This window comes from Cylas formicarius, unplaced genomic scaffold, assembly GCF_029955315.1.
Source record: "Cylas formicarius isolate icCylForm1 unplaced genomic scaffold, icCylForm1.1 PGA_scaffold_9__14_contigs__length_23061073, whole genome shotgun sequence".
Lineage (NCBI taxonomy): Eukaryota > Metazoa > Arthropoda > Insecta > Coleoptera > Brentidae > Cylas > Cylas formicarius.
Window position 1 is genome coordinate 4470451 of NW_026844365.1, and position 144179 is coordinate 4614629.

At 35.4% G+C, this 144179-nt stretch overlaps 5 protein-coding genes across 15 annotated transcripts in view; 3 read left to right on the forward strand and 2 right to left on the reverse strand.

Moving 5' to 3' along the window:
* LOC132707150 (uncharacterized) overlaps positions 1–6701 on the reverse strand; it is a 14855-nt gene extending 8154 nt beyond the window's left edge. For 2 of the 5 annotated variants that reach the window (XM_060678862.1, XM_060678864.1), the window contains exons 1-4: positions 6546–6701; positions 3117–3266; positions 2422–2541; positions 483–611 (exon numbers count right to left, since the gene is read on the reverse strand). In XM_060678862.1, coding sequence (XP_060534845.1) covers positions 483–611; positions 2422–2541; positions 3117–3162 — 295 coding nt within the window. In that variant the 5' untranslated portion in view covers positions 3163–3266; positions 6546–6701. Of the gene's footprint in view, positions 1–482; positions 612–2421; positions 2542–3116; positions 3267–4832; positions 4984–6545 lie in introns of those variants that run through there. The other 3 variants (XM_060678867.1, XM_060678865.1, XM_060678863.1) reach the window with 2 other exon arrangements.
* A 4804-nt stretch (positions 6702–11505) lies between these two features.
* On the forward strand, positions 11506–26204 carry LOC132707594 (myrosinase 1-like). Its single transcript, XM_060679502.1, has 10 exons — positions 11506–11599; positions 11694–11845; positions 14225–14327; positions 15514–15604; positions 18032–18368; positions 19481–19575; positions 22970–23139; positions 24218–24479; positions 25873–25979; positions 26045–26204. Exons 1-10 carry the CDS (start codon positions 11553–11555, stop codon positions 26169–26171), a joined length of 1491 nt encoding a protein of 496 aa, XP_060535485.1. The 5' UTR covers positions 11506–11552; the 3' UTR covers positions 26172–26204.
* Positions 26205–30580: 4376 nt separating this feature from the next.
* On the forward strand, positions 30581–36889 carry LOC132707022 (exopolyphosphatase PRUNE1). Its single transcript, XM_060678648.1, has 4 exons — positions 30581–30681; positions 30735–30970; positions 31203–31477; positions 35776–36889. The coding sequence occupies exons 1-4, from the start codon at positions 30637–30639 to the stop codon at positions 36333–36335; spliced, it is 1116 nt and encodes a 371-aa protein (XP_060534631.1). The 5' UTR covers positions 30581–30636; the 3' UTR covers positions 36336–36889.
* A 6836-nt stretch (positions 36890–43725) lies between these two features.
* On the reverse strand, positions 43726–60577 carry LOC132707020 (negative elongation factor B). 7 transcript variants are annotated; one of them, XM_060678647.1, is made up of 10 exons: positions 60353–60565; positions 60062–60279; positions 59703–60001; positions 56238–56336; positions 55812–56183; positions 52859–53278; positions 51195–51350; positions 48345–48596; positions 44786–44913; positions 43726–43934 (listed from the first exon to the last, which is right to left on the reverse strand). In XM_060678647.1, coding segments are annotated over exons 3-10 (1545 nt in total). In that variant the 5' UTR covers positions 59820–60001; positions 60062–60279; positions 60353–60565; the 3' UTR covers positions 43726–43933. The 7 variants fall into 7 exon arrangements, with proteins under 7 accessions (XP_060534630.1, XP_060534625.1, XP_060534627.1 ...); XM_060678642.1 differs by lacking the exon at positions 43726–43934 and having other exon boundaries at positions 43942–44913; positions 60353–60433; positions 60498–60577; XM_060678644.1 differs by lacking the exon at positions 43726–43934 and having other exon boundaries at positions 43942–44913; positions 60357–60433; positions 60498–60569.
* Positions 60578–60834: 257 nt separating this feature from the next.
* Positions 60835–88431, forward strand: LOC132707092 (uncharacterized). The gene is made up of 15 exons (XM_060678764.1): positions 60835–61040; positions 61126–61214; positions 61265–61523; positions 61571–61944; positions 63238–63484; positions 63587–63773; positions 69992–70254; positions 72014–73970; positions 76532–77402; positions 78757–79200; positions 80870–81006; positions 81846–81991; positions 82051–82272; positions 82948–83606; positions 87399–88431. The coding sequence occupies exons 1-14, from the start codon at positions 61013–61015 to the stop codon at positions 83568–83570; spliced, it is 5847 nt and encodes a 1948-aa protein (XP_060534747.1). The 5' UTR covers positions 60835–61012; the 3' UTR covers positions 83571–83606; positions 87399–88431.
* The last annotated feature ends 55748 nt before the right edge of the window (positions 88432–144179 follow it).

The following is a 144179-nucleotide window of genomic DNA, read 5'->3' on the forward strand; positions in this document are numbered from 1 at the left end:
TTAGCCCACTATACGCGCTGATTGGTTGCGTTAACAGTCCCCCTCCCACTTCCCGATGTGTATATATATATATAGAGAGAATATTTGTTCTATTAAGTTTAGTTTTAATCTACTCTGAAGATGCCAACTTGGTAAAATTGAGTTTCGGTTTGTGGTAAAACGCTTTATTGTGTCCTACTAACTTTGTCAAGAAATTGATAACACTAAGGTTCAACAAATGTGCTTCCCGCAGAATGGAGCTCTTTCTCATTACCATCGAAAACTTCAAGAATTTTAAATGGAAAAGGATAGATAGAGGTGGATTTATTGGAGGGCTCATGCGACAACATCACTAGATTTTTTTCTGGGAATATGTCAAAGGTGTTTATGGTAAAAAGTTCTTTTTTTTGCTTTTTTTTCCTGCAAACCCTTCAAGTGACTAATTAGATGACATACATGGTGGCGGTTTTTGAACTTGGCGCGGTTAGACCTCTTCCACTTACCTATTAGTTTTTGTTGTCGCTTATAGTTTCGTTTGTGTGTTTTGCTTCCTAAATGGTTCTTATAAAAATCTTCGTTCGTAAATTTCGTTGTGCAAACAGGGCACTCCAAGGCAGCGTCAAGCTCATCTCCTAAACATAAAGAACCACAAATCGGTATCGACTTGAAATTTTACTTATTCGCCAGCTAATCAAATAATAATATTAAAAAATATGCCTTTTGTAAGATGTCATTGAATAAATTGATATCATTTAATTTTCAAGAGAACAACAAATATTTACGGCCCTCAAAATTTCCTCCGTACTAACATTAGGCTATGCGCAGGGCCTCCCAAGATATTGAGCCGATCAGACGTCGGCGGCCATTTTACTTAGGCCAAATCGCTGTTCTCCAGGGCTAAAATGATTAGAGCTTACGTATATAACAGGTCTCGGGTTCAAACCAATTTATTTTGTTCTTGAAATATCTAATTTTATTATATATTAAGTCTTGAGTGCTTAAATTTTGTAAATTATATTGAGCAGCGTTCCCTAATTCAAAAAACTAGAAACTCTTTTCAATTCGTTGATTGATTGATTGATTGAAGTGTTCGGTTTTGAAAAACCAATTAAGGCAGCTTTTTCAAACTGGATTACGAACATAAGACGTTATAATTTATATTTTTTAATATAATCTTGTGAACGCAAAGTATTCGGATCCTTTGGAAAATAGACAATGACTTTCTTGCCGTTAACTGAACTAGCTAGGTATGTGAGGAAACTAAAAACTCTTTTTGAACTCATTTTCTTATGCTAATAATTGTTTAGACAGAAAAAACTGTTTCATTAACTGCGAAATAATTTTGTTCGCAGATGATTTTAAAGGCTACTTTGTAAAGCTGAGACAAATTCAAATCTTTTTTGTTGCAATTTTTGTGCCCTCTCTCTCTCTCTCTCTCTCTGAATGACACCGGTGAAAGATGCTCCAACATTTACGGAAATAAATGTCAATATCGGTCGATCGATAACTTGAAGTCGTCAAAAAGATCTTTTCCTAGGCTATCAACCTACCAATTGGTATTTCCTGACATAATGGCAAAAAAAAATCTTTTTCTGAGAAAAAATTAAATGCAACGTGTTGTCAAATTTTCCGATATATCAAATTTCACAGCCTACTAAAAAAGCAAACTATTATTATAATCTCGATAATTAGGAATGAATAATTTCTATCAAAAAAGATGCCTTATTTTTGTTATGGTCTCAAAACGTCAGTAATTAATAAAAACAATCCAATTTATAGGATATTAGAACGTCGTAATAATATCCATGGTTTTTTAAAAAATGTATAACTAAGAGAGACCACAAACTTTTATTTCAATAACAACCCATAATAAAGTGGAGCTGCTTAACAAAACTCAACCACTTTTGAGCTTTAAATTTTTTATCAACATCCTAAATTAGCGCCCTTGTTAGACTATTTAAAAAAATCTTTAAAAAAAATACATTCATAAAACGTAATTCGGTGGCAGGGCACTCAGTGGAAATCATATCACTCATAGCAAATTAATCGCCTAGGAAAAATTCATTTTAACTGTAAATTTATTAAAATCCATTTAGACATTTTGGAGTTATCGACATTTATTTCCGGAAATGTTGGAGCACATGTGTTCAATCTAAGTATCATTATTATAAGAAAATTTTGCAGGAAACGGGTCTTAAAATACAATTACGCTCTCTGGTGGCTATTTCAAAACTTCAAAAACAATTTCCAGCATTTTGTTATCGATTTACTTTTTTTTTTTTTTAGGAACATCCGTTTCCCCAATTCCGTACCTTGTTCCCCTTACGCGACAATTAAAATATTATGTGGACTGCGATTACTATCACCGACGTATATTTAAGAAACCTACCACGGCCGAATAGAAACGACAGAAGGGAGTCTAAAAATCTAAACTGCACTTACCGCTATTCCTATTATTTTTTCGCACCCTGTACTGGTGTTTATTCCCGTTGATGTGGTTTTCCTTGTCGTTAAAATGAACACTCTTCTGGCACACATCACAAAAGAATATCTTGTACGAATCTAAAACACACCAAATGGTTACATTAGTTGCATAATATCTTTAGGGTATTTTTTTTATTTATTATTATTATTATTATTATTACAGACAAATTTAAATAAATCTTGATGATGATGAAATGAACTTTTAAATCCATATTGTTTTTGTCATTTATTCTTATATTAAATACATTTTATTTTTATGATCGATTAAATAAAAATTAGGAAATAAGTAATTTAGTAGTTGATTAATAATTTACCCAGGAATATTAATTTTAATTATAAAGTTGTCAGTAGCATTAGTTAAATTTTATGGTTGCAAAATAAACTATTACCTTCTTTCGAAAAAAAAATAATTATTACTATTTTGCGTTGGTATTATTAGGTATTATTGGTATTATTAGGTTGGTTTGCGATAATGTGCCCAAACACTTCTTGATGAACTTGTTAATGTCAAGAACGCAAGCTGCAAGATATGCCTGGCCCTAATCGTCCCTAAAACCTTTCAATGAAGCGTCAAGTAAAGTGAATCAAATGCCGTTTACCGCACTTATTGCATAATATACTATTGGAATTCAAACTGGTGGTATGTGCATTACCGGATTTGGACCGATTTTCTGTAAGAAGTTTTACACTGTCAGCCATATCTGCAGCCTGATGTCAGAACGCCAGGTTTCGTCTACGGTGCGGATTCGATTGGTGTTAGTTGCTCAACTGACAAAGGAAAGTACCAGCACCAGTCAAAGAACCTGAAATTACAAAATTACAAAATATAAAAAAAAATAATGAATAGCTTTTTTGTAGCTTGCGAATTCCCTTTAAATTTAACAAGCTTGTTACTACTGCTTTCTTTTATTTTCAGACCAAACTTGATGCGAAACCCTTGATACTCAAAGCCCTTCACTGCACATAGTCATTAGAAAATGTGCTCAAACTTTGTTGATAAAGATTTTCACAAATTTTAAAAGTTACAAAAGTGCACATCAGATTAATTATTAATCAATTAGTACAATTACCACTACAACTTCGCAAAAGATATTTTAACTTTTAAAATTTGTAAAAACCAAAATCGTTAAGGATTTTACGTAAAATTTGGCCCAAAAATTTCAAAGCTAATAGGCAAACCGTTAGCAAGAGTATTTCTTTTAGAAAAATAATTTTTATTTGGGATCGTATTTGATTTTTGAATCAGCATTTAAATTTTTTCTCTTCTTTTCTGGCCGCCCTGTATTATACGGAAAACTCGTCACCAAAATATAGTTTCTCGAACTTGTTACTTAATATAGTATTTAAATTTTATCTCAAGATCGTATTTTTATAGAATAAATGGTTTAAAATTAAGTTAACAAGAAAGTGATTTGAACACTTTTTACTTTTTGTAATTTAGGCTTTATTCTACATAGAATGGAACCAGTTTCATCTTGTTTTGAAAATTTATATTTCCAAAAAATAATATCACAGGCAGAAACAACCAATCACTAAATACATAAAAATAACATAGGAGGCTTTGCTTCTGCGCAACACGATTTCAAATTCTGACAGTTCGTAAATTTTTACCAGGTTACAATAAATTTACAAACGAAGGAAAGGATTATATTCTTCCATTAATCTACGTTTAAATACTATTTTCAAAAATGACTCCATCCTGCGTAAAATAATCTTATAATTTATATAAGATAGATAATATATAGTCGGTAAGAGTTGCGATGGCAATTATGAAAGTTACCTGCCGTCGGTATTAAAGGAAATAACATTAGGGACGGACTCTCAAAAGTTTTGGTAAGAATATAATGTTTTTTGTTTATTTAGGTGGGTATGATAATAATTACATTTTTATTCTGTAATCTAATTCTATTTCACTGGCAGAGTCATCATTGAGATTAATTATAGTAAGATTTTTGTTGTTTTGTGTAGAAGTGTAAAAGTCCTCCATTTTTATAATTTCGGCCAAATTATCGCATGCATACTGTTTTTTAATTTCATATGAATTTAGGACTTCCAAAAGTTGAGTTTTTGTGTGATAAATCCCATTTTTCAGCTAATCCAAGGTAGAGACAACTTTGCGTTGATATTGTCCTTCTTATTAGGTCCTGATCGCTATTGTTCCCTTTCCTTTTCCGACGATATTGGCGTTTTTGTAAGTAGACAGGTTTCTTTTAAATCTTCTTATCGGATAAGTCCTCTATTGATTAGAGATTCATGATGATTTTTCACAACCTGATTTGCATCAAGCGACATTGTTATATTCTCGTAAAATAACTTTTAACATTCTTAAAGTTTTATTAGGTGCTGGCATATTTTGAGGAAATACTCACATGAATATGCCGTATCCAAACTTATTGCCAGCGGCCGTGTGGATTGTTGAATGCCGCAAGGTCATTGGTTTAAAACCTAGTTGCTACATAAGTTTCTGAATTATCGGCATAGGCAGGGACTCTATGATGGTGGGACATTTTGACTTCGTTTCTAGTACGAAAATTTGAGACTAGTAATAGAGTAACTCCATAGCTTGAATGATTATGTAAAATATCAAAATTATCGTCGAAGTTGTGCATTTCTGAATTTAAATGAACGGAATAGTTAGAATCCGAACTTTTATTTTTATACGCCTTGTTATGTTCGTTAATGGGTTTCCTAAGTGTTCTATCTGTTTGTCCGATAGAAGTTTTGGGACCAGATCGACATTGTAACTCGCAGACTCCGGATTTTTGAGTTTTTCGTAATTTAATATTATTGTTTTTTATTCTAACTATGCCATTCATTTAAATTCCGAAATGCACAATTTTGATGATAATTTTGATATTTTATATAATCATTCAAAAGCAAAAAACTAAATTTGTTGGAAGCTATGGAGTTGAACAAAATGAGATGTTCGAATTTATTACTTAATGACCAATTGGATTTAAATACGTCTCCGTTGTTAAATTTAAATTTATAACCCAATACCTACAATTAAAAATCTATTACTATCTGTTATTATATATAAGTGTCGGAATATAGTCATATTTTGTATTTGATAAAGGCACAGTGTTGCCCAAACAGCAGTCATTAAAAACTGTGAAAATCTGAATATTTTTTGTTCTAATTAAATTTGTATATCCAAAGTCTGTTGGATAAAATATCATAAGAAAATACCTGGTTGAAGGTCCATGGTAGGTTGGAAGTTTACAGAGAAAAAGAGAGCAAAAAAGGAGAAATATTATTTTTTTACCAAATAGATAAATGGATTCACTGTCCCATTCTGATTATTTGTGCATGCTTACGTGGCGCTGTTTTCGAAATATTCTTTTTTTTCTCTCTCTCCAAAATATTATATCACTGACGCTTTAACTTAACTTAACTTAACAGAAGGCTGAAATTTTTGTTGAAGTTTGGGCAATATTTGCAATAGACTTGTTGCTTCTGAAGTAATACAGGTGCTCCCACATACTTAAATTAAGAGCGAAACTTATATATATATATATATTACCTACTCATTTTAAATGTGCCAATAATTTTGAATAAACGCTATTTAAAGAGGAACATTTAAATTGATATGATTTACTTAGTTGCTTTAAATCACCAGATACTTTGAGAGTTATATATTTTTTGGCTTTGATCGACGTCAAGAGTTTCTCTTAAATTTTATTTGTATACTTTTAAATGTGCCGATAATTTTAAATAAATTCTGCTTAAAAAAAATTAGTTTGAATGTTATAAAAATTGTTTATATCATCTACTTCAAGGTTAAGTATCTAAACCTGAAAATAAACGATGCTAATATTATTATTTTAAGTCTAATGTTTCGACAAGTAATAAGTCAATGTTCTTTTCTGTTCTGAACACGAATTTATGTTAAAATTAAGAATACTTTTTCTTTTATGCAAGCAGGCCATTTGTCGGTTCAGATTAAGAAATCCTTTTTCGTGACTACGGAAAATTTCGAGTGCGGTCTATTTAAAGCATATTTGGATACGTGTTGTACAAAAATAGAATTGGAACAAAATTAATTGGATGATGAATAATATCATAAGAAAGTTACGACATACCAGTTCTCTAAGCTGTGTCTTATATTCGTTTCCTTTTCTACACACGCACGAAGTTATAAAAACAAAGTAGCAATCAATATGGTCTATTGTTGTGAATTCAATCACGTGTCTGCGTAATAACCTAGAAGCGATATATTATCAGAAGGTAGACGTGCAATCTGGTTAGAGGGTACATGACCGTATCCAAGGTCTTTACAATTCACGCGATCAAAGCCAAAGCTTAAAAATCACATAAAGTTGCGTCGCAAACCTATAGTCCGCTTCGTGTCGATTTACTTTTATAGTCCGGAACACGATAAATGGCCACGACTGTAATAAATAAATAAATAATCGTTTATTGAACACTTATAAATACAAAAACGTATTTTTGAAGTCAGGAAGAGTACAAACAAGATAAATATATTACATATAAACAGCTAAACCATAAGAATAATTAATTTATAAAATAACTTCGATCTACTGTGCCTGATGAGTAACAAATTCGTTTATGGAATAGAAACAATGCTCTTGAAAAAACAACAACAATTATATTAAGTATATTTTTTTGTGTAGTACACAACCTCTATCTTAATGTTATGATATTGTCAGCTGTTCGCGTCATGCAGCTGTGATATCCAGCATGAGTCGGAAAACCAGACAAAGTTGAGCGGATTTCAACTAAGGTTTGGAGAATAAACATACATGGTAACGTAAGTATTTCCAAGTTTTTGAATATTGGACGGCAGTGGCTCGACGGCGGAACACCCCCAAGAACAAAAACCTGAGAAGACAATTTACCGCACAGGTAAACACCAAGGACTTTGACTGGTTCAGATTTTTTACTTCTTCTAGAAGAAAGTTAGAGTCTTTGTTTTATGGGAGTTTAATTTAAGTTTATTTGCAGAGAACCACTGCTCAATCAAGGAGAGTGTAGTGACAGCCTTCTTATTTAAATTAGTTAGATCTTTCTCCGATTCAATCAACGATGCGTCATTTGTTGCAAATACTACGTCATTTATGTATATTATAAACAAATGTTAAAGACACGATGTTGTCGAAACAATTGTCATGTCATAAAGATAATTTCGTGAAAATCTGAACTTTTAGTTCTTATTTATTTTGATAAATGGATTTTCATAAAAGCCACCTCAGTTCAAGATTTTTCAATATATAATAAACCTTCCCACACGGACACAGTCATACACAACAGCTCAAATCACCCTTATACACACAAAATGGCTGCATTTAACTCTTTTTTACACAGACTTCTTAATACGCCACTCTTAACAGAAAATTACAACAAAGAACTTAATATCATTAAACAAATTGCACTGAACAACGGCTCCAATCCGTCCATCATAGATAAAATTATAAATAAGAAACAAATACAGACAACAGTAAACCATATTTATCCGAAACTCAATACAGAACACGAACAGACGTTGATTGAAGCCATTCCCTTGGTATTACAGTTATCCCATCCAGATGTTGTTTTTGCACCTCTGTAGGTAGGTCGTCAGGGACAGGAGTTTTCGTGTCTTTGGCTTCCTTTAAAATAGTGGGTCCAATTTCATTGTTATTGTTAATATTTATTTCTCCTCTTTGGCCATCAAAGAAGGTTTTGGTGTATTTTTCCAACACAATGTTCTTCTGTCTTCATCTGCAAGGATGTATGATTTTTGTCTTCCAGCAGTTCACGTAAACCCATTTATTTTTTATGCACACTGTATGAATCGTGCAGTCTCTACAGATTTTCTATTTCAGTGCATTCCTCTGACGACACTTGCATTTGATGTCTTTCTGTATTTCTTTTATTTTGTATTTTTCAGGTTTCTTCTTTCCTACATAAGCACTGAAACCTCCTTTCGATGTGTTTTTCTGTCAGGCTTCAGATGTTTCTTACAAAGTTCTATAATTTCCTCTAATTTACTTTTATTATCGCCGTTGTATGTTACTGATTGAAATCCATGCGGTAGATATGAAGCTATAAGATTAATTGCGTTTTGGGAAAAGCCAATAACATTTTTATTAAAAATTTGGTGATTAGAATTAGTAGTGTCAACTTGCCTTCATCTGCAGTCCTAAATATATGATCGCTTATATGTAGTATGGCTGTTGCCTTTTTCCACTGATCCTCGAAAACGAAATATTTTAAGCACTGAGTGATGCGATGCAAAATACATTAATTGAATGTTTAAATATTAATACCATCGCATTGCGAGGTTGTTGTTTATTGAACACTTCAAAATAATCGATCGTATGTCGAGATAGATCCCAAATCTTCACAAAGACGTCACCACTTTGGGGAATGTTCCACGTAAAATAACAATCACTTTGAAACGGTTTTAGGCAGATTCCATCCAATGGAAGACACTGTCGAAGCCACGTAGGTCTAAAAAACACTGGTATGCAATGAAATTTTCCTTAGAAAATTATTTCATAAGTATCAAATATGCTATGAATATGTTCCCGTTGGAGTTCTTGTTTTTGTGTTCTTGGGCCGTTCCGTATATGTTAAAATCAAGACTTTTTTCTAGGGTATATATTATGGCCCGTTACGTAAAACGAAAGAAGAAAGTTTCTAATTCATAATAAATTTATTTAACGTTTCGACCGGTGTATTCGGTCTTTTTCAAAAATATCTAAAAAATTGACAGGGTTTTTGTACAAGACAACGAGAACGAGAACAATAAAACTTACCCTAATTTTGAAATCGATGTAGAAATAAAAACATGACAAAAACAATTTTAAATCGTGCCGTCGTGTGTTGTATCTAAATGTTTTATTCCCTGTGAAAAAATATAAGAATCTATTTAATCATATGCTAAATCATCAATTGATTCACATAACTATTGAGCCAGATTACCCAGATTGCTTGTGCACGGCTTATTTGAAACAAAGCCGTGTTGCTCAACATTAATATGATATGAGCCGATTATTTTAACTTAACTTTGGCAATCTACCACAACTGAGAAAACGTACACGATTTGGTTGGGATGTAGTTGGTTTACCTTACAGTTTTTTTCTCAGACGGAACATAGATTGAACTGAAATATCTACTATGGTTTGGGAATCCTTAAAAGTTTTACCGCCTTAAGACATCAAGCCTGGCATTGAACTCTTCTTCTTTAGATGTCAATCCATTCACTGGAACCGACCACATGTTAGAATCTGCCTTTGTCTGATGTTTCTCTCCCATGAGAGCTGCTTTCTACCCATTCTCCTCTTGCCTTCTATCTTTAATTCGAGTATGAGCTAAAGGATGTTATATTATTCATTTCGAATTATGCGCCCGAAGTAGAGAGAAGAGAGAAGTTGAGTCATTTATATGTCTACTATTCTATTTATTCTGCTAGTTTTCATCGTCCACGCTCTGCAGCTCAGTACGTTTCTAAACTTTATGAATGTCGCACGCGCTTTCTCTATTCTTGTTCTAATTTCTCTTTCAGGGTTCCAGTCAAGCTACTGATATTTTTCGATCCGTTCTATGAGATAATAATATTTTACTGAGTCTTCTATGTTGTACTCGGCCCAATGGCTTTTCGTAATCAATGAAGCACAACAACACATCTAGACAGTTCTATGTTAATACTTGTATGCTGAACAGTGCTTCTCTAGTGCCCATTGCAGCTTTAAACCCGAACTCATTTTTTATACACATGACCAAAATTTTGAGGGATGCTTTCTGTTTGAGGTTTGATTTGACGCCTTAATGTTTTAAATCTAGATAGTCACAAAGGGTTACCTTTACTTTTGTAAGTACAAAAATGATTCTGTTTCTCAAAGATTTGCACAATAATCTTTCTATTATACCAGACATGATTGAAATAAGTTATCATAAGTCATAAACACACGACAATATGCGTTTATAAAGTCTGTAGACTGATTAGACTGTCTTTTGTCTACGCTAATCAACAGTGCATGCATGTTGCATACACTATACATTTCACCAAAAACATCCGGTTGCTCTTAAACCCGTGACTAAAGTACCTGAAAAGACCGCGGATTACGAAGTGACCTTTTCGCATAATTGGGTATCTTGAAGTGGAGAGTTAAACATTTTTTTTTTAATAATAGTTTTCAATCTAAAAGCAGAGAAGCATAGATGGTAGAACTCTAGAAGAATCTTTTAAACCCGAGTTTATTAGGCACGAGCGGATGGATTGCTTAATATACGAGTGACCAAATGTGTCGAACTCTTTTTCTACGAATCATTAGTTGCAACTAACCAAAACAACACGAATACATTCACTGACATAACCGTCGGAATTCACAAACGTCAAAATTCAAGCCGTGCGGTAAAACTAAACTGACGTGGCAAAATGACACTTTCAGTGAGCTTGATTGGTGTATAATTGCGTATTTTAGAGAAGGGAGTAGAAAATAATATATTATGCAACAAGTGCGGTAAACGGCATTTGACTCACGAGTCTATTTGACACGAGCGGTGCGCAGCTTCGCGGAGTTTCGGAATTTAAATTCAGGTAAAATTGTATTCCGTAATAGAAAATAATTTTATACCTACCTGTGTTTCATATTCTTATTTCGTCTTTAATGCAGCGTGTGTTGAATCGTGTGCGAATTATGCAAAATATGTGCGTATCATTAAGTCACTTTTATCATATCTATGAACAGACTTTACAAGCACTAACGTCATGACCAATGAAAACGCGTTTAGCAAATTTGAACAGCGTATTATTAATGCTGGTTTTGCCTGTTTCTGTGGGCAACGGGTCCATTTTTTAAATAATCCATGATCATTTTCCAAACTCTCCATTTCGCTCGCCATTTATATTTATCAGATAATCCATATATCGGGAAATCATATACAAGTCAGAAATTTTTGCAAAAATCACCACATGGTATTTTCGTCGAGTTGAGTTTGAAACGTAAATAATTATTGTTACGTGACCCACTCGAGAATACACTTCAGTTTTTATTTTATTCGCCTTTACGATAAAACTTTATATAAATGAACATATTTATTCTAGAACCAAGTTGTTTACGTTGGTTCACTATTAATTGAACATGATGAAATATCTATTGACATTGTTGTTCGCCTTGGCCGTAAAGGGGTACGTAGGTATCAAACTTTGGGTAATTTTGAATACGATTTCGCGCTACGCCACTGTAAAAACGTTCATTAAACTTTGGCAATGGTTCGTTTAGGTGCGTCGGCCAAAACGCCAACATATCCAACAGATATTTTCCGGAATCTTTCCTGTTTGGTGCCGCCACTGCTGCCTATCAAATCGAAGGCGGCTGGAACGAAGATGGGAAAGGCGAGAGCATGTGGGACCGATTCGTCCACGATAACCCCAGTAAGTAAAGTGAACAGAGGATCCCTTACGTCAGAGAAAATGACGTTTAAAATGGTTGATTATTTTTTCATTTACAAAGGTCCTTTTGTAAACGTTAATTCTCACCAATGTTTTATCTCTAAATTTATGAGTATTATAGAAAAGGTTGTTTTTTTTTTGTATTATTTCAATTGCGACACAATTACAAACAGAGTGGTCAAATAAAGTTATATTTTTTTAAACGGGGCACATTACATTTTTAAATGTCGCTTTGAAAGACCAATCTAAGGATATACATGAATATCTATACCGAAAGGAAATCCCTTGTAAATTTCTAGGTGACGAAATATTCGCTCCCTTGTACATTTTATAGCAAAGTTGTAATACAACTTTTCGATCGACTCATGTACCGAGCCAATCTTGAGTTATTGAATTAAATATGATGGCCGAATTGCAAAAGTTCAATTCGTATTGGTATTGGTATTAAACGGGGGCGCCCTCGCGGACGTCCAAGCACTTAGGCCACCAGATGGGCCCGTTGTGCCCCCAGGCCGCTCTAGAGGGCGTCCAGAATGCCGCCCCTCCTATAGAAGGTCAGCAACCCCTTTAGCCCATTACCGTGCACTGAGTCCGGATCGATCAGGACCGTTCCGAAGACTCCCAATCTTGCCCATGTCAAGGCAGGGCACTCGGTGAGCAGATGATACGGGGTCTCCTCCCCTTCCATGCACCACCTACACTCCGGGTCATCTCCAATGCCTAGCAAGCAAAGATGCCTCCTAAGCCTGCAATGTCCTGTGTAGGCCCCTGTTAGTGCCCTACGCTCCCTTCTGGTCAGTCCAAGCAGCTCCCTGGTCCAAGGGAGAGCGGGCCCATCCATCATAAGCCTCATTTCCGGAGCAACTCTCCAACACCCCGCGGCCCGGTCTCTCGCCCGGGCTTCGAGAGCTCCCCGCCTCACACACGGGGCGATCCCCAAGCGGGGCTCTGGCCCTATATGCGAGGAGCCCTCTCTGGCTAAGGCATCCGCTGCCTCATTGCCCCAGATACCGGTGTGACCCGGGACCCAGACCAACGTGACTTTCCGCTCCTCAGCCACCCTCCTCAGTACCCCTTTGCACTCCTTTATCAACAAGGAGCGCGTACGCACTGACTTCAGCGCCATAAGTGCAGCCCTACTATCCGAGCAGAAGAAGACTCTCCTGCTTCCGTGGTTGAGCCGAAGCACCTCTCTGGCCGCCCGACCGTGTACCAGACAAGTCCATCCCAGGAGCCGACTCCGCCCTCTCTCCACTCTTCCCTTGATGGGAAGAGAAAGGTCAATTTGTCAAAGAAAGTCATCTCGGGGATTATGACGTCACTCGGCATGCCCATGACCCCGCGATCCCCGCGACAGCCCTCTAAAATGTCATACGGACCCCGATTAAAGGTTTATAATGAATATAATGACATACTCGTTTCTTAAGACATCCTTGTCCCTTTTATCATTCTAGGAATGGAGTTCATTTAAAACACGGTTTAAGCAACAAGGAAGCCTCAAGGAACGACTATAAATTCGACCCGTAGGTCTTCTATTAAAAATAATTAATAATTATAATAAAAATAGCACTACAAAACATTGCTAAAAAGGAACATTATTTAAAATAAACATTATGTTTTAAGTAAATGTTCAAACAACCATCCATCAACAGTTAAACAATATCCAAAGTGATCATAAAATACACTTCCAACATTTCCAACAAATTTAACATTTTTATAGATAATACTTTTCAATATGTCAACAACAACTGACGCATTAACAGTCAAATTTATAGCTACATAAGGCTAGTAGTCCAAACGGTCAAATTTTTACGAAAACTTTCTCCTATTTCGAAATCATTTGAGGGGGTTCGTAACCGTCTACCAGAACAGTTAATAAAAATAGCAACACGCTATTGAATTTATCAGAAAATAATTAATTTCTCCAAAACCGCTAGAGATAGGTATGGAGAGGTGCTATACAAAATAACCCTCAATTGATGGAAGAACGCAAAATCAAATAATGTACAGGGTGTCCCATTGCTACTTTTGCCAAGACACGGTCTATAAATTAAATTAAAATAAAAAAAATTAAAAAATGTATTTACGCATTTAGTATTTACATTATCATTACAACATAGTAGAGCCTAATAAAAATAGTAACATCAACGCTTACAGTTGCTAGAGTACCAAGTTTTGATTAAAAACAGTCTTCTTTACTTTGCAATTAAAACTACTGAGAGACTCAGAAAATAAATCAATATCCTCGTTATTTGTGAGTAAAATATTTGTAAAAAGCCTTATTTCTTTCATTAACGGGAACAATATGACATTTCTTTTTATTTTTTAACTAATGTACAGCCAATTATTATCATTGCGTAGGCAGAGTGGCTGACCGACAAAGTGGAGATGTAGCTTGCGATAGTTACCACAAATGGAGGGAGGACATCCAACTTCTTAAGGAACTCGGAGTGAAACTGTACAGGTACCGTTAACTTAAAAGAATTTCAATTGCAAATATCCTAACCTAAGAAATCTTTGCTATATATACCGGTTGTCCCAAACATAAACTATACCCCTGTATTACGTTGAATGGAAGGTAGATATGCATATACAGTGTTATTTGTGTATTACATTAGATGAAGAAATTATTGTAGAATATAAAACATCAACTTAATGTGTCTGCTAGGCAATCCAAACAATTATTATTATTACAAGAAAATCCCGATATTGGTGAACGGTAATATTAAAACATTTTATAATAGTTGGTGTTGCTTACCTTATTAAATGTTTTGTTTAAGGTATCAGTAAAATTAGTAGATGGTTTAAAGTTTAGTGTTCAATCAATAGAGTTCCACTAGTCACCAATATGATTGTTATATCGTATTTTTTACTTTTTATAAATGAGGGAGAACTATGTTTGGAAACGGACCGTATTTATCATTATCAAGTGCAGTGTGATTTTGTTGTATATAAAATTCAAGAATTGCTCTTCAGTACCAAACTCTTGACCAATGAAATGTAGGGCAAAAAACATGTGGAACAAGTTGGTAAATTTAGAAACTGTCCCCAATGAATTGCATTGCAACCAATCTTTTGATTCAAAACAAATTCTAAAAATAAATTTTACCAAAATGATGACAAAAACGGACATTGTGATATTAATTTAATTTTTAAAAAAAATTGCGGTTTACAGCACACAAATTTCAAAATGACATGCCAAATCTTTAAAGTGTTGATTCAGTCTTTATAACTATATTCGCAAAACAATTTTTGGAGTAAACTCATTTTTGAGTAGATTTTCCAGTAGGTTGATCCTTATCTTTTGTAGGCATTTTTAACCTTTTTCATATTTTATGTCCCTAAAAGTAATATAGTATTACTACACTAACCAAAAACTTACCAAGAGCTAAGAAAAGAAGAAAGAAAAGCTTTTATAATTTGTATGTCAAAGTTCTCATAAATGAAGACATTAATGAGATGAATTCGATCAGATATCGTTAGAGTTTTATTACGTTTTACGTATATTAATAGTATAATTTAGAAAAAAATATATACTTCTTATGGATTTTTTGTTACGTTGTTACAAATTACAATACAGATTTAGATTTTGCAAAAGTGAGCCTACCTACTCGAACAAGTTGTATTTTGCAATTTTTTTTTTATTTTAGATTTTCAATAGCGTGGACTAGGATCATGCCCGACGGTACACCAGCTGTTATAAATCAGGCTGGAATTGACTATTATAAAAATTTTATTCAGGTAAGCGTGGCTCATGGTCTTAATCGTAAGGGGTCTGTTGACTAAACGAGAGGTATTTGAAACTGGAGGGTCTTAAATTCAGATGTATTATCAGACTCACCAGAGATTTTATTATAGTATATAGAAACTTTAATTTTAAGCAAGCGCTTTTACAGATGTAATAGATGATATTTGTCGTGTAAATTAGGAAAAACTTTTTAAATAACAATACAAAAGGTAAAATTTAATGAATCAACCTCTAGCCCTTCGGCTGTAACAAGGGAGTGCAGAAGGCAGTATTTTAGGGGCCCATTTCCATCATTACAGTTTTGTGATTATCATCTTTATGCCTATGACGCTCACTTTCTATTTAATAATTTTTTTGGACATAAATAAGTTTTAGATTACAAAAGCCAATCCTGTTTTTTTTTGCAATTTCCAGTAGAGTCGTTGAAATATTCCTTAATATGTTTAAAGCATAAATTCTTGAACTAACTTTTTCTGTAATTTCGGCGGATTAGTCTCAAGTAGTGGCAATCCGAGATACTGGCCAGGGTTCTTAAATCAGTGCTAGTGTGCTATTTGCCGAGACGGATATAGCGAGAAGAGTACAGACCCGAGAATAGAACCCTGAGGAACAACGCAAGATATAGTTTTCGAAGGTTAAGTGGGACTATTGAAGAAAACGAAGATAAACCAAAACAGCAAATAAAGATTAGCTAATACATAGTTAATTCGTCGCGTTCTGTAGCAAAAATCACTTTTAACAAAGCAATTGAAAAACTGTGGTCCACCCGAAACCGTGATCGCAGGCAATACCCCAGTACCATTTAGATGTGTAGATCTTTCAGTTCCCTTTGTGAATTGGATTTTGGTACTGAAGCTCTTCCAACATCCAGGAAAATTGGAAGCTTAAATGCTCAGAATCCGGATCAGATTTGTCGATAATAATTTTAACATTTTGTAAGTGCTCTCTACTCTTTATCATATATTCCAAGCTCTTTTAAAAACATCCAATTTTCCACAATTTTCTGTTCTCAATAAGTCTTCTTCTCCCCACCCCAGTTTTCAGGAATACCCTCAATCCTGATTTTTTCGAATTCTTTTTCATGTAGTTATAGCTTTCTCTTCCAATTTCATTATATATTGCAAGTTAGGAGAGATCCAAGCTGCTCTTCTTTTAGCAACTGTAATTAAGTAAAGTGCTGGAGGTAGCATGACGACCGAATATTTCTCTCACTAGAGTATTGAAAAGTTTCGTTTTATCGTTATGTTATTGGATAAAACAAGTAAGGACTATGCGATAATCGGATATAAGTACATCATCAACTTTCTCAAACTTCAATTAATTACTCCCAAATTCCATATATTTGCGTATAAAATAGCAGCTTACTGGTTGATAACGTACGGAATTATTTTGACTATTTGTTTATGTATTTTATGCCGATTAGTATTGAATTAATTGCTTGATAGTCGAAAAAGCTGACAACTGAACTGAATATTAGAACTTGTGGTTTGTAATAAACGAAAATAAAAATTAATATTGCGTAACTTTGCTATTAGCTCGAATAATAACCTGAACTCTATAAGGAATTGTACCAACTAAGCCTTCGCAAAATTCAGAGATGAACACACACAAACACACATCTTTAATCGCTATGAATAACAGTTACTTTAGGTCCTCAAAAGTTCCGATTTGGACCATTTTTAGAGATTCTTTTAACAATGGTTTTTCTCTGGCCTACTCTTACAAGTCGAAAAATAGAGAAATTATACCGGATACCTTATAAAATCTTATAAAAACCGCTCCCTGCGACAGCATTCTCTGAAAACCTAGGTCTCAGTTTCTCTAATCACGTGCCTTGAGAAACAGCCTTTGTACGGCCCAACCCTTTACTTATTATGTTAAATACAGCAGTTGTTGGTAGAGTTAATGCATGCATTGTTTTCCCTTTATGGCATTACTATGGTATCGGTATAGTTCTAACGAAATTTGTGATTCAATATCTGAAGGGTATTTTCAAAGAGATTTAGTTGATAACGTATGTTGTATATCTGTATACCTGTATAAAACTGAGGCAGTTTTCCTCCGCATGCATAAATGCTTTTATAATACCTGTTCAAAAAAATAACAACCCCACTGAGCCCCAATATTTTGGTCATATTGGTACACTGCCGACTCGTTTAAACATCTTTGAGAAGATCCTATATCAGCAGCTTAGGTCACACTTTTTTTGCATAGGTACGGTGTAGAATGTTTACCAGAATGGTAGAATGGTATTGCATTAGACTGAGGAAGTTTCTTTGAAAAATTTTTAGTTATCAGTATTTTTCGATGATCATAAAGATCTTTTCGATAAATTGATGACCTTCAAACAAAAATCTAACAGGTCTAAGGGGTGTGAAAGTGTCTTCGCTCCAATTTAATAAAGCAATTTTCAATCTCAGGAACTACGTGCTAACGACATTGAACCGCTAGTCACGCTCTACCACTGGGACCTGCCCCAACATCTATTGGAATTGGGAGGGTGGCTGAATGTACAGACTGCGGATTATTTCGCCGAATACGCGCGCGTTGTTTTCGAGAATTTGGGACCCTACGTGAAACTATGGGCTACAGTCAACGAACCGAAAACGACATGCATGAATGGACACGGATGGGGAACTCACGCGCCTGGTTTGAAGTTGATAGGAGACGGAGTGTACCAGTGTGCTTACGTACAACTTTTGGCTCACGCCAAGGCCTGGCGGGTGTACGATGAGGAATTCAGAGCTTCTCAGGGAGGTATGATTTCTCCATTTCAGTTTTCACGCTCGTTAGTTAGACTTAATGGTATAATTCTTGAAGTCATTAAAAAAAAAACTTCTTAAGAATATACGGCGCTGTTTGCAAAGGTAATTATGATGAAAAAAAAGGGCACATCAGGTAACAAAGCAAAGAATGTAGGCCGACATGTAATTAATAGTGTCTCTTACCTTCTCAGAATTCCTTACCCTAACCTGGTGGTCCTAATGTTTTTCTCGTAGTAAGCGATTATGTTAATGCCTTTATCGGTACGTATAAAAGAACACCACTGTTTGATTCAGGGAGGAAAATATTACTTCTCTTAGATAACTGCCCTGCACATATCCATATTGCAAATCTAGTCGATACAGGAAAAATATTTTAATGGAAATGATCGAGTCCGAAGACAAATTTTCCATTAATATGCTAGATAGTAAAGCTTGGAAGGAGGTGACAGCAGAAACAATTCAACACTCCTATCGTCATGCTGCCATGCAGGACTTATTACCGAAACAGAATGCAAACAGGACTTGGAAGACGATCAGCCACTAAGCGAGTTGATAAAGCAGCTTCAAACAACAATTACATTTACAAGTGAGGGGTCGGAAGATTTTATGTAGATAGATCAGGATTTGCCCACAACAGCAGACTTGACAGACAAGCAAGAAAGGGTGAGGAAGAGCACCAAGAGGAAGAAGAAGATGAAGAAGTCGATCTGACAAAACCACCAATCATTCAACAAGCCCTATATTCGGTTAAGCTGCTAGACATTTTTTTATGTATCATGGGGAAGATGCCCCTCTCAAAAAAAATGGTGAAAATATACGCCCAAGTACGAGATGCGCATTGGGCATATTAAAAAATTTCAAAAGAAAATGACCGAAGATGTTAAAATATGTATATAAAATATTTAAATATTACAAACACATGTGCGTATTGTTATTTTTCGGGTGCCTATAACTCTTTTATAACGAAAATTCCTTGTAACGAAAAAAAATTGTCCCTTCAATTTGGCTACATATAGAGTATCGACTGTACGTAGATAAGAAACCATGGTTGAGATTCAAAACTCGTAAAAAAAGATGATTGCCATTATTTAGTTTTTTTTTTAGGAAAAATTAGCTTAGTATTGGATTGTACGTGGGCCGAACCTGCCTCAGACAGTGCTCTCGATGCGGAAGCGGCGGAAAGGGATCTTCAGTTTAACGTGAGTTGCTTAAATATACGTTTCCCAAAAGCAGTTGAATATCTCATTTCCTACACAAGGGCTTATAAAGTGTTCACCCTTACACCCTTAAATTTATAAAATGTTATATCAGAATTATACGGAAACTAAATTATAAAAAGTTATACTACAAATTAAATCAGAACAAAAAATGTTCAGATTTTCACAGTTTTTAATTAATTTTGTTTTCGGTGTTTATAATGGGATAGATAGTATTCAGAGTTATTTGAAATTACTTTTTAGTTGTAATCTTATCCATCAAAGAGGGATCGTAGCCATTGTTAAAAGCTATTTGTTTTATAATATTTAATAATAATAATAATAATAACACATTTATTGTTATAACCATCAAAGTTACATAGAAATAATTACATAGCCAAAGTTAAATAAGTGAAATAATGGTCAACAATAGGCCTTGTTAGGGCAGCCATCTAGAAGTTCTAGATACTGTTCAGGCCTCAATTTAACAGCGGAAATATAATAATAAAAAATTTCATAGAATTTATTTGAAAGCGCCAAGCGTAGATACACATAATTCTAAAGAAAAGAAAAGAGAAGAGATGGAGGGGGAAGGAAAGGAAAGGAAAGGGGCACATGTTTTGTAGAAGAGCTTAATATTAGCGCGTACGTAACAACTGCTTTTTTAAATTATTCCTAAACGTTGAATTGGACTGATTAACATTAAAATTAGTAATAGAGTTAATGCAAATGGCTATATTATAGGAATATGATCTTTTAAATAATTCTTTGCGGTGACGGGGTATAACTAGTCGGTGTCTTCCACGCAGATTCAAATTGTGTATTGATATGTTAAGAGTAATTTTTCTGTTTTAAGAATGTTGAAATAAAGAGAACTCAACCCGACGCAGCCAGGTACGAGGAGATATGATCTCTCCTCCTTACCCCATAAATTAGCCTTAGACAGGAGTTTGAACCTTCTGGACACGGTAAAAACATAAAAGGCAGACATTTTGTGTGTGTAAGGGTGATTTGAGTTAGTATGTATTATTGTGTCCGTGTGTGAGGGTTTATGGTAAATGGAAAAATCTAACTTGTTCTGTAGTTTACTTATAGTTAAGTGTATATTTCGAAAAAAAATTCAAATGCCCAAGATAATTTTACAAAATGAAATTGGAAATGAATTGCAAAGTAGTGACGATGAATTATATATTGACGAGCGTGCAAATGATAGATGATAATATTAGTGACGAAAGTGACTCTAATAGTGGTAGTGATATTATAATTACTGAAAGACAGAGAATACGATCACACGATTCTATTTACTTCTAGGAATAAAATGGTAACAATAACAATAAAAATAGTGGAACAAATAAATAACTACGTTCGGTATAAAATAGCACAGAAGAGGTTGTCAAAACGTGACACACGTGGGTAGATACTACAGTAGAAGAATTTACCGCATTTATTGGGGTTGTCCTAAATATGGGTCCAACAGCCTTATCTAATATCCGAGAGTTATTGGTCACAACAGTTTAACGCCGAAATACCCTTTTTTAGTAGCATATTTAGAAAAGAACGATTTTTACAAAGTTTTTGGATGCTCCACTTTCATGAAAAGGATCCACATGACCAAACTCTTAGGACTCCAACTCAGAAAGTCAGTCACTATTTAGATTATTTGGAAAAGCAATTGGATTACGAAATGGGGGACAAGAATTGATGTATTGGCGGATGCTAACACTGGATATGTTTATTAAATCTTGCCTACGGAAGCTTGACATCGGAAGATTTAGTGAGGCGTGTGAATGCACATTTATTTTATAAAATTTCACAACGGCACCAAAACAAAAAACCAATGATATATTTAAAGTTTGTTCGCGAATTGGTTGACGAGATGACAACAAACTTTCTTCGGGGGTCCAAAATTTCTGCCAGATCATCATCTGTAGATACAGACGAGCGCTAAATGGTAAATTATATATCTCTAGATTTATTATTTTTGGAAGCCATTACTTTTTATTTAGTGTTTTTCAAGTTTTTTTTTAATAGTTATTTTTTTTCATGTTATAATCGTAACAAATTATAAAATTTAAATTTTATTGCTAATCTTAACATTGTGGCTTCATCTGTGGAGAACCAAAGGGTTCAAAATATTCATCTTAACTGTGAAATCCAGTTGCTTGACTACCCCGTGCTGCAAGATTAGATTTGTTACCCCAGTTGAAGAACTGGTTCAACACCACTGGAATCTAAATATGGACATTAGGCCTGTAGTTTGATATAAATGCAGTTGAAAATGGGCACTGTAAATGAACAATGCCAAAAATCTCCTTCGAATGTCAGTTTGCAATGATCGCCAAGCATTCTGTTGGCTTCTTGTGAGTATAACAGAAACTGGTTTGCATTCTACTCTGTGCCTGCCTACGTACTGTTTGAGGGGGGCGGAGCTAAAAGATAGACCTGGATTGTTGATAGTGTTCTGCCTGTTTCCCATATTTATTCTTTGCCGCATATGCATTGGTGTCTCAAACGAAATTTTGTCATTGGTGGATCAAATATGTTGAGAGTTTTTTGGTCACGTGGTAAATCTGATTTTGATTTTTGACATGTGGTCAGTGATCTTTTAAATGTAAAGAAGGGCCACAGTGGCAAGCGGACTCATTGTCTTTTTCTTTGTCGTGTAGTGTATTGTGTGAGAGAAGAGCAGATGTTAGGTATTTTAATTTTAAAATATCTATGAATGGAATAGTTTCCAATGCAATGTTCAGGTTTTTGGATTTTGTAGGAATTTTGGCGGTTTCAAATCGAATTTCATTTCATGATTTCAGGTACTCACACAGCTGTAAAGTATTTGTTCTAACCGTCCCTTGTAGTTGTACAGAATTTCTCTTTATGGAAATACTTTTCTGAAACCATGAAATGAATTGAACTGAATACAATGTTATAATACAAATACAATACAAGGGTCTTCAATATAGAGATGTAAAAACTAGAAAAGAATCACAAACAAATAATTAATAAATGAATCAGTACAAGCAAACACACAATAGCTTGGGCATTAATGGGTTAAGTTTGTCTAAATCTCAAATTTTTGTAAAAAATCTGTGTTAGTTTATGACCGTGAGCAATTACTCTTATTACAAGATTTGCTATCAGTTAACTTGCAACAACTATATAATGAAAATTGTAGTGACAAGATCGTATATTATCGGATTTTTCTATGACCTCGTCTACGAAATAATCGTACGATTTGGTTTTTAAAACTTGAACTAGTTATTAACAGTTTGTGCAATTGTCCGACAGCAAATACACTTTTTTGGTTGGTGGCTCTCCACGTTTATGCAAGTCGTGGCCATTTATACTATATATTCTCTTATAAAATTGTCAAGAATTTTGATGGAAATCTATATTACAGCTTGGATGGTACGCGAACCCGGTTTACAGGGGTAATTGGCCTCAGGAAATGATTGACAGGATAGCAAATCGAAGTTCACTGGAAGGTTATCCATTCTCCCGGCTGCCCGAATTTACTCCGGAACAAATAGACCTTGTCAACGGAACTTTCGACTATTTCGGCCTCAACATGTAAGTATCTTCAAAATAGTTTGTTAGGGTTTGGTATGGAATCATCTGTACCTGTATTATTATTATTAGGTCCTTAAATTTAGGTAATCAACTAAAAAGCACAATCTGAAGACAAATGGTCTTAGAACACAAATTCTGTTGGTGAATAATGTATTAAAGAACTACGAAATCATCTTTTTGGACATTTAATTCCCCACCATCTGCGCGTATTCCAACTAATTTTCACCGAATAGCTATTGAAATTTATTTACAATGTCCTTTCATGCAGTGGATCCTTTTAGCGGCAGTAAAGCAAGAAATCAATGATCAACTGAGTTGTTTTGGACAAATCGGTGCTCTCGTCAAATGCTATGGAAAGTGATGATGATGAACTAACCAAGTCCAGCCATTTCGTCACACTCCACGACCAATCACACTTAGATAATGAGTGATCATCCAAAAACCACGTTCATAATGTTCTAGATTTAAAACACAAGTTCTGTTGGTGCAATGGAGGACTATCAAATCATCTTTTTGTACATTTAATTCGGTTGCATTTTCAATGAAAATTTCGAAAATTCATTTTTCCTTTCAGGACCAACACTCTGACATACGCTCTTTCGGAGACGGTTTTAATGACATGGCCCATTTGGAACCAACTATGAAACTAGCTTTCACGGCATCATCATCTTGTCCTCTTTCTTTATGGAACAGTCGCTGCTGTGTCTTCAAATTTGCTGTAAACTTTTGGATTTTGTGTTTTCTTATTTGTCCTGTCAGTGGATGCAGCATAGCAGTCATAGCACAGCATATTGAATTATTTTATCACTGAAATGGATTCTTTCCACAGCCAACCATTGTGCAAAAAAGAATTCTTCAGTCCATTGTTCTTGACACTGGCAACTTTTCATTCGATTAATTATAGCATCATCGGTTCTGCACTTTTTAGGACCACCTTAGATTCCGATGGAAATGGAACTGAACATTGATTTAGAATCGACTAGTGTAGAACAATCCGTTCTTCTACCCTTCGGGAAACAAATGAACGGTACGCGGATAAAGTCGATCCTAAAGTTCTCATGTTGTTTTTTTTTAATAGGTATACCGCTAGCCTAGTTCAGTGGCAGGACGACAGCCCTATATCGATCCCCGACTACAGTTTGGATAAGAATACGAACAACTACGTCTCCCCAGATTGGCCAAAGTCGGTATCCGATTGGCTGACCTCTTATCCGTCAGGCATGAGGAAACTTTTGAATTGGGTAAACAACAAGTACCACCCGTCGGAAATATTTGTGACAGAGAATGGTTGGTCAGATAACGGACAACTGGACGATCAAGGTCGATTGACTTATTTGCAGGTTAGTAAACCTTTTTGTTGTTAGAAGTAATATCGTATCTTATACTTATTTAATTCTAAATTCATTGCAATTTATTTGGCGCTTCACACTTTGAATCAAGTAACATCGTATTTCTAATACATCACACCAATAAGCAAATACAGGATGATCAAAAACTGACATTAAACATCGTTAAATGCCTTTTTTTTTCAATTTTTATAATTTTTTCGGATTTAGTTTTTCACAAAAGGGTAACTTTGTATAGTATCAAATATTTGAAAAAGTTGTTGACTTTCAAACACATATGTTCCGTGTTGAGAGTTGAATGGTTGGATAGAGGAACAGTTGAGACTAACCAGGCTATCATTTTTTAACTGTTTCAAGAAGTGAAAGGAATTCAATCAGTTGTCCCTGTCAAGGGTTTTAATATATAAACTAGATATTTTGCTAATGAATATGTTGGAGAACCAACGGTGCTGACAATTGGTTAATAGGATAATCCTGGTTTGCTAATCTCGAAGAAAATGCTTGATTATGTTTACGCTTTCTGTTTCGACATAGACACCAATAACAAAATACAAAGAGTCCAAAATATCTGTATGCCATTTATATATAACTTAAGAAAGTATAATAATGTATCTCATCATCCCGATAATGCACCAGCTCATTCGTTGACTGTAACCAAAATCCACGAATTGAAGTTTGAATTCATGCTGCAACCCCCTTACTCTCCAGACATAAGCCCCGGCGACTATTACCTGTTTCCAAACTTCAAAAAGTGACTTGGCGGTAAAAGATTTAAGAGCAAGGAAGAAGTTGTCGAAGCTGTAAATCAGTATTTTGAGGTGCTTCACGAATCTACGTTTAAAACTGATATAATCAAATTAGAACACCGTAATTAGATATGTATCAGTGTTGATGAAGATTGTGTTGAACATTAAAGTAAAAAAAAAAATTTATACCACCCTCGTATTTATTTAAATTTATATAAAGCTAACCTAAAATCAAAAAATTTCACGCAGTTTGTTTTATTTTCCGTGGCTAGTTCAGTTGTGGTTTGCCGAATTCAAAAAGTTAAGAATTTACGGGGTATTTCATTTAGAATACCAAAAGTTGAGGTTATTTCCGGTGAAATCGGAAACGACATTCAATTGTTTTTATGCCACAAATGTTCGCAAGGTTCAGCCCTATGTCAGCTGCTGTGCACAATACTTTCGTTGCCACCCGGTATATAATTGTAAGTGATCTAAATTTTAGTGCAAGTTAGTGAAAATGAAAATCCATTTATCAAAATAAATAAAAACTAAGAGTTCAGATTTTCAGGAAATTATATATTTTGACATGACAATTGTCTCGACAACACCGTGTCTTTATCAAAATTGATTTGAACACGAAAATAATCTCCAAATTTCAGAGCTACCTGAGTAACATGTTGGACGCCATTTTGGAGGACGGTATAAACGTAGTGGGCTACACGACGTGGAGTTTCATGGACAATTTCGAATGGCATCTGGGTTACACGTAAGTGATTCAATTTAACCGATTGCCATTTTGTATTAATCTAATATTATCCGACGCGATTTCAGTGAAAAATTCGGAATCCTCCAAGTCGATTTTAACAGCCCGAATAGAACCAGAACGTTTAAGAGTTCCGGTAAATGGTATCAGAGGCTCGCGACCACCAGATGCTTGCTGGATCAATGTGTGGATTAAAATTTGTCGAATCGTTTCAAATTCACATTAAATTCTGGCATTATTATTTGTGTTTTCATTGATTGTGTTCAAAAACAATTCCCGTTTTCGGACAATGTTACTTACTTGGATATGGTTTATATAAATTTACAAATAAACCCTTGGAGACATCGTTATATAATAATAATAATAATAATAATAATAATAATTATATTCACGTATTAATTAAAAATGAAAAGGACACGGTTCAGATGAACAAAATAAGATATTTTGAGCCTCCAGGTTGCAGCGCTAGACAGGAAACGTACGCATTAAAAAAATAAATAAATAAATACCTAGTAGGATCTGTGCAAATAGAGGATCTAAAACTTTGGAAATAGTTCACAATAGATATTTCATAAATATTAATTGATAATAATACTTCACGCAGGTGTTTAACAATTTAAGAGACTGATGCAATGCATTATATCTTTTAGCCATGTCATAGGTACAGGATCTTTCAAACATTGCAGAGATGTGACGTAGACACGTGAGCAGGCCGTTAAATCTTAAATTTAAATTGCGAACGTCCGTGCGAAAGATTGATTTAAAATATTTTTAGAACCATATAAGCATTTTAAGTGAGCAATGAATTTTTTAATGTATAACGTGACCATTAAATCTTAGCTTACTGTCGAGCATAAGAACAAGGTTTTTTGCCTCCGTTTTCAGAGGAATGAACACATCTCGATGTTCTTATTTCAACTAGTTGAGATAATCGATCGACATCCACAGACCTACCAAGTGAATGTTCTAGGGACACCCTGTTAATGATTTCTAGATCGTTATTTATGATATTGTGATTGGATGTCAATTTTAATTGCGATGTTGCCAGCTTGTTGACTGTTTTAGAAAAATGTTTGGATATGGTTTAGATAAACTTAAAAAATAAACACTTTAACAAACACCTTAAGTTGTTGTGTTAATCCGGATGTGTATTTTTCAAAATGGGGAGAAATCTTTATTCGACACCGTGGTTTTACGTTGTCAAATTATTGGCTGTTTTCGCAGAATGTTTGGATGGGGGGTAGATAAGGCTCAGACTTATATTCATGATAAGCCCTTCCGTGTTAGCTCCTTCAAACGGAACTGATCGAGTTACTCAAACTCGGAATTTTCGAACTACGAAAACGGGCAAGTAATTGACGTTTGACAAGGAAGAACCAAATTTTCTAAACACATTGGGATTACAATGGCAACCGTAGTACGATTATTTCTTCTAGCAGTGCGGGACAACTGAAACCATATATACTATACGATCAATACTTTCGGATCTAAGAAAACTTTTCGATCCCTTGGGATTCCCGTGTCGTCATCCTCTCAGCGAAATATATTATGCAACACACTTTCAATATCCGATCCCTGAATAGAGTAGAAATCAGAACTGCCTTAACTTTCAAAAGTTTTTTTTCAAGTCGTCTTAGCTTTCGTGGTAAACAGAGTAAGTCACATCCAAGATACTCTTGCCTTTACTTCTTGGAGATACATTCCGTCCGCCTTAAATCCAGCAGAAGCTGCTTCTCGAGGTCTAGAGCTCACAGAGTTATTAAACTACAGCATGTGGTGGAACGACGAACGACTCAACGAAAAAGAATCCGTTCTAGTGAATAAAATAAAACCGTCGAAGTTCACTTTTTGGATGATTTGCTCCAAAAGCACTGTGGTCTTTACAAATATTAAAAATGCACATCAAAAATATATGGCAAACCGACTCTTGACGAAGTTACAAGGGGCTCTGAACTTGCTTATCAAGCATGTTCAATGTATCGCTTTCTAGATCTCGATCTGTATCGAGGTCGCACTAGACCTCCCATTTTTCGAAAAACACCCCTGTTGCTTCCAAGTTCACACTTAATACGTTTGACATAGAAGAGCTATCAAAAAAACTCCATCTAGCTGCATAGTGTTTCAGAGAACGTCCAAAGACTTACACGCCTTCTATTATGTTTTCTGTGCCTCTCTATCGAATTTCAAAACTTATACCTTTCTCAACTACTACAAAGTACTGCAGATTTTTATAAAAGTTACTCCTTAGAATACCTCCACACCTTGCAAGAGCGCATGAAGTGGAACAATCCCGTCTTCGAAATAGCACCAAGCGACCTAGCCCTCATCAAAAGTGGCCATTAAAGTTGCAAAACGGACAACTCCGCAGATCAGTTGTAAAACTCTGCCCGCTACCTAAACATTAAAAAATAGACGTTTTCCCTTTCCAAGTACAAGAGATATTATTTCGGTTTTCATTTCTATTTTCTCCTTCGGCACTTTTTACAAAACTTCTGGATTCCCCTCGCGTCGGTTTTTGCTGAGTCGAACTTGCTGACGTTAAAATTCTTCGACTCTACGGACTCCCCAAGATCCACAAACCAGGATTACGAAACACAAACACTAAGTGATCTTTTTCCAAAATACAACTTGAAGAAAACAAAGAGAAAACAAGAAAGAACAAGAACAAGCAACAACAGAGCAAGAATGAACTGGATTTTCTTAAAAGCAATGTTAAAAGCTCTATTGAAAATTGGTTTAGTTGATGAGACAAAAAAATTCGGAATAATAATCGACAGTAATCCGCGGTTTAACCAACACCTAAACATTATATTGCGAAAATGATTTACAGCATCCGACATGAGTAAAATTTTAAACTAAGAAAAACTGTGTGAAAAATGATTATATTTACGATTTCCGTCTAGGAAGAGAGCGGTTCAGGTTCAAAGAGCGATGAAACCCAGGAAACGGGAATAATCTATTACGTGTTACACGGTAGTACGTGTACAAGAAACTATCCATGAAGAATGCCTCTGTAAAGAGAGAGAGGGATAATACTATCATCCGACTGGACGGCTAAACAGAAAAAAAAATGGACCAAAGAATCAGAAAATGTAAAAACAAAAGCATAACTTTAATTCAGGGAAAAACTCCCTAAAACTCAATTTTCCATTCTCCTGTGGCTCTAAGCGAGCAGCATTGGCAATCTGGTCGGCAAAATCGTTCTCTTTTATACCACAGTGGCTTGATATCCAGATATTTTGAGTTGTTATTAAGGTAATTAGTTTATTTTTAACCTCCAAAGTTAAGTAGTTAGACTTTGCATCCATCCCAGTTTTATTGGTATCTTCAAGGGCACTTTCGGAGTGTGAAAGGATTACTGCCTTGTTGATGTCATTGAATTCAATCCGTTCAAAAGCTTGACCGTCTCCTTGTCCCATTTTGAGGTTCGTATTGTAATTGTAAACACCAAAACCTACACGGCCTTTATCCTTTGAAACATGTGTAAAAACCAAATGAAAATTAGGAGTCCAAGTCTCACTCTTCTTACTGCCTGCTAAACTGGCAGCTTTCTTATATATCTTCTGTGTTCCAATTCTGTTTAATTGAGCAATGGTCTTTTTTGAACTACCACCCAAAAAATCGGCTCCATAATCGAAATGTGGTCTGACATAAGCTTTGTAAAAGGTTAGAAGGGTAGAGGGATGTGTCCTTCACCAGATTCTACTTATAAATCGCATCATATTCAACCCGCCTAAGGTTTTCTGCATCATTTTTATAGTTAGTGACTTCCATGACAACTTTGGATCAAAAATCGCTCCCATTGTGAGCCTCCAATTTAATACACATAGATCGGAATGCACCAACTCAAGTAGTTCTTTTTTAAAATTTATGTCTGATGCCATACCATTTGTCAATTTATTCAAGTTACAAAAATTTATATGCCCCAACCTATGGTGCCATAACAATATATTTGCTAGATGTGCTCAGATTTCACGTCTAACTTAAATAAATCCCTATCGGGTGATGCTATTGCTTCATAATTTGAATTACCTTTGTAAATAATACTGCACACCCTTTGTTAACTACAGAGTCTAAGTTTACTGACAAATCTGGAACATAAACCATTTCTTTAACAGGTAATAAAACATTGTCTAACTTGTTTCTTATGTTTGTTAACATGTCAATATTATTGTTGATAATGTTGTTAATGCCGACTTATTTTATTTTAAATTGTCGCGGTAACTTGAGTAACATTGACCACATCAGAGGAGAGTACACCGATATAAAATCGCCCTTATATGCGAAATATTTTTAGAAAGTTGCTTGGAAATCAAAATTATATGAAATGTATATGAAAAACAACATATAACAAAATACTTAATTTTTTAAAAGTATAATTGAACCTAAACCACTTTTGTCTAAATGTTCTAGTTCTTTTTACAACTTCTTGCAGATTATCCGCATTAGGGGGGAATTCTCTAATGTTCTATTCTAAATCTTATTCTATGGCATTCCGCGGATAGTCTATTTTAAAGTTAGGTTCTGAAAAAAAAAATTGAATTCAATTCAGAACCTTGCCAAAACGAAAGGAAGAAGTGAAAATTTCGACATTCTGTGATAGCAGCAGAGAACGACGCTTGTCTCTGAAAATAATTGTTCTGCAGTGCTAACCTAACTAATGGATAAATTTATAAGTTTTTTGAAATCTTCAAAAAACTCACTGGTTAAAAATCATAATGGGTCAAACGATGGGTGTAATTCGGCGGCTTGTTTTAGGACCGATCAGATCTAAAGTCTCGACGAGTACGTCTGGTTCTTGGGAATGAATCTTGTGATTTGGATTCCACTGTATCCGCTTTATTGTATGGATATTTTCTTTTCGAAACACGCTCCGCCGAAGGCACTCTAGTACTTCCTATTCTGAACGTTTCGCGGCAAAAATTTTCTCTCCGAAATGAAAACTGTCTCGTGCTGAAAGAGGCCGGTATTGATCTTTCCATTTTACTGTTCAGGTAAAAACATGTAGGTGCCAACCAGTATTACGCGGTTTTTTTCAATTCATAGAATTTAGATTCCACCTAATATCCCCCAAAGTATTTTATTGGAATATTATAGTAGGAAACTTGAGTCTTTTTATACACTATAATTTAATAAGAGGTGATTTTTATTTTTAATAATCCCACATAGTTGAACATAACTTGCTATATAGTTTCTTTGACGATTAGACTAAAAACCTTATTTTAGGGACAACATTGATTTAGAAAAATTACTTACCTTGCCAAAAGACTGTGATGTAACACTAGTAGATCATCATATCTTGTCAAAACAAGACCAAACTTTATTTAAACATGTGAAAAGAATTGTAGACCATAGACCCATTGATACCACTAACAAATGGGATCCAATGAAAGTTCAATTGAGAATAGAGCAGGTTGGTTCCTGTTGTACTTTAGTAGCAGATGAGATTTTAAAAAAGGACAGAAGCATTCTAACGAAACCCTTGGCTTATATGCTGTACCGTAAGTATGAAGGAACAATTCCTATATGGATAAAAATTTAAAAAAATATACACCATTTCACTTTTCCAAAAATTTGTAGAGGGTAGAGAGCACATTTAAACTGTTCTGCACTAATTCACTGCTATCAGTACTACACACTTTCCATGTTACTAAATCTAAGGTACTTTTTAACTTTTCTTTTGCATCGCGTTAAAAATAAAAACTGAAACACTATGCTTCTGGTTACTTTTGAAAATCGATAAAATCGAATTTTTTGGAAAGTATTCTAAAAAAATAAAAAATCGCATGTGCAAGGGTCTACAAAAAACAAGATTTTTCAAAAACTGTGTTTAAGAGACCAAAAAAATTCTTGAACCAGAAGAAGCAAAAGATAAACTTTAAACTTTATTCTTAAAAATTTTTCAAAAATATACAGGGTGCGGCGCAAATTCAAGAAAACTGAAACATTTGTCCCCCTATTATTGAAAATCGGTTGTAACTGAAAGACTATGACTCAGATATCACTTTCTTTTATATTGCGATATAGCCCGCACAGACAGCAAAAACTTTTGTATTTAAGGTTTTCGCCTATTGTATAGGGTGTTCCCGATATTCCGTGCTAAATGAGAAATACTGTCCTACATTTGCAGATATCAACTTCAAATTTAGCAGAGAAGTAAAAGTCCACATTTAAACAGTAAAAATTGCAGCACTCGAATATTACCAAGTATTTTTTAAAAATGTTTTAATTTTTTTTTTGTAATTTTAGCTTCCACAAAAATATGCTTTCCTCCATAATCGTTCATCCGATTGGCTAAATTCGTTAACCGGCAGACGCAGAAGATCCAGTGCAATAACATTTATTTCGGGCATTTTTTCGATTATATACAGGGTTTTCAAATTATAGGCAAAAATCTAAAAGATTGTTCTTTTACAGCGTAAATTATTAGCCACAAATCAAAAGTCGTAAAAAATATGGCTAATTGGTTCAAACGGTGTCATAGGCCGCATCAAGGCTTCAATTTTTGTATTTGCGGTTTCGTCTATCACATACGCTGCTCGGGATATTTGAAAAAATACATATTGAAATCGTTATTTCGGGGGCTGTCAAGACGCGATGACTTCATTGATTATTAAGGCGCACTGCATGGTTTCAGAAAAAACTTATTTTTTCGAAAACCATTTACTATTTTCAAAAAATTCTTGAACCAGGATGCGTGGAAAATTCAGAGCTATAACGTCTACTTCGAACAATGATTGTAAAAATTTCCGTTTTTGTGGGTAAATTATTGGCGATAAATGAAAAACAGTTAAAGATGGGATAATTTTATTGGAACAGTATCGCAAACCGTGTCGTGAAAGTTTCTGGTTTCGTCAATTATACAAGGCGCGAGGTATTTGAAAAAATATCATTCGATAACGCTATTATTTGTACAAATATTAATATTTACCGATGTTTGCTGTAATTTTGAAGTTCGACGAGATGTGAAGAACATTTTATACAGGGTGCATGCACAATTAAATTACATCGATTTTGCGAAAGTTCCATAGTGATCCAACGCGCCCGCCAGTGACGATTTTTCGAAAGCATTCTTGTTACTTCTGTCTGAACTGGTTTACTATGATAATGCTCTGCATTTGCCTGGCAAGTGGATTCCTACTCTACTTCTGACGTTTCCATGTTTAATAAGCGTTCCCCAGAATCCGAATTGCACAATAAATACTGTTTCAAGTAAAATAACCTGTTGTAGAACAAAATGTTAGTGAAGACTAAAACTTAAAACTGCAGTTTGATTGCCTCTTCAATACAGCAGAATTGGTGGTAACACAGAATCACAGAATATACAGCTTTCATTCAATGTTGAAGAATACCAACGTAACAAAATATTCATTAACAGGCTTTTTTTATTGGACCACCTCAATCCTGTCACGTTGGTTAAAATTACATTTTTATTATTTAGGAACTGTTCAGGTTTACACAGGGAGGAAGTGAGGTAACACTACCGCAAGTGTCCCAGATATTTATCAAATCATTTGTCTTATTCGAGAGTCTTGTACACTTGTACTGTCTCGTAAGAAAGGTATGATTTTCTTAATAAATTGTAAGTACAATTAACAAGCCATCAAGAATAAGGTCTAAGTATTTTATAGAATAAACCTGGCACATTTGAATTTTGTCAATTATATCTGAAAGTTATTTTGCACTTTTTGTTGGAATACTTTATACACTGTTTTTTGCGTTTATTTTCAATCAAGGTGTCCACCCACGATGCAACAACAATTCAGATTACCTATACTAATGCTCATTATCAGTTCGCTTGAGAGTCTCTAAATTAGATCCACTACAAAAAAAAAGAAGTTAGACAATTTACAAAAACTATCACAGCGCAAACAGTACTACTGAAACTTCTCAAATCCAATTGCATATTATTTTGATCACCTGATTAGAATACGGGTGTACTTTACCCATTTTTAAACTTTCAGGATATACTCTTACAAATATTTGGTTGATTGACATAGTTAATGTTGGTAGTACCGGTTCACAGACAACAATAAGATCTCTTACACTTATATCCTGCAGATATGATTTTTATAACTTCTTGCTGGGTTGTTTCACCTAAATATAAAATATTAAAATATTGAATAAATACCATAAACAATGAGTCAGGTTGCATACCTTAGGATCCGACGATATCTATTTTGATATTACTTTCTACTGTGTTTTTCAATCATTACCTGTTTAGGACCTGATTTGCAAAGAACAATGTGTTTGTTAGTTTTGGTTAGAAAAACGGTAGAACTTCTTATTTATCTACCATATCGGTTTAAAAAACAATGCCAAAACCAAATATGACGTTTACACTAGAATTGTCTTTGCGTGAAGCTGAGATCCGTGCCCCTAGATGAGTGATTTTCGTTATTTGGATAACTAAATCTCTGGCACTTCTGCACTAGTTAGCACGCCTGGAACTGTTAGCATTTTTTCCGTTGGACAAAGAACCCATGGTTAAAGATCCACAATGAGTAAAATCGAGAGAAACAAATGCTTGGGAAAGAGTAAATTACCATTTATTACAGTTTGGATGACAACAAGCATTACATACACAGTCCCTACTTTAAATGTTTAGGTGTTATCTCACACACATAAACTTATATGTAAGTATCATCCTATAAACAAACACAAATATGATGATCTCAGCCTTGATGACTTGATTAAAAAGTGGGAGATGTAAGTGTCGTAAAATGGATAATAAATTATCTTTGTAATAGGCATAATAAAACTCTAGTGAAAGGTTCGGTATAAAGCTGTATTAGGAATGACAGGGGTTCAATAGTGTACAGAAAAATTTTAAAAATGCCCAACTTAACTTATTGGTAGTTGGTGTTATCAACTCGGTGCTGTCTTGGTTGTATACATGGTTTTTAAAAATAAACTCAAGCTAACTCGGATAAGACAAAGTATATGGTAGTTGGGAGAAAATTCATTTTTCAATGTTTTTTTGAGCATGGTTATGATATTTATGTTGACTTCCATACATGTGAAGTCAGTTCAGGTTTTCGGCTCATATTGACTGTTTATATAAGAAAATTGGAAAAAAAGATTGGAATTCTTTATATAATATGTCAGGGGTTAAATCAATGGTGTCGGTTATTGATATATAATATAATAATATCTCCCTATTTTAATTGTTGCAGTTCTTACTGGCCTGTGGTGCAGAGGATATGCATAAGTACAGATTTAATACTGAATACCGTACATAAAATAAAAAAATATTTTAATGCCGCCATATCTTCAAACCAACTTAACCCAAAGAAGTGAAAAGCATAGTTACGATGTTAGGTCAAAGAACAATTTCAATGTAGAGTTTAAGCGAACGACTTATATGCAAAAACACTTGTTTGGAAATGGTTTTCGCCTCTTCAATGCTCTTCCGAGCTAAAATATTAAAAAACTAACTGTACTATATTTATATGTATTTTTATTTCCTAGTGCCATTTTATAAAATAAATGTTTGTAGTGATGTATGTATAATACAAGCCATGTGCTAAATAAACCTATTTACTTACTTATTAGAAGTAACTATAAAACATGTAAACTTCACATGTTTCTGCGAATACCGTATCAAATATCTATTATTGTGCACACTTTTCTAAAGAATACAGAATAACTTAATAAAAGCGTATAACCGAACATATAACTTAAAAGCAGATGTCATTTACCCGGTCGTTTCTCCATCTGTAACAGAGGGCGTACTGCCACTATACTAACATATGGCTATATATTTTCCATCACTACCTCTTTATTTATTGCATTTTAGAAACCATTGTATTCGATACTATTGCGCTGTTACCGGAAAACGGAAAAGCTAAGGATCTAGATCTACAAGTATGCAACATACTGGAGAAACAATTTGAATTTACAGAAGGTCGAAAAAATCTCTTCGACAGGCTGTGGCGTGTTCATAACGACGTTTCGCATTTATCTCCAAAGCAACTGCTTTACAAAGACCTAAAAGTTGTGGAGGGAGTTTTGGTTCCCGGACTGCCGATGCTCGTTGAAAATTTTTTGAAACTAGTCGATTCGTACGGGGCCGTTGCCGAATTTTGCCGAGAACACGATTTGTTTTTTGCAGTTTTAGTCGGTTTGGAGGCGAACGATGTAGTTAAACGGGACGTAGCGATATTTTCCGAGGACACGGAAGATCCAATGAGAATTCGGTTGTTGAAGGAATTTGAACGCGATACTACGTACAATTTTCAGTTCGAAGAGATACCGACGGGGTTCGATAATATATGCTTGTTAAGGGTTCATAATACCAAATTATCGAGGAAGCAACTGGTACCATTGATCAAGTTGGCGGTTCACGATTCAAATTAAATAATCAAAAATTTGGATATGTTGTCGTTATTGCCATTGTAGGGAGATTAATAAAAAAGAACTTATTACTGAAATACCAGCAAAATGTCGTGTTATCATTTTTTCATTCTGTTTACAAATCTTGTGCGTCCGTTATTGTCTTGTTTACCGAGACGTAAAATTATCTCGGCCCAAATCACTGAATTGAAACATCTTACATCTGCTCTTCTCTCTAATAATTTCGACATTGGATATATTAAGCTTTCTAAGCACCCCAATCTCCAAAAATCACACTCGCCACTGCAGTCCTTAATTACATTCAAAACATTACTGACCACACATGAAACGTTCCTAATAAACGTTAAAACCAGATTTACTTTTTTTAAAAATTCAATGTAATTTTTGATGTTTTAAAATGTTTAATATATTAAACTAACCAAAACTTATGAAATGTGATTCCGCACAACTAAGGGTTTTACGATTTGTTTACTTTTGTAGATGTACTTTGAATGTAACGTATTATTTTTAACTTATAATTATCATTGTCTACTGAATAAATATTATTATTGTTATTAAAAACACATATTTTTTCGAATCTCTAGTACTGCCCTTTTTCCTAATTTCCTAAAACCACAAAACACACTAGAACGACTTTTTAAACTTCTTTCACCAATATGGAAATCTGAGACAATGTTCATGCCCCTCGTCTAGCTCCGCCCCGACTGAAACAATATATAAGCAGGTACAGACTAGAATGCGAATAAGTTTCATTTAAGCTCTGAAGAAGCCAACAGGATGATTGATGAAACGTCAGCAAGTTCGATTCATCAATAACCGACGCAGGAGGAGTCCAGAAGTTTTGTAAATAGAACCTTCACAGAGTTCAATTTTACCTAAATTGTAAGAGATTAGGATAGGAAGTAAGAAAAAGGGGGAGGAGTCTACTGGCAAAAGTAATATTATAATAATAAACAACAGTTTGGTTTTGTATTAGTAATTTTATTACAATTTGTTCTAGATTGAATGAAAAAATCATTAAGAGAGGGCGCTGTGGAGCATAACAAAAACGCTTTTCTGTATTATGTCACATCTATCACCGATTTATCTACTGTGTTTGGATGGGTTATGTCGTAAAGTGACCATACGTCCCGTTTTGAACGGGACTGTCCCTTTTATAGGTCACCTGTCCCGTTGTCCCCAAACAAAGCTCCGGGACGCAAAATTGTCCCGTTTTGTGAAACAGCGCGAAAATTTAAATCAGGTAGCTCACGAAACACGCGCGGGCGGGGATTCACAGACGATTCGCATCACTGTCGATCGGTGCTTCCCCCGCCCGCCCGCGCACGCTGTTCGTTCCTGTTTATTGTTTATTACGCTATTCACGTGCACGCACTCAGACTTCTCGTTATTGTTTTGTTTTTACGTAAAGTTTGTGAAGGAGTTTAGTGATAAACTGCTATATAATTATTTTTTTATATTGTTTTGGATTTTTGCCTATAGTTATGCCGAAACGCAAGTGTTCATTTCATGTCAACTTACAAGCAAAATACCCTTTTATTAAGCAAACTAATACTGCTTCAGATGTCAGATGCGAAAAGTGTGGCACAAAGTTTAGTGTTTCCCATAGTGATGCTGGTGATATTTAACAGCATTTGAAGTCAGAAAAACATAAAAATGCCGATCGTGCCGCTGCTTCCAGTTCTTCATGTTAAACTTTTTCAAGAACCCAAACGCGCCAACTTCAAAGGATTTGGATATTGCTGCTGCAGAAGGCGTCTGGGCTTATCACAACATACAAGAAATCCACAGTTTTCGTTCCAATTAATTCAAACATGTTTTGATCCGAAATTCACATGCGCGCGTACAAAAACCGAAGCTATTGTGGTAAATGTTTTAGGGCGTTCAGCGATCGACAGTTTAAAAGATGATCTTAATAAGTCCAATTGTATAACAATTTTAAACGACGCTTCAAACCACGGCAACAAAAAAATTTATCCTTTCGTAGTGCGCTTTTCTCAACCTTATGAAGGTGTGCCAGTAAAAATTTTAGACATCCAAGAGCAACCAGGTGAAACTTCTGACATCATTGTAGATTATTTACATCAAGTATTAATAGATAATAATTTGACAAAAAAAGTCGTGGCATTTTGTGGTGACAATGCTAATGTCAATTTTGGAGGTGTCGCTAGGCGAGGAACTAACAATGTATTAGCCAAGTTACAATCATATCTGAAAAAACCGTTGATAGGTATTGGATGTGGAGCCCATATAATTCACAATGCAATAAAATCCGCTGCAGATGATCTACCTTTAGACTACGAAAGCATTATTGTCAAAATATATTCATTTTTTTATATTTCCACGGTTCGAGTGGAAGCTCTCAAGAAGTTTTGCGCTGAAGCTGAAATAGAACATCACCAAATGCTTGGTTACAGTAAAACCAGGTGGCTTGCGCTTATGCCTGCTTTGGAGAGAGTTTTAAAAATGTTCCAACCGTTAAAAGACTATTTTTTGAGCATTGAAAAATGTCTCAAATTGTTGAAAAACTTTTTTGAAGATCCCACGTCAGAATTATGGCTTAATTTTTTACACGCTCAGTCAGCAAGTTTTCATCAAGCTGTATTGAACGTCGAGGGTCAGACTGTATCGGCAAAAGAAATCAATCATCTCAAAGACAATTTGGCACAGAAACAGACCAACCAGTTTCTTCCATTTACTGTTCGTAGTTTAATTGTGAAACTAAAAGATAATGGCACTAATATTAATGAAGACTTGGTGAAAAATACGGCAACAGAATTTTATAAAACTACTCGTGAATACTTGAAACAGTGGGCTTGCTTTCTTTATTTATTTGACGAATTCACATTAATTTCAAACTACCCAAAAAATTACCGAATGGGGTAATTTAAAAGTCTCAACAGAAACTCGTTGGGTGGAAGTATTCAAACACTTTCGTTCTAACAATCTTAAACATGAAAATTTTTGTATTTTAATTGAATACATTTTATGTCTACCCGGAACAAATGCTCCAGTAGAAAGAGTCTTTTTCACTACTTATTATTTTTTTAATTACTTAATTAATAGGAAAATAATTATAGTGTATAATTCCATTAAGTAACACTTATTCTAAATAAAGAAAATTAAAAAGTTGTGTTTATTTTCTTTGTTAGCCTGAAGGCTAAATGTAACGGTCTGGCGGGAAATTTAAATTTTAATCAGTTTTTAAATATCGATTTAGAGTAACGTAAATAAATATTTTTTATTGTCGCGAAATCGAAAACCCTATCTAAGTTTTGCCTAATTGGGCTACAATTAAAAAAAATACTGTTTAAAATTTGAATTTCCCGCCAGACGTTTAACCTGAAGCTTATTTTTTTTGTCCCGTTTTGAGTTAAAAAATAAATGGTCACTTTAGTTATGTGCGATTTTATGAGACAGTGAATGTTAAGGAACAGTATATCATATAAGTGTGGTAAACGGCATTTGACTCACGAGTTTATTTGACACGAGCGGAGCGAGTGTTCAATAAACGAATGACTTAAAAAAATGTTTACCAAACGTGTTGCATAGTATACTTTTTTTACGATCGTTAGTTTTGGGTATATTTTTGCAAAACAACACGAATACTTTCACTGACATGACCGTCAAAATTAACAAACTTCAAAATTCGGTAACATTCCGAAAACATCCGATTCCTCCCAAACCGGTGCCGGAAATGTCCGAAATGGCTCGGATCCGTGTGAAATGAACCTGAGGTGGTTAAATAACAGTCTGCATGCTAGATCAGTGTATAATTAGCTATTTTACAGAAGGGAGTATTAAGAAAGTACATCAATCTGTCAGTTTTCTTTTCTTCCCCAGATTTTGTGCCGATCATGTTACACCATTAGAAGAAAAAGTTTATGTCCCTTACGGTTCCAACAGCGTTCACGTTATTTTTTTTCAAAAGATCAGTTAGGGTAGAATACGAAAGGTAGACGGCTCTATTGGCTGACTCTTAATATTTTGTAATTGATTGTTCCTATATCTCCAAGCACTTTGTACAAGTGTCCTCCAAAAAAATTGGTATAAAACGAAAAGTGCTTCATTAAATATGAATTATGCGCCGCCCCCGGCCCTTGCTGCAAGTGATCGAGTGACTTCTGAAATTGCGTTCACTCCCGATATCCTTTTCCTAAAATCGATTCCGCTAATTTCATCATCGCATGTGGAGAAACTTAGTAGTTCTCCGCCCACATAAATTTTAAACTGTGGTCAAGAGCCATTAAGGGTGTACAACTTTTTTTTTTTTTTAGCTGAACTTGTAGACTAGACTTTCAATTACATCATAATAGATGGTGGAAATACTTGGAGTTATTCATTTCCAACAACGCCTTTAGTTGTTTTATGATTTGCGATGGCTATCCAGGGTTTGGTTCTGTTGATACTAATGCAAAAACATCATCAGGTCTCCCCATTTCCATTCTTCTATACTTTCTGATATATATCTGATCCATCAGTGTCCGATCCACTTCTTTCTTCTCTCGTCCGAAATTTTGATCCAACTAATGGTCGCACCATCATCTTCACTTTTGACAGACAGAAGTTCGATAATTTTTAACGTTGAAGACTCACACCTGTGCGGAATTAATAATTTTTTGTGACTGAAGAAAAAGAAAGTGATTGAGACACGTCAATTACTGTTAGCATCTCTATGAATTTATCAAAAATTCAATCACCAACACGACGATGCAAATGAAGTACATGATTAACAACCAGAGGAAGATTACCCAAAAATTTTCAAACGTCAAAACTTCCCTGTCGGCAATTTTCTCGGTAGCGGGAGGCTGCAACGTCTTCTCTCCCAATTCCTTCAATAACGCAATTGCGTGGTTCATGGTGTCCAAGTAGGGGGAGTTTTTCCTCACGACGTATACGCCGACGCTCGGAATTATATGCTCGGGCATAATTTCCAAGTGGGGGTTCCATATGCTCAGAAGGACCGCATTTGCCACGTAGTGTGATAAAATGAATGCTCTGTTTAACTTTTCTTCCAGCAGCAGTTTAAAGATTAGCATCGGAGCGCTGACTTCGTGCGTGGAATTTATTTCATCAAACAAGTACGGGGAGTATATATCTAATTTCGTCTTTTGCAGCTGCTCCCAATTTACGATCCTCGGCTCCCAATGCGGTTTGATGAAGTCTTGCAAAAGTTGAACGGTAACCATAACAGAAACGATCACGTTGAAGATCATCAGACTGGCGATCAGTATAGATTTGTTTTTAAATTTCACAAACGGCATTCCGTACATGCTGAAAAGGAAATATCCCATTGAAAAAGAACATTCTCTCCGATGTAGCCGCAAGTTTTTGTATAAAATCTCCACCGCCACGAGAGCAATAGTGACCAAGATGGTCATCTTATAGGTGACCTTTGCAAGGCCGATCGAATTCGATATTGGTGAAGGTTTAGGCACCAACGCGACGATATCGTTCATCATATGCGGAAACGTGAAGTCCACCACGTCTTCGTACTGCGAAAATAATACCATGGATTTGGTAAGCGGACAAATGTCTGCATTTCCGGACGTCAGGGCTGTTATAACGTTGGTATAACTTTCATTCGCATCAAGCATGGTAAAATGAAGCGAAGCGTTCATTACTGTATTTAGAGTTTTGTATAAAACTGTATCCAACGTCGTGTCCGTAGTATTCACGGGGTTGTAATACCCGGCCACTTCTATTTTATGTCCATGGAGGTTTTTTACGTTTTGGAAGAATTCGTTTTTGCGGTGGTCGGGTGACAGCGCGCTCGCGTTTCGTATCTCCTCCGAAAATGGGTCGTAAGACGCTACCCTTAGCGAGTTGTAGAAGTACACCAAACTGGCTTTTAATATTCTGCTTTTCCAAATCATCCGTAAGCTGTCGACGATCCTCGAATCGTCTTCCAATTGCCCGCAAATGAAAAATCTAAAACGTCCGCGGTTGCGGAAGAAGCTGGTGTTGACGAGACTTTCCGACACCGATTCCAGACGGTCCAAATCTCCAACCAAAGTAATCGTTGTGGTCGTTTCGCTATCGCTCAGATATCTCGTATTCGCCAAGTCGTTGACTATTTTTTTACAACAGCGGCTAAACATGGCGTACGTGTGTAACTGTGCGTCGCAGGATTCGTCGTCCGTCACAATGATATTGCAAGTTTCGAACTCTGTCTGCGCGCCCGTTTTGATATACTCCCGTAATACGTCATTAAAACCAGATTGTGAGAAATACAACTCGGCAAGTACTGCGGGTATCACACCAAACAGTATTAAATTAACGAGCATTGTTCCGCCTTTTCACCCGCACACAAACAACAAACTAAAATAGACTGTAAAAGGCCACATGCCGTCGTACAGCTATGAAGAAGTGACATCTCGTGTTTGTTCCACTTATCATTCGAAAATGGCGGTAAAATAGTTAGACAGATTCCTTCTTTATCAAACGAGCGAGTTCAACGAATTTGCTTTAAAAACTAAATAAAAAAAACGCTTTATAGTGGCAATGTTGCGGTTAAGTAAATTTATCGATAGCAGACTGCAAGGCCTGGAATTTTTATTACTACCGGATTAGAATCGAAATTTTGAGGGTTTAGCTGAATATGAGACTCAGATAGATAATATAAAAAAGATAAAAAATTAACGTTATAACTGCTACATTTTCTAAGTTCAAATCCACCCGACTTCAGAGTTCAGAATCCTCGAGAAAAAAACTACTACTGACGCAAAACGCGATATAAATTTTGGATTTGTGGATTTCAGACTCTCTAGGGAGGTTTTTAACCTTATAGTTGGCTAATTGTATGATGCCGCGTTGATAGTACCAGTTCCATATAATCTGCATCCAAATATTATTTGACAATGATTCAGGCGATTTTAAACACAATTTGAATCTCCGTAGAGATAATCTAAATAATAATCTAAATATGCTTAATCAAACAAAATGTATGCTAACACGATTGAATTTTCGTTTCTACCTAATTAAACTTTTACTTAATTACTTGTACTAAATTCCCTGCCACTACCACTCTAAGAGTTGCCTGTTTCTCTGTTGCTAAACTACAACTTTAACAATTTTATTGTTATTATTTTTTGTTTTAAAGCTTTTTTTATTTATTTATATTATTTATGTCTGGTTGCAAATATGAAGAATAAGTAAAATAAATATCTGTAAAATTTTATTTTCTTTTTTTTTTTAATGATTCATGTGAACAAAATATTTGTGGCTGTTCTATGGTAACATGTAATTCTAACTAACACAAATATTTTGACGTCATAAGAGATACTTGTACCGATCGCCAGACCACAAACAAATATCTAGTATCCGGCTTATCAATCAAAACGAACACACAATCCTTAAAGCAACCTTCATTTACTCTCCCCCCCTCCCCCGATTGTTTGCGGTCCGTCCTTTCTTCGCCTTATGGTAGAAGCCGTTCTGCCAGATACCTGCGGCCACCTTTCTAGACATAGAATGGGCGTTCCATTTCGCCTCAACAAATTCTATTATACATTCTACTCTTCAAGAGCATAGAAGACAAGGATATAGCTGCGCCCGTCTTTCAAGATCTAGAAGGGGCGTTCAATCTCGTCTCAGCAAATTCTAGAGAGAGCCAAAGAAGAGTTAAGCGGCTATAGAAGCACGAAAAAAGTGACATTTACTAACAGGCGAGTCCTTACAGTCCTGGGCAGAGGCTACATTTTTGGAAATCACACATTCAAAGCATCATACTTAGGGCAACAATTGCACTGAACTACGTGTGGAAAGAACTGTGATTTAAACTCAAAAATTACTCTTTGGGTGCACCTAATAATGGTAAGACAAACAATAGCCTATGGAATAGTTGGTTGCTTGCTTGAGTAGCATGCAGAGGCTAGCGAGTTTTGAGGGTTGGAGGTACTACAGAATATTTCACCAACATACGTCGCATATAGATTATTGTAAGACAAGTCACCTAAGGATTCCTTTGTTAAACATTATAAATCTAAATGCAGATTCCACCAAGACAATGAGAAAAAAGGAAAAAAAAAAAGAAAACGAATCTAGATAAAGATCTATAGCTATGGAGGAGTTACATTAGATCCTTGACCAACTGCTAACATTCCAAAATTTGAATCTTGAATCCACCCTTACTGTATATATTGTTAAATAAAAGTTTAGCTGGTCCAAAGTATTCATAAAAAGACAGGTTTTATTTTTTGAATTGTTCAGCAGCGTAAATTATTCTATAATTTTATATATGATGATGATAAGGTGCTGGTGTGGGAACATTCATCAATGGCGAATTAATATCGATATCCATTTCGGTGTTTACGCTGGTCCCCTCTTGGGACGTGATTTTCTCTTGCAACAACTTGTAAAGGTTGTGCACTTTTTCGCTGTGCTGGTGAGTCGGCTGCAGCGACTTCAGTAGCGCGTGAAGCCTGCTGGCCGGCAATTTGTAATGGACGTACCATAAGAGCTTCAGTAAATGACGAATTACATTATCTCGGTGGAGTCCCGCCGAAAAAAATTCGTCAAACAGTGCCGTACAAAAATCTTCGGCCTGGAATTCGTCGCCATTGTTAATGAGGAAATACACCTATAAGAAAATACCTATTACGATTAGTACGACATTTTAATTGAGAGGCACTGGCTAAATTTTAACATAGAATATGGCGCAAGCCACATACGAAATTTATTTAAGTTAAAATACAGGGTGTTATTGAAGTGACACACCACCATAATATTTTGTTCGTTTCAAATTGGACAAAAATGGCTATTTTAATGTTCAATAATTACGTTGCGAAACAAATTTGGGTTATTGTACATAGTTATGGTGCAAAACTAACCAATAACATCATTTATGTCGACAATTCAAATCAGACCAACGAATAAAATTTCGGTTACGTATTTAAAAATATACAATTTAACGATACCATTACAAACCTAGTCTTAACGTATCAGAAAACAAGTAGTCTATTTCTTTTGGACCGATACTTGGCGCGTAAAATGAAAACAGAGAGGAATCTCAAACCGTCGCCATTAGAGAACAACTTTTTCATCTTAATTGACTAATGCTTGTATGTCTATTAACGGTCAAATTTATGAACAAATATCAGGGACAGCTATGGGCTCTCCATTATTACCAGTCGTCGCAAATATATTTAGACACACCATCCATCTAAAACCAAAATTATCGAAACGCTACCTATGATGATATTTTTGTTATTCAGCCCTAGGGTCGAGAATTACTCGAAGATTTTCGCAGCCATTAAACAATATACATCCAAACATACGTTTTATCATTGAATTAGAAACAAATAATATTTTGCATTCTTCGATATTCTCCTCAATAGAAAATCAGACTTAAAATCTCTAAAAAAACGCGACTCAGGTCTCTACCTTTCACCAAAATGGGAATCAGCCATCCGAGACATTGTCCAAGCCCTCCCCCTTTAGCTCCTCACCTCCTCAACAGTGTTTGAGGAGGGGAGGGGTAGTATATAGTGATAAAAACACGTTTATATATATATATATATATATATATATATATATATATATATATATATATATATATATATATACACATGTTTATGTTTATATACACATGTTTATATTTAAATGCGGGCCAGTTACGGACACAGCCGGTACCTTAAGACCATACCATAACATACCATCCGACCCAAAACTCATCGGTTTGGTTACAGAGCCGTAAAACTATCCCTGACGCTAGAATTAAAACACCTGACATCCAGTCTTTTCTCTAATAATTTCCACATTATTCCATATTAAGCGTTCCTTCACAAAATACACTTCACTACAATGAGTCCTAAAGAAACCCCGCACTTGCCACATTCAAAACATCAATGATCACATATCACAAGTTCTTAAGAAATATAACGTTAAAACCAGAAATACCATTTGTCAAAAAATCTTCGATGTCTCAAAGACAAAAAATTCCATTTGAGATACCAGGAGTTTACAACATTCCATGCATATGCAGCGAAGAATATATTGGAGAGACTGGACGGAAAATATCAACATGAAGGAGCCTTAAGACTACGCCAAATATTAGCAGCTGCCGAACACGATCACGAAACCGGACATCAAATCTTATTCGATAAACTGAAATTCTTGCATGTAATCAATTCTTCTACCAAAGAGAAATCGGAGAATCTATAGAAATCTCAAAGCAACCAAATAATCTTAACTATGACTCCTTATATAAGCGGGTACAGAGTAGAATGCCAGAGAGTTTCAGTTAAGGCACCAAGAAGCCAATAGGATGATTGGCGAATCCAGAAGATTTGTAAATAGTACTGAAGGTTATTTACTGAAGGTAAAAAATAAACCAAAGTAGGGCGGAGACTAATAAATAGAGAGCGTAACAAAAATGCGTCATGTGCTAAACAACCGGTTTTCTCTGCGGAACAATTTAATACATTTTTTTAAAACGTTGAGGAAGAGGCGATCAAAAGATTGCCTTCAATTAAGGAAATTTGTCTTTCTTGTTTTCTCGCGGGCGTTTTTCCTTCTTAACTTAAAATTCATAAATAGAGTCTGCCACTCTTGAATAACGACAATGACGTCCTATTAGCATAGGTGTTTTATTTGGAATGGTAATGTTTGTTAAGTCACGATCAGGTCAATTATAGGACTGAATCTTCCCGATGGTTACCTGAAAAATAGGTCCCAATGTTTTTCGTTAAACACTGAGGATCTCAGATATGGAGTACCGCGAGGATCAAGTAATCTTCTTTCAAACAAAGGTGAAACCCATATTTTGAAAATATCTACCAACTCGAGGTTAGCGAACGATGGAGTCTCACAATATAGCTTTTAGAGATTTATTTAAAGGGCGTACCTATGCCAATAACAGCAATTTATGAAGCAACTATGAAAAAAATTTTGAGAAGATTCTCGTTTATAACAATTGACCTTGCGGCAATAAACAACCAACGGAAATCGCTGTTTACAAAGAAAATGTCACAAATTGTACTCTGTGTTATTAACAGATGTGGGCAATATATTTACTGCCCACATCTGTTAAAATTCTTTCGAATAAAACATTTAAAAGAGAAATGAAAGAATATCGCTTGCCCATTGTTTTTATTCGATTCAGGGATATCTTGAGAGTAATTTTGTTTTCGAAAAAAAAAAAAAAAAAGAATCTCGTACCTGTTATTGGTTGTGTTTTCCTTAATTGTACTTATTTTTAGTGTTTTAATAGTTCTGATTAGTTTTTATATTTAATTGTTTTACATTTACAGTTTTTTGACTGTAATTTACTTTGTATAAAAATAGTTAATAAATTTATTCTATTCTAATCTATTTGTGATTTTGTGAAAAGCAAGCAATTGGGTACCATTTAGTGTTAATAATAAGTGCCCTGAAACAGTCTTCTTCATATTTGAGCTTATTAAATGCAACCGTTGTCAGGAATATTGTTTCATTGGTCCCTCGATCATGAGATTCATTCGTTAAATTATATGATGTCATTTCATAACACCCCGTGTATACAGGGTGTTTTTTGTAATTCAGTAGAAAAATAAGGGCACGTTAATCCCTCAAGAATAAGTCTTTCCTTTTCATATAACCAAAACCAACTTGCTTCGTTTGTAATATACAGGGTGTGGCAAAGGTTATAAAAAAATGGATTTATTTTAAATTAATTACTCAAAAACCTTCTAGCTGATTGTCACAAAACTTGGCAAGCTAATTTGTCGTCACAAGGATTTTTATTAAGATTATTTTTTAAAATCAGAAATGGAACTTTTTGTTCCCCTCGTTTTATTTTTATACGAGAATAAAATTATTTATTCCAGTGGCGCAATGCTAAAAAAAATATTAATTGCGGTACCATGACTTTACCTCTAAATAAATATGAATCAAAAGATTTTTGAATGATGTGTCTTCATTTTTATATGGACTTATTTTTGAGTGATCGTCTTGAAACCTTGGTAACAGATTATGAAACACCCTGTACATTCAAACAACTCCGTACGGCGGACCGTAATCGAGTACACTTACAAATGAATGCAAAAATGGATCCTCGAAAGCGCGGTCGTCCTTACAGTTTGAGAGAACGGTAAGGATTCTCAACAATGCCACTCTGTCTTTTAGTCTCGCTGCATGCAAGGTGTAATACATCGTCAGAATGCTCGCTACGCTGCTATCTTGAATGTAAGCCTCGACTGCATCGGGCAACGGACCAGAGTGTTCTATAATTGTAATGGCCGCCTCCCTTTCGTCTGGCGGCAATTTCGTGGATAGTTGACGAACCTGAAACGATAGATGTTGTTTAAAAAAAAGGTACCTATCCAAAGGAGAACACATAAATAATGAGCAAGTGTAAGCACAATTGTCATTGTCTATCACACTAATCGGTGACGTCATAGTACTGGTGACTGTAGTTCTCCAACACTGTATCTGTAAGTAAGGAGGGCGGCCTACGCCACAGCGGGCCCATTTTACTTCCTTCTAGACAGAACACTGAAAAAGTAAGGCGTGGCCACGTTCTTACGGGTCATTGCTGCAGGTTGGGTTCGATTAGCACCTCCACATTCGGGTTATGTGAATGCGATGTCTCGTTTACTTGTAAAGTCATGCTTGACAAAAAAATGACTGGGTTTGATGTAAAGCCGAGTGTTCTGCCCAGACGGAACCAGGTATTGTTTGGCTGCTGTTGCCTTTGGATATCTCCATTAGCTTGCTAGCTAACCAAAGGTTGTTATTTTATCCGATGGGTCACTAGTGCGCCTGTTTGGTTTGACCATTAACCTCGGGTAAAAGTGGTCTTTTTGAACCGTAATAATACATATTAGTTATTTCTTATTATATCCATGACATACACTTTTTATAAGATTAACCCCAGTGATAGATTTATTTTAATATAAAGTAATTAAATTTTGTTGTTGTCGTTATAAGTAGAATTTTTACAAGAAACTGGGCAGTGAATACTGCTAATTTTAATATAAAAACCATAATGCAAATGTCCATTTAATCTACCGACCCACCTGAAGATCTTTTTCTCTTTATTCAATTACTAACCCTGAACTTTATATTTTCCCGAATCAAGGAAGGTGTTAAGGGCCTTCTTCTCAAAGACTAACGTAAATATATTCGCGAAGACTGATAGCTGTTTTTCAATTAAGAAGATTAAGAAGGTATGGTTATCGATTAGATTAGTAAATAGTTTTACCAATCTCTTTTGTTGTTAAATTATCGAAGACATTTGATGCCTCGCCGATGCCCATATTATTAATTTTTGGTGCGTGTAAAGATATGTCTTTGGCCGGTTTTCTTTTAACTCCATTTTGTTGAAGTAGAACTTTTTCTATCTGATATAGCTACTATAAATGTTTTAATTGTGCATCTATATGTTGTCTCTATTTTTACTCACTCGATTTCTTGCCACCCACACTTAACACACTTTTGAAAAATGAATAATTCGCTCATTTGCTCGCCAGAATGCAACAAAATTATGGGATTCCCCAAAGTGCTTTCCGCGCGCCAGTGACCCACGCACCTTTTGGGCACTTACACTTTTAGCACGGAGCACCAAAGATGAAGTTTTAAGGTGCTTTCAAAAGTCCACCAAATTTAATTACAATGGGCTCTATGTTATTGTCGGTGCAAATATCTATATTTGGTGCCACAATTGTTCAATGGGGTTCAATTTGCATTGCCATGGAGGAAGATATATTGTTTAGCTAATCTACTAGATACAGGCTGTTTTTTAATAGCATAGGAATTTGACGTTTCTAAAAGTTGTAAGCAATTTATTTGTAACTCGATTCAAAACAATTAGGTGGACCAGATATTTTTGAAATTTAGTTTTTATACTTGATGAATTTGGTTCGTTTTACAATAGCTTGCATCATCAATTACAATGACACTGTTATCATTTTCAACCCAGTATCTTCTTGGTAGCTTTCAGAAATGGTTGCCATTACATGTGCCCAATGTCAAGTCCGTGTGGTTGTATATTGAACACCGCAAGGGAGCCACATGCAACTCGCGCTAACGGAAACTAACCAGAATCCACAATGCAGAACTCTAACGTTATGCTTTGTGATAGTCTTCATAATATTCTTCGCAGACACCATCAAGCAAATTGGAATAATTCCCTCTTCTGGTTCAGCATGAATTATGGTACAAATAGATATATAAAGGTCGTAATTACTTTTTGCGAAAAGGTCAGTCAAAATTCAAAACGATATACTTTGAGACACACCATACTATTAGTTACTTTTTATGTATTACTTTGAATGGTATTATTTATTGTGTAACACAAAGTGCAAAATCTAAAATGCAAGCTTTAAAACTTTGGAATCTGTCTTTGGCAATTAATGTTAAACAACATGGCCTTCCATTACTAGCTATTAGAATTATGTCAATCTGACATTTTAGGAATTATGAAAATTATTACGAAGAGCGCATTAAAAAAAACTACACGTCTGTGGGTTCAAATGACAGCTCAGTTAAAAGCTTTAGCAGTATCATATTTTGGAAAAAGAGGAAAATAATTCATATTTCGTCACCAGATAGCAGATACCTGTTTATATATATGTATATATATATATATATATATATATATATATATATATATATATATATATATATATATATATATATATATATATATATATATATATATATATATATATATATATATATATATATATATATATATATATATATATATATATATATATATATATATATATATATATATATATATATATATATATATATATATATATATATATATATATATATATATATATATATATATATATATATATATATATATAGTGAATAAAAAATCTCCCTTGGGAGTGAAATTTTTCCTCTTTTCAATGAATTTTAAGATTATACCTGGTCGTCGACCATTAGACTCATCAATGCTGGCAAAAATTTCGTTACAACTTGACTGTCCAACTTAGGTTCTTTGAAATCCTGTAAATCGATCATTACCCATGCGCTTAGGCCCAATGCGAGCATCCGTAGCAAAAGAATCAGAATTGTATTGTCCTAAAATAAAAATAAAAAATACAAAAATACTAGTTTGTCGATTGTTGTCTTTATTTTATATATTACACAAGGTTTCGGGCAGTTATATCACTTCAAGAGTAGACCATAAGAGCTTATACAGGGTGTTATTGAAATAGCGTCATTTAATTTAAGAATAAATCGGTTGCAACCCGGTATTTCGGAAAAATGGCTCCGAAAGAATCCTATAAAGTGCTGTCGTGCCACGGTACAGGGTAAGTCAACGGTAAAGTTCATTATCTCATTGGTTTCAAAAGTTATGAAAAGGTATTTTAAAGTACGGAAAGTGGCTCAAAAAAGCGTGACGAATAAAACATACATTTTCTTAAACGTTAAACCCTATTTTTTAATTTTGCTGTGAAACTTTTTTATTAATAATAATACATACCTGAACCTAATTGTTTTTGCACTATTTGTTAAAGTTCGTGTTTTTAGGTGAATCCACTTACACCAGAATAAGTGCAAAATAAAATTGGATACGTGTGCAGGAGAATAACACCATTCACGCTAAGGGACGCCGAAGAAAATATACTAAAAAGACTAAACATGTGTATCCATTTATTGCAACATAATAATAATGAAATATTTAATATTATTTACTTTTTCTATGAATTTAAAATTTGGCCGTTTTTATTTTCACCAAAATTGGCTTTACCTATTTTTTTTACCTTAACATAGCCCTGTTGGCTAATAGTTCTGTCGTGAGAACTCATATTATAGCTCTAGTCTTAGACAGTGGAAAAGTTAAAATAAATAACAAAGTATAAAAATAGGTATATGACATTTTTAATAAAATTTGTAGGTGTCTGTAAGATCTTTCATAAAAAATAATAATATATATGGTGTCCCATCTAATAAAATCAAGATTTTCAATTCAAAATGATCCAAATATATTCGTTTATGTCATTTTCGAACAATGCTAATATCAAATAACATAATGGAAAATTAGAAATTAATTAAAAAGGTGAAGAATTTCAAAACAAACAATTAAAAAAAAAACAAAATAGGATATTCCATTTAAAAAATGTATGTTTTACTTGGTATTCTTTTTTGAGCCACCCTGTATATTTTAATATAATTTCGAATTGTGCACCATGGCAATCTTTACAACTTTTACATTTATCATTTTCTCATAACTTTTGAAAACAATGAGATAATGAACTTTACTCTATCGTCGATTCACCCCGTATATCTGGCCGTGACTTACTTCGTCCGCCAATATGACAAACACTGCTAATACCATAAATATATATAATACAATATGAACAGTCAGTTGGAGCCTAAGAAATAGTAGCTAGGTCAACTACTGACCATCTACCTACAACTCTCGGGACCTTTGACAAATCATCATAGGTACCATACTAAGCCTATTATACTGCTAAGTCCACTGACAACTGCCTGAGACGATGTAGAAGTTAAAAAATGAAAACAACTGAAGTTCAATTACTATTGTGTATTGCTACTAATCACTGTCTACCACTTTGACTTACCCTCGGCATACTCTCGTTGTGTATCAAATGCTGCAAAATTTTGATAGCCGAAGAGGCCAAAAAGTTTATGGCGTAAGGGTCGCACAAAGTCATGGACAAGTCGCCCAGTACCTGCTCCTGTCCCCTTTTCACGTTATCCAAGAAGCCCTGCAGCTCGCGCGATCGCTTAATGTCGACGTTTTTCTCGCGAATGCAAGCGTCCAAACACCACGTAAACTTGTGACACGGATCGATCGATATGATATCCTGGACTTCCAAGTCGTGAAGGGCCATCAACAGTTCCGCCCGGAGGGTGCAGTAATGCACTATGCGAGTCCTGAGAAATAGGGTACGCAAAAATTGCAAAACCATGTCGTAGAGTTTGACGCTATTGCCTATCATGTGGGCTAACTTCTGAACGACTTCACCCTGCCGTCTTACCTGAAAAGAAAATAGAAGCACAATTCTTTACAAGTCGACATTGTGACCAAAAATTCCTCCCAACACAAAATACAATATGGCTAGCTCCCAGGCAGGTTTATCAAATGGGGTCAGCTTCGAAGAAGCTGGGGGAAGCAATAAATCCCCAAGACATTAAATGTGAGATCTCTAGATAAGGACGACAAACTATAAGAACTAGAAAAGGTCTAAAATGGGACATAAACAGAGGTGAATAGAAGAGGCGCAGAGTACATCACACTACAATCTGGTTATGTTTTAACTGCAAAGGAAGAGAAGAAGAAAGTTTGAATGATTTAGGATTCCTGATTTCCGAAAAATGTGTTGAATGCATTGAACAAACAAATGAAAATATATAATGGATGTTTTTTTTCGATGTATAGAACTTTAAGTTGGCACTACTGTTCAAGATGGCGACCGATTTAACAGCTGTCAAGTAATTTATTCTCAGTTTGGTTTGGCAATTCATCATGAATAGACTCACGCCTGAACAACGCTTGCAAATAGTGCAATTTTATTTCGAAAATAATGGTTCTGTGCGGAATACGTGTCGCGCACTACGTCCATTTTATCGTCGACAAAATCGTTCATCAGAGCAGTTAATTCGATTAACCATGGAACTCGCATCCCCAGAGACGCCGTACGGTGCGTACAGAAGAAGCTACTGCTGCTGTAGAGCGTAGCATTGAGGAAGACCCAAATGAGTCCATCCGCCATCGAGCACAGGAATTGGATCTGTGTCCATCCACTTTATGGAAGATTTTGCGGAAGGATCTTGGTTTACGTGCTTACAAAATCCAACTCGTGCAAGAATTAAGGCCAAACGATCATCAAGTAAGGCGTAGATGTGTCGAATGGGCCCAAAACGAGATTGCCGTTGTTCCCGATTTTCATAAGCGAATTTTGTTTAGCGATGAAGCGCACTTCTGGTTGAATGGCTACGTCAACAAACAAAACTGCCGCATTTGGAGCGAAGCTAATCCTCAAGTGTATGTCGAAACACCGTTACATCTAGAAAAACTGACTGTTTGGTGCGCTTTATGGGCTGGTGGAATCATTGGTCCGTACTTCTTCAAAAACGATGATGGCCAGAACGTTACAGTCAATGGTGATGGGCATAGAGCTATGATTACTAACTCCTTCATTCCTGAATTGAATAACCATGATGTCCAGGAGATGTGGTTTCAACAAGACGGCGCAACATGTCACACAGCTTGTGCCACAATCGATTTATTGAAAGACACGTTTGGTGACCGCCTAATTTCACGTTTTGGACCTGTGAATTGGCCTCCAAGATCTTGTGATTTAACACCGCTAGACTACTTTCTGTGGGGCTATGTAATGTCATTGGTCTATGCGGATAAGCCACAAACGCTTGACCATTTGGAAGACAACATTCGAGGTGTTATTGCCGATATACGGCCACAAATGTTGGAAAAAGGCATCGAAAATTGGACGTCCAGATTGGATCACATCCGCGCCAGCCGTGGCGGTCATATGCCAGAAATCATATTTAAAATGTAATGCCACAAGATTATCTCTCCTGGATAATTAAAATTCATGTCAATCGCAATTTAAACTTCTATACATCGAAAAAAAAAAACACCCCTTATAATATAAGACCCCACCAATCATAACAGTAGATACACGCTAATAATAGGAGCTTTCAATGCCAAGATCGGTGAACAAATGGATAAAAATGAAAGCTGAACAGGTAAATTTGGATATGAAACTAAACACGACACAGATGACACGTGAATAATCTACCTAGAAGGAAACGGATTTTGAAAATTTAGAACAAGATGTAATAAATACAATAGCGACCACAGAATGATTACTCAGAGTTCAGGGACATTGAACCTAGACAACCTTAACATAGATTTTCTCAATGAAACCATAATGAAAAACTTCATGCTCAGAACTGCCAATAGAGCAGAAATTCGGGATCCCAACAAGAAAATTAGAAGACAAATTAAGGATGATATAAAGAGAAATCAGCCTAACCAAATCGGAAATAATAGGGATGAAAATGGGAACTGGAAGGCTATGAGTCGCGGTTAAGATTATTTGGTTGTTTAGAAAGGAAGAAAAAATCTCTCTAATATAATTTGATCTGACACTGCTCATCCGCGGCTGTTTTACTGTTGACAAAAATCAAAAATATTTAACTTTTCAATCAATATGCCACGATCAACAATACCAAATGCTTTGGAACTATTGTTATGAAATAAGTTATAGATATAAACATTGATATGCGGTTTTCATGAGGTTGTTGGGTTTTACTTAATTACTCGATGATGTAAGAAAGTCATATCCTTTTTTTGTTCACAGAGTAATTTTTATTGCGCTATTCTCAAAAAACTAGTGGCAAGGTAAGTAACCGCAATCGCCTCAGAAATCTACTTTTTGATGTTATCGATACTTATGGCTGTAAAAAATGAATATTGCAATTCCGCCTCCTGTTACCTTTTTGCTAAAGTCGAGTTTTCAAAAAATAAATGTTTTGAGAACTCACCTTTGGCGACGGTCCAAAAAATTGAACGCTCAAATTGGAATGGTCAAACAGAACATTCTCTTTTTCTGTAATATACTGGCTTAACAAAGGAGACACCTCGTCTCCAAACAAAGATTGATTGTCCTTCCAAATTTGTCTTTTCACTTCGGTGTTGGTGTCGTTATATAAATCCCTGTCCCTCACCAGAACTTTCAGATAGTGATCGTCTATTTGAGGGATATTCTTCAGAATAGACATAATAATCGGTCTCATCGCTTTCACTTTGATAACAGGAAAACTCTTATTCAACAGCTCCTTCAATTTGTGATCCCTCTCTTTACCCTCCTGTTTGCCAAATTCATTAATGTGGCTGATCAGTTTTTCGCGCAGTTCCTAACAAAGATCGTTTTTATTTAAGCAAATAAATTCATTGATACCTCAATGTACCTCAACTACGGACATATGAAAATCTAATCTCCTCACTCCGTGGAGATCTAATAACGGCAACATTGGCCGAAGCGAGGGCAATAAAATTCCATTAGTTACCTAAAAGCGTTTGATCTACAGATATTAAAGACTGTTCATTGAAGTACCATTAGGACATGAAAAGTGAACTTTTTGAAAATTGGGTAACAAATTCTCTTCCGTGAATATCCCACCAGTAATATCACAATATCACAGCACTTTAACTAAAAAAGTACAAACGATCGGCAGCAAAAAGGAGGTATTGCATGAGTTCCTTAGTCAGCATGATCTTTACTTTGAAGACATTTATATAAAAAAAAATAGTTTAGATGAGGTCATAAATAAATCGGGTGGTAATCTTCGAGACTTGCTGAGGTGGGAGTGTGCAGCCCACTGTGTCGATTACTGGGCATGTGTCAGATCCGTTTCATGCAACGTCTGGAGTCCCTCAGGGTAGTCACCTGGGCCCACTATTCTTTATTATATATATCAACAATATAAGAAACTATTTTAAATACTGCAAGCAATATACTGCTTTATGCAGACGATCTGAAATTATTTCGTACCGTAGCGACCCACAGGGACTGCCTTAAAATGCAGCAGGGTCTCATCAGGCTTGAAAGATACTGCAGTGACAATCAGATTTTTGTCACAGTATTTCGTTCACCAAAAAGGTGAATCAAATAGATTTTACTTATAGAATAAATAACAATGACCTGTTAAGAGTGAACAAAGTAAGGGATCTGGGAGTTACACTTGACACAAAGTGGTCATTTAAACACCATATAGAAAGAATAATAAATGATTCTAATAGAATGGTTGGTTTTATTAATAGAAATTCCCGGGACTTCAATGATCCCAGAACGCTTATTTTCTTATATTATGCTTTTATTCAAAGTACAATTTCCTTCGCATCTGTTATCTGGAATCCACGCTACGCAGTTCATATCAACAGAATCGAGAACATTCAAAATAAATTCTTAAAATTTCTGCCTCTTAAGACCCACACTCGTATAGAAGAAAGAGATTATCGCCCAATGAAAAATCGGTTCAAAATACTTGGTTTGGAAGATAAACGGACTGTGGCAGACTTGTGTATGCTTTACAAAATAACAAACACAAATTAATTCTCCATATCTTTTGTCGAAACTTAACTTTAGAATTCCCGCCCGAGATTTAAGATACATTAATCTCTTTGAAATCCCATATAGTAGAACCAACACAGGGCAGCATTCCCCTTTGCTAACAATGCAAAGTTCGTATAATACACATAACTCGAATTTTAACCTCGATATCGCTTCAATGTCTCAGCTGCAGTTTAAACGATATATCAAATACTCCAATATTAGGACTTATAGTATAACCTAGCAGTGTATGAGTGTTAAATATCTTCCTCTTTTTTGTATAATGTTCTACATCCGACTTACGTTTGTTTTGTATAAATCCACCTATTTGAACTAACATTGTGGTTGCTATTTTTTTTGGTACTAAGTACTGTAAGCGACCCAAAATTGTGATAAATAATAAATAAATAATTACCACCTTACACCACTGCGGCTTGGTTTATCTAGAAGTGACAGCGAATTAAAAAACAAAGTCGGACGAAATAACATAAATCCAAACATGTAATTTATTCAACTTATTATTTATAAAATCACAATTACACAGCGCGTATTACAAAAGAATATATTCATATGTTTTGTGTTTCCAGGACAGTGCTACCACCCTGAATTAGTTTTATTTATTGGAACAGCACTTAAAAGCCATTTGGTGTCGGTTTCTGGGGATTAATTAGAAGACTCGTTTGAGCGTTCCAGGATCGCACAGGAAAAGGCTGAACACTGGTTTAGTGCAAATAAATTAGTTTTAAATAATGATAAAACAGAGAGAGTATTTTTTTCCATACGAAATTTAAGTACAGTTAATTTTAATAGAATAAATACCAGATTTCTTGGCATCTATATTGACCCAAAGCTTCAGTGGGACTCCCATATAGATTTTGTTGCTCAGAAACTGACCAAAAATTTATATTTTCTACGACGCGTGAACGAAAATGTCCCTCCTGGTGTGTTAAGAACTGTATATTTTAAAGTTTTTCATTTACACCTCCTATATGGTATCTTAATACGGGGCCATGCTGGTGACAGGCACCGTTTGTTCAGATTACAAAGAAACGCAATTCGAATTATTAGTGGACTTGGGGTTAACGGGACTTGGAAATTCGATATTGTTATGACCATGCAGAGAAGAGGCTTTTCATTTTTTTAAGCGAAAATCAAATTAAATTTCTTTAGAAACGATTGGATAATTTTTATTTTTACAATCAAATCAATGGCGTACCATCAAAATTGACAGGTCAAATTCAGTACACCCACCGCTGGTGTCTTGATACATAGTACATGCGTGCCAAATTTTATTAAAACATCTAAAGTGGGATTACAAATATTAAAAAAATTATTTTACTTTTGACATATGTTGAATAGGTCATCTATAATATAAAGAATTTTATTTAAGTCGAACCATTTGGTGCTTCAAAGCAAATGCGAAAATTAAGGTGGTGATTCCTTGTTTAAAGTAAAGGATAGCTTGTTATATAAACGTTAGGTCAAAGGCCAATTATTAGGGGCACAAATATGGAGGAAAAATAATGTTTTCATTTTTTATTTAAAAAAAAATTGATAGAACAATAATATGTCACGAAGTATTGCTATTATGAACATACTTTGCATATTTCTGTAATTTTTTTAAAGATACACACATAGTACCCTGCAGTCTGAATATTGCAAATATCTTTCTATCTTTTTAATTGGTTTTATTTAATACCACATTATTTACTTTAACTTTATTTTTATTTATTATTTACTTTAACTTTACTTTACTTTAACGGACCTCCACTGCACCGATGCCATTATCTTAACCGCAACGCCTTGAGAAGGCCTGACTGAAAAAACCCTCAAAAATGTATCTATACTAACATGAAAATCATATGGATATGATTCATGGTAAAGTGCAAGAAAAGTTTTGCAAAATCCCAATTGTGTTTATTTTGGCACACAAAGCAAACGCAAGTTTTGCAAACAAGATTGAAGACTGTTTATTAAAAAAAAGTTATAGTATTTCAGCTATTTAGGAGGAAGAAAAATATTAAGTGCAAAATTCAAAAGTAAAACATCCACTTATTTTGAGTACCCGGATTCAATATAAAAAATCATAAAGAAGAAGTACCCTGTATTCTATCATTACATAAAACACTTGTTTAACTATCACATTAAAGTTTGTCAAATGAATAGCAAAGACACGTATGTGCCGTTATTTACTTTATATTTGCTAAAAAAAGTTCTTTTTTCGTATAATAACAGTTTTAAAGCTATGTTGGGTATGACAACAAACCTAATTGAATTGTTCACTTTGAATGTCTATGGCAAAAAACAATACAAAACTAAATACCTGAAACTCTTCTATGGCTTTTAAAGGATCCGTGCAGCTGGTCAAAGCATGTTTCAAATAATTGGGGCCATGTACCTTAAGAGCTTCCAGAGGAAACTCATTCTGTCTGCCTGACATTCCAAAGCAGTCTAGAAAACAAACAGCAAAAATATGTAATATCCTATACCTAAGTTTTAATGTTGCGGATTTCTCCGAATCAAAACATTTCTTATATATTTTGGGCTTGATTTTCTTCTAGAAGCGAAGCCACTAGGAGAGTCGTAATACCAGTACCAATGAAATGATCATCTTCATTTCCACTATAATTGAATTAACAATTGTTAGTAACTACTAACTTGCTAACCTTCAAAATTTTTCACCTAAAACATCATTTGTTTACATTTGCAAAATGCTTGGAATACATTGTAGTATCAGTGTACTACTAGTTGGTTTTCCGAATTCCTTCAAAATTGTCATGTTTCTTTCTGGCCAAACAACTGTGAGGTGTTGGCGGTCTTCTTCTTCTTTTCCTTTGTAGATGTCATCAGCCAGGAAGGGGCGCGTTTAGAAATTCTACGCTCGGATGAGCCGTACACATCTAATTTGCATTAAGTAGATAAACAAGATTAAGGAATGTTTTTTTGTATGCACTGTGTACATATTATACTTACATACCCGATTACATCAATCGGGAAATACCACGGGATTACATTTTTTGAACCTAATATCCCTAATTTACATGCAAATTACGCCTGAAAGTTTTTCCGAATATCAGTGCAGAAAAAACGTACGCGCTAATGAAATAAACCGCCATACCGAATAGCTAAAAGAACATCTGTCTCATCAATCAAAACATCGGATATCCCTGCATAATGAATAGATTATTGCGCCGTTACTTCTACAAAGTTGACTGTAGCATAGCAAAGAATATAGATAGGTGCTGAGAAAATTGTTGCAGGCCCTTTACCAAATTAATATTAATTCTAAACCAATGTTGACAAAAAAAAACCACATCGATATTTGCAAAGCATAGCCCAATGATCAAATTTCGGACGAAGTTCTGGGTTTACCAATTCCCCCATCATTACTACTATTCCCAACAAACAATCTTTTTCTGGGAATTCTGTCGTACTGTCATCTGTCCAGTAAAAAGAAAAGCTTGTTTGACGCTTGATGTATGACAACAGAAAAAAATCAAAAACTCAATACAATAAGTCTGTTATCATTTTCCAAACACTGTTTCAAAATATCACTAACTATGGTAGAATATAGTATTAGGCGCTAGGTATAAAATATTTGCGTCCTTGTATGTATTGATCAATGAACAGGTTATGTTTCCAACTTTCATTAGCATCCTAGGTGTGTTTTTATTTTTTCATTCTGTTTATTATTTCGGCGTTTATTTGTTTAAACATTTTCTTATGTTTGCATTAATTTGTTTAAGATATACAGTCATGGTGGGAGGTGCCAAGTATTGCTCACTTCTGCTCTTTGTTTCGTTCTGCCTTTAATCTCTTGGATTTTGATATTGAGGTAAATATCCAAATATCCAAATTCACCAACCCACCAATTTTTTAATATAGGATCTCGAAGAAGCCCTACTTACGGATGGAACTGAAGAAACTTCTTGGCTGCAAGAACTGATAGTCAAGTTACTCAGTGGTTGTTTACCGAACAATGAAATATCCACATTTAATTATCAAATGTTTTTGAGGCGTCTTTTTCGCCAAAAATGTCAGGAACACGATCGTTATAATCCGTTTAATACCGACATTGACTTTACACTATTACCATTAAGGACCAAAGTTGACATATTACATGCTCTATGTGATTTTCGTTTAGGTGAGTCAAAGATTTTTGTGACAATATTTATTTTCCATCCATTTTAGATGCCGATGATGTGCTAGAGGAATTAAAAAATTTGGAAGCTGATAGTTTAAGAGTGGAGCCTCTCGGATATGATTGCAATGAGTCTGCCTATTGGTATTTCTATGGTACCCGCCTTTACCGCGAAGACTACAAAACAAAAAATAACAAGAAAAAATCAATCTGGCAAGTGATTTGTTTCACAGAAGAAGACTGGATTCAGTTGACGAAAAAGTTTAAGAGCTCTGCTTCTAAAGCCGAGAGGGCCCTGTACCATACTCTCAGTAAAAATTTTCTTCCCGAATTACCCAGACTTTTTCAGGAGAAAGAGAGACAGGCGAGAAGAAGGTTGTTGGAAACCCAACCAAGAAGAGTATCTGATCGTATTAAAAAATTAGTAAGACATTTTCATACATATTAGACAGAACCTTTTAAGACAAGGGAAAAAAGGGCGACTAAAGCAAAACTTGGTTCCTTCTACTTATTTTATTAGTTGATTTCTGGGAGCAAGTTTGTGAATTTATTTTTTTAATCAACAGTGTGCTTTTGTTCTGCCAACCACCGAACTTAATCTGTCGTCATTGGTATGATAATTTTTTCCATAGATGCCTTGGCAACTATTAGCTGTAGCAGTTTGGGAAGTACCACAAAAGAAATTGTTAAGTTCCTCATCTTCTCTGCTAGGGGACGCAATTGCTGTGGTCCCATAGAAAAACCCATTTTTCTTTATTTAGGTGAGGAGAATACCTCCAAAATGGAGCTTGTTTTAAACTTTATATTGAGGAGTAACGGAACGAAGGTGTCAATGTCGTGATTAAAATTTCAGTTTTGATGTCATAGAATTAAAATGGAAAAACAGTAAAGTCAAATTGCATTTGGTTACCGCCAAATTTTATTTATTGTATTTGGTTATAATAGCAACTAGACGCAACAAGCTCTGGATTGGCATACCTGTGTTTTCATTTTAATCAGCAACATATAGAATAGAACTATAGTTTTTCCCTACCTATTTTTATATGACATGCAAATCATGCCTCCTAGAGGTGGACAGAGGAATTTGCACAATAATATTTGTCCCAAACTCTTGGCTATATTCCCCTAGTGCGCTATGGTGGATAATTGAAGCACTTTTGAAATAAATAGTCAAACATTAATACCTTTTGGCATTTAACAATCAATGTGGCTGCTAACAGTTTTCACTTTGGTTGTGGTGTTTTTTTTTCTACATTTTTTTTCTTAATATATGCCCAAATCCTATTTAAATCTCTAGGGAAACAACAAATGAGGGAGAAAAGTGCATGTTACTTTATGTTACGGTCATTCATAGTTGCATGAGGTGTATCAATTTCGCCATATTCGCGAGCAGGTTTGCACATTAATTAAAGTGGGTTTTGAACATTAATTAATTAGTTAAGTTATTAATGTTTGTCTTTGTACTTCCTTTCTAATATGTATTTATCTTTAATTTTATATTTTCCAGTTAGCTGTTGATAAATAAATAAATTATCTAACTTAATCCAAAATACAACTTAATAATGATATCTTTTTTGTAATGCTCTTGATTGCCACATTAAAATATGTAAAAGGTACTTTGCTTGACCCCATATTTACTAAAAATTTTGCCTTATTTTGGAATTTTCCCGTTAGACACGAAATAACTAAAAAAAGATATATTTATCCCTTTCTCCAGGATCCCACACCGACCGCAACTCAAAACAAAAGCAAAGAACTTCAAGATGTGGTAAATTGTGTGGAAGAGAGCCAAAAGCCAATACAGTTGGGAAATAAAAAGAAAGAGCACCAGGAAAAGAACCTGAAGCATAAAAAAGGTCAGGAGGAAGTAAGCGATTGTTCCGAGAATCGTTATGATATGGGGGGCAAAAAAAAGTGTAGAGGAAGGCTCAGGAAAATTTCTAGTTGCTCTACTAGTAGTCAAGGTGAGTTATCATAATATTTGCCTAGTTTATAAAGTAGATTGTGGTTTGTAAACTTAACTAAGAACTAAAAATTTTGTAATATGAAAATAATTTTGTTTGTAGACAATTCAAAGAAGAAGAAAACAAAAAAACTGGATAAATTGGTAGACGAGGTTTCAAAATGTTCCAGCTCCACAACGCCTACGATCATCGGCAGGCAAACCAATAACTCTTTGTCGGCATCCGACGGACAAATAGTCATCCAGTCTACTGCCAACAAAACCAAGAAGAAGTTGAAATCCTCTGAAATGTGAGTTTTTCGTAACAGTAATTTTAGGTTACAATTGGATATTTTAACGGCTATCTATAGAAATGTGCAAAATTATTCATTGCATTTTCAATTCCTTCGGGAATTCTAGGCATATTTCGTGTATTATATACAGAGTGTTTAAAAAAAATCATGCGCCAACTCTCGGCTGGAGATTCGCCACAAAAAATAGATTATATGTGTTGTATGTTAGTAAAATAACACCCTGTATGATTTAGCAACGCGTGAAGCCTAACCTCACCTTTTTGCAATTCTTGTTATTTACTTTGAATAAACCACCAAAAGTACAACTTTCTTGACTCTCCAGTTGTTTTTGTTAAACATAAAACGCATATTTGAAAAAAATTGCACCTTTTTGTTATGGCAGAAGTAGTCTGTGGAATAAATTTTGATAGGTTATGATCTATGACTAATATGTTTTTCTACTGCCTTCTCTATAATACACAATTGTTGCTGAGAGCAACAACTGAGGTTTGCGACAAAGGTCTTGGGATTTTGTTCCCACCATTCTTGAATTTTAGGAAATAGAAACGTTGTGGACAAATAGCCAAAAGAGGGCGTGTTTTGTTCCTGAAATAATTCTGCTTAAAAAAATGGAGAATTATTGATTGACAATAAATGAATGATAGATATTAGGAAGAATGCAAGATTATATACCTTTAAATTTGTTTTTTTTTTTTGGTCTTTTTATTTGTTTATTAACTGACCTTATCAACTTTTAGTACAAGATGTACCAATAGAACTAATCAACTAAAATAAACCATTCGATTATTCCATCATAATTATTCCCTTACATTCCAAAACGAAAACAGAAGTGTCAATATTTAAGTAAATAAATTACTATAGACTTTATATGACTCCAAAAGAAACTGACAATACTATTAAAGCCGGCGTCAAAAAAAATCAACATTTGTGCGCCCAAAGGGACGATTTTTGTATTTTTTGATGAAACTGAGAGCATCGATGAAGAAAATAATATGGGACAATCAACCATATAATTAATGAGCTTAAAATCTGCCTGATTTCTTCTAACTCTCATTGTCCTCAGAAATTTTCTGTGTATTTGTTCAATTCTATAAATATGCCTTGCATAAAGATGGTTCCAGACTGTTGAGCACTATACTAATAAAGGCAATAGTTAAGTAATTTAATAGTAGAAGCATTGAAGCTTGTATTCATTTTTAAAATGTAAAAGTGGCACTAGTTATTGGACTACTATTCTTCGTTGTAATTCTATAAAGCTGGTAGGTTGAAAGCGATTTTTTTTTCGTCATATATCTGGTGTAGGGCTTTCATGATTATTAAAACAGGGTAAAAAAGACTTATTAATTACTTTCTATTATATTTCTGTATAACATAGATATTTAGAGTGAGTAAAGTATAAAAAAAAAAGTGATTAGGTAATATAACATTAAATTGTAAGGAGCATTACCAGACCTTTTTAAATGTGTTATTGTTTTCCTAGAGACTGTGTGTGTATTACTATTGTTTTAAATATTTTTAGCGGAATATTACAAGTCGGCTTTGATAAAAGTTTAATTTTACCGCTCAGTGGATAACTTAAAGGAAGAAATTTAAACGAAAAACACTATTTCCCATATTAATTAATGTATTTTCGCAAGCTAGAAACGACTCTCGGCACAGACTACTAAAAACAATGTCGTGTTCTGTGTTCTCGTTGGCAAAAGTTTCTTTTTTTTCATATTTTCTATTTTCATAATATATTATTAGAAAGGGAATTTCATTTGCTCGTAGAATACGTGATAATATACAGGGTATTCCATTAAAAAAAAAAGAAAATAATTAACGTAAGTAATAATATACATACTTTTTATAAAACTTGGGTCAGTCAAGTTCTGAAGAAGCCAAAAGGATGGTTGGCGAAACGTTAGCAAGTTTGAGTCAACAAAAATTAACGCAGGAGGAATCCAGAACTTATATAAAAAGTATTACAGTAGCCTGGGGAAGTTTCTTTGAAAAATTATTAAAATACATGGCGTCCCATTTAAAATTTTAATGTTGACGCCACTTTTGCGAAGAATCGGCAACGTCGCAGTGTTAAAACCATGTACATTTCGCCGTAAATGTCCAAGGTACCATCAACAGTTCAAAAATGATCTGCATTTTAATTGCGAACAGAATTTCATGAGACATTATTTTTCCTTACGTTTTAAAGTTAAATACAATCGTTAAAATTTTTGAATTTATTCAAGTGTTATTTGGAGGCCGCTCGGCGATGGAACGTGCAAATTTATAGTCGATTTTCTGCAGAAATCGAGGTACAAAAAACTAATGGCAGAATACGAATTGGTCGGTCTCAACTGTGGCAAGGACCAGTTAGTCACGCCACGAAAAATTTAAAACTATCTACTACAGTTTTTGGGTTGTAATATGGTTTATATTGTCATTATGGTGTCAAAGTAAAAAGTCTGTTCATAGATATAAGAAATATGGCCGAACAGGTCCGTACTTTGCTTAGAATTTAATTATTTTTTATTATTTAATTATGTTTTGTTAGGAAACATGTTAAACAATATTTATTTGTTTAAATCTAAAATAAAATTAAAAATTATTTTTATTACCTACTTGATGTTAAAAACTTTGGTTTCTATTCTATAGAATTTTTGCATAATTATTACATACGTATTCCTTTTGTAGGTTCAAGCTTTGTAGAACCTCAATTAGTTGCTTTTTGGTATAATCTTCTTGAAAATAAATGTCGTTATTATACATGTAGTTTTGGATTGATGCTTTTGTGTCACATGAGGAAGGGGTTTTAGTCAACTGTCTACTGTGATAACTTGCATTGTCCATTACAATGACGCTATTAGGAGGAATGTTTGGAACTAGTTTGTTTTTAAACCAACTTTAAAATAAATCAGGTGTGGTGTCTTCATGGTAATCCAGAGAAGGATCTTTAATATTTTTCGCAGACAGAGAAAGTTTAAACCATCTTTAGAGCCAGCATGCGAAATAGTTATTCTTTTACCTCTTTTTGATGTCGCGTTTGTTTTACACTTATCAGTTGAGTCAACCCAACCCTTTTCCGGAGTATCCTAAGTGTCGAACCAGGTTTCATCCAAGTAAATAATTGACCTTTGTTGAATACACTTCCATAAGGTAGTTCTGCCACATTTAACACCGGTTTCATCTTTTTCAAGCCTCCTAATTAAGATATTTAATGTAGGCACGCTTTGTTCCTCGTATAACCGGTAAATTTTACGCAGCATTATATTTGGATCACTTTAATCTACACTCGATAAAATGTCAGCATCGCTTCTTTCTTTCCTCGCTGAAATGGGATTATTTACAATTTGCCATACAGTTGATGTTGGAATTTTCGTCAGTGTGGCCGTTTCTTCTAAAGATACTTGCTTGGCACTACGTTCAATGAGAGTCAAATAAACATTGTTTATAACTTCCTTAGTCTCAATAGAATAGTGTTTTCTACATTTGCGCGGGAGCATCTCCTGAGATACACTAAACTCGCACGTATTTTGCGTAATTCGCACACGATTCAACACACGCTGTATTACACACGAAATAAGAATGATTACTAATAAAACTAAGTAGTATACCAAACCGAAGAATATTAAACACAGGTAGGCATAAATATATTTTCTATTACGGACCACCCTTGGATAATCCCATTCAAAAGCAATTGGTCATTTTCATGCTTCTTCGTAGAAATTCTATGGTTATTACTGAATAAAAAAAATTAATGAATAATTTGCCTGTTACTTGACTTGCCCTGTTCATTCAACAGTGCAATTTCACGGGGTTGACAGTGAAGCTCGCATACCTAGGAATGAATAAGATTAGAACATTTTTAAGTTTGGGGAACTATAGCCCATCTGGTCTTTGTTTTTTTTTTTTGTTGAAACAAACGCATTTTCTCTTTTTATTGGTTAAGAAAATTGTCACTTCTGGTCCATTCTTACAATTAAGCAAATATTGAAGATGACCTTGATTTTTTTTATGCTTCAGATTATTTTCCTCATAACTCTATTTTTTTATTTCGCGATCGTATTGGTTTTTCGATCTTTTCCAGACAATTTGCCATAAAATCTTAGAAGCTCTTTACTTTCGTTTTGAGTTGTGATTGGTGTACGATTCTGAAGAATGAGTTATTGATTTATTTTAATTGTTGTCTAACAGGACAATACCATAGTAAGACAAAATTTTATGATTTGATTAAATGAACCGAATTAACTTTTACAGATTTTACTGCAATATCTCTTTGATTAAATTAGATTTATTTATTTATCAATCCGTTTCTGGAAACCATAGAGACCCCGCTGCAAGAGATATGTATTACAGGGGACGTGCAAAGACGCACATTCTCATTGTGTCGATCACACTCATCATTGTTATACAAGCATACAAATTTTTTTCTTTGGGCTTTGATTTCTGGGTCATTTGAAAGAAATTGCTTGTAAAATGCCTATTTACCCAAAAGAAGAAGTCATTTTAAAATAATCACAAGAGTAACAAATAAATTTTAATCAAAATACGTTTTGTCAATTTTAATGATTTTTGTTTTTTCGCTCGAAAAGGAAAAAAGCTCAAGAGTAAAATAAAGACCTTTTAGTGGCTTATTTAAATTAAATAACAAAAACGTAGAACGTTACCGGAAGATTAGCAATAATTCTTCAATATACACACACACTCAGTTGTTCTTGTAAATGTGATTTCATAAAAAACGATTACCCCAATCCATTCTCTCAGTTATTTGAAGTTGTCCAAAGAGTATACTGCTTTACATAGTAATCATAGCTCTATACCGATCACCATTAACTGTAACGTTCTGGCCATCATCGTTTTTGAAGAAGTACGGACCAATGATTCCTCCAGCCCATAAAGCGCACCAAACGGTCAGTTTTTCTGGATGTAACGGTGTTTCGACATACACTTCGAGGATTAGCTTCGCTCCAAATGCGACAGCCATTCAACTAGAAGTGCGCTCCATCGCTAAACAAAATTCGTTTTGGGCCCATTCGACGAATCTACACCTTACTTGATGATCGTTTGGCTTCAATTCTTGCACGAGTTGGATTTTGTAAGCACATAAACCAAGATCCTTCCGCAAAATCTTCCATAAAGTAGATGGACACAGATCGAATTCCTGTGCTCGATGGCGGATGAACTTATTCGGGTCTTCCTCAATGCTACGCTCTACAGCAGCAATAGCTTCTTCTGTACGCACCGGACGGCGTCTCTGGGATGCGAGTGATCAATAATAGTAAACGTGGTGCGAAAACGTTCCATGGTTAATCGAATTAACTGCTCTGATGGACGATTTTGTCGACGATAAAATGGACGTAGTGCGCGATACGTATTCCGCACAGAACCATTATTTTCGAAATAAAATTGCACTATTTGCAAGCGTTGTTCAGGCGTGAGTCTATTCATGATGAATTGCCAAACCAAACAGAATAAATCACTTGACAGCTGTTAAATCGGTCGCCATCTTGGACACTAATGCCAACTTAAAGTTCTATACATCGAACAAAAACACCCATTATGGCCGCATCTCAATCCAAAAAATGTAATCAAATCACATTAAGTATCTTTAGCTCTCTACAGGAAAAAGTACGCGCACAACTTCTCTATTTACATAATTTCGCAGTTTCTCCAACAAAAAAAGTGCTTATACTTACTTAATGCCACCTATAAGGGCTGGTATACACAGATGGCTCAAAAACCAAAGGAGTAGGAGCTAAATATATGAAGCCAGGACGAAAACAAAAAATGTCTATTCCGAAGTTAGCAACAGTGTTCCAAGCTGAGCTCACCGCAATTGAACATTGTGCAAGAGGAATGGAAATGAAAAAGATTCATAAGACAATTGCGATCTATACCGACACTCACGCGGCAATAAAAGCTATGCAATCCAATAACATAGGGCATTAAACCGGATGGCAAGTCAGAATATATGGATGTAACCCATAAATTGACCCAAATTTCTGTGGTACTACCTGCACTTGATGAAAAGAAAGAATTTTGCAATGTATTACCGTACGACATTCTATAATAGACTATGGAACCAAAATGAACTCCATATCATTACAAATCACGTTGCCAAATTTCAACACAATCCCAAAAGAAGTATTTAACGTGTTGTAAAAAAGTCGTTCTTTTTTGTATTTACCATTCCGTATTCTTTTTTTTTATGTCCACTTTTGGATATCTCGTTTTAGATTTCAACAGACGGAAGAAGATCTGCAAGTGGGGATGCACAAAATACTGGACTATGTAAAAAACCATGACGACGCGTGGCCATTTTTAGATCCCGTAGAGGAAGAATATGCCCCAAATTACTATTCCATAGTTAGAAAACCGATGGACTTGCAAAGGATGGAGGATCGGCTCGACGCAGGTTATTACAAAACCTTTGCGAAGTTTAAAAGCGATTTCCACCTGATTGTGGAAAACTGCCGACTGTACAACGGAGTAGAAAACGGTAAATAATAATTAATTTGTCATTTAAGTCGTAATGAAATTACTAGCCAAGCGATGAATGCAAAAAAAAAATGAATACATTGAAATTTAGTAATGTTAAAAAAACAATTGAATAGCACTTCCGGTTTTACAGGAAGTGAGATAAATTTTCTTATTTTAAATAAAGTACCCTGTATATTTTTCCAATTTTGCGTGGGTTCAAAAATTTACATATTTCATTTTTCGTCAATCAATTTAAATAAGGAAAATACATATTTTGTCTAAAAAAATTACAAAACAAAAAACTATTTGATGGAAGTTTTTAATCGAAAACTTCCAATGGAGACCCTCCTAAAAATCCCAAAATAGATATTTACGTTTTAAATTTAAAAGTCCAAATAAATTCCACGCGTGGGGTACCAAGTAGAAAACGCATGTTTAAGATGCTGCCATGAAAATGATAAAATGTATTTTTCCCGACTAGAAAAACAAACGAAACAAACATTGACAGCAACAAATAATAAATTTGAAACAATTTTCTATATGTATTTAACAAGTTTAGCAAAGTAAACACATTAAACTGACATATTTTCATTTTTTATGGGCTCATTAATGTTATTTATAAGATCGGTTCTCATTTTGGAGTGGCGTTTTATACATTTTTTTAACCCGGTAAAAAAAAAGTCTGATGGTGTCAAGTCGGATGATCTCGCCGGCCACTTTGCCGGGCCAGTAGTGCCTATCCCGTTTTCGCCTAGGTTTCCTCTAGATATCTAGATAATATCCTGGAATTGTTAACGGGAGCGCCATCTTGTCCAAACTAATCATTGTCTATTTTATCAAAAGGTAAAATTTCACCAATATTTTTTTTGATGAAATGAGAGTTTAATGGCTCTAGAAAAGAATTGGTTCAATAAAACGATCGATGCTATTTTCGGGCGTTGAGCAAAATTTTATGGTCTTTTGTGTATCACATTTCCAGTTCTTACCATTCTACAGAGTGGACAATTTTGCTGCAAAATTCGTTCTTTTATTGGGGGCATAAAATATGTCGAAAAATCTGAGACTTATCAAAGGGACTACTATGTAAAGTTTTGCACATTCTCTACCAATGTAACCAAACTCATTTTATTGATCCGATTCTAGCAATCCACCTCATTTAAATATTCACGAAATATGTTTAAATTGCGAGAGTAGGTGGAAAAGTGGTCATTAAAATGAACGAATTTTTTCGATATAAAAACCATAAAAAATATAGATATAGATTTTCGACTTTTGGCGCAAAGAAGTAGTGCTACAAATTATATTATTCGTTTGGAACAAGGGAGTTTCATTTTTTTTTTATAATTAATAATTTTCATAAAAATGAGATGGTCTCTAGTATGGAATCATTAAATACTCGCATTGTTTAAGGGTAAAAGCGGTTTCCATTCATTTTGTTCTCCAGTAAAATAATCCACAAGTTTTTAAATAAGGGCTTGCTGAGAATTTTTTAGTTTCCTCAACAGTACCTGTAAATTTTGCATCTTTTATGGTTTCCAATGTCCGCACGATAGACGTCCTTATCTTGGCCAGACTGTATATATTCCAATCTTTAACATAGGACTCGATCCATATCAGAAATATTCCGCCCAGACCGTCTCCAGCAACCCGTTTCAATAATAAATTTTAACGTATTTTATCGAAAATCTTGCTAAAGTCAGTGCACACCGCAACCACCTTTGTTTGGTCACGCGCGTTGACGGAGCTTAAAGGTACAATTGAATTTTTTTCCCCTCCAGAATACACCGAAATGGTGGACAACTTGCTGCACGTGTTCGAAACGGCTACGGAAAAGTATTTGGATCGGACGTCTTCGTCGGACGAGGAGATAACGATAGAGAATATTGAAATGAAACAGGAAGATCACCATGTCGGGAAACATGGGAAAAAGAAAAAGTCGGAATCTCCTTCTCAGCATTGCGATCGGGGAGTAAAATCTTCCGATCAAAGGGGCAGAAGAGAGCGATCTCGATCGGTGGAGTCTGCCGAAAACCCAAAAGGCGAAAAGGCCTCGAAGAAACAATCCAAAAAGGAGACTAGGACGAAAAAAGAGAGAACCGACGTTAAGAAAGCGAAACAAAGTAAAGACGACAAGAGTTTGAAGAAGAAGACCCACAAGAAGAAGAGGTCGAGTCCGTGCAGGAATAGTAGCCCCGCCCCGAGCTGCAGTCCCGCGAGGAGTTACGTCAGTAGTCCACCTCCTTCTAGCCCGGATAGCCGTTTCGATTTCGCCCCGAGGAAGCAAGGCAAGAAACGATCTTCTCAGGAGCCCAACGATGGCGAGGAGCCGGTGAAGGCAAAAAAGTCCGGGAAAAAAGAGGACTTCGTGTGCGATGATATAATAACTCTCTCTCCGGAGTGTTTGAAGCAAAATGTCGATTATCCCTCACTTGTTTCTCCCAAACCCAAGGACAAGCATAACAAGCTGAGGGAAACTATTGAAAAATTGAAGGCAAAGAACGATATAGCCCGGCTGAAGCAATGCGAGTTTGAGTTTGAGCTCGACGATCATCTCAAAGAGAATAAAGATAAAAACAAAAAGGTCGAGAAAGACGACAAAAGCAAACCGCGGCACAAGGACAAAGTGTCGCATAAATCCAAAAGGGGTGGGGATGTTGAGGAGGCGAGCATCCAGAGCGAATCGGATAGAAAGCTCGGCGGTAAAAAATATCAAGCGCCCGAGCCTCCGGTCGTGCCGAAACCGCCAAAGAGCCACTCCAACTTTGACGCTTTGAGTATAGCAACCGAGCAGACGCTCAAAGATATCAACAAATGGCTGGACGACACGCCCAAGTTCGCGGACTTCAGCTCCGCTAGCAATTCGCCGTCGTACCTGGGTCTGGACGATTTCGATTTGCTCGGCAGCACCAACAAGACGGAACTCAAAAAGGTGGACAAAATTTTGAGCGTCAAAAAAGACGGTCCGGTTCCCAAGGAGGTGAAAAAGAAGACGTTCAGGGATCCGGTCAAGTTTTTCAAGAGGCGAGAAATCCAGAGGACCATCGATAGGCTGCAACCGGGCAAGAGCAAAGGCAACCTCATATCCAGCGTGCAGAGTTCCGTCAAGGTGGACGAGATGTTCCCTCTGGGTCCCCTTTCCAAAATCAAAGACACCAAGAACTCTCTCATAGTGAAAACCGACACGAACGCGCCGAAATTGAGTCTGGGGTCGGTGCTGGACAGTTTCGGAAAGCATAGATTCGTCGACGACCTCAAAAAGGAGGAGCGGGGAGCCGTGGAACCGGATTCGCCCGAGAAAGCCGCGACGGAAGACGCAAATCTGCCGGACTTGGTTAAGGATCAGATCCGAAGGTCGGAAGGTGAAACGGAGAAGGTCGACAAAGAGGAGAACTCGGGCAAATCGGCTCAGGAGCCGATCACCGGCGGCGAAGCGACGCCCAATCTCAGCGCCTGGTTCAAAGCTTTCGGCGCTCCGAAAGCTCCCGCCGTTCAAAAGAAGTCGGAAGCGAAAAGTGATGCTAACGAGGATGAAGTTGGGGGGAAAATGGAAAAAGTCGCACCCCCCGACCCGTCCCCGAGTTTGGATAGTCCGCAGCCAGTCACGAGGCAGAGGAGGATCAGTACGGGTAGCAGCGTATCGGAGAGGTCGTCTTTCAGTCAGGATCTGGACTCGCCTCGGGTCGGGATGGATGAGAGGGGCGCCTATCCCGCCCCCTATCCGTCTCCGCTACACAGGTATGAATCAATCGCAATCACGATACAACAAACAACGATATGACGTTGCGCATGTAGGCGGAGCCAACGGGTCACGTCACTAACGTCACGCGAAGGCTTGATTTGAAGGGATCGCTAATAAGATATCATTGCGTTGTGTTTTTGCTGATTATATTTTTTATCAAAACGCGGTGTTCCTGTGACAGGCCGCGATACAGATAACGGGATAAAACATTTTTGGAGTGACTTGATGCTGTTTCGGTTCCCTAATGAGAAAAACATTCGAAAGAGTTTGACATTTTGATGAATTCTCTCCTTTTTATGATGTTAGATTTCTTTTTTTTTTTCGCTTTAAATTAAAGTAACAGCCGCCTTTCCTCTTTGCAATAGCTATTAGAATTAATTTTAGCCCATAAAATCTCTATTCTATAAAAAAAATGTCTTTGCTTTTAAAACCTTGTCAAACTGTACATTTATAATTAATCTATATAATGTATAGAATAGACTGATTTTTACTAAAAAAATCCTTAACATTCACGGATCATCGTTAAGCACCTAAATTTTTTTATTATTATTTTGTAAAGCAAAACGAAACGATTTTTTGAAGTTTTTACGTAGTTGGTTTTTACAAATATAATAGCAACTTGCTTTTTACCCCAAACAATTATAATTAACAAATTTCATATCATATCATATCCCATAAGTTAAATTTAAATTTTCAGCTCCGTGTGACGTCATGGGCGTGCGTCAGACGAATTTAAAACTGCTGTCCGTCATATCTTTGTTTGTTGTGTTATGCGTCACAATAAACAAATACAATTACAAACCGACATCTGAGACACTTATATATGCTATTGATTCTGAGGTCGCCATGAGGAAACCTTCCGGTGTCCTACCACAAGTTGTTCCAGGGCGGTCTTCAATAAGGTAGTGCACCATCTGTACAAGGAGTAGGCACATCTGCCATGCTCTGGGTTCATATTCTATTCAATGGTGACCAAGGTTTATGTGGCTTGCCCTTCAGTTGCGTCCTGTGAAATTGCAATTGTGAAATTAGGTCACGTATAGTGACGTAATCAAAATGCAAATGCAATGCAAATGATATGCAACCTTAAAAACTAAATTAAAATTCTATTTTGTAAGGGTTTTTGCAACGTGAACGTTAACTATACAAATGGTAGAGCCTACTAGACACTCGGTCTTAAAAACTCATTCGTAAAAAATGCCAAGTACTTAGGTGCATATTATTATTCCGTTATGAATGAGATTTTTTTCAATTTGGTGCGGTGGCGTATTTATTTAACAAATATCAATTAGATAGGTTTATTTTCGAAAAACTGCCAGTGTTGTGAAAACAACAAAAACCCATAATACAAAGAGCAAAGAAGGGGAAGAACAACTAGTTATCATCTTCGTCCGAGTCTGATTCATGTATATATTGAAATGGGTTATACTGAGGACGACGAACGCCAAATAATAAACTTATATTATTCAAACGGTCATAATATGGTCAAAAAAGAATATCGGTAGAAGAGTTCTTTCAATAAATTCAATTAAAAATGTAATTAAACAATTTTGAGGAACGAAATAGCGTCACACGGAAGACCAGGACAATAGAAAAATATTTTGATGAAGACCTCAATATATTACTTTAATTCCAAGGTAAATTATTGTACTATTACGACACTTGACATCATAACTTAAGTTCTACTTTGAAATGTTTAAGTTATTTAGCTTACACTGCGGATTTTTTTTTTAGTTTTGATTGGTTGTCAAAAGTAGTACATTGTTAAAACAATTGCGAATATAGATAATATGGTTGCTATCAAGGCAATATGGCCGTTGTCCAAAAGTCGACCGATAATTATTTTTAAACTTAAATATCTTAAAAATGAAATATCAATAAATAAATGAAATCAGGAAAAAAAAGTTACATTTAAAAATAATGATGTTGCTGTTATTCTGACAGATTGCGCTGGTAGTTTTTTTTTTCTGACATTTGCATAAGATAACAGATCAAAAATCTTCAAACTTTTGTATTTACATGACCGTACATGAGCTTAAGAAAATGTCCTCAAACTTTTTGTAAGATAATGATGTGAATATAAAAACAAAATGTTGCCACCTAATGCTACAATGATATCGAATTACGTGTTTTCCCTGCTTACTTTTTGCTGGCGATAAAGCTTGGACGGAAATAGGGTTCACATTCATTATTATACGGCATTTGTATTATTAATATTAGGGCATAGTTACATTCTGCTTATTGGGTAAATATACAGAAACATAATGATCTGCATGCTTGAAGTTTGTCAAGAACAAATAAATGAGGAAATTGATAATTCTCCGTTTTTGGTTAAGGTATGTTTTTTTTCAAGAATTGCAGAACACCTTAAAATTTGTCCCACTGTAACCAATGTAGACAAATTGTTAAGAACATAAATGAACAGAACTTCAATAACTGTCACCATTAGGTACCATTGCTGAATCAGTACAGATTGTAAGATTGAAAAATTTGTATGCTAAAACCACTCCATTTCAAGGTTCAAGGGCTGAAGCGTCGCATATTTCTCGCTTTATAGGTCGCCTTCAGGTGCATCGCCTATCATGGCGTCACCTCGCCCGGATATATCTCCTAGATCGGCAGCGTATCCTTCTTTCAATGGCCAGATTCGAGTGGGCTTTTACCAGGACACGGTGTCAAACAAAAGTAGCCCGGACAAAGCCAGTAGTCCCCGCGATAATCCGCAGAGCCCCTACTCGCAGTTTCCGTCAAACGAACACGTGTACGCGCCCAATACCACCCACAGTTCCCTGTACTCTTACGCCAACTCGCCTTTCTATACCCACACTCCCAACTACTCCAGTACCAATCCGACGCCGCCGTACAATACCAATACGTCCAGTCCCGCCTATTACGACACCAGTAAATCGTTAACCGATCAATATCAGAATAAAATTTGCCAGAACCATCCGGCAAACTCTCCGGCCAGTAATCAAGCTTCACCTGTTAATCAAAACTCTCCGCACTCGCCGATTCCTCACCCTCAATTGTCGCCCAGCCTTCACTCGCAAAATTCCTCCAGCATGCACTCGCAACATTCTCCCAGCGTCCACTCGCAACATTCTCCCAGCGTCCACTCGCAACATTCTCCCAGCGTCCACTCGCAACATTCTCCCAGCGTCCACTCGCAGCATTCTCCCAGTATGCAGTCGCAACACTCCCCTAGTTTACATTCGCCCAACATGCATTCCCAGCACTCGCCGCATCCTCAACATTCCCCGGGCGTGGAAACTTTTCACGGCGCGGAAGATGTTTTCGGCGGAAACGGAGAGAAAAGCAGCAGCCCCGTGTTTCCCGTTAAGAAGAGGGTATATAGCGACGCAGACCTCGGTCAGCTCGAGGACACTTCAAACGAATTTGTCAATAGGAATATTCACTTGGGACACCAGGTAAGTAAGGGTAAGGGTCTACTAAGGGGTGACATCTTATATCGAAACCCGTAAAAATAAAAAAAAAATTTAGAGACAAGAGTTGTGTGTTATCGTCTTTATGCCGATCTTAGGCAACTGTACTTTTCTTTTTCTGAGACATGCCTCGACGAAGCAAGTAACATATTAATTCTGAACAGCTTTTACGATTCTGTCACTCAACGTATGCTGGTACTTAATCCTAATAAACAAAAATAAATAAAATTGATAGTTATAAAAGTCACATAAAATTCTCCATATAGAACTCTGTTTTGCCTTTTTGTAAAAGTCGTAAAAGTAGGCTGTAACTGTAGGCTAGAGATCACAACACGAGAAAATGAAAGATGCCATATAGTAATCTAAAATTAATTTATGAAAGCCGTCAATGTCTCTCATACATATTAAAAGGCTTTAGTACTGTCACAGTTTCATTGTGACGGCGTATGTATATCTTCAAAATTCACATTCAAAATGTTCAAAACTGATGTTATATGGAATTGGACACAGAACCCATGTTTCACCATATCAAGTTAGTTCAGGCCTGTTGATCGACGTAATTATATATTATTTTATAAGGTCGGCCAGAAATGCTGAGCCATATATTTATTTTAGGTCACTCAATTCGGATAGCGGTTTATTTTTTATTTGCATAAAATCCGATGTGCCATTTCTTTTTGCTTAGCTTTATGATTTCACAATAATATGCCACATCGTCATATTTGGCTGATTCGTTCATCCAAATTCAATTCAATTAAATCATCTTTTTGTACATTTAATTCAGTTGATTTTTCTTTCAAATTTCCTATGAAACCTATGCGTTGGCAAATTTTTATCAGTGGTTCCTGCTCTTGTCCAATGCTATGGAAAATGGTCCAATGTTGCTTTAAACCATCAGTCGACAGTTCAGTTCGTATTGGGAAAATAATTTTTCCAAAATCTTTTTTTTTTTTTTCATAAAACACTGCAAACTTCTAACATACACTCCTTCACTAATTCTCTTCCGACAGTTTTAATGACGTTGCCTATTTTGAACCAACTATAAAGCACGCTTTCAGCACATTATCATGTTGTGTTCTTTGTTTATAAGATAATTGCTGCTGAAATATTTATTATACTCTATTAATTGACAGACAATGTGTATGCAACGATAACAAATTCTGGATTCATCAACTTGTTTCCATAGTCTAAATAGGCAAAATTTGTTTTATAGAAAAATGTGCGTTGAGTAAGTTACCAAAAATATTATTAAAAATTGAAATTTAAAATTTTAAAGTCCCTAGAAAATTCTCCAAACTGACCGGAACCGTTTCGCCAAGGCCGTTACATATCTTTCTAGGTATCTTTAGTTCCTAAAAAACTAGACGACGGAGTGAAACAGTCTTTGGTGTCGGATTCGTTTAACAAGAGCTGCGACATTTCCACATCGGCTGCTGTGGAACAGATGTCGTCTTTGCACCAGCACCAGCACCAACAGCAAATAAATAGCGGCCAGATTTCCTCGCCCGGCTTGGATTTTAACGCCGCACCGAATCAGTCGAACGTTTACCCTACCAATTTCAATTCTGAGCCAAACTATCCCGTGAGTGTAGCATCGACGAGGGCGTTGCCACAGCATCAGACCAAATTGGACATGACCAAGTATACGAACATGGGTTACTCGGGACCCGAAGTGAACTATTCGAAAGCCCTACAGCAACAGTATACACGGTCGGAATTGAACTATATCAGAACGACTATTCAGTCCACTACGCCGCAAGTTCAAAGTCTTCCCAACACTCAGGTAAGCTGTAAAAACTATAGGGAGAGTTAATGTCTAAACGAAATTCTGGAAAAATCGGACTGGGGTGGCTTTTACTTGATGAAAATCCATTTAACACAAATTATTAGACTTTCGGAATTTTTAATACTTTATGACAGCTGTTTCGGCAACACCGTGCCTTTATCAAATAGGAAACATTACTATTTTCCGACACTTATATATAAAAACAGGTGGTAATAGATTTTTAATTACAGGTATAAGGTTATAAAGTTGTGCATTTCTGAATTTAAGTGAATGACACAGTTAGAATCCGAATTTTTATTTTTTTCCGCCCTTTTATGTTCGTTTATGGGTTTTTTAAATATTCTACCTGTGTGTCGGATATAAATTTTGAGACAAGATCCACATTTCAACTTGTAGACTACGGATTTTTGAGTTTTTCGTAATTTAGTTCTATTGTTTTTTTGAAAATGGCCTATGGTGTTTTCAGTCTTAAAACAATATTAATACCAAATTTAGATAGATGTTTCGAAATTTTCTTGCTAGGTTCTTCTATGTATTTTATTGTTTTTTTTAGTCCACTACTTGCAGAAATTTTTTCTGGGAGTATAGATACGTACATTATGTTTTTGCCTGTTTCACTGGAACCGAAAGACAACACACACACTACTGTTTAATTTTAAAAATAAATACATAAACATTACTCTTTGTTTTACAGACAAGAAATTGATACACTCAACATGCTTTGAATTGACGGATATCTGTTACATTGTAGTATATTTCTCATGACGCTATTTTGAACAATCTGCAACTGCTCTAATTTATAAATTGGTAATTGAACACAAGTGTGGAGCAAAATTCCAAGTGGGGAGCAGCTAGGCTGTTGTACAATAAGATTTTGGTGTTAATTGACAAATTTTTCCCTATTGTATATATAAAATTAATATTTTTAATATGTTTTTGTATTTTTCAAAAATTTGATCGCCATATTTGGCAAAATTTTTTAGAAAATAGGCTTAACTTCCGTTTTTTTTGGTATTGTTGTTGTCTACACTTATACAGAATGTCCAAAATTAAACATAATAATAAAAATTAATACGCATATTTATAAGAGTTGCGGAGTTGTGGGTATCGAAAATGTATAAAATAGATTTTATTATTCACGCGGAATTAAATGAAACCAATTCCAGGCAGATTGATCGAACGATTAAAAAAAATGTCACATACAAAAATACTAAGTTTTTCAAATTTTATTATGAAATCAGGTATTTAATTATAACTAATTATTAATTACAGTTTTTATTGTTGCTATTGGTTACAGAAATATTTTAATCCTTTGAACAAACATTAAATTTTTGTAATTTTAATTTTGATTTAAATACATAATTGAAGAATTATATATTTAATAAATATTATTAACAAATTTCTGATTTTGTTTGTTAGTGATTGCTTAGAAATTTAAACTTTGCTTTGTGTGTTGTAACACGTCAAAATTATTTATCACATTTTATATATTTTTGATTTGTTTATCTGCGTCGTTAAGAAAATATGTTGAAATCTAGTCATAAGAAGTAAAATAGTGAAAATTTCTTTTGCTACGACAGCCTGTATATAGGACACTCATTTGCAACTATTTTTTTTTATTGTAGTCTATTACCGTAGGAGCTTCTAATTGTTGGTTTAATTTTAGCAATCAGTTTCTATGTCAGGATTTGTGAAACAACTTAACAGCACGCAGCAAGTTAGAAACAATTACAGTTCTAATAGATCAGTTGAGAGTGTGGCCGAAAGATTGGCAGCTCAGGTGCAACAGGAAATGTCCGGAACGTAAGTTGAATGTAAAATTAATATACAGGGTGTCTCGATAGTGTTCCGATAAGCCAGCGCATATCTTGGAAACCGTAGGCAATAAAAGAATATTAAATTATTTTTATATATTTATATTTTAGAGTCAATTCATTTTTGCCATTTTGAAAATATGTCTGAATGGCAGGGACTTTTGGAAAATATGTGCTTTTTGTTTTTTGATAAAGATGATGTTTGACTGAAATATCGCTGAAGCTACGATTTTAGTGTTTAAGTCAATACCGTTAGCTAGCGCTATACCGAGTGTCTTTATTATGAGGAAATTTTCAGACAGAATATTCCATTAAATAAGCTAATGGTATTTGGATTTTTTTTTTATTTGATACATTCTGCATAACACTGACTAACTTTATTAACTCAAGCAAAATCATAATTCCTCATCAAAAAGCAAACATTTTTCAAATTGGAATTTATATATTGCATATAGTATAGCTATATAATATGTTATACAATTTTTTTTTAGCTAGAATTGAAATATGAAAAAATATACAGGATGTTTTATATATGCTTATTTTTTAAAATTATATTTATATATATTTTTAATGTATGTAATTCCGCCATACCGTGAAGAGGCATTATTTAGTGTACCTCATTTTTTTTAAATCTCTAATCATTTGTGTTGATTTTTTTAAATTTTATCAATTCATATGGTAAGTGGGAGTACAGATATTAAAAAAATAGATTTTATTTTTGGAAACCTTACGACCCTGTAGGACATGTGTTCATATGAAGTTTTCTTTTTAATTTCTTCAAACCAGATAATTTAACAACAATGTTAACGAGAAATGCGGAACTTGTAGGTATAAATCCGATTTATCGACAAGGGGTACTTATAACAGTACGTCGGTAGATGTAAATTTGTCTCACATCGTCGATCGATATAACAGCGAGGACAGGATGATGGCGGGATTGCAGCCAACAGCGACCTCGTATTATTCTGACAAAGGTCGGTAGCTCTGCCTTGGAATGCTTGTTTTTCGCGGGCTAACGAGTGGTTTTTCGAAGGACTTGGGGCAGCTCACATCTTCAATAAGTCGATGGCAAACGGATCTCAGATGTTTAGTCAGACCAACATGGAGGGGATAAATAATTTCAACCAAACGATGCAGGGCGCGCCTTCGTTATACAATAGGCATATAAATGAATTACAAGCGCAGTGCGACCTTAAAAACAACCCCCAAGTGCCAAGTCAGGATAAGAAACCCAAAAAGAAGAAGAATAAAGCAGGTAAAGTAAGAGTGGTGTGGCAATGGTGGGCGTGGTGTCACTTTTAGAATTGCATCTTTGAAAAACCGTTTGTTAGGTTCATGTGAACTATTAATTCAGTATTGGTCTCCCAAGAGGAGCCAGTCTGTGGGTACTTGAAACAGGTTCCCCACTCCTCCGCATTGTTTAAAGGTACAGTAGACTAGCGATTATGAGAAATAAACTAAATTTCAATATCATAAGTGTTAAATCTTAACATTCAGCAGAAAAGCAAATCCTATCATATATCAATATAAAATGAGAGAAATTATAACAGAACGAAAAACGGAACTGAGAGTTCTTGGTGTACTTTTTAATTCCGAATGCAAATGAATAAAAAAAAAATAAAAAAGGTTACAAAATGTTAATTATTTTGTAAGATTTCAGATTGTGTTATATTGTTTTTACTTTACACGATGACGTGCTGTTTTTTATTTGAAAGGTATGATTGTATCCAATTGAGTGCTTTACCAAGAATCCCATATCTCTCCATTTTATCCAATAAAATTTTATTGTCTAGGCAATAAATGCACTACATTTTTCTCAGCCTGTGTCGATTCCTTTAAAAAAATATCTGCTCGCGCTACCTATTACTGGGCCCGCTTGATTCGTATAAATCCGGAAAAATCCCGACCGAAACATTCCGTTTCATTTCAGCGGCCGCGATATGTCCGCCGAACGAAGCCGTGCCGGGCGCCACGCCCCCCTCGATGTCCCAAGGATTCCAAAGCTACACCGGCCTCAAGGTGGCGCCCAATTCGTCGGCTTCGCCGCTCGAGCCCAGTGCAATATCGTTAAAAACGTCCAGTGTGGTGCCGGGCAGTGCTTTCAATTTCGGTCCGACTGCGTCGGGTGCGCTCGGGCTCGGTTCGGGTCTTTACGGCGACAAGGACGCTTACTCGAATTTCTTGGAAGACTTTCGAACCGCTCCGAACTACTACATGGCGGCGGCCGCCGCAGCGCACCACCGCCCCCCGACGGACCCCGCCGGCAACGCCGGGAAAAGCAATCAGCCCACGGTGACGCAAAGTTACCCCGCCTTTTTGAACGCCGCGCACCAATCGCGGACGTCCGCGTATCCGCTGGGCGGGGCTTTCATCCCGCCCGCGGCGCAGGCGCAGCTCATGGATACGAGCTCGCAACTCTACCAGCATTATTTGCAAGCCGGCGTGCTCAACCAGAGTCTGCTCGGCCCACCCGGACCATATCCTCCCGGGTATCATCCTGCGCTCAGCATGAGGCAGCCGTACGATTCGATGACGAGACCGTCTTGGCTTTGAAACGGTGCAATTCCGGATATCTCGTAAATTTCCCTTGTAAGTAGCGAAATGGCGCGTTAAGGTCGATTCACAGATTATTTGCAACGTCAATAATATAATAATAATAATCTTTATTATCCAAGTCGACAAATTGTCAAAAAAAATAATCCAAGACTACGAACAAGGAAGGAAAGAGACACTTTAACTAAAGTACAGGCGCGATATTCCTTCATTTTTTTTTGAATGCGCATAAATTATCAAGCATTTTTTTTTTTTCGGTAAAAAGTTAAAAAATCGTACACCACGTACACTTGGGATTCTGTAAGAACTGGAGGGAGAGGCACCTAATCTGCGACACATTTTAACAACAATTTAATGTTTAAATTTAATTTCCTCGAAATCCTTATTATCTTTGTAAAGTAATAAAAACAAAATTGGGCTCCTGGCATGCGATAGTTTGGGCTTCCAGTAAAATACTGTCTCATATTAAGAGACCTAGACAGATTCATTCATTAATCGAGACGCCACATTCCAGCGACTTCGAAAACAACACACTGCATCATCGTGAGCTGCCGTTTTGGTACTTTTAGCGTAGAATTGTTTATCGTTTGTTCCTGAACACTTTGGTTTTGGTTGTTCCTTTTTTTTAGCTTCTTTGTGAGGGATTCTTTCAAGTGCTTTTTGTATGGAGTAAATGTTATTGAACTTAGTTTACCTTTCTTTTTATTAGAATTTGCACCATAAGTTGAAGAGGTTGATGGCGTTGGGCAAACATATTTTGGACTTTTTTAATTATCAGGCTTGATCTTGGTTGATGGAATTGCCACAGGTTTCTTAGACTTAGAAAGATCCACAACCGAATCCCCCCATTTTTATTATTAGTTGTTCTTGTAACTGCCGATTTTGCTCTTCTTCCAGAAAGTTTTTCCAAAAAGTGAGCAAATGTTGTTTTTCCTGGCTGTTTTTTTTTTTTAAAAAATTCACCTTCCGGTGAATTAATTTAGGGCGCTGTCGCTAGATGGCGAGAAAATATGTGGTCCCATAAATAGGTGCTAAACTCATATTTTGGTGCCTTTCCTCTATTATGTTTTGCATAAGGAACTCTAAGGTCGTCTTTAGGTTTTACATGGCTATAAATTTGGAAATACTGGCCATGCATCTGGTGGCCCTTTTCTGAACCATTACACGTTAGTCGAATCGGTGGACCGTCCCCACAAAATTATACCTTAGCTAATTCTCCTCTCAACATGAGCGTAATAAACACTTAATATTTTGCGATTCTGTCATTATCCTTCAGGTTATGTAATAAATAGTTGTTGATACCAAAGAAGAGCAATAAGTTCTTATCTAGGAATATTCCAAAATACTTTACATCATTTATGCGACTTGAGGGGCATAAACGGATGACTGATTCCCATACTGGTGACAAGTAAAGACCTGGGTCGCGATTAAGAGTGTTTAGCTTATAGATTTCTGTAGGTTCTCGAATTTTTCATTGGTAGAAGAATTTTGATTACCTGCAGCACGCAACTGCTGATGAGTTGATTTCTTTCATGTTCTTTGAGCCTATTGATATTTTCCGTCCAGTCTCTCCAATATATTCTTTGCTACGTTTGCGTGGAATGCTGTAAACTCCTGGTATCTCAAACGGAATTTTGTCTTCGACAGATCGAAGATGTTGAGAGATTTTTGGACAGCAGTGGCCATTATTAGAGATAAGAGCAGATATAAGGTGTTTTAATTCCGTGTTCAATGACTCGGGCCAAGATAGTTTTACCGTTCTGCAAACAAGATGGAAGTTGATTTGTCTTTTCGCAAGGTGTTTTGCAGGAAAACGACGAAGAAAATATATATTTAGGTATATTAAAAAATACTTGCCTTACGCAAACAATGAGATTTTCTTCTGAACCAATGGCATCTCTAAATGCAGCGTTTTTCTTTTTGCTATTTGCTCTTTCCCGTTTCGTTTCTTATAAAATGAATCAACCTTTAAGGTTTTTAGTTGCAAAGGTCTCTTGGTTTTGGTTCTCGGAAAACGACTGCTACCAAAAAGGCGGATGGAGAAAATACGCAAAGAAAGGGATTTGTTTATAACGAAATCCTTTGCCTAATGTTGGCGTTGTTTATAGGGAGTATTTCGTTTTGGAAAAGGTTATTTCTGTTCAAGAGAAAAGAAACAACCTTTTTTTCTATAAACAGTCGTCGTTTCGAGCACTCAAGTACAACAGCATTCCACCCTGAGCCGAAACCATAATAAGCTAACACGAGGGAAGTAAAAACGCGCTTCTATTCGTTTCGAATGTTGGCTACTAGAATGGCCATTCTGGCCTTTTTGAAGGCTGCCCGGAAAACTCTGGTAGTAGTGCGTCAGAACGATTTTTTTTAGATTGTTACCCCAGATTACCTTGCAAGGTGAGCTGCAGCAGGCTTTATCAAGGTTCATTGCGCACTATGTATTCCAGTTTTAATCAGTTATATTATAAGCCTTAGGCGAACACTTTGGTGATCATAACATACGAGGAGGACAACAAGTATCCGCCACTTGTGACTTACAATCAAAGAGTTCTTTCTCCTAGTTCACATAAAAAAAACCTTTCTAGTTTCCAATTAATTTCTTACAGCTTAATGCCTCAATTTCAGAAAATTGTTTTAAGAAGGGCAGCAAGACACGTGTTTTAAAAACGTCTTCAATTATACACAGTGTTCCGCAAATACGTGGCAATACAAAAATATTTTGTTGTTTAAGCCCCGTAGATTTTCGCATATAAAATTAAATATTTCTCAAAATTCTTGCCCAAGAATGTAAGAAATACTCCCGTTACGCTCACCCCCCCAGCTATGATTGAACTAGAATATCAGTGGCCAAGTGACATTTGGCTCTCCGCCCTTTTCGTGGACTACTCGTATGTACTGTGCGTCCATTTCTTTCGGTCGTATAGAAGTTTTTGCTCGCTATCAACTCAGTTTTTGTTTAATTAAGTTAAAATATACCTCCCCAATTAACCAAGGATTAATAGTAACTGTGACAGCGAGCAAATGACGTACCACGATGTTTCTATCTTGTGTTTCGTTAAAAATATAATAATAATAATTTTACTAATAAGAATGATGATTTACTTAACGAGACCAAGCTATTAAGAAATTACGGCTTTTCAAAAAAAAATTTTTTAACTGTCTTTTTGCTATAAATTTAAAATATCAAGGTCAGATTATGTCATAAACATGGACAAATAAAACACAAATAAGCTTCAACTAATTCAAAAATTGGCAATATTTCCAACTCTTATTTCCCACATATTTCAATGAGTGGATGTGTGGTCGCTGTTTTCTGTTTTGGTTAGACACTTTTTTCAATAATGTGTCATCTAAACCCACATTCAGGCCGAAGTTTTTTGTATTTCGCCGTCGCTGGGCACGTCACTGATGTCAAAATGTACTTTTAAGTTAGGACAGGTTGTGTTTTACGACACACTTTCTTTTGTATTCGTTGACTTACATCACGACAGAATAAATCTCCGATGTAAGAGAGATGGGTCGGTAATTAAATTTCTTCTTCTTCTTCAGTAGAAAGAAAGCGTAACTTCTGCATCCCCCGTCCCTCCACGAGAATTTTTGAGATATTAAAATTAGAGATTCGTTACTAACCAAACACGTAAGCCACTCATTGAGAGATGGCAGCACAAACACAAAATTCGGAGCACCGAGTGGTAACATTTTTTCGCGATTAACAATAAATATTCTCCTAATTTAAAAAATGTAAATAAAAGCTTATGTCGTCGTGAATGTCTTTTACGTACCACAAATATTGATTATTAATTGATTATAAATGAAATGTGTTTTTGTTTGCAGAGAAATTTAGGAACATATCCGGTGACTTTCACGTGATGTAGTCCACTATAAAAAAAAAACCACGTCTTCATCATCAATTCGAATAACGGCCATAGTTTTTAGTTTTACATGTTTTTCAAATCGTTTAGTATTTACGCATCGGTAATTGTTAGTCTCAACCAAAGACATTTTTTTTGTAAATATCTACAGAGTAATTATATAACACAAATCGATTGAAAAATATTTTTTGGACATAATCTCCGATGTTGAGGAGGTGTGAGTTCCGTTTTTCTCTCTCTTAACAATTTAATTGCAGCGTTAGTTTAATTCTGTGATGTTCATAAAATATGTTTAGGTGTCAATAGCGATTAGGTGCTACCATAATATACTTTTCACGTGTCTTTTGTTGATGTGGGTGGTTTGTATTTATTTTGGAATTTATTTAATAACTTTTACAGTAAACCGAGTATTTGTAACGTACTTTCAGTTATTTTAAACGATAAGAATTTCGGTATGATGGGTAGTGACACAATGAGACGATGTAGACAGTTTAGTGCTTTTTTGGCTTCTTTTTGTAGTGTTTTTCGAGCTATTTTGTCGTTGTTGTTATCTTTATTTATTAGATTTTTAATTTTTCTCAAAATTCGACTTTTTACCTTCATTTTACTGCACGTAGTGGGCGTTTTGGGCCAAACAAAAAACCAAATACGGAAAAAGAAAAGAGTATTAAGATTTACGAAAATGAATTGAAATCCTTTTGGACTTTTAAACAACGCCATCGTCATAAATCGCCATTTTTTCAAGAGGACCATTCAACATTATCAAAAAGTGCATGTGTTCCTATGAGAAAAGAAAAAGAATTTTATAAGATTACTTAGAAATTTAGTAAATGACATATATTTTATATATTGTTAATATAGTAAATAAAAATGTCTTAATTCAATGCTGTTAGTTGTATCCCTATTGTTTTATGAGTATTTAGTGTATTTAGTAATACATGCACTTACATCATCTATGTTGCGACGTCAAAAATTGTAATGGATCAAATTCTGATATTTACTGTACATATAATAAATAAATTTTAATATATACTAATAAGTATTGTTTACTGTAAGATTCAAGAATCAAAGAGCCCATCCCTGTGAGCTAAATGAATAATCGGGACTTTCCATAGATATTGAGCCGCATCTTAGTTTGTCTCTCTGATTAGACTCCATAGGTTGCAGTGTAGTGTAGTTTGGTTATGCTCAGCACTCTCGCTAGGCCTTCACATTGCCACAGTACTTCTGTGACTGGTTCCTTCTTCCATTAAGCTGAGATGTGAACCGGCAGTGGTCTAGTAGCTTTATTCTTAAGTATTTCTTGGCATGTTGTTCATGGCATAACCTGCACTTGCAGGTTATTCGACTGGAGTGCACACTGGTTTGTGGCTGGTTAATTGTCGATGTAGATCGCAACCGCAATCGTCTTTATTTCTCTTGGATACTCTTCTAGTGCGATGATCTCTACTTTTTGAGCTGTTCAGCAGTTTGTGTTTCAGAATAGTTTTATGGTTGAGATTTTAGTCCTGTATAATAACAGGGCAGTCCATAGAAAGTCGGTTGGGGCCAATCTACTGGCATTTTATAGAATACCTCTCCCATAACAGGCTGATCCATCAATACGGGCAGAACTATTCTAAGAGGCAGAATGCTCAACAACTCAAAAAGGCGTAGAAACTAAAATATATGAAACTAAACTGACGCTTCCCGCACGCTAGATCGTTGTGTAATTAGATATTTTACAGACTGTAGTAGAAAAATTACTTTTTGCCTGTGGGTAATTGGCGAATGCGCCGAAAAAATTTAATTACCTGTTTTATTGTCTCTTGTACAAGTTAAAAGTTTTGATTAGTTGATATGAAAAACAAGCTACCACAACACCCCACCGAAGTACCCCTCTTAACCTTCTCCCAACGCCTGGTGCAATATTTTAGGTTACTAAAGTCGTATGCCGTAATTAGATTCTTGACCTTGCAAACGAGACTAACGTTCCGTTACCTGGATACGACTTCAGTATCCTAAAATATCTCACATAGAGGTGTAGTAGGGTTGTTTTACATATGAAGCAAATATAATGTATTGACACATATCCTATAACTTATATGAGACCCAATAATGCAGGTACTGCAATTTTCCGGCGCATCCGCCAATTTTCACTTGTGTTCCAGTCCTTGGAATACTATTTGCTAGCTGTGCTATTGGAATGGAAGTTTTTATTTTAGCCCGGGATTCATATAATTCAGCTTCTGAGTTATTGAGCTGTTAGCTTATCAGAGTAGGTTTGTGCTTATTGGTGGATCATTTTTCTTTTCTTTTTTGGTTCGTATTTGTGTCCTGCAATTACAAAGCAGTTCATAGAAAGTGGACCTATCTGTCCACGCTTCATTCAACATCTAATATTTTCCTGGCGCATCCGCAAATTTTCTCTTGATCGGTGCCGTGTGGTGTCTGCATGGAACACCGTTGCTGGCTCACTCATTGGAATGGATTATTTTATTATCGACCTGTAGTTGAGCCGCCTACGTATCAGAATAGTCTGGTCCCCTAGTTGGTGCATGATTTTTTCAGTCTTTATTGCTGAGATTCGAGTCATTTCAGTATAATACCTCTTGCAAGTGAGAATAACCTTCCCTGCAAGCATCTAATTAGGGGATACGACTTTAGTAAAGTTTTGGAAGCAGGCCAAAAATATAAATTTTATAAGCGTGGTGTTGTAGCAGGCTTGTTTTATATGTCAAGCAGAAATAATGTGTTGGCATATGCCCTATGACTTTAAATTTCCCGACGCATTCGCCAATTTCCACCGGGGCAGTGCTCTGTTCTGTCTTCTCTTCTTTGTTCAATCTTTTATAATTGAGATTTGAGTCCTGTAATAACAAAGCAGTCGATAAGTCGGTTTTGGACCCCAACCTACTGGCGTTTCGGACTTTGGCACGAGAGATTAACTTCCCCTTCAAGCATCCAATTTCTACAAACACTTACGTGCGAAGGTATTATCTTTTGCTCTTGTTAGGCAAATAACAAGCCATATTGGCATAATTCGAAAAAAGATGTGGCAGCAATGCAAAGCAAAAGTCATTTCTTTACACTGGTCGAAAATAGCTTCCATTACATTATTTATGTTGTACATCTCTCTTCGAAGTCATAATGAAAAACATGTCCTGGGTGAAACCAAGGAATATGACAACTATAGAAAGCAAAACTGACTTGTATTACACAGATCAACAAAGATTTCGTGATTTGATATTTTTCTCAACTACCAAACGCTGTAATAAATGTATCATCGCACTAACTTTCGCAAACAGAAAAATCAGTTGTTTCAAAAGGTTCCTTGCCCTACGTATTATCCCAAAAGAGGAAATTCGATTTGAAACCTCAAAAATCTTTAAAAAATGAAAACCTCCTAAATCTAATATTGCAAAGCTTAAAATCTGTTATTAAGGGTTCTTCTCTATCAGATGCGGTGAAAAAATCTTCTTTATTAAAATTCTTTACAGGGAAAACTGATAGTTGCGTACTTAATTCCTTTCACTTCATTGAACAATTAAAAAAACCTTACGTTAGATACACAAGATAGTTTTGACGTAGAATCTCTATTTACCAAAGTTGCTATTCCTGAAACTCTCAATATCATTCGAGAATCTGAAACCAAATCTTCTCACCTTAATTGAAAAATGTCTGGAACATATAACGGACAAATATTTGAACAATCATCGCGAATATATTTATGAAAGTCTTTGAGAAGAAAGCGCTAGACATCTTTCATCTAAAACAAAAATTATGTCGTCGTCGATGATACTTGTGTTATTTGGCTTCATGGTCAAGAATCTCTAGTAGATTTTCTTAGACATTTAATCTCAGCCCGAGTCACTGAATCCAGAATTGAAACGCCTTACCTCTGCTCTTCTCTTTAATAATTTCCCCATCACAGATCGAATAGCAATGAGGCCGAAAGCACTTGCCACTGTGGTTCTTCCTTACATTCAAAACATCGCTGACCACATATCAAAACTTCTAAGAAATTATAACGTCAAAACCAAATTCAGTCAAGCTCTGAAGAAGAAACCAGCATGATTGGCGAAACGTCAGCAAGTTCGACTCAGCAAAAACCGACCCAGGAGGAATCCAGGAGTTCTGTAAAAGATATTAAAGTAGAGTGTTGACAAAAAAAACTGTTACTTTTTAGTGAATTTTGTATTCTGTCACACATAATTTTAGTTTTCAATAAGGCACGGGAAAATCAACACCACTTAAATGACGAACAGGAAATCCCGGAATTCAATATACTTGGAGAAGTATAGGAAAATCCAGGCGTATGAAGGCGATGCCTTTGGAAGAATACAATTTTGGAAATCGAAATTTCGGAAAATGCAATGAGAACATTAATTTTCCATTGTCTATTATTTGGAGTGACGAAGCACTCTCTGGAGCACAGAAAAAACTTATGCTGTAGTGTGTAGTGTATCAAAATTTTTAGACTTAATGTATGGGTAGAAATTTTTTTTTGAAGACCTGATAGCGGATTTTTATATAAGTTTTTTTTGGAACAACTTAGCAATCTTAACCGCGACTCAGGTCTCTACCTCGTCAGACGTCAGAAATACGCGTGGTGACGTATCTGGTTGTCTGAGAACGTTATATCTGGTCTAGTGTGCGTCTCGAAAAATCTGGCACGCGCGTTCAGTGGGTCGAAAATGGGTTATAACAATTAGAGCTTGCGGTCCCGTGGCAATTGGGCCAGCAAGTAAAGTTAGATTGTTGTGTCGAATGCGTAATTACTCTTAAGTTTGTCGGCGCTGCGATTTCGCCGACGGGAGAAAAGCGATTTCAATTTAAGTTTCCCGTTTTTCGCTACGCTGTTGTCCTTTACTAGATGCCGCAACGGAACGGAACGGATCGCTGGTGCGGTTTGGAGAGACACGTGCCTGGAACCCAAACGCACCGGATAATTCCGTTTACAGGCAAAATATGAGTTGCCGAGTATAACAAGATTGCTTTCGAAAAATCGTCACTGGGGTCACGTCTATCGCGAAAGAGCTTTTTATTATATATTTTTTTATAATTTTATTATTTTCCTGCGGACCGCTATGCAACTTTCACAAAATCGATGTAATTTAATTGTGCATGCACCCTGTGTAAAATGTCAAAATATCAAAATTTGCACAAATAATAGCGGAAAAACGGAAATTTTTAGTTTTTTTGCCCATAAACGCCACGCCCTGTATATGATACAATCATTGTTCGAGGTACAGGTTATAGCCCTGGATTTTACACGCGTCCTAGTCCAAGAATTTTTTGAAAATAGTAAATCGTTTTCGAGAAAATAAGTTTTTTCTGGAACCGTGCAGTGCTCCGTAATAATCAATGACATCATGGCGTCTTGACAGCCCCCGAAATGGCGATTTCAATATGGATTTTTTCAAATACAAAAATTGTAGCCCTTGAACCAATTAGCGATATTTTTTATGATTTTTGATTTGTGGCTGTAAAAAACAATTTTCTAGGTCTTTTAAATTTTTGATTATAATTTGAAAACCCTGTATATAATCGAAAAAATGCCTGTTATAAATGTTATTGCACTGGATCTTCTGCGTCTGACGGTTAAGGAAATTTGCCAATCGGATGAACGATGATGGAGGAACACATATTTTTCTGGAAGCTAAAAAAACTAACCAAAAAAAAATCAAATAAATTTCAAAAATGCTTGGTAATATTTGATTGCCCCCAATTTCGACAGTTTAAATGTGGACACGGACATTTGCTTATCTTCTAAATTTGAAGTTGAAATCTGCAAATTTAGGACACTTAACACATTTCTCATTTAGCACGGAATATCGGGAACACGCTGTACAATAGGTGAAAACCTTAAATACAAAAGTTTTTGCTATCTATGCGGGCTATACAGCAATATACAAGACACTGAGATCTGAATCATAGTCTTTCAGTTATAACCAATTTTAAATAATTGGGGGACCCATTTTTCAGTTTATTTGAATTGGCGACGCACCCTGTATATTTTTAAAAAATTGTCACGAATAAAAGTTTACAGAGCCGTATCTTCTGCTTCTTCCGGTTCAAGAATTTTTTTGGTCTCGTAAACAGTTTTTGAAAAATGATACCGGCGTCGGATCAGAGCCATTTCTACAAGCTTATGTGCCTCGTGGAGGGTTAAAAAGGAGGCACATTTTAATTTTGTAGCTCCAACGGTTCGAAAGTTATTCAGGAAAAACCAAAATACGAGAACGGAGAACGGACAAAAAAATTTTTTTTCGACAGTGATCATTTCTGTACCAACCGTACCTAGATATGAATTTTTTATACGAGCGCAGATACCATTCATCCCCGCCGATCCATTTCCCGAAAGGGAGGAAGAGGTCTTCTATAGCGTGGACTCACTTCTGAGACTCGTGAGGGATCATGAAGCTGCGAATGTCGGAGCATTTCTCTGTAGAGCAGCAGGCCAAGCGGCAGACCGTTTAGGTCTCACCTTCGCATTAGATGCAGATAACTAGCACTCACTAAATTTCACCTGGGGGACCTGTAATCTCAGATTAATAGAGCAGAATAGCAAAAGCTCCAAGAAGACGGCGTTAGTAAACCGCAGCATGGATTGTTCTACAGGTACCTCCACACTCTGGACCCGTCTCGATGAAACACAAGTGCTCCCATACGTTCCAGGTGATATTGAAACAGTAGAGGAAAACAACTACTTCTTGTACTGGAATTATGCTTTCCCCACTACAACCCGACTCCATGCTAGTAACCCGACATAGTTCTTTTGGATAAGCGAAGTAACTCGATGTTTGTCTGTGGGGTCGGAGCCATAGGATACCGTTCGACGGATTTTTGCTACATAATAATAATAATAATAATAATAGGCGAACAAGGATTATTTATTACAAATTTTAACAAAAAAAAAAGATATGGACCCAAAAAAATCCCCTTGAAGGAAGTCCCTTGAAGTCATAGCTATGTAGCTTGTTCCATAGTAAGTATCCATGATTTTCCAGGCACAAGGATCAGCTGAAACTAGTCTTCTGAAACAGATCGTTTAGCACATGCGTCAACAAGGCTTTTAAAACTTTGCGTCTTAAAGTGTAAAAGTGTTAAAGTTTCCTCCGCACTCTTTAATCATTCACATTTAATGAATAGTAAAACTGTTTTAATAAACTATTTTGGGATAATGTTTAAAGGGACACTCAGCTACTCCAAATTAGTCTAAAATTCAATAACTCAACTGTCACTAAACTAACGCAAGTAAGTGATCTTTGGAAGTAAACTTCCAGCTTTATTAATCATTTATCTCATTCGCAAATCCCGTTCAGGACGCCTATCTATAACTACACCTAAATATTTAACTCTGCCGGTTTCGGAAATTCCCGTATTTACATCAATTTTCAAAGGGCTTCAAAAGGCTCACTTAGTACTTTGTGATGTTTGACTTGTAGCCTTGCCGACGGTAAAACGGATGGTATTATTTGTTATTTGCAATCTAAGAAAAGCATTTAAATTTAGTATAAGAATTCAGGGTGCATTAAATTGTTCAACTGTTAAAAATAAATAATATGCGATGTTTATATTCGTCCAATGCTTAGAATACTATATTATGCAACAAATGCGGTAAACGGCATTTGACTCACTAGTTTATTTGACACGAGCGGAGCGCATCGGAGCGAGTTTTTAATAAACGAGTGAGTTAAAAAGTTTACCGAACGTGTTGCATACTATACTTTTCCTATGACCGTTAGTTTTTGGTTACATTTTTGCAAAACAGCACGAATACATTCACTGACACGACCGTTAGAAATGTCAAAATTCAAAGCGTGGGAAATATCACCGAAAACATCCGATTGCTCTCAAATCCGTGCGGTAAAATCCCGGAAATGTCCGAAGTGGCTCGGATTCATGGGAAACGAAACTGACATGGTAAAGTGACGCTTCCCGCACGCTAGATCGATATCGCTCAATATCCTTTTTTTAAACACCTTCATGCAGTTTAGTAGTTTTATTTTCAATTGTGCACCTCAATTATATTGTTGTACTAAATGTAAATAAAATTAAGCGAAGACATTCAATATTTCTCCATAGTTTATTTATTAAAATTTTGGATTCGTATAAAAACATTAATAGGACATTTTGTAAAGGCAAATGCGGCGAAGAACTCAGATTTTTTCCACAGTTCTGTTTTCTCAAATAAATGAATACAACTTTCTTGTTTTATATGGCAATCATAGTTAGGCCTAAGGCTAAAATTATAGATATTTAAATCTAATAAATTAAAATTTTATCTTTTACATATCGAAATATTTCAACGTAAATGTTCAATATACTGAACGCACCTTTTTCCTACTGAATAGAAACTATTCATTAACTCTATAGGATTACATCACACGATCTCTCAGGCCATAGAATGGGGCCTCTAGTTTCAAATCAACATTGTCCAAATTCTTCATTTAAAAGATCACTTTCAATCCGTGAGTTGTGAGCGGGCCAACCATCTTGCTAATAATATCTTTCCAAGCATTAGCGGCAAGTCTTCCAAAAAAAGCAACTAGCGGCATAAACACCGTCTCGGATGACTGGTTAGTTTTGGTTAGTTTAGTTCTTTGAGCCTAGTTGATATTTTTCCTTCGGTCTCTCCAATGTATTCTTTGCCGCATATGCATGGAATGCTGTAAGCTCAAATGGAATTTTATCTTTGACAGACCGAAGATGTTAAGAGATTTTTGGACAAGTGGTAAATCTGGTTTTGAAATTATATTTCTTTATAACTTTTGATATGTGGTCAGTGATATTTTAAATGTAACGAAGGACCACAGTGACAACTGTAGAATTGCTTTCGGCCTTATTGCTATTGGAACGTTGTAGTGAAGTGTATTTTGTGATGGAACGCTTAATATTTTACGTCACAAGTATACCCATAGGGCTGAAACGGCATTTATTTTAAGATCATAACCAACTCTTATTGCCGTCTAAAATAAGACAGATGTATATGAGAAACCGGAAAACTGTCGAAAAATATCTTGGTACTGAGTTAAAAAATGCCCTAATAATGTTTTCATCCGAATTCAAAAAAGCAATGAGCAATTTTCAAAATGGCGAAAAATTGTTGTTCGTTAAATATTTCTCGAAAATCGAGCCCTTGACACACAAGTCAATTTTGCTCTGTCTGGTTCGGAAATACGTTAAAACACTCCAATTACGATCACCCTGTACTGCTCTTTGGGAATAAATTATCAATCCACCAATTTCTAAGGTGTAAACATCATTGGAATAGACTCGGATGAGTTTTTTTGGTGGAAAAAATCACGCGCGATCGTACGATAGCGCCGCGTCGCAGGCGTCTGAACGTCTCTTCGAGAGGGCCCAAGTTCAGTGCGCTCCGAAACTTGCGGCTCCACTGACACAGTTTCCTCGATAGCCGCGCGCGAACTCGAACGCAACTTTACAAAGTTTGACGGGAATTTTGAACGTATGAATGTTCGCCACCCGTAAGTTTTTTTCGATGTTGTATATGTCGCGGATTCGATTTTAACACTAGTGCTGAAAAATGAGCGAAGCTGATTACAGTAAAAATATGAAAAATCGAGATCTTAAGAAAAAAAGGAAATGGTTTATTATAGTCGAAGTTTAATAACCTTTTTATGCTAAATATATAAAGACTATTGAAAAAATTTAAAAGGGAGTCCTTAATTTTGAAAACCTGATACTTATGTCAAACAAAATTAAACTGTTAACATTGCACAATAGAAGAGTCATGACTCGAAAAACATTCTTATTGTTATAGCCTTTGACAATGCATTATTATGTTCAGAACCTTTACCGTCAAAAGCACACCTAGGACTAACTGCTAATTGAAATTCTCAGTCCAATACCAAAATAAAATAGATATATTTAGTAATCCAAAAACATTTTTACATTTTACAAAATTCATTGCAAAATGTTACCGATATAGTTAAATTATATTAACTAAAGGCTGTCCTGTATATACCTCTTTCTGATGGAGGAACCTTATAGCATCGTTGTAAGCAGTGGCGGTTAGATTTGAACTACTAGTGAAACTACTTATAAAAAATAATAATCCAAATCGGTTTATTTGTTCAAGAGTTGTTAAAAAACACATAAAATGGCTGTTTTTATTTTAACTGTATAAATTCACGCCCTTTCGTCAGTCTTCGATGGTATATACAGTACTGAAAAATTAGCGATTTTGAAAAAAGCTGATTATGACAATAATTTATTATAACAAAAAAAAAAATATACAATACAATATTAATATTTTTCAAATCAAAGTAAACAGATAGTATCGAGGTTACGGATAATTTTGATAACGAATATGTTGAAATGAACAACTCTTCTTTGTTCCATTTGAGGCAATGCGATATGCAGCAGATACATGGTCATATTTTCGAAGACCCATGTTAAAACGAACACAAGCATTCTGCAACCGTGGAATACGACACTTACACTTACACAGAGAAAATTTCAATTTCTTTCCAATATCTGCTATCCCAGTATATTTTCTGATATCGATTTGAAAAATACGATTGGAAATCAATAGGTCGCGGTTCGCTTTTCTTTTAAAACCGCACTGACTCTCTGGTACTATTCTATTGTCCATTATATAGGTATACATTTGATGATAAAGAACTTTTTAGTATATTTTTGATGGCTGAAAAGAGAACCTGGTACTTATGTCAACAAATTTAAAATGTTAACATTGCACAACAGATTAGTGATGACTCAGTTACCGGTTGGTTGGTTTTTCAAATTTACCGATTATAAGAAAAGTTTTGCAATTATTTTTGTACAAGAATAGAGATTCTAACCTCGCAATTAATTAGTCTCTACACACTGTCGAATTGTGAGGTTAGAACTGTATGCTTGTAGGAAAATAATTGAAAAAATAATCTTATACCCAGTAATTTTCTTTTCAGCCATTTTACTGATAATAATTGAAATTACGTTAAAGAATGACAATTCGCAATAATTTCTTAATATATGTGTTGCAGACACTCATAATTTGACAACTATACCGTATGATCTAATATAATTAGTGCTGCCATCTACATTACGTACTGACAACCATTTTAAAATTTGAAATCCATAGAAATAAAACACTGACTATTAATTAGAATAAAATTTTTGAGAAAATATGTAGATGAAAAATTATTACAAGCTATTTCAAAATTTAGTGATTTTTAAATGGCTGTAATCAATCTTCTTTTAATGATAATGATACTTTGTTATATGGCTTTGGAAAGCTTAAAGACTCAACTTTAACAATATAAATTGGTTTTTTGTAAAAAATCTTGAACATTATACGTAAATTTAATTTTAGTGAAAAAAGAATTTCTCTCTAACTGAATCTGAAACTAAAATAAAAATAGCGACCCCTACAGGGCTCATCTTTGGTGAGGATTTTTTTTATATCAAAAAGAAACATTTGAGAGGGTAAGAAGTAAAACAAAATATTTTTTTTATAGAAACATATTATGCCAATTTTATTGTCGATCCAGATATCTCATCAAATAGTTTCAGATTTTGAGCACAATGGGTCGCAAATTTGTCCACACAGTTTGCATTGACATTGAATAGTAACAAGGGATATATCATCACCACTATCCCTTTCCAAGCTTTCGTTGTGTCTATTTTCGAGTCCGGCAAAAAGAATGTGCATGATATCTAGTAAAAGTCATAACTAATATTACACGTAATCTGCTGCCGCAATGGTAAAAGTGGGCCATTAAAGTTTAACACTATTTTCGAAGAGTTTATAATAATGTGACGCTTTTTTTTTACAGCGTACACCTCTATTCTGGATGACCTCTTCACTTTGCTAACTGGGAAATTCAATTTTCCGTCAAAAGCCACTTTTTGTTGTGAAACATCGTTGCTTGTGTGAAAATAACCAGATGCTCGTCAATTTGATATCAATATAATTGCGATAATGAACAATCGAAAAACCAATATGCGCCTTATCAAATGATATAGTTTGTAGTCAGCATTAATAAACACTAGAAAATGGAAAACGGTGTCATTTTGCGATACGGATTTTCCGATAATCGTTGTCGCGGAAATAATTACGAGATAATTCAATATGCACGGTTTTTGATTGCGACATTTTTATGGACCGAAAATTTGGTTCTAGGCGGAACGTAGGTGTCAAATTTCCCAAACCAAAGTATTCACTAATGCACGAAATTCTTATGGCATAAACAGTGTGTCACGCTTAAGCACTGTACACCCTTATAAAGTCTTTGTTCGAGTTTGATAATTTTTTAGTTGCCAAAAATGCAGTAAAACTTTTTTTTGGCTCTAGGGAAGACAAATATTATTAGGGACTTTTTGAAGAATAAATTAGAAACGAATTCTTATTCAGGACTATTTAGAATCTTAAAAATACAGATATTAACTCACTGATACAAATAATTGCTTTTTTCCCTTGATTTCAAGCAGATTATAGTCACAACCAGCATTTTCATAGTTTACGGGACCAAAATCTAAATTAAAGCTGCAGATAACGACGTAAAAACCGTCTTTCTTGGATTTATAGTTGGGTTTTTGTTCTTCATTTCAAACAGATTTCAGTCAAAATGGGCCCTTGCGACACATATCGCATCTAAAACCGCATCAAAACTGCAGATAAACTGTTATTTTTTCCTTTTCAATATCGATGAAAATCGGAATTTTCGGAGTGTTTATCTTAACGAAGACATCAACAAACCATAGGATATCAACTCAAAACCGCCGTTCCTGGGTTAAATAGTTGCCGATTTCCATTAGATTCTACCTAGAATCGGCTTTTTCGTGTCTTATTGTACCGAAATTTACCTTAAAAATGCATATATGCACTTTCAGAGACAAATAATTGGTTTTTCCGCTTCATTTCGAGCAGATTATAGTCAAAACCAGCATTTTCACAACTTATCGGACTGAAATCTACATTAAAGCAGCAGATAACTACTTAAAATCTTGGATTGATGGTAGGTTTTTCTTTTTCATTTCAAACAGATTCCATTCACAGTCGCGGAAAATCGAGAACCCCTTGACACGTCATGGTGCTGACGTTCAGCTTGATATATTGTAGGTTCTTCCTGAATCACAATAACACTGGTCTGCAAAAAATTTTTTTTTCTCTCCTTCTTGTTTTCATGCATGAATTCATCTTATTTTATGCTCTAAACACGGAATCTGATATACAAATAAGTACCACACGTAGGTTTTTAATTTAATATTTATTTCATCAAAAAACAATAAATAAAAGTAAATGAGGTTCTGTAGATGAAGATCCAGATAAAGTGTATGAAGATGAAGATGTACTACCAGAAAGAAAACTCGATTGAGATTGTAGACCTGAAATATTTTTATTTTCAGCCTCCTCATTAACTGGTGGAACTGGAGGTGGAGTGTCTTTATCACGAGGAATTGGTCTCTTTGCAGATAGGACGTTCGGATAAAAAATCTTATCTATATTTTTTTTCGAGAACCCTCGTGTAGATGTCATGCAGAAATAACAATCATTCTCATGATTTTGAGGCTCACACCAAATCATTTGTGACTTCCTTCAAGCCAACCTCTCAACGTTCTTGAGCAGCTATTGCAGCATACTTTTGGCAACCAACTTTTATCTTGCTCATCGATAGAAAATCCAAAATATAGCTTATAAGCTGTTTTAATCAGATCTCTACTTAACAAAAATACTCAAACTACACATCAAATACTTAAATCCAATGCAGAGAACATGAACTTTATGTAAAACTTACCAACATATTTGATATAAAAGGTAAACAATTAAACAAGTTTTCACTGAACTGTTGTAGTGTCACAATGAATACTGCGCATGCGCGTATTTACTACCATAAAAATCACCTTCGGCCCTTCCCTCCTTTCTCTTACAACTCTCTGAAACTCATTTTGTATGTATATTTACTTTTTGTAACGTTGACGAATGAAAAAATTGAAGAAAAAAAACCCAAAATTTTGAAATATAAAAAAAAATCATATCGAAAAATGGGCCAACGGGGATAGATTCAAAACGTTTGAATCGTTATATTTATCATAAAATTTTTTAAAGGAGGTTTTCATTGCCAACCAGTGTAATATATTATGCAACAAGTGCGGTAAATGGCGGTAAAAAGTTTACCGAACTTTTGAAAGCAATGAGATAATGAACTTTTGGAGTCGATTTGCTCAATAATAATTTAAGAGCCTTTAAATAAGTTTTATTACGAACACAATTTTTTCTATATTAACGTCACTTTTGAGGTTACAATTTTATCGTGTACCTCTTCGCATTGGTCCGATTCAAGCAGTCTGTATTCCGAGTAACCAAATAAATAAATACGTAAATTTCTGGAAACTTAAACTTGAAACCTCGTATTACTGACGTAATGACGCCTTAATCCGCGGTAATTTTTTTTAAAACGACGATTACTTCGTCCGTTTTCGAGACTCGCTTTAACAGCGAAGAAAAATTAAATTTTTCTCGTGCGCATAGAATGCACCCCGAAGATTCAATTTGTTACTTTGAAGCGAACGAAAAGAGTCCGAAATTAATTTCGTATTAATTAATTTCGACCCTTTTAGACGGCCAGTGGTCCTCGGTTAATTGCGAACATTATGTTATTCATTACTACACTGTATAGTGTAGTCAGTAATATCGCCAAAGGTTGGTGCATGTTCCAAAAGCATATTAGGTTCACTTACAATATACACAAAAACGCACAAGTGGAAAAGATTCTCTTCTGGTGTCAAAAATCGTTGCCCACGTAACGTATTCTTAATCTATGGGAATAAAAATAAATCATTAGGTGCTAGATCAGGATTATATGGTGGATGGCTCATCAAATCAACGTTTTTAATGCTCGAAACGTTCTTTGTTTGCACTGATCGTGATATATGTATCGATATAAACCTCACGCCCTGTTATTCTATTGCAAAATCATTGAGTGCGTAACACCGCTCTATCTGTACAATAAAATTAGATTTCCGACGGATGTCCACCACTTGAATCTCCTTACTGTGGCCCAGCATCAGAAAGAGCTTTGAGAAAGGTCCTTCTCATACCAAATTGCAATATGTTTTCTTAATGGACTTTTCTGAAAAATAAGTCTTACCCACTTAACTAACCAAAACTAACCAAAATACGTGCTAACCAGATTTCATTTTAGTTTCTACCTAATGAAGCATTTACTTAGATATTTCCTTGTGGTTAATTCCCACCCAAAGTGTTCTCTGTTTCTCTGTTTGTCTTAATTTTATGCTAAATTTTGTGCTGTAACAGTATCTGGCTGTGTCGGATGTCTGACTTTTTTCAGCCCTTGACTGCCAATTTTAATGTGTTGCTATTGATGGTTAAAGCAATAAAACTTATTTATTTATTTACTGATATTGTCAGTCTTACTGAGTAAGTTTCCAATTGGAAATAACCCTTAGGAATTCTTACAGCGGTTCTGTCATGAACATCAGATCTATGAACACAACCGACATTTTAAGGCTCTGTTGGAACCTCTCCTTTATGAAGGTGGAAGGACTTAGGCTTTGACATATCCATTCACCTGTTCTTTAATAGGTTCAAGGACCAATCTCTGCGGGAATTTGTAACCGGTTTTAGAACTTGTAACGAACACGCATAGTAGGCCCACCTGGACATACCATCGTAGGCCTAGACCGCTGTGTCAGTACTGACGCGAGTGTCCCACTACCCACTTTTATAATAATAAATACCGTTTGCTTGAGTGGGGGTTGTTACTCAAAGAAAGCGAGTGTAACAAACTGCTATAATTTTTGCATCTTTAAATTCCTTGGAGAGATATTTTGATATTTGCCTGCCACCAATCAAGGAATCAATCATCCGAGAGAATGCTAATGCCCGTCTTTAGCTCCGTCCCCTCAATCAATATACTAAGTAAACTAACCAATTGAGAATCAATAAATAGTAAAATTCAACTGTGCCGTCCACTATCGCGGATTCATTCATCAAACTCTTGAAACAGGGAAAACCATTATTGCAATTTAACTTCTAGACTGTCCAATTAGTTGAGAAAGGAAATCTAAACTTTTATTTTTACAGTCATATCCAAAAGGAGTTTTAGTGGAACGGTTCATTTCCAAATGTTGGTCTTTATCAGCAACTACCATTAAGTTTTGGTGTTAGCAATTTCGAGTTGAAACGAGTGGGCAGCCTTCGAGGGTATTAAACAATAAAGTTATGAGATATTGTCTGCTTAATTTCGATTGAGCTGTAACACTATTTACGGCGATATTTCGATGAAGCCGGGCTATTACCGCAGCATTAGCGCCGGAATTAAGAGCCATATTGTCGGCAGAAATTTGAGTGGATTATAAAGCGGACGGGAAGATAGATTTAATGTGTCCGACAATGAAACGATAATCACAGGATAGTGCTTGGAAATAATTGAATTTTTCTCCGTTTCGCAGTTGGTAACGCGTGCAAAACGTTTAAAACGTCAACTACCGAGTGTAGTAGCCTCAACATTTTCAGAAAACGCAGTTTGAGTTTTTGAGGAGTTAAATAATTACTGTTGGTGACGACTCTTGATTTGAGGATAGGGAACCTTATGAACATTACACAGAATTGGGTCAGTTCCATTCCTTTGTATTTTAAGGACCTTCTGTCTTAGTAGAAGCATTGTTTTTTCATCGGACTCCTGTTGGTCACTATAAAGTGTGTTTTGGGTTTCGTGGGGACCAATTATTTAACGAATAAAATACGTAAAATCATACACAAATTTTATCTTGTAAGAGAATTTTTAAATAAAAAACTTATTGTGATTGTTTCAAGCTTCTAAATTCTTTTTATAGGATCGCAGTGAAAGATCACAATCTCATACATACTTTTGTTGTAATAGATTTAGATGTTGGGAGTATTATTTACTCACTATTGAACATACTATCTAATGGAATTATATAAAACAGAATATTATTTTTTTTGTTAAAATTTCATCAATATATCATAGGGCACATAAAAATCCTTCTTGCATTTAGGTGCCACTTATTGTGAGCCACGTTTGGTTTCATGTAATTACTGTGGGTAAATAAATAGATAAATAAATAAATAAATAAAATAAATAAATACATGTTTAGATAATAACTTTCCTAACCATTGGATTGGCACAGGCGGTCCCATAAGATGGCCACCCAGGTCTCCCGACTTATCAGCGCTTGATAACTTCTAATGGACCTTAAAAATCAAATTTGCAAAAATTTGCATCATGGAATGGAAGATCTGCTAGAAAGTAAATTAAGAAATGTGCGAACCGGACCCATTATATTACATTACTGAATTACTTAATCCCTATTTTTCCGATAGCTTAAATTTAAAATTTAAAAATCACCCTGTAGCTCAGAAACTTAATCGGATACGACAATTCTGTTGTAGCCTTCGTTTCACAAAAAAAACATATCCGAGATATCCCGCAATCACAACTAATTTCAGTCACACTGTACTTATATTTGGTCTTATTTTCATTGATTTTGATTCTAATGAGTTTAGATCTAAATGGTCTGCAAAGGCCCGTAGCAGATGGAGATCTTCTCGACGGAATACTGAAGAGCTATAGAGCTTTATAGAAGAGTTGTGGTGAAAGAGTAATCCCTGCTTTACACCATTGTTTACCGGCGATAGCTGTGAGTATTTTGTCCTATCCTAACTTTCTATTGTGCTCCTTCCATACATATTCTTATCACACTGATAATTTTTTTTGGGGAAGCCAAGTTCTTGCATCGCTGTAAACATTCGATGCAACTTTAATCCATATCGATAGCACCCAAGTATTTCTTCAATATATATATGTGGTTGACTTCTTTCTAGTAGGATATTTGAAGGAACTTGCGGAAGTTGTGTCGTGTGTGTTGCTTTTGTGGATTGGTAGAACTCCTTCCTTACTTTCTTTTGGCATTGCTCTTTGGAACACAAATAGTTGAAACAGAGAAAAAGAAAAGAAAGTGAAAGCAAGAGAAGATTACGACGAATCAGACAGCGAATGTCAATTTTGTGCAAGAAGAGAATACCAGTGACTATACTCCTCGATCCTCCAGCAGCGTATGCGATAGACGAAAACCGCAAATACAAAAATTGTAGCGGTCTATGACACTGACTATGATTTTTAATTTGCAGCTAATAATTTACTCTGTAAAAGAACAATTTTCTAGGTCTTCTTGGTTTTTGCCAATAATTTGAAAACCCTGTATAAAATCGAAAAAATGCCCGAAATAAATGTTGTTGCACTGCGTCTAGCGGTTAAAGAATTTTTCCAATCGGATGAACCATTATACAGGAAAACAGTTTGGTCCTTTGTCCTTCTCATCAATTGTTTGTCGCTCTTGTTGCCTGTTGAGGCCAAACTCTTTAACATTTTCCTTGTGTCTCACTGTCCGGTAACCCATCAATGCTCCACATTGTTGTTGGTGTAATTCTAGATCTAAATCAATAAATGTTTGATGTCGGATTCTCAACATTTTTCCATTATTTGTCTGGTCTATCGCGGACTTTTTTGGATGGACTTTCGACCATCGTTTTAGCCGCAGCACAATTTTAACGGTCGAAAGTTTATGTGAATGTTGAGTTGAATTTTGTTAAAAGCTTCAGCTGCCCGATATACGAATTATACATTTATATACACGCAGACGTAACTAAATGAATCTACATTGTTTCCAATTGCGGTTTCAGAATAAAACAGTTTTCGCCCGAAAACTTATTTAACTTTATAGGGATCGACATTCGGAATTTCATTTTGTGTTATTTAATAAAACGTTCAGTAGCACATGAAAAACCTGACAAAATTCGTTAAATTGTCGTGACTACAGAGTTTTCCATTAAATTTCATTTTTAAATGAAAAGCTTTTTTGTTAAATGATGTATCGTTTCCGTTTTTCTTTTTCGAAAACGTAATCGATCCAAGTCAATACTCAGATAAAGCACCCGGTGTCCCAATGGATTGATTTTGGGTCCATTGCTTTTTCAAGCCGTTGCGGATAACAGACAAGCTTGTAGATTTTTCACTGTTGACAATTATGATGTAAATGGAACTCGCTATTTGCATTCGTGTTTACGTACAAGGTGGTCCACTGGAAAAATTTGTTTGTTTACAATTGAAAACTAAAATTGAGAATTTTTATTATGAAATGGAACACTCTGTATTTAGTACCCTTATCAAGTTTCGGTTTTAATTCTGCGTCACTTCATATATATTTTATTACAAAAATTGGTAGTTTAGAAGTTCTGGCCAATTTTCTGCAATACTTAGGGTCAAACACTTTTTGGATTTATATTTTTTTACTTTACTTACTGGATTGTGCCTTATGCCAGTAAAAGACACACTTACCATCCACAAGTAAAAATTACTCTTATAATTTTAGTAATAATTTAATCACTATTTCGCTGGATAGGATGCCAAAGCGTTTCTAATTTTCTAATTTTTTGAATTACACACAGTACAATTGACAATTGTTAAAAAAAATATTAAAGAGCAATGAGAGAATATCTGCTTGTTCATTGCTACTATTCTGTTCAGGAATACCTTGAGAGTAATATTATTTTGGACAATTTTTTTTGTAATTTTGTGTTAATGTCTATTTATTTTAATATTTCTCTATTACACAAAAGCGCCTTGTGGTTGGTTGTGACGTCACAATGTCACATTCAATGTCAACCGCTGGAAATTGCTAAACTAACCTCAATGCTTATATCTTATAGCATCGTTTACGTTGGGAACAGTTTGGAGATTTTTTTATTATTTTAAGTTGGTCTATTTCTGGTGTATTCGAGATCTACTAATAAAAATTGTTAGCAAATAAAAACATTCGTTGCAAGTAAACTAGTTTTTTAGTCAGGCGTTTGATGTTCGGTAGGATTTTATTATACTGCTCTAATGAGTGGCTCCCCATATAAATACAATTTTAAACGGCTTTAGCTATCAAAACTAAACAACCAAAAGGATAATCTTGAAGGAAAGGGAAATTATACATTGTAGATACCAGAACGTTGTCCTTAATTTTCCTAAAATATCTCATCATGTCAAAACCTCACATGCCTCTAAAATCCTTCGTACATCAAGTTTTGGTTAGTTACCTGTAAAGAAATAGACCAATTCAATGACACTTCTATCTTGTCCCCATCAGAGTTCGATATCATTTCAAATATGATCCATAACAAAGTTGAAAATTTACGTTTAACTCTTCTCACTGCGATCAATGTATCATCGCAACAACTTTTTGAGATTAAACGGTCAGTTCTTGCAAGAGGTTGACCTACGTGTTTTCCCAAACAAGGACATCGTCTATCAGTCTATAGCGAACAAATTTCCAAAAAATCCAAACCTCCTAAATTCCAAACGCATAGTTCTAAAACATAATTGCAACATCTAAAAGCAGACTCAAGATATTCTCTACGACTTCTTTTCGTAAAAAAGTCTGTCACCCTTCATGACTGTAAAATTACTCGTCTCTATGGATTCCTTTTCTATATTAAAGCCCTTTACAGGGAAAACTAATAGTTTCATAGTTCATAGAACAATTAAAAACTATTGCATCAGATCCGAACGATTTTCTGTTTAATTTCAACGCAGACTCTCTATATTTGAAACCCTTAACCTTATTTCACATAGATTAAAATCCGAGAATCTGGAAGCAAACCTTTTTTCTTAGTCATATAAACTCTATACACCGTAACATACGTGTTACCATTAAACCATTGAACAACACCTAACATTGGGTAATTCTCTTTACAGAAAACCTATGCACACAGACCGATACCTCAATGCATTGTCACATTACTGAAGCCAGAAGTCAAACAAAGTCGAAAGCACACTTGCCACCGTTGTCCTTCTTTACGGATTTGTAGATAGTTTTACAGTATCCGCTGGAAGTTTCTTTGAAAAACTAAAATTCTTGCATGTATAAGCAAATTAACAATCTCAATCGCGAACCACGTCTTTTACCGATACAGTTAAGCTCTGAAGAATGCAGCAGGATGGCGAAGGTTAAACGAGTTTCAAGTTGTACTAGTGAATATCTCGACACCGAAACTGAAGTGCAATTAATGGACAGTGATTATATGGATAAAGATAAGTTATTAGGAATACTTAGTATTCGATAATGGGAACCATTTTTAAAATTATGGTTTTTCCAGTCCAGTGCTTTTTTGGGATTCTTGAAAAACAGAACAAGGCAACTGCTTTCAAGTTATACGCGAAAACATATAATATGGGGTCTAAGTAAAAATTATGCATACCATGTCAAATAAAACAAGAATGTATCAGATTGCTCACCCAAAAACTAATGGTCATAAAAATAGCATAGTAGACTTCTGTGCTTAATAATCGAGTGTCGGGCACTCAAATCAAACCCGTCAGTTACTGAAATTACGTTTACCGAACACGTTTTTTAGTTCTCCAGAACTTTGAATCGAAATCGAACGCTTGTGGTCTGTAGATTACAAAAACCCTGTAAAATTAAACCTGTGATTTCGCGAGACAAATTAATTTTAAAATCGGATATGGATTCTGCGGTTTATGTTTCATCCGTTCGCTTGTTGAACTCCGACTGGAATCCTGCAAACGTTTCGCCAAAATCTCACTTGGCATCTTCAATGCTCGCGCTCCGAAAACACCAGTGTTCGAAGTGTCCGAAAACACTGGAATCCAGTCGGAGTTCAACAAGCGAACGGATGATACCCCGGAATATAGTGTCATCATATATATATATATATATATATATGGAAAAATGTGATGACGCTATATTCCGGGATATCATCCGTTCGCTCGTTGAACTCCGACTGGAATCCTGCAGACGTTTCGCCAAAATCTCATATATATATATATATATATATATATATATATATATATATATATATATATATATATATATATATATATATATATATATATATATATATATATATATATATATATGATGACACTATACTCCCGGATATCATCCGTTCGCTCGTTGAACTCCGACTGGAATCCTGCATCCGACTGGAATCCTGCAAATCCTGCATCCGACTGGAATCTTGCAGACGTTTCGCCAAAATCTCACTTGGCATCTTCAATACTCGCGCTCCGAAAACACTTCGAACACATATATATATATATATATATATATATATATATATATATATATATATATATATATATATATATATATATATATATATATATATATATATATATATATATATATATATATATATATATATATATATATATATATATATATATATATATATATATATATATATATATATATATATATATATATATATATATATATATATATATATATATATATATATATATATATAAAGGGTTTTTCACTTAAAACTCCGCACGCCAATAAGTCCAAAACGAAAAGAAATATTTAATTTATGTAAAAAGTAGTCAAAGTGTGGGGTCAAGTAGATATTTCCTAAAGTTTAAAAAATTCGACGCCTGCAAAGAGCTGGGCGTCGCGACGCGTCGAAAAATTATTCGATTGCAGAGACTTTGGAAATACGCGCATACAAAAGTACATATTATTTAAAAACTTTTTTGTTATTTACTCAAACTTATTTACTTTACCCGTTTCTAAGTTATACCGATTTAAAGTAAAAATTTCTTGATTAATAAAAAAATGTGATTAACGCTTATTTTTACAAGTATGCCATGAATGTTAGTTACTATGGCAACCATTGTTATCGCAGTTGTTTTAAGTGCAATTACAAACGTAAGTTGTTATTGCTGTATCAAAAAATTGTCACATTTTGTCACAAGAAATATCTAAATTTGTTCGGTTAAAAAAAAACTAAGAATTATTATGTGAAAATGGTGCAATTTAGCAATGAGGAAAAAGTAGACATGTTACTAGTGTTTGGAGAATGCAGATGCAATTGTAGAGAAGCAAAAAGAGTTTACGCACGGCGTTATCCGCATAGAAGAGTCCCCGATGCAAAAACCTTTTCAAGTTTATGTAAAAACTTAAGATAATATGGCAGCTTCATAAAACTTAAAAGAGATAGGAACAAGACGGCTACAAATGATGAAAATACTGCTGCTGTAATTCAGCAGGTTGATAATAACCCCAAGATATCCCTATCAGAGATAAAAGAAAATACCGGTGTTACCATAAGTTCTTCGTGGAGGATTCTACATAGAAACTCTTTTCACCCGTACAAAAGTAAACTAGTTCATAAACTAGAACCAGGCGATTATGCTAGAAGATGGTATTTCTTAGCGACATTGTCCGATTTGTATAGCCAAGATGCAAATTTTCTCTCGAAAATTGTATGGAGCGACGAAAGTCGATTTCAAGATAATGGAATCCTTAATAGATACAACTGTTGTTTTTGGTCCGAAAACGATCTTCGTTGGATTACAGAAAGAGGTAACCAACGAATTTTTAGTATCAATGTTTGGTGCGGCATATTAAATGGATTCCTTATTGGACCTTACTTTTACGAAGGAACTTTAAATGCAGATCGCTATTTAAGATTTCTTCAAACTAAACTTCCGGAACTATTAGAAGAAGTGCCTCTTGACACTAGAATGAATATGTGGCTACAGCAGGATGGAGCGCCTGCACATAATGCCCAAATAGTAACGAGGTATTTGAACCGAGTATATCCCAATAGATGGTTTGGTACTAATGGACCGGTAAGGTGGCCGGCGAGGTCCCCGGACATTACACCACCAGATTATTTTCTTTGGGGCTACCTAAAAAACGTTATCTATGAAGAACCTATCGAAGATATGGCTGATCTCATTAAAAAAATTAGTGCAGCGTGTGCCGCTATCACAAGAAGGACTCTCCTGCAAGTGACCCAAGCTCATCTGTTAAAAGTTTTTGATAGTTGTGTTCGAGCAGATGGACATAATTTTGAACAAAATTTTTGAAATGTCTTATTATGTAGTTAATTGCAATAATAATTTTGGTTATTAACTTGTAGGTATTTTACTGTTTTTTCATTTATTTATCATGTTATCAGAACTAAATCGATAAAAAATAATAAATAAAATAATTGCACTTAAAACAACTGCGATAACAATGGTTTCCATAGTAACTAACATTCATGGCATACTTGTAAAAATAAGCGTTAATCACATTTTTTATTAATCAAGAAATGTTTACTTTAAATCGGTATAACTTAGAAACGGGTAAAGTAAATAAGTTTGAGTAAATAACAAAAAAGTTTTTAAATAATATGTACTTTTGTATGCGCGTATTTCCAAAGTCTCTGCAATCGAATAATTTTTCGACGCGTCGTGACGCCCAGCTCTTTGCAGGCGTCGAATTTTTTAAACTTTAGGAAATATCTACTTGACCCCACACTTTGACTACTTTTTACATAAATTAAATATTTCTTTTCGTTTTGGACTTATTGGCGTGCGGAGTTTTAAGTGAAAACCCTGTATATATATATATATATATATATATATATATATATATATATATATATATATATATATATATATATATATATATATATATGATGACACTATATTCCGGGATATCATCCGTTCGCTCGTTGAACTCCGACTGGAATCCTGCATCCGACTGGAATCCTGCAAATCCTGCATCCGACTGGAATCCTGCAGACGTTTCGCCAAAATCTCACTTGGCATCTTCAATGCTCGCGCTCCGAAAACACTTCGAACACTGGGAGGTTATCGGCGGTGCGTGCGGTATTTATACTCTGCGCCGGAGATGGTAACGGTGCTGCTTGTGCGTGGGAGGAGGTGGCTCCGCCCCCTGAATTGTCGCGTTGTTAATTTCGCCCGATCGTAGTTGCGATGTCCCCGTTGGCTGCTGCGCATCGCTCTGCTGTTTGATTATCGTTCTCCACGTGTTGGATAAATGCAGAGCGTCGTCTCTCGTATTGAGGTGTCCGGACTTTTCTATTTCGATGGCCTCTCGTATAATCCTAGTCCTAAAATCAGGAATATTAGCTATTTGTTTGCAAGTGCCGAAATCAATTTTATGGCCTGTCTGATGTTGGTGCTGAAACAAAGCAGATGTTGTTTGTTTGTTTCTTATGGCTAAACGATGTTCCTCGAGCCTGGCTGAAATCCTTCTGTTGGTCTGTCCCACATACGTCAGGCTGCACGATCCGCATGCTACACTGTATACTCCTTGGTTTTCCAGAGTAATTTTTTGTTTTGGGTTTCTTAGTATTGCTCCGATGGTATGGTCAGGTTTGTATGCCGTTGATATGTCGTGTTTCCGTAATATTCGGCCGATTTTGTCAGTAACCCCCTTGATGTATGGCAGGACAGCGATCGATCTTCGTTGGGTCTCGTCCTGCACTCTCTGCTGCGGCTGTTGTTGTTTACTGATTGCCTTGCTGATGGTGCGCCTTTGGTATCCGTTTTGTCGAAGACAGGTACTAATTTTCTTCAGTTCTTTATCTCTGTTCCTCTCGTTTGTGAGCCTGAAGGACCGAGCAATTAATGTATTTGCCACTGCCTGTATCTGTGATGGGTGGTGATGAGATTTAGCGTTCAGATATCTATCAGTGTGGGTTGGTTTTCTATAGACAGTGTGTTCCAAGTGTCCATCTTCGGTCCTTGTGATGTGCACATCTAAAAAGGGCAGACTGTTATCCTCTTCAAGTTCTATTGTAAATTGAATCCTTGGGTGAATGGAATTCAGATGGTCTAGGAATTTCAAAAGCTCCTCCTTGCCAAAAGGCCATACAACAAATACGTCATCAACGTATCTTGTCCATAGTTTTGGCTTCAGATTTGCCTTCTCTATTGCTTTCTTTTCGAAGTAAATCATGAAGAGGTTGGCAATCACAGGTGAGAGAGATGATCCCATTGCTGCTCCATCTATTTGTCGGTAAATTTTCCCGTTGTGCATAAAGTAAGCGTTTTTCAGGCAATGTCTTGACAGATCCATTATGTATGGCGGAAGATCTTCGTTTTCTTCTATAAGCAAGAGTGCCTCTTCTACTGGAATACTCGGGTAGAGGGATTTGACATCGAAACTTGCCATAATGTCGTCCTTGTCCATCCTGAGAGAACCTAAAATCTGAGTGAAATGTTCTGAGTTTTTAACATAGGAATCTGCCTTTTCCACTATAGGCTGAAGTGCACTGGCCAGATGTTTTTCCAGCTTGCATAATGGTGAGTTAAAGGCGCTTACGATTGGACGCAGGGGAACCGCATAGAATTATTAACATCATGGCGCACTGAGAAAGACAAGGACATCACGTCAAAAAAACTGTGGAAGAAATTAGAAATCCTTCACTCAAATTCCAAAAAATCAGGACAAGTGCCAAATACAAACCGAAGCAGCACAGTTCATAATATTTCAGCATACCATCTTTCCGATACAGAAGTCAGCGTACTGAATAAAGGATTTAACTACGCAATAGCTCCAAAAAGAGTACCCGTCGAAGAGATCGTTTCCAACGTCGAAGCAAGTCTTTCCAACATAGACGAGCAAGATGCGGAGTTAATTAGGCAAGATGTCGCCAGAGTCTTAAGACAGTCAAAACCACCGCAACCAAACTTAAGCAGAGAAGAAATGCAAGCCTTAAGGAATCTAAACAAAAACGAAAACATTCTAATAATGCCAGCAGACAAAGGAAATGCCACTGTCGTCATGAATACGTCGGATTATAATGCAAAATTGGAGGATATTTTGAACGACCCAATATACAAACTAGTCACCAGAGATCCCACGACATATTTGGAAAAAACAACTAAGTCCAAAATTCTCGATTCATCAATAAACGAGGATACAAAGAAGAGACCTATTCCGAGGGAAAAATCGAGTCGTTGCCCAAAATTCTACGGGCTCCCAAAGATCCATAAGGACGGGGTTCCCCTGCGTCCAATCGTAAGCGCCTTTAACTCACCATTATGCAAGCTGGAAAAACATCTGGCCAGTGCACTTCAGCCTATAGTGGAAAAGGCAGATTCCTATGTTAAAAACTCAGAACATTTCACTCAGATTTTAGGTTCTCTCAGGATGGACAAGGACGACATTATGGCAAGTTTCGATGTCAAATCCCTCTACCCGAGTATTCCAGTAGAAGAGGCACTCTTGCTTATAGAAGAAAACGAAGATCTTCCGCCATACATAATGGATCTGTCAAGACATTGCCTGAAAAACGCTTACTTTATGCACAACGGGAAAATTTACCGACAAATAGATGGAGCAGCAATGGGATCATCTCTCTCACCTGTGATTGCCAACCTCTTCATGATTTACTTCGAAAAGAAAGCAATAGAGAAGGCAAATCTGAAGCCAAAACTATGGACAAGATACGTTGATGACGTATTTGTTGTATGGCCTTTTGGCAAGGAGGAGCTTTTGAAATTCCTAGACCATCTGAATTCCATTCACCCAAGGATTCAATTTACAATAGAACTTGAAGAGGATAACAGTCTGCCCTTTTTAGATGTGCACATCACAAGGACCGAAGATGGACACTTGGAACACACTGTCTATAGAAAACCAACCCACACTGATAGATATCTGAACGCTAAATCTCATCACCACCCATCACAGATACAGGCAGTGGCAAATACATTAATTGCTCGGTCCTTCAGGCTCACAAACGAGAGGAACAGAGATAAAGAACTGAAGAAAATTAGTACCTGTCTTCGACAAAACGGATACCAAAGGCGCACCATCAGCAAGGCAATCAGTAAACAACAACAGCCGCAGCAGAGAGTGCAGGACGAGACCCAACGAAGATCGATCGCTGTCCTGCCATACATCAAGGGGGTTACTGACAAAATCGGCCGAATATTACGGAAACACGACATATCAACGGCATACAAACCTGACCATACCATCGGAGCAATACTAAGAAACCCAAAACAAAAAATTACTCTGGAAAACCAAGGAGTATACAGTGTAGCATGCGGATCGTGCAGCCTGACGTATGTGGGACAGACCAACAGAAGGATTTCAGCCAGGCTCGAGGAACATCGTTTAGCCATAAGAAACAAACAAACAACATCTGCTTTGTTTCAGCACCAACATCAGACAGGCCATAAAATTGATTTCGGCACTTGCAAACAAATAGCTAATATTCCTGATTTTAGGACTAGGATTATACGAGAGGCCATCGAAATAGAAAAGTCCGGACACCTCAATACGAGAGACGACGCTCTGCATTTATCCAACACGTGGAGAACGATAATCAAACAGCAGAGCGATGCGCAGCAGCCAACGGGGACATCGCAACTACGATCGGGCGAAATTAACAACGCGACAATTCAGGGGGCGGAGCCACCTCCTCCCACGCACAAGCAGCACCGTTACCATCTCCGGCGCAGAGTATAAATACCGCACGCACCGCCGATAACCTCCCAGTGTTCGAAGTGTTTTCGGAGCGCGAGCATTGAAGATGCCAAGTGAGATTTTGGCGAAACGTCTGCAGGATTCCAGTCGGATGCAGGATTTGCAGGATTCCAGTCGGATGCAGGATTCCAGTCGGAGTTCAACGAGCGAACGGATGATATCCCGGAATATAGTGTCATCATATTTTTCCATCCGTGAATCAATACGTGAGAATATATATATATATATATATATATATATATATATATATATATATATATATATATATATATATATATATATATATATATATATATATATATATATATATATATATATATATATATATATATATATATATATATATACAATCCAAAACAATCACAATCCCTATCGATTAAGCTGTGGGTAATTTATTCATAGCCAAATTATAACTTTTAATTAAGTCGAACAACTAATAGTTTTCATTAATCATTGGATATTGTTAAACTTTTACGTCGACTAAATGTTTTATTGGGACGTTCCGAGTGGGTGATTGATGACGGATGTTCGGTGCACATGATATATAGGTTCCGGAAGGTAGATATTAAAGTTTATACTTTAGGAATTTCCTAATAGGCGCGTGCTTTTCTCTCGTGAGGGTTGTGGGTTTGTTGAAAGTACATCATGTAATTTAATAATTTTGAATTGAACAATAGATAAACTCCTGCACCATCATAAATGAAGCAAGTTAATTTACAGTGATAGGTATTTAATATTATTTATTTTTTCTTTGAATTTAAAGTTTACTTTCACCAAAATTTCTAAAAGCTGTTCTCCAACTTTTACATTTAAAGGTAAATTAAAAGAGAAGCTGAACCGCTTCTTTTCCTTATTTAAAAAAAAAAATACATTAATTTCAATTTAAGTAGTTTTAAAATTGTTCTACATTGATTTGTGACCTTGGGTGGTTTTAAGGGCTGCTATTTATATTCGAATTTATAAATGGCTATTTTTCAAAATGGTCGATAAAAGTATTAGAGATGACTGAAGACAGATTCCATTCCATTCTCTATTAATTTACATGTATTAAGCATTTCATAACAAAATACACTTCACCATAACCTTCCAAAGACGATGACTCAGAAAGCAACCCCACACTGTTGTCCTTTACTCTCAAAGCATCACTCACCACATATCAAAAGTTTGGCATTTGTCTAAAGATCTCTCAACATCTTCGATCCGTCAAAGACAAAATTCCGCTTGAGATACCAGGAGTTTACAGCATGCGGCAAACAATACATTGGAGAGACCTGATGAAAACGGTAAACTAGGTCAAAGAATATGAAAAAGCCGTAAGACTACGACAACAAACATCAAATTTTATTCCAGAAGACTAGAATTCTTGCATATAATCAATTTTTCTACCAACGAAAAATCCGAGAGTGTATAGAAATCTATAAGCAAACAAACAATCTTACCAGCGACTCAGGTCTTTACCTGTCACCAATATGAGAATCAGTTATCCAAGACAATGCCCATCCCCCTCCTTTAACTCCGTCCCTCAAACAATATATAAGCACGTCAGCAAGTGCGATTCAACAACAATTGACGCAGAAGAAACCCAGAAGATTTGTAAATAGTATTACAGTAGCCTGCGGAATTTGTCTCTTACACAGACACGCATTTTTTTGCTACTACTAAATGCAATTCTTTTTTTCTGCGAGGAACTGAACTAGAAGTAACTGAACTTGATTCGGTCATAGTGGGCTAGTAATCAGCTTTGCAGTCCTACCGCTATTTACGAACATTTGGGCAAGGCCTGTTTCGAAAATGATATCCCGATTGGGATGTTTCCCAGCTGAAATAAATACGAAGCAAATATTGGAAGCGCCACGGTTATGAAAGCAATACATCACACATAGTAATATAGCGCCCCATAAATATAGTAAATCTATGCCGACATCGATGCACTCGAAATCCATTTCATCAAAATTTCCGACATTTTTAAAAGGCAGTTACTAAATTAGAAGAAGCATTATAGCGAAACTATTTTATTTTAAATGAGTTTCCTTTTCCTTGCAGATAGTAAGACCTTTCATTTACACAAATTCAGTAATATTATAATTATAACAGCCATTTATTAGAGACTAGTAGCAAATTATAGATATTTAATATAAATCGGTGTTTGTATCTAAAAATATTAATAATATTCACAGATCGTTTAGATTCATAGTGCATCATTTTATAAATCAATCTTGCCGATGTTTCTCCAATCATCCTGTTGGCTTCTTCAGACCTTAACTGAAACTGGCTAGAAGTTTACTCGCTTATGCGCAGATGCGAATTTAAAAGGGCAATCAGGGGCGGGTGATTAGTTTTATGTGAAGAAAGAGAGAATTATTGAAGGGGTTGGAGTCAAATTAATGTTTTACATTTAAAAGTGTCCGCATATACTATGTAGTGGTTTTGTGTTATGTAAGATGTTAAATTCGTTCCTGCTCCTGCAATATTGTAGTTATATTTTCTGTGCTAATATTTATAAACACTTTCCTTGTGAATATTTTTTTGTGGGAAATTAAAAAATAATAATAAAAATATTACAATATACTATCCCAGATGCATAAATAATTCTGCCAACTTGCTCAGGACTAGAGCATAGTTTGCGCTCCCCATCATTGATCTAAATCGAGTTTTGATCCCCATAGCATCTTTCCACAGTATTTCAGATTTGTTTGATCCAACGTTGTAATACACATCCTGAATCCCTACCAGCCAATATATTCCTCGAACGAAGGAAACAAATATAATTAAAAAATACCTCGAAAAACATAGGTTGACATGAAAATAAAGAGTACAACTTTTTTATCATATTCATTGAAAAACAATGATTGATATATCACGTACTATACATAGCGAAGAGCGGAAAATAAAAACATGTAGAGCTTACCTGCAGCATATTGAGTTTCCAGTCACCAATGCGTCAGTTATTAATCCGTCACGTCCACTTATTGTGTGTATGTTTTCTGATGACATAGCGTAGCATCATCATCACAACGCATTTTCATAGGATTTTAAAAGAAAAAAGAAACGTCAAAGGTTACAGACAACCGCAGTTGCTCATAGAGCACTCCACCAAAAAAGAAACCTAGTCAAATAACATATGGGATATTTGAACAATAAAATATACGTAATTAAAATGAGTGCCGCCACTGTTTCACCTATAGGTTAAGAACGCAATAACGCGGGAAGGAGATAGGACGCTTATTTCGCGCATCAAACAATGACGTCAATGGACTTTCCTCTATTGAGACACGCTCTATACGATGATGACTGATTGCCATGGTGGTGAAAGGTAAAAAGACCTGAAACGCTGTTGAGATTGTTTGGTTGCTAATAGATTTCTATAGATTTTCGGAATTTTCGTTGGTAGAAGAATTGATTTAATGCAAGAATGTTAGTTTTATGAGTAAAGTAAGATCTACGTGACTACTTGAGGGTCCTCTTCTAGCTTTTGATCACGCCCTCAAACAATATATAAGCAGGTACTACAGTCAAACTCTGAAGAAGCCGACAGGATGATTGGCGAAACGTTGGCAACTTCGACTCAAGAAAAACCAACGCAGGAGGAATCCAGAGATTTTGTAAAAAGTAATACAGTAGCTCGAGGTTGTTTCCTTGAAGAAAAAAAAAAACTGCATCTTTTTAGTTCAGTATATTCAGTGTCCCAAATAAAAAAGTTGCAAAGTTATTGCAAAATTTATTCCAGAATGTTTTTTTCAATGTTATAGATTTATTTTAATTAAGCAAATCTCCTGTGTGTCTTTCGGAAGACACAACTTTCTTGGAATATTTTAAGTAGTGGTACTTAGTTGTTTAAGCTAGTTTATAAGTTAGTTTGTTAACCGTAACAAAATGTAACTTTAACTAATAAATATATACAAAAAATAAGTTAACTATTCAATGAAAAAATGATAATAAACAATGGAGCAAGGGGAAATCAACATTTGAAGCGTCGGCTGCAGTTTCTATGTTATCAACTGTCACATACGTTAGACGTGAACGTTTTAAGTAACAAAAACTTTTAAAATTGCTTTTCCAATTACGATCTAGAATCGCCAAGTTAATAGGAAATGGCGAGGAAGACGGAAATGACTCGGCGTGGTTCCTATTTTACCCACATCTCATACGCTGACTCTCAGCACTTGGGACGCAGAAAAATCGTGCCATTCCAAATAAGTGGATGTTCCCGGATATTTAATCCCGTGCTTCGAATAAGTACATTTTACTGTACCGTGGCTGTCATATTGTTTTCTGGTGACAAAAAGTACAGTCCTGCACAAAATAAATGGTCATTAAATAATGCCATCAACATTTTGCTCTTACAATGCCTCCATTTACATTACAATACCTCATAATTTCTAGCAATTCCATCCAATTCGCTTTTTGGTTCACCAGCACTATTTTTTAAACGTGTTAAAACTCATACTTTTTGCAAAACTTCTGGATTCCTCCTGCTTCACGTTTTGCTGAGTCGAACTTGCCGTCGTTTCGCCGATCATCCTGTTGGCTTCTTCAGAACTTGACTGAAACTGGCTCGTATTTTACTCTGTACCTACTTATATATTGTTTGAGGGGTATAAAGATTTTTATAGATTCTCGGATTTTTCATTGGTATAATAAAAAGGAATAAAATTTTATTTCCGGTTTCAGGAGTGTGTTCCGCAACAGCTGATGAGTTTATTTGTTTTAGCCGTAAGTAATGTATTCTTTGACGCATATGCATGGAATGCTGTAAACTCCTGGCATATCAAATGGAATTTTGTCTTTGACGGACCGAAGAGGTTGAGAGATTTTTGGACAAGTGGTAAATCTGGTTTTGACTTTATACTTCTTTAGAACTTTTGATGTGCGGTCAGTGATGTTTCGAATGTAAAGAAGGTAGGTAAGGTGATTCAATTTTTTTTTTATTTTGCCTCATGGTCAAGAAGCCCTAGTAGATTTTCTTAGACATGTCATCTCTATACACATTATCGTACGTGTTACCATTGAGTTGAAAACTAATAATAACCTTCCACTCTTAGATATTCTTATCAATAGAAGATCAGACCCTACATTGGGTCATTGTGTTTACAGAAAACCTACGCACACAGAATTAAAACACCTTATCTCTGCTCTTCTCTCTAATAAATTCCACATAAAAGATATTAAGCGTTCCATCAAAAAATACACTTCACCACAACCTTCCAATATCAATGAGGTCGAAAGCAATCCTACACTTGCCTCTGTGGTCCTTCCTTACATTCGGAACATCGCTGACCACATATCAAAAGTTCTAAAGAAATGTAAATTATGATATTTTTCACCGTCTAAAATTATAATTTACACATGGGAACAGAAACCAAAAAAATTTTTTGTATTCCGTTGTTTCCTGTTCTTTATTTAAGTGGTTTTCATGTTGCCTTTACTTTTTGAAACTTTCCAAGTTGGTAATAGTGTATTATGCATTTTAGTCTTCTCACACGCTAGATCGGTGCATAGGTATTTTACAAAATGGAGTAGAAAATAGTATATTATGTGTTACGTGTTCCGTACTTTACTTTTTCTACGACCGTCGCGAATTCAACAAATTCCAAAGTCCAAAGTCCGGTTAAACCTATTCGTTTGTCGTTCCAATTGGTTCTGATATTGTTGTCTCTTTTTAACTGTGTACATTAGACAGAGAGAGATGTATTATTGGATGTGTCATATAAACAACTTAATAAACACAATTTTAACACGTTTTGTTTATTTAACTTTTACAATTGATCATTAAGTGGTTTATTTAAAGAATAAGACTGTAATTGGAAGAAGGTTGTACGAGGATTGTAGTTTTAAGATCGTATATGCAAGGAAAAGCTGGTCCTAAACTTCAATTTTGTTTTGTTTGTACTGATAAGGCATGGAAAAATGGAAAAACCGTTTCTGCGAAGGGTATGTAAAATCTCTGCGGGAAACTTAAATTATTAATGCCACTTTACTTACTGAATAGTCCACTGGGTAAATTTTTGTAAAACAATACGAACAGATTCAGTGACATGACCGTAAAAATTGACAAACGTCAAAACTCAAACCGTGCGGTAGAATCTCCGAAAACATCCGATTGCTCCCAAATCCCCGGAAATGTCTGACGTGGCTCGGATCCGTGGGAGGCGAAACTCACTTTGGAAAATGACTCTTCCCGCACTTTGTTAGCAGTTCGACTGGCTAACAAATCTAAAAGATAACGGGGAGGTAGACTCTTATTGAAGTATTGAATTGAGGGTGGTCAGACTATAATTGTACTCGGTGATTCACTACTTGAAAGTTGTTTGAAGTTGAGGAGTTCGTCCTATTTCTTCCCTGGCCACCCAGTGGGTGAAGGGGTGGGTAAAACGTAAGTAAAATTAGAGAGACTTTGGCGCCACCCGTTTTTCACCGGACGTAGCTCCTTGAATAGTGAAAAACTGATTATTACAAAAACGGGAAAGGAGGAGTATTAGCTACAAAAAAAAAGTACCCAGTTACATCATGCCGCGCCAGAAGAGACCATGTGATAGGGAACAAAAAGTGAAATTTCAAGATAATAACTGGTATAACATGCTTACCGGGTTGTTAGTGGCTTTCCTCGCTAGTTATCGGAGTTGTTTAAATTCAAATCAACAAAACGTGATAACAACTGAATCAAGCTTAAAATATGGGTGCGAAACTCCGATGAGCATCCAATCGATTCGATATTCCCTGGCGATGACAGACGGTCGCAACTCTGGTCACTCCCGGACGAATTGAACGTTATTGATTGACGTTTGGCCTGCGATCCATCAAAATGTTTTCGTGAATGAAAGATGATTTTTATTGGGGAAAAATGCCGAATCAAGTGCATCTGACTGAATTTAAGGTACTAGTTGAGTACCGATAGTATGCCTAAAACTGACTTATAAACATGGTTTTCTTTTTTTTTTAATAAAAAAATCAGAATAAGCCATCTTGACCTTACATCTCGGTTGGTAGTGCCAGACGGTTTTAACGATTAAATTTTTGCTCTTCCTTGTTCATGAAACATTCCAATTAAGGTAATCCCGTGTGCAAGTGTGCAATTTCTTGTCGAGCACAGGAATCATTCTTATGCAATTCGATGACAAATTATTAAAGTTGACCCACGAAATATGTTATCCGAGGATTTTATTTATATCATCCGAGCGGCTTTATTTATGTCTGCGAAATTCTTTCTTTTTAAATGCAGAAGTCTCAGTCGTCGAAGAAATAAACGACGCGAATTTTCCTGCTGTAAATTCACGAAGCTATTTCGTTTGATATTTTATTCATATCCTTTAAGCGCATCTTTTTCGCAAGAAATTTTATTATCCGTTATTTGAGGTAGAATCCGTATCGTTTCTAATAGGCGCGAGGGATTTTTAAAACATTTTTGTTCGTTTGACTGCGGTGGAGCGAACTAGCACACTCTAGATGAAGAAGTGCCACATGCCATCTGCATAACAAAAACCAAAAAGGCTCCATTTGCAAGCGAAATACCCATAAAATCACTGACACTGATAGGCAAAATCAAAAGCCACAACCCAAAATAAGGATAAAAGTTCATATAGACTAGGGTTCAAAAGGTATTAATTTAACATACAGGGCATTAGTTTTGGTTAGTAACTGTACCAAATTTTATTTAAAAATATTTACAATAAAATATTTACAATAAATCGCCATCACCTCTTCAAATTTAACAGCCTGTACAAAATACGTGGTTAAAATATTGACGTCTAATTTCAGGACACCCTGTATGTAGGGTGTTTCACAGTTGATGGTACCTTAGACGTTTGTCAAAATTAATGAGTTGCCGACTAGATAGAATCGTGAAAAGTACCTGTTTTTTAATGGAATACCCTGTATAATATCGCATATTCTAAGAGAAAATTAAATTCCCGTTCAAATGATGTCCCCGTACCTAAATCGTTTGGTTTCTGAAATAAAAGCAGTTCGGCAAGGTGGTTTTATTTTAAATAATTCATATAGGGCATAAAGTTGTGGTATTTTATGGGCATTACGTTTGCACGGTGAGTTAAATCGGGAAAATTTTGGGCAATATAATGCGTAATTAAGTCGCGCGAGGTTCTTGATACTTTGGTGAAATTTTGAATTGAAAACCAGCCTCTGATTGTATACAGTCTTTTCCTTGTCAAATTTAACTTAGAACGTTTCGCTTCTTTTGGAACAGTCGTCGACTTTGTATTAAAATACTGACGTGGATTTTTTATTTCTTGTATTGAGAGCTTCTGATACGCGTTCAGATGCGTTCTGATGTGCCAAAACTAATGAAGTATCACAATTATTCCATTTTTTATGCGCTAGCAAGGTCGTATCAAAAATCTAGTTTCTTTCTCATTCTATCACAATTATGTTTCTATGAAAACTGGCATAAACAATAAATTTTTGATTGATTGCGATACATAGAGACTTTAAGTCAAATAGATATAAACCTGGATAGACAAATCTTTGAGATGAACGATGAACTGGCAGAAGAACAAGAATCGATGATGTTGAGAACCACATAATAGTGATAGTCACTCAAGAAAGACTGAAAAAATGAGTAATTTAGAAGAACTAGACATAAAAGATTATTCAAATAAAAAAAGCGAAATGTGAAAGTAGATACTGAGAAGAATACCAAAATTATAAAAATGTCGACATTATGCTGACTGATAAATAAAGATAACTGTAGCGTCAATCCAGAACTTTTAAGTAGGGTTATATTATATTTAAAAAAAAAGATAAATCCAAGACCTCGCAAAAAAATTAAAAAATCAGTCCAACTGGAATATTTTGAGCCAAAAAGCAGCAGGGAATAAAGTGCTAAAAATATTTAGATTTTTCGGATCTGTAAAGGAACTAGAGTTGGAAAAAAACTAACTAAACTAAACAAACAAGGATGTTATATAGGCCAAATTGTAAAAGAAACAAATGAAAGTAAGTTTAAAACTATTTTTTTGCACAATGATGGATATAATTGGCAACAAGAGATACATATGATATGGTCCAATCTTGGCGACAGTTTACTATTCATGTTAAACAGTTAAAATTATTAAATGGTATGAAAAAATTTGGCGAGAGTCAAGCAAAGACTTTAAACTCGATTCTAAATCTGAAAATGTTGCGAGAAAAATTAGCCAAATACTTGTTACTTTTCGAAAGGTCCTAGGGGGCCACCATTGGTACACAAATGATCAGCGTTAAAAAAATATATATTTTGTCTGTCCGTTCTCCGTTCTCTGTCGACGATTCATAAAAAAGCGAATAACTTGCGAACGACATAAGCCAGTGTACTGTTTTCTCGTTTTAAACTGTCCACGAGATAGGTAATGGCCGCGATCGGACATTGGCGTCCATCTTTCCTCTGTTTTTCGTACATCGCTATGAAACACGATAAGTGTCCGAAATATGTAGCTATCGATTTCAAAATTGGCACACATAGGGCTTCGGAAAGTATTTTTACAAATTTAAAATCCGCATTTGCAGGATCTCGAAAAAAATTCATTTCCCAAAAACGGTACGGACGATTGAAAAAAATCATTCTTGAACCAAACGACGCGCAAAACCACCACAAAATATCTTTACTATCGATGATTTTCAAAAATGTACAGGGTGCGTCGGCAATTTGCAAAGAACTGAAAATTCGGCTCCCTTTGTAATGATAATTGACCATAACTAGAAGGCGGTGATTCAGTTGTCAGTTTTTTTCAAATGACTATGGACAGCAAAAACTTTTGTATTTAAAGTTTGAAAAAGGTTATAATTTTATAATCGGGAAACCTGGGATACTCACCGCTATAACTTTCATTTCAGGCATTTTTTCGATTATGGACAACAATCTAAAAGACCGTGAAAATATAAAATATTAACCGCAAATCCAAATTCGTAAAAAATATGTCTAATCGGTTTAAACCGTGTTATAGACTACATCGAAACCTACAATTTTTGTATTTAACGGTTTTTGTCTCTGACATACGTTCTTCGAGATATTGCAAAAATTCCAAATGAAAATCACCATCTCTCGCCCTCACTTTAGACACGATAACGTCATTTACTATTACGACGTACTGCATTGTTTCAGAAAGCAAGCATTTTCTCGATAACCATTTACTCTACTGAAAAAATTCGTATACCAGGAAACGTGGGAGATCCAAGCCTATAACCCCCATTTCGAACATTGTTTGAATTATATACAGGGTGTGTCGCTTATGGGTAAAAAACCTAAAAGATACTAAAAATTTTCGTTTTTTTTTTTGGTAAATTATTGGCCATAAATGAAAAACTGTTAAAATTGGGATAATTTGATTATAAGAGTTTCGTAAACTGAATAATAATATAATATTTGAAAAAATATTATTTGAAATCGCATTTACCAGTACAAATTAATTTTAAGTGAAATGTTGCCTATCATTAAGTTATCTTACTATAATAAGAGTTTCTATTTTTTTAAATATACATATAAATAGAAAAGATGAGAGGAAAAAATGAAATCATTATTTAATACTTTTTGAAACTTTAGGGGGCGTTGTGAGAAATTGTCACAAATTTTGAGACATTGTATGGGAAATGTAGGCATCGTAAAAGCATTGAAGTAGATTGGAGGGATTACAGGGATTAGGAGGCATTACTTGAGAATTTTGGGTGCATTAGGGCATACATACTTTTTGGTATACGTGAAATGATAACGTTCTCAACTTTGGTCATGGACATACCTCACTAACAGGAACAAAAATGTTTATTCTTTGAAACTTTAAGAGGATCCTACGTCATCTAACCTTGAATCTGCTTTTAAAGCTACTAGACTCTATTGTTAGCACAAATTATTATAGTTAACCATGGGATGTCAGGTTTCATCTGTGCTCCTTAAATGAGAAAAATTGAGGCAAGATGTTTTAATGCTTCACAGTAATTCTACTCCAAACATTATGAATATGAATGCAGATCGTTTCAAAAGAGATAGGCGACAGGTAATTCAGAAAAAGAGAGAGAGAAAGAGAAAACATTTAAACTGCTTACTGCTGTTACTTAAAACCTAATTATTCAAGTTTGTGTGAGTTATTGTAGGAACGATGTTTGCTTACGGCAACATTTTCCAAAGCTTTATTAAAACTCATTAATTACATTTATTAAAAAACAGTATTGTGTGAGAGTGTTCTATAAATCACATCGATATTCGTATCAAAAACAGACGCCCGTGTTCCCCCTAATTCTTTTTGCCCCCGAAGTCGATTGAAATTTCCTTTTCACTTTTCCAATTTGCATTTTTATTCGTACGTCGGGATTCCGGGCGAAAGCAAAAGTTTCCAAAGTTTCTAAAAAAATATGACGTGAAAATTGCTCCTTATTAAGAACCAAATGAATATTACCCGTTTTAAATATACTGTATGATACCCCTCCAAGAACTACTAAAATTAGCGAGCGTTTGGTGCAAAGCTAAAAAGTCCGGTGTCAAAACACATTTTTCCCTGGGATCTATGAAGAGGATATAGTCTTGAGAGAAGAAAGTATCCAGAAAGGTAGAGCATTGTTCAATATAGATACGTTTAATGTCCGGGGACGTTTGCAAACCGGCATATATTGGGGGGAGAACTTGAGAGATGGAGGCACTGGCACTGGAGGGGAAATGATCACTTCACGACCAGAAACATGATGAAATAGAATCCAAGCAAATACCTATTAATATCATTTAGGTATATGCATCAACGACCGAGACGAACGATGAAGAAATAGATACATCGACAGCACAGGCTGTGCACATGGACATCTCCAGATGGCAATTACAGAAACCAGAAAAAGTACGTCTAGTACCAGGAGAAGACTGCGGCAGTGACCACAGAATCTTCCGAAGATCAAACTTAGAAACGCACGTATACAATGCATTCATCAGTCATCCGAGACAGTGTTTATGCCCCACATAATATAAACCGATTTTGAAAATGAAAAATGATATAATAAATGCCCCAATATTTTCTAACCAAGAACCTGGGTTCATCCGATCGGTCGATCTGTGGACTCACTGCGTATACACGTTGTCAAATTCAACATATTTTTTTTAACTTAACGCCTCTCGTCACGTCATTATAGACCGAACCCCCAAGACTACGATTATTAACAGAAAAGGAACTCGCTAGCTGTTCTCAGCCTTTCAGAGCTTTTTATGCTGCGGAAACCCTCTTGGGATTTATAGTCTAGTCACGTTGGGCATGGTTTATTTCCGCAGGCTTACTAATAATTGCCTTCCTCTTGGAAAACGAATCGCATCTCTTTGTTGCCGTGTTTACGACTTTAATATCGTTTTCGTTATTAAAAAAAAATAACATTCAATAGTCCTATAAATAAGTAGCCCATTAGAATTCTCAGAAACGAAATAAAATAAAATATATCTACGGAGTGGTTTGTAATGTGTGTAATTTCAAACTCTCATACATAATACTTAAGTCCATTTATTTTTGGCAGATCTCTCCATCCTGATCCGGAAACTCAACTCAGTTTAGTTGATTTTCTTGCATATTCCAAAACCCGATTGTTCCTTTTTTTTCTACAACGTCTTTGTAATTTGGATATTTGTTTTTTCGTAGGAAACCTTTTATTACATCAGTAAATGAAACTCATGCAACCTTTTCAGATTCGATCATGGTATTCACAAAGTGTTGATCTTACATTAGTCGCCTTGTTTGAGGACCTACAAATATTCCTTACTTTAGTTAGAAAAAATTCCAAATAAGTATTTAAAACATGCTCCAACTTTATTTAAAGCTTTAGGGTGCTACTTCCTCAGTCCTAATTTAATATGTAACGGTAATTTTTCGTGGATCAGTAAGATTATCGCGAAGAATATTTTTTGATCCGGGAGTAAAATGAAACCTTTATGGTCAGTTCTTTTTCGCCCAATATGGCTGTCTGTTCCTACGCAAACAACAGGGGTACTTCGTATTCCTGACTGCTGACCTAGTAGAAGTCCCAATCATAGTTCTAGTTTTTAATTTTCTTAAGCAGTAGTTCCAGATGTTCGTAGCATTCTTTCATTTGCGCAGAATGAGCAACAGGGTCAGAACATTGCCGATGTTGAGGAGGACAGCTTTAAGCTCCGATCTGAGGGATACTATCAGTGAAGTTGAAATATAACTTTCAGGACTCCTTTTTGAATAGCCTCCAATGGTTTAATATATGCCCCGCCCCAGCCGATAATGCTGTATAGTAAAAATGACTGGACCGATGCAAGGTATAAGGAAGGATTTTCTTTTAATAATAATAAACTACCAACAAATATGGCTTCATTGTTTCTCAAAATATTCACCCCGATAATGAATACACTTTTGCATTCGATTAAACCAATCACCAAAGCACTTTTCCCACATCGATTCGGCCACCTCCAAAAAGTGCTTCTTCTGGTGTAATGAGAATAGAAAGAAGTCATTAGGTGATAAATCAGGACTGTATGGTGGATGGCCATCAAATCAACGTTTTTAATGGTCAAAAAGTTCTTTGTTGGCAAGCAATGTCGTCGTGGAGAGTGAGTCTTCTTCGGCGTGAGTCGTTAAGTTAGTCCACGTCTAAAGTCAAAAAAATTATGCTCCCGATTGAGTTCCATTTTAAACCGTCACCAAATTTTTGATTTATCACACAACACTCTTTCGCCAAAACGTAACTGAACAAATCTAACCTCAAAATGTGCAACCTCCCTATAAAAACGTTAATCGCCACATGGCAGGACCAGTTTAAGAAACTCCTGAAATATAAAAGGCAGAGCCCTTAAAAATATATACTTGGGATCTGTTTTTTTTTAATCTAGCTTTTGAATATGAATATCCCATTTCAGGTGACTGTTCAATAGTATGCCAAGATATTTAACACTGTTTTTTATTTCTATTTGTCCCAACTCAGATCTCTGCGCCAGGTAATCCTCAATATTGTGACTTGGTAATTTTAAGGGGTTATTAGAAAAGCGTGCATATACGCTTTTCGATAATTTATTTTAAATAAGTGTTAGGCAAACCAGTTGGTTATTGCGCAAAGATCTGCCTTAATTCGCAACATTATTCCAAGTGTTGGCTTCCATCATTAATTGGTTTCCCTTTTGCAACCCACTGTTTTGACTGTTCCTAATTTTCAGGAGTGTAGTGATGGACACAAGCCTCATCAAAAGCTGACATATTACAGAACTCTACTCTCATGCACTTTGAACCTACGATCTTCCAACACTATTTGATGGATTTTCTCAATTTTCAGTACTTAACGCTCCGTCCCTATATTCTCTCCAAGGATATGGTTAGTTTTTTTTTCCATTGAATATTAACTCTGCTAAACCTAATTCTTATGAACCAGAGTCAGCTACCAAGGAGCCTCGCATTTTCGAAAGTAAATACTCAGACCTAGTGGACGCTCCTATTTATGCATATAAAAATTAAAGTCGGTATTTAATGAGCAACACCTCAACGGATAGAGTCGACACTCATGAAGTGGAGCTTAAACCCACATTTTTAATGCCATATCAAATGCTTCTTTAAAAATGTGAGTAAAAATTGTACGCTCAGAGAAGTTGAAAGCAATGATGGCAGATTACTGCTGGTCATTAAAGTTTTTCAGACAAGATGGAGACATCTTCTAATAATAAATGGATTTAACTATTGTCTAAGACTAGTATTTAATTCAGATTTTTTTAATTGTAATGTCTAATGTCTAAATCAACCGAGATTTTCAATTATTAACTCTTTTTTATGTTGATATACTTTACAGATCGAAATCAATATTCAAAAGTTCAAAAATTGTTCGCCTGTGGCTATAAAAGATAAATAAATAATCACGTTAATAAAGAGAACACACGTTCACTTAGGCCTAAAACATAAAATAACGCCGCGTGGGGTAATGGGTTGAAGTAAATCCACCCGCGCAACAAGTGAAAAGGAGGTTATGCAATGTGGGCCTCGCTTCCTCGGCAAACCAAGTCAAACCCCGAGCGAAACGTGTAAACATCGGGAAACTCCGGCGGAAAGTCGAGACGGGAATATGCCTGGAAGTCTTTTTAAAGAAAACGCATCCTTTTGATGTCGCCCACTTAACATCCGATATGCCCGGGAATCGAGTTACATTATGTAGCTTTAGTGAATATTTCTTTTCCACAAAGTCTCTAGCTTTCAACGAATATTATATAATAAAGGATCTCACAATTCATGAAACTATCAAGTAAATAGAGAAATTTTTTTAAAAAAATTATACTATATTTCCATAAAACGCCTTTTATTAGCTTTGCTTTTATAACTCTCCTTTGGACAATCTCTTTTTAAAGACCAACAGTAATCTGCCATCATGTGACAATCCCAGCGACCCTGATACCGTGCTTCCATCACTTTTAGATGCTGGTGGAACCGCTCTCCCTGTTCTTCACTATAATCCCCTAAATTATCCGGGAATTTATCTAGATGATTGCGAAGTGTAACTTGATACTCATATTTGATTCTACAATCTGAAAATTTGTCAGCATATTTCTTCATAATTTGGTGCTTTATGATCACATAGGAAATTTTCGCCTACCAATACAAAACTTACTTTAATTTCTAAACTAGCTTGCCGTATTTGAGGACCATCAAATATTCCACCTTTAAACTTTTGTAATGTAATTAAATCAGTTTCCGTCCTTGTCTAATGCTTTTACAAATTGCTTGATCATTCCAAACTTAATATGTAATGGTCTGAGTATGATTTTTTTCGCTTCTTACCAATGGCTCTCTTATTACATTGGCTTTACCGAAAGAATCTCTCACAGGCCAAACATCTTGATTCCAATGATGTTGCTTTGCTCTACTGTCCCACATACAAATAAAGCACCGACCGAGTATAAAATTAACCATGTTCAAATCTACACAAATCGGCCATTGATGTTTTGAGTATTTAATTTTTTCTAAAACTAATATTACATTTTCGTTCTCCTCTTTGAGTTTTGCTGAATGTGTAGTAGCAGTAGGTTTGTATGCTGTTAAACCCATGTCTAAAAGTAGCTTCGCCATATCATTACAGTACACCAGACCTTCATCTTCACTAAAAAAATGTCCTGTATGTAATTGTCACTGTTGGAGTCAATAAATTTTTTTCTTTCTAACCGAAAATGGGGGGTTAGGGGGGGAGGGCATTATAGTATGTGCGGATAGACCTAATTTAATGATACCAAAAAGATTCCCACAAGTTACACCGTTTGCCATCGGGAGCGGTTTACGTGTGAGGCTGCAAATTTAGAAAAAATAAATAATAATATTTAAATGGAGGGGGCTGGGGGAACTTTATGGTATATGTAAATAGACCCCGTTGACCTTCATCTTCGATAAAAATTTCGACATTCTCGGAGCAACTTAAGTATTTTAAAAAATTAAAAATCTAAATTTTTAAGGAAAATTATGACGAACATCAAAACAATAAACCGAAAAAAAAAAAAAAGTGGGGTGGGTGGGGGGATTTTATAGTATCTGCGAATAGACCTTATTAACCTCCATCTTGAAAAAAAATTTCAACCCTCTTGGAGCAACGTAAGTATTTTAAAAAAACCCTAGAAATGTAAATATTCCGAGAATAATGTTTCTAATTCAGGAGTAGGCTATGAGAATTATTTGTATCCTTTATTTTGATTGGTTCAGCGATTATACATGCCATTTTCTTAAGCTTTATTCCTAATGGTCTATGCGTTTGACTATAAATAGTGAACTCTGCATGTCGTCGAAGACTCGTTACATTATAGATTTTCGTTGGAATAACCGTTGTCATTACGACGGTATCGCAACGTAAAATATTTTAAGATTTTTAAGAAAATTCCGGGGTTTTGAGATGCGCTGAAGACGTGGCAATGATCTAAAATTGTGCACGACGTTTCGTTTTAGCAGGAAGCTATCTTCAGAGCATTAATTCGTAATAATTTGAGGTGCACTGAAGACGATGCAATTATTTAAAATTGTCCGCGACGTTTCGTTTTAGCATGAAGCCATCTTCAGAGTATTAATTCGTAATAATTGGAATTGGAAGGTGGTTCCGGGGGTTTTGAGGTGCGCTGAAGACGATGCCATGATTTAAAATTGTGTCCGACGTTTCGTTTCACCGCGAAGCCATCATCAGAACATTAATACGTATTATTGGGATTTTGAAGGTGGTTTTTATGAGTTTTGAGGAATGCTGAAAACAAAGCAATTATTTAATATTGTGCCCTACATTTCGATCCAATCAAGTGCCACAATTTTTGTATTTATCCATCAATCAGGGAGCGCAGGTTATTTGAACTAATATCAATGGAAATCGCAATTACTCGTAAAAAGTTTTATATTTAACAAAGTTTGCCGTGATATTGAAACTCGGCTAGACATGAACGACCCTTTATACAGGGTGCAAGCATAATAAAATTACATTTTGCGAAATTTCCATAGTGGTCCGTAGAAGCACGATAGAAAAACAATGTTTTCTCCTAGGACAAGAAGCCGCCAAGCGGCTTCTCTGATTGCGAAAGCAATCTTGTTATTTTCTAAAATCGATGAAATCGAATTTTAGTATCTGAGCTCGCATAAAATTTTTATATCTCGGTAACGGTAGGTCCTATGGGATCGCTGTTGGTACAGAAACCTTCGAAAAAAAAATTTTTTTGCTTGTCCGTTCTTGTCTTTTGCTTTTTCCTGAATAACTTTCGAACCGTTGGAGCTACAAAATTGAAATTTGCCGACGCTGGTATCCATTTTTTTTTCGCGATTTTCGACTGTTTTTTGGACCTTGCCGAAACACGATAAGTGTCCGAAATTTAAAGCAATCGACTTCATATTTGGCACATATATGCAACTTTGCTCTGGGACGGAACCTATTGAAAATGGGGGGCTGGGGGGTCGCGCGTGTAAAGGTCTACAAAAAACATTATTTTTCAAAAACTGTTTCCGAGACCAAAAAAATTCTTGAACCAGAAGAAGCAGAAGATAAAGTTCTATAAACTTTTATTTGTAACAATTTTTCAAGAATATACAGGGTACGCCGCAGATTCAAAAAAACTGAAAAATGGGTCCCCCTATTATTGAAAATTCGCAATAATTTCAAATCTATGTGTTAGGTGTCAATTTCGTTTACATGACGATGTAGCCCATATAGACAGCTTAAACCTTGTATTTACGGTTTTTAACTATTGTACAGGGTGTTCACGATATTCCGTGCAATATTAAAAAGCACAATAAGTACTCCAAATTTGCAGCTACCGACTCCAGACTAAGCAGAAAAGTAGAAGTCTGGACCCGCATTTAGACTATTTAAATTGAGAGTAATAAAATTACTGGAAGTATTTTTTTTTAATTTTCGAATTTTTTTATTGTGGTTATTTTGGCATCCAGAAAAACATCTTTTCCTCCAAAACCATTCATCCGATCGGAAAAATTTTACATCCTTAATACGTGCCCCGCCCAGGGACGATTTTTCGAGAGCAATCTTGTTTTATCTCTACTGTTGCAGTAGGATAGAGAAACATAGAGCTGTAATTAATAACATACCAATTAAGAGCTGGAAAAATGTAATTATGCATTAGATACTCCAAGTTGTTTTTTATTAGTGTAATTTTGTAATAATAAATAAATAATTAATGTTCAGTCCTTTATTACCTGCCGGATCTGAATTTTATTGGCAACGCCAGGTAACTTCTATAATTGTGGGCAAAAGCCAGCACGATGAAGATTAATACCGACTATACTTTTGTTTTTTTTCTTTTCTAGATTGCCTTTTTGTCACAATCTTTACTTGTTATTGTTATATTGTTTTCAATTGAAATAAAGACCTTTATTATTTATTCTTTTCTTGGGTAAGACGTAGATACTAACTGACGAATAAAACGACTCGGATTTAATCATTTTCATCCGTCTTCCAAGTCGCATTTCGCTCGTCTAGGAACGCATCGAAAAACATTTTCATCTCCCAGAGGTGGATTCAAGTTGGTAAGAAATTATTTCCGTGAACGGTAAAAACTTTTGCGCCGTCAAGCGAACTTGGGAACAATGAAATTAGTTTCCGGTAACATCTGGCTCCGCTCATTTATTAGAGGTAGTGATGGTAACTCATAATTCTTATGTGATTCCCGAATAAGGACAAATTCCAGGGTTCGAAAGTAATTACTTTCGATGAGGAAATTGGGGCGTTTCAACTTTGGCCTTTTTTTTGCTTTTGACAGGTGTTTGGGTTTAAAGTTGTCGCCTTGCGTTAATTGTTTGTTTAGTTTTAATTTCTTCTTCTTCTTCTTCTTCTTCTTTTTCTTATGGTGCCCATCCGTTACGAATGTAGGCGATCATCATGGCAATGCGTACTTTGTCAACTGCTGCACGAAAATGGCCTACTGTTGTTGTATTGAACCAGGTACGCAAATTCTTCAACCACGATATCCTTCATCTACCAAGCCTCCTCCTGCCTTCCACCTTGCTCTGCAGAATCAGCTGCAACAAGTCATACCGCTCGCTGTTCCTCATTATGTGTCCCAGATGTGCAAGTTTGCGTGTTTTCATTAAGAGAAGCAGCTTCTTGTCTTTACCCATTTCTTTCTAGGTTATATGGTCGGTCCACATCTCAAAATGACTCGATTCTTGTACAGGCAGCCTCAGTTAAAGTCCAGGATTCCACCCCGTAGAGTAGCACTGGAAAGACATAGCACCTCAATAGTCTGATCTTAGTTGGCAGTGATAGGTCATGGCATTTAAATAATTTTGCCATTTTCGGAAATGCCGCTCTGGCCTTCTCTATTCTGCATTTGATCTCCAGAGAGTGATCCCACGTTTCACTTACCTTGGTTCCGAGATAAACACAATTCTGAACTCGCTCTATATACTGGTTATTTATAGAGAGTCGGCCAACATGGTTGTTGGTTTTTGACACGACCATATATTTTGTTTTCTTACAGTTCAGAGAAAGCACGTATCCTTCACTGACCTCGACCACCCGAACCATCATCTCTTGGAGACTCTCTAGGCTATTAGCAAACACTACCGTATCATCTGCGTATCGTATGTTGTATGTTAATCAATAATTAAAAATAAAAACAAAAATGAGGTACACCTTTTGGGTGCAACAGTCACAAAAAAACATTTAATAGGTTTTGCATTAACCCAGTACTTTAAAGAAATGAAAACCGTAAACTTTGCCAAAATAAAAATCTCATCTGATAGTTTTGTTCATTGTTAAGGGCAAAATGGTATATGCTTATTCTCTTCAACAAGATCCATCTTCAATTAGCAAATTTTTTCTTTGCTCCGAACGTGTCATTGCTATCTTCTTGTTTTATTTTCACAGAAGCCTCTGCTTCATTAGAAGAAACTTTGAACATTTTTTTAATAAAAATAAATTAATGTTAACTTTCTTAGCACACGTGTTTTTAAAGAAACTTGCTTCGAAATACAAGAAGGGGGTTTTAACTGTTTTCTAGAATAGTCGAGCGCCTCTGTGTAATACTGAAATTAACTCAGCATAATAATAATAATATGTTCATTCAAATTTAGAAGTACAAACTACAAATCAATAGACTTTCTTATCATTATCATTGTGTATTGGTGTTTTATTGCAAAAACTTGAATTCTACGGAGTTTGTGACAACGAGCTCTGCTTGTTGCTGACTGATAGAAGGCAGTACTTGCACTGCAACCAGAAAGGCTCATTACTTTTGACAATCAACCATGGGGCGCCACAAGGATCCATTTTAGGACCAGTTCTGTTCATTGTGTATATAAACGACTTTTCCATTGTTGGACATTTTGTGCTTTTTGCAAATAACGACATACTGGCGGAGATGCACTACGCTGCCATAATATGGTGCGGATGCTTTAAAATTAAATGAAACCAAGACACAAAACCAGGGCATGCAAAGTCAGAGCCTGCAGAGCTTCTTCGAGTCATGTCGGATTCTAATCTTAATTGGCTTCGTCATGTTGAATATCTCGGTTCCAGATTATCTACTTAAATATTTGTGATAAGGCAACTTGGAAAGTATTTTACTGAAAACTGTTTACTATGCTCTTGGTCACAGAAGAATGGTATTTGTTATGGGGAAATTTGTCTTACTCTTACAAAGTATTTATCCAACAAAAAGCGGCAGTAAGACTAATTGCCAATGTTTCAGTCAGTAAACAACTAAGCCGATTTAAAAAAAAAATCGAATTCTCTTATTGCATTGTCTATATATAGTAATTAATATCATCGAGTTCAAGGAGAAGAATGACCCAAACAAATAAGATTTATTTGAGTCTATGTAAACTATTTAAAAATAAGTACAACATTATTCTATTCTATTCTATTCCACTTTAAAGCATTATCATGCGTGTGAAAGTTGGATATTAATGATAATAATGATAATAGTTATAATACTTTTAGTGTTACAAAAATGCTTGAAATAATGGTTAACAGTAAGCCCTGCAAAGCCTATATACTGCTCAGGCCGAAATTCGGTATAATAACATATTTAATTAAATTAATGGACGTAGACAGTTGAGCATGAAGATTGATTATGAGATTAAAATTCTAAATGATGTTATGCAGATCTGGAAAACTTTTATTTATATGAATTATGATGAATGCCAGTGGAATAAAAATGAAAACCCAAAGGCCAAGTTTATGATACTAATAGAAAAAAGGGAAAGCCCTACATAAATGTTTTTGAAGTAGAGATATTTATTCACAGCAACTTTGTGTTTACGATTGCAATAAAAAACTTTGAGCAGATTGAAATTATTTTGGCACACATGCCTATAAAAACTAAATCGTTTCCCAAATGGAACAAAATATTATTGCGATTAAATCTTGAGAAAGTTTTTGTAAGATTTACGACTTCCCGAGCTCAGCTATTGGATGACGCTTCGTACATTGTTGTATTTCCGTCGCCGGGAGTAAATCAATCGCGCAATCGTAAATTTTCTTCCACACCTTATACAAACTACAAAGTTTTCTTTATGTGGAAAAGTTATATATTTACACTAACGATAGCAGTAAGGGATACAAGAGCAAGTACCATATCCCGCAAACACATATTACCTATATTACACTGGTTGGAAACCCTCCTTTAAAAATTTTTATGATAAATATAACGATTCAAACGTTTTGAATCTATCCCCGTTGGCCGATTTTTTCTATCACGTCTAGATTTTTCGATATGTTTTTTTTTATATTTCAAAATTTTGTTTTTTTTTCAATTTTTTCATTCGTCGACGTTACAAAAAGTAAATATACATATAAAATGAGTTTCAGAGAGTTTTAAGAGAAAAGAGGGAAGTGCCGAAGGTGATTTTTATACGCGCATGCGCAGTATTCATTGTGACAGTACAACAGTTCAGTGAAAACTTGTCGTTTAATTGTTTACCTTTTATATCAAATATTTTGGTGAGTTTTGCATAAAGTTCATGTTCTCTACATCGGATTTAAGTATTTGATGTGTAGTTTGAGTATTTTTTTTTAAGTAGAATCAATAAATATAAAATAGAAGTTTGAAAGTTGTTTTAAAATTAATTTTATTTGATTTTAGGTGACAAAATGCCACGGACTTGTACAAATTCCTCAGATTGTTTTTGCTACATTTGTGGGGAATACATACTAAAAACACAGCGACATATCATGACCGATCTGGTTAAAACAGCTTATAAGCTATATTTTGGATTTTCTATCGATGAGCGAGATAAAAGTTGGTTGCCAAAAATATGCAATAGCTGCTCAAGAACGTTGAGAGGTTGGCTTAACGAAAGTCACAAATCCATGCCGTTTTCAATGCCAATGATATGGAATGAGCCTCAAAATCATGGGAATGATTGTTATTTATGCATGACATCTACACGAGGATTATCGAAAGAAAATAGAGATAAGATTGTTTATCCGAACGTCCTATCTGCAAAGAGACCATTTCCTCGTGATAAAGACACTCCACCTCCAGTTCCACCAGTTAATGAGGAGGCTGAAAATAAAAATATTTCAGGTCTACAATCTCAATCTAGTTTTCTTTCTGGTAGTCATGTCCATCTACAGAACCTCATTTACTTGAACTTGGCGACTTAAATGATCTTGTTAGAGACTTGGGACTTTCAAAATCTAAGGCACAGTTACTCGGATCAAGGTTAAAACAGTGCTGTCCCCATTGCACATTCTACAAGCATGAAAGAAAATTATGCAAACCTTGACGTATTACTTGAGAAAATTAAATATTCTCAATACCTATGGAATATTTGTGCTGATTTAAAAGTTGTCGCTATACTGACTGGACTACAAGGAGGATACACAAAATTTTGCTGTTTTCTTTGTGAGTGGGATAGCCGCGCAAGAGACAAACATTACAAAGTAAAAACCTGGCCATCAAGAAAAAGTTTGACTCCTGGACTTAAAAATGTTTCTCGTAAACCGTTAGTGCCATGCGAGAAAATTTTTCTGCCACCCCTTCACATAAAGTTGGGACTCATAAAAAACTTTGTGAAAGCTATGAATAAAGATGGTGCAGGTTTTCAATACTTAAAAACAAAATTTCCTCGAATCAGTGACGCGAAATTGAAGGAAGGAATTTTTGTAGGTCCGCAGATACGTGAGCTCATGCAGAAAAAAGAGCTTGGGTAGCGTTTGTGGAGGTGTGTCATAATTTTCTTGGGAACGCAAAAAGTGACAACTATCAACAAATCATTTAGGATGCAATATGTCACTCAAAATCCATTTTTTAGACTGGCATTTAGATTTCTTTTCTAAAAATCTTGGAGCTATATCAGATGAGCATGGTGAAAGGTTTCATCAGAACATAATGCAAATTGAAAAACGCTACAATGGAAAATGGTCAGCAGCAATGCTTGCTGATTTCTGTTGGTCAATTCACAGAGAAACTCCAATGGAATCTATGAAGAGGAAGAAAACTACCAAAATAATTTGAAATAATAATGAAATAACTGACAATATTTATTAGTTTTGTTAATATAATTTAGGATTTTTTACTGTAAAACTCAAGCCGCCACATTTTTTTTATTTCCTTATAATGATTTATATTTTAATAATATTGTTTTTTGATGAAATAAATATTAAATTAAAAACCTACGTGTGGTACTTATTTGTATATCAGATTCCGTGTTTAGGGCATAAAATAAGATGAATTCATGCATGAAAACAAGAAGGAGAGAGAAAAAAAATTTCTTTGCAGACCAGTGTTATTAGTTATTTATCCCTTTTATATTTTAAAAACGTGTTATATTATGCAACAAGTTCGATATACACCATTCTAGTGCGAGTGCTTGATAAACGAATGACTGCAGAAGTTATTGCATCCTACCATTAGAATTGAACATATTTTTTAAATGGTTGCTTTTAATTATAATGAAATAATAATTTTTTTTTGGTAGTCAATAATGGAAGTGTTTTTTTTAATATTGCGCCAGGTGGTACAGTGTATCCAAGTGCCGATTTCGTTTTAATTAAAAAAACAATAAAGGTCACTTTCTCCTTAACACTTTCTCAGCTCTCGAAATCATCATCAACTTTATTTTTTCTTGTCTGGGAAAAGGCTACAGCATGTACTAAATAGCTTGAACTGAGGTGGCTTTTACTTGATGAAAATCCATTTATCAAAATAAATAAGAACTAAAAGTTCAGATTTTCAGGAAATTATATATTTTCACATGACAATTGTTTCGACAACACCGTGTCTTTATCAAATGTAATATTTACAAACTACCTGCTACTATATATACCGAAAAGTGACCATAAAACCTTAATTAATGTTGTTGTGAGAATTAATAAATTAAAAGTATTTAAATCTAATTGATTGTCTCATTTTGTTAACCACCATAGCTTGCAATAAATTAAATTTTCTACTTTTTGTGGCTGTATGTAAAATATCAAAATTGTAGTCAAAAATGTGTTCTCTGTGTTTAAGTGTGTAGCATAATTAGAATCTAGACTATTATTTTTAAACGCTCTTTTATGTTTGTTAATGCGTTTCTTGAAGAAGCAACCTGTTTGCCCAATATAAATTTTAGGAGAATATCCGCATCTCAACCCGTAGGCACCTGATTTTTGAGATTTTGGACAGTTCTTTTTATTGTTTTTTAAAAATTTTCCTATTGTGGTGTTAGTTCTGAACGCTATTTTTAAACCACATTTTGACAAATGTTTTGAAACTTTTTCACTAGGTTCTCCTATGTATGTAATTGTTTTAAATTGTTCGTGTTCTGTATTTGGTTTCGGATAAATAGAGTTTATTGTTGTCTGGATTTGTTTTTTATTTATAATTTTATCTATAATGGACGGATTGTAGACGTTGTTCAGTACAATTTGTACAGAGCTATTCGATTGCTTGGGTTTGTTTTTCGGACTTTGAAGGGTTTTGAGAACATTTTTACGTATAGGGAGCTGTACTGTGCGCTTGTGCGTTCAATTTTAGAGTATGCTAGCTGCGTCTGGCAACCATACTATGCAATTCACAAGGAAAGAATAGAGCGTGTGCAGCGTAAGTTCCTTAGAGGGATAGGTTTTAAGTTGGGAATGTCATTTGAGGATTAAACTACGAGGAGATTCTGAAGCTTTTGAATCTGACATCTTTGGAGAGTAGGCGCATATTTTTTGACATCGCTACATTATACAAAATCCTTAATAATTTGATGGATTCACCAGATCTTCTGGCATCTGTTGGTTTTCATATTTCTCCTATTAATGCAAGAAATAAGGCTCCTTTTAATATTGATTTTCATAGGACCAACTATGGCATTAACTCACCTATGAATCGAATGTGCAAGCTGACAAATCTTGTACTCACAAATAACGAGCATATTGATTTATTTTCTGACTCTCTAGGTAGTTTTAATCGCAAAGTAAAGATGTCTGTTTTTAACCAAAACTTGGTAGTCTAGCAACTGTAAGTGTTGGTGTTTTTTAAATAAAATTAATTTTGGAACATATTGATTTGATATGTTTCAACTAAATGAAAAAACATTCTGTCGTTTCGGATAAAAATTACTAAAATTTTCAAAATATTTTTGGTTAGTTCATTTGACATTTCAATATTTGACTCTATCACAAAACTTCTTTTGTTTGGTATTCTAAATGTTCAACTGGTTGCTCGGCTTTTATTGGCACTGGAATTAAATAGTTGATTCTCACATAGGTATAACAAATATCGCCGGATTATCGATCGATATCGGTCCTGCGATGTTTGCTAAAATGTTATTTGCACTTAGTAACGCGTGTGCAATCTTAAATTCGACACCGGTTCGGTGCAAACTGCTGCAACGTGACCAAAGCAAGAAGCTCTACAGAGAAAGGCGAGTTGATTATGCTTTAAAGGTTCCAATCTACGGGGTGTGTTAAAATTCACTACCAAATTTTTCAAAAACATATTTTTTAAAGCTCAATTGTTGTTTGAAGCGAATACGTTTTTGAATACGTGTGAAAGTTTTAGACATTTGGTATATTATATCTTATTTTACCGTTTCTGACATATTTTGTCGACATTTTATGTCGAAGATGACTTTTGCATGTTTACCTTAAATAATACAAGTTGATATAAGAGGAGGTATTCTATCGCTGTATAATATTTTAAAGTAAACAGTGTTGCTTCCTCTATCTTGCTTAGTTTGAATGGCATATCTCATTATTTTTAGATTCTACCCAAGAAATATAGATATCAGGTTTTCTTGAGCTTTAATTAAACCTAACGACGAACTTTTCTAGACAGTTGCTTTAAGGGCTCAGGCATTCTTTCCCGATTTATTGCGTTCTCTTTAATGATATATTCTTATATTTTCGGATGCTACAAAGTAACCTAATTTTGGGCAGATTTCTCTGTACCTAATTCTCGCCATCTTCGAAATGAAAAACAGTTTAAAGCATCATTTTAATATTAGAGTGTTTCCAAATACTACGTCCCTTTTCAGCCATTATAACAGTTAAATAAAACAATGAAAGCATCACCTTCCAGATTGTTACCCTGTTTACGAAGGCTTTGAAACTTGACGGGAAGGAATCTTCTGTTCTGATTGATTAATTATTTACTATCGAAACGCATGTTATGTACAGCGTGAGTCAACGATAGGGTATTGATTTGAAAAGGTTTGAGAAAATGGTGAATACAAAAAATGTAAAAATTCAAAATTATTTCAAAGTATAAAGGATGGCTCGAGAAAAAGTGACGAATAAAACGTAATTTTTAAATTCTGTTGTGAATTCATTCTGAAATTTTTAATGACAATACAAACCTAAGCCTAATTGTTTTTGTTATTCAAAAATAACTTAAAAGATATTCGTAACAGAATTGAAATTAGATACCACAAAATAAACGAATATATTTGCATCATTTTAAAGAAAAAATACGATTTTGCAAGGTGGCACGGACAGTTATTAGTAATTTTAGTCAAAATAAAGGCCAAATTTTAAATTAGCAGAAAAAGTAAATAATATTAAATTCAACTGAGGTGGCTTTTACTTGATGAACATTAATTAACCATTTATGACAGCTGTTTCAGCATCACCGTGCCATTATCAAATAAAAAATATGACACCTAAAGTTATAAACAGGTAGTAATAGAATTTTAATTACCGGTAGTACCGGTTAATTGTTTTAACAATCGCCATAGATTCCAGCAAATTAAGTTTTTTGCTTTTTGATTGATTAGGTAAAACATCAAAATTATTGTCAAACTTGTGCATTTCTGATTTTAAATGAATGGCATAGGTAGAATCCGAACGACATAAATTCTGGGACATGATCCACATTTCCAGATTCCGGATTTTGAGTTTTTCTTAATTTAGTTTTATTGTTTTATAAAAAATGTCCAATGGTGTTTTCAGCTTTTTAATCAATATTAAGACCAAATGCAGATAGACGTTTCGAAATTTGATGTGACCATGCATTAAGGTATCGGTCTGTGTGCGTAGGTTTTCTGTAGACCCAATGACCCAATGTTAGGTCAGATTTTCTATTGTTAAGAATATCTAAAAATGGACGGTTATTATTCGACGTAGCGTTTCCATAATTTTAGTTTTAGATGAAAGTTGTCGAGAGCTTTCTTCTCAAAGGCTCCCATAAATATATTTGCGATGACTGGTGATAGTGGAGAACCCATAGCTGTTCCCGACGTATGTTTAAACATATTTCCAATTTTAATTTTCAATTAAGATGAGATTTGGTTTCAGATTCTCGGATTCTAGTATATCTCAAATGATGTTGAGAGTTTCAGGAATAGGAACTCTGGTAAAAAGAGATTCGACGTCGAAACTAACTAGAATATGTTGAGTATCTAATGTAATGCATTTTGCCAGAGAATATGTTGGTGCTGACAATAGATCGAAGGGGTTACTAACCCTGGTCTGTGAATCTTTGGGAGTCCGTAGAGACGAGGAATTTTAGAGTCATGAGGTGTGACAGATTTTTTCTCGAAGTCTGATAGAGAAGCAGATTTAAGGCTGCGATCCATAGATGATGTAGGATCTTTTTTAAGTT

Bases quoted from the DNA above. Each gene is read 5' to 3' on its own strand.
- LOC132707594 (XM_060679502.1), top strand. From the start codon at position 11,553: ATGATGAAATATCTATTGACATTGTTGTTCGCCTTGGCCGTAAAGGG. The intron at 15,605-18,031 runs GTAAGCGTGGCT...TTTCAATCTCAG, and splicing joins ATTATAAAAATTTTATTCAG to GAACTACGTGCTAACGACAT. The intron at 24,480-25,872 runs GTTAGTAAACCT...TCCAAATTTCAG, and splicing joins GTCGATTGACTTATTTGCAG to AGCTACCTGAGTAACATGTT.
- LOC132707022 (XM_060678648.1), top strand. From the start codon at position 30,637: ATGGATAAATTTATAAGTTTTTTGAAATCTTCAAAAAACTCACTG. The intron at 30,682-30,734 runs GTTAAAAATCAT...GGCTTGTTTTAG, and splicing joins AATCTTCAAAAAACTCACTG to GACCGATCAGATCTAAAGTC. The intron at 31,478-35,775 runs GTAAGTATGAAG...ATTGCATTTTAG, and splicing joins CTTGGCTTATATGCTGTACC to AAACCATTGTATTCGATACT.
- LOC132707020 (XM_060678642.1), bottom strand. From the start codon at position 59,819: ATGTCAGGCAGACAGAATGAGTTTCCTCTGGAAGCTCTTAAGGTACAT. The intron at 56,337-59,702 runs GTATTTAGTTTT...AAACGCTTTTAG, and splicing joins AAGCCATAGAAGAGTTTCAG to GTAACTAATGGAATTTTATT. The intron at 53,279-55,811 runs GTGAGTTCTCAA...TTTTCTTTTCAG, and splicing joins TTTTTGGACCGTCGCCAAAG to GTAAGACGGCAGGGTGAAGT.
- LOC132707092 (XM_060678764.1), top strand. From the start codon at position 61,013: ATGTTTCCAACTTTCATTAGCATCCTAG. The intron at 61,524-61,570 runs GTGAGTCAAAGA...CATCCATTTTAG, and splicing joins TCTATGTGATTTTCGTTTAG to ATGCCGATGATGTGCTAGAG. The intron at 70,255-72,013 runs GTAAATAATAAT...TTTCCCCTCCAG, and splicing joins GTACAACGGAGTAGAAAACG to AATACACCGAAATGGTGGAC.